We start from the raw sequence: 111799 nt of genomic DNA, 5'->3' as shown, positions 1-111799 counted from the left end.
AAAAAAAAAACAAGAGAACAAGACAATGGAATAGTGTTTAAGAAACACTGATATCTACCATTACGCACTTACAAGTCTATTCATTTGTTTACAAATGTTAAACAATACCATAAAAAATTAACACTATTTGTGTAAACAGTAACAGCTTTATTCCTAAATTTAAAAGTTGCTATATATTCTCTTGTAACAAGCAAATTAAACTAGCCAAAATTCTTATACTCCTTACACTGCATTCTTTGTTTCCTTCACTATACATTTCAAATGGAGCAGATAAAGTAGTTTGGTTTGTGATAGCTACAGTAATTTTTTATTTGAATTATTTAACTATAGTAACTTCCAGAAATTTAAAAAACTTAGCTATTTTGTCTTTTAAAAGCATACAAAATGGAAAACCATTTAAATCCTATTCCTAAGGCCTCCGTATTTATTCCTTGCTACAGAACTTTGCTTGTTTTCACATACTAATAAAATCAACAGACTATTCAAGAATTCCAAAGGCAAATCCAAAACCAATCTTGACTGAAAAGAATTACTTTTCCTACTATTTGCAGTCTAACACTGGTGCTACTGTGCTAAATAGATTACAGGATCTAAGATTCATGGCACATATGAAATCACTTCAAAAGACTACAGAAAATCCCACTAGAAAATATTAACAGTTCTACTGATACAACAAAGTTATAAGCTACAAAACTTACTATAAAACTGTGATGTCTAAACTAAATGCAACCTAAATTATAAGACACTGAAACTTTTTTTAGTTTTATAGAACCTTAGAAAATTTTCAGGACAAAAGTTATATACAGATTCATATTAGTACCCAATTCTTCAGTGGTTATAAGTGAAAATACTGAATTGTGCACTATACCAAATGATTTTAAAAGAAACAGATGAGGACATTCAAAGGTGGCTGTAAAAAGCATTAGAATAATGCTCAGGGACAGAAACACCTTTGCTAGACAAACTTATCACACTCACTTGCTATAGAGAACTAAATTGAATATTTGGTGCAAAGTATAACCAAAGAAGAGCACACTTTCCTGGGTCCCTAAGTTGTTTGGAACCACAGTTTCTGTGTCTTGGATGCCTTCAAAAAATTTTAGAGATAAACCTATATTTCACAGTCAACAGAAAGGTAGCAGAAGCATGGGTTTGATAGAAGGAGACAGAAATAGGATTCCCTACCATCAAAAATAACTAACAACTATCTGACCATGAGTAAGACACTTTGCTCTTCTATGCTTCATTTCCTCATCTAATACACAGGAGTACTTCTTAGGGTTACTCTGAAGTTCAGAAGAGATTATGTCTGTGAAGTACTTTAGCTTACTGGTTTTCAAACACTAGTGTGCCTAAGGAAATCCTGAACCCTGGGGCGCATGACTGGCTCAGTTGGTTAAGCATCTGCCTTCGGCTCAGGTCATGATCTTAGGGTCCTGGGATCGAGCCCTTCATCTGGCTCCCTGCTCAGTGGGAAGCCTACATCTCCCTCTCCCTCTGCATGCATCTCCTTCTCCCTCTGCCTGCCGCTCCCCCTGCTTGTGTTCTCTCTCTCTCTCCCCCCTCTGTCAAATAAATAAATAAAATTAAAAAAAAAAAAAAAAAAAGGATTCCTGAACCCAACCACCCCAGGAATTCAGATTCAGTAGTTCTGGATATGCATGCATAAATCTACATCTTTAATTAAGCACTTCAGGTCATTCCAAAGTAGGGGCTCCCCAAGGATATGGATCATACTTTGAAAAAAGTTACATCAGTTTCTTCTGAAGCTTTTGTGTTCATAAGCATTACCCTAGGTACCTGTTTAAAATGCAAATTTCTAGGGGTGCCTGGCTAGTTCAGTCAGTGGAGCAAGTGACTCTTGATCTTGGTTGTGGGTTCAAGCCCCACATTAGGGGTAGAGACTATGCAAAAATAAAATCTTTAGGGGCACTTGGGTGACTCAGTCAGTTAACCAGCAGACTCTTGATTTCAGCTCAGGTCATGATCTCAGAGTTGTGGGGTTGAGCCCTATGACAAGCTCTGCACTCAGCAGGGAGTCTGCTTGATATTTTCTCTCCCTCTCCTCTGCCCCTCTCCACCACGCTTGAGTGTGCTCTCTCTAAAACAAATAAATCTTTTTTAAAAAATAAAATAAAATCTTTAAGTAAACTACAAACTTCTAAACCTCATCCTTAGAAATTCAGATTCAATAAACTTGGGGTAAGACACAGAATCTTCATTTTATCAATAACCACAGGTGATTCAGATGCAAATAGCTCATGATCCATCCTTTTAGAAACCCGGCAGTAGATTTTCCCCTACATATTTCCCATATTGTATCCCACCTCTGTAGTATCAACATCCAAGACCAACCTTAGGCTTTCATCATTCACATAAACTAACTTACCTGCCTTTTAATTGGTCCTTCTACTTTAAGTCTCATTCCTTATAAATGCATGTTCTACAGAGTGATCTAAAATGCACACTTACGTCCCTCTCCTACCTAAAATGCTTCCAAGGGACTTCCACTCTTGGCCAAGACAAAGTAACAGGAATGAGATTTATGCTGCCACCAAAAACAACTAAAAACAACTAAAAATCTGGACAATATGAAAACATTTTTTTCTTTCAGACACTGGAAACCAGACAACGTAATACAGGACAGTGATCAATGAAAGAGGAGAAACAAATGAGGCAAAGCTTATAACTGCTCCAGCTTACTGATGGGAGAGTTTCCAGACTACAGAGTGTGGAGGGTAATTAATGAGTTAAAAAGATGAACTGAGTAGTCTGGGAAGGCCGAAGTAACTACGGTCCCCAGAACATGAGAAGATCTACAGAAATTCCCCTCAGCCTTGAGCTGAGTACTGATCAGTGTGCATGTCCAAGGCCTGGAAAAGGCCTGGAAAACCATCTATAAGGAATACAGAGAATGATAATCATAGCCAGGGGTATGCTGGAAAATTTTTAACAACCTGGAGCAGTTAGTGGTTTGTAGTTCCTGGTTTACAGGGTTACCAATGTCTGTGGTATGAATACTCCCACCTGCAGCCAGTTTCAAGCTATTAACTATCACTGAGTGCTAAATTAGAAAAAGATAAATGGTAGCACATCAAACATTATATAGTATTTCTACCATAGATATAGAACAGATATAAATTACCACCTGTGCACAAAAATAATATATAATAATAGAATAAAGAGGTAACGAGTTTTGAGGCATGATCCTTTGTTCTTAATGTAACGAATTTAATTTTAAGTGTATACAATTTAATTCTATTAAGAATTAAACCAGCTCAGGGGCTCCTGGCTGGCTCAGTCAGTGGAACATGCAACTCTTGATTTCGGGGTTCTGGGTTCGAGCCCCAAGGTGGGTGCAGAGTTTACTTAAAAATAAAATCTTAAAAAAAAGAAAAGAAAAAAGAATTAAACCAGCTCTGAAACTTCCTAACATTTTAACAAACAGCTCTCACAAGCTCCAGCATACCACATCCATGGCTCACACTGCCCACAGCCCACCCAGGGACAGCAATAGTGCGTATACCTTCCAGCCAGAGTGGAAAACCTTCTAATTCACAGGATATCAAGTACAGTGCTCAGAGGGGCAATGCCTCAGTAGTGGGGCAAGATGAGCTCTAAAGACTACTCTGGTCCCACCTAACAGAATAAAAGCAAGTCTAAAAAAAAAATAATAATAAAGCCATTTCCAAGGAACTTAACTCTGTCCCAAAACAAAGCTCAAGAATATTCATAGTAATACAAAAAATTTCAGCACCAAACAAGGTAAAATTGACAATGCCTGCATCCAATCAAAAATCAGCAAACATGCAAAGGAGGAAGATAGCAGTCATAATGAGAAAAATAATCAACAGAAATTGATCCATATATAATAGATCTACTAGACAAGAACATTAAATCAGTTATCATAAATGCAGTTCCTGGGGCGCCTGGGTGGCTCAGTCGGTTGAGCATCTGCCTTCGGCTCAGATCATGATCCCGGGATCCTGGGACCGAGCCCCACATCAGGCTCCTTGCTCAGCAGGAGGCCTGCTTCTCCCTCTCCCACTCCCCCTGCTTGTGTTCCCTTTCTGGCTGTCTCTCTGTCAAATACATAAATAAAATCTTAAAAAAAAAAAGATTAAATGTAGTTCCTAGGTTCAAAAAGGTAGACAGATGGAAAGATTAAGCATGTTAGGTAGAAGTATGAAAGACTTTTTAGAAATTTGATTGTTTTAGTAATAAAAAAAATGCTGGCTGGGATTAACAAGAGATTAGACACTCCGAAGAAAATATGTTAATGAACATGAAGACAAAGCAACAGACGCTATACAAAACAAAACAAAGGAAAACAAGACTGAAGGGGAAAAAAGCATAAATAAACTGTGGGACAACATCAAGCATCCCAGTACATGGGTAATCAGAGTATCCAAAAGAAGTAGGAAAGGGGCACCTGGGTGGTTCAGTCAGTTAAAGGGTCTGGCTATTGGTTTGGCTCAGGACATGATATCAGGGTCCTGGAATTGAGCCCCACGTGGGGCTCTGGACTCAGAGAGGAGTCTGCTTGAAAATTCTCTCTGTCCCTCTCTCTCTGCCACTCCCATGTGTGCACTCACCTGTGTGTGCACATGCGTGCTCTCTCACAAAACTAAATAAATCTAAAAAAAAAAACAAACCAAAAAAACCACAGAAGTAGGGGGAAAAGTGTTGGAAAAAATAATGGCCCAAAACTTTTCAAATTTCATGGAAATAATAAACCCAAAGATTAAAGAAGCTAAAGATAGTAAAATTTATCTTTAAGGTATTGAAAGAACCTATTAAGAATTCAGTTGCCAGAGAAAGTATCTTTCAAAAACTAAGATGAAATAAAGATGATTTTAAATTGTAAATGTTAAAAGATAGCATCACCAACAGACATGTACTATAAGAAATGTTAAAGGAAGTTTTTCGGACAGAGGATACTAGACGATAGTCTGGATCTACCCAAAGGAATGAAAAGCACAGGAAATGGTAAATGAGAATAATATAAAATATTTTCCCCCTTAGTTTTTAAATCTCTTTACAAGAGAATTGATTATTTTAACAAAAAAAGATACCAATATATTGTGAAATTTATAACAGAGATGGAAGTAAACTGTAATAGCAAAACAGTCAAGAGATTCTAATAGTACACATGAAGTGGTATAGTGTCACTTCATACATATGGTAAATTAAAGATGTATACTATGAAACCTAAAGCAACCATTAAAAAAAAAAGGAAAAACAAAATGAAACACATGGATAATTAATAAGCCAACAAAGGAAATAAATTCATTAAAAAAAAATCCAAATAAGGCAGAATAAAAGGGAAAAGGGATAAAGAACATATAGGAGAAATTTTTAAAAACTGGAAGGGAGGAGGTTTAAACTTACCTATATCAACAATTACTTTAGTGTAGCCTTTCAAATGTAAGTGGTCTAAAACAGTTTAAAAGTAGTTTAAATTATTTGAAAAAAGTTATCTGGGGGGCGCCTGGGTGGCTCAGTCGTTAAGCGTCTGCCTTTGGCTCAGGTCATGGTCCCAGGGTCCTGGGATCGAGCCCCACGTCTGGCTCCCTGCTCTGCGGGAAGCCTGCTTCTCCCTCTCCCACCCCCGCTGCTTGTGTTCCCTCTCTGGCTGGCTGTCTCCGTCAAATAAATAAATAAAATCTTTTAAAAATAAAATAACAATCTTAGAACAAAACATAGGTATATAAATCTTATGACCTTCGATTAGACAGTTTTTTACATTTGACAATAAAAGCATAAGGAAATACAAATAATATATGATCCCACCTATATGAGGTACCTACAGTAGTAAACTCATAGAGGTAGAAAACAGAATGGTGGTTACCAGGGACTAGAGGAAAGGGGAAATGGAGAGTTATTGCTTGATGGGTACAGAGTTACAGTTCTGCAAAACAAAAAAAGTTCTGGAGAGGAATGATGGTAATGGGCTGCCCAACAATGTGAATGTACTTAATGCCACTAAATTGTACACTTAAAAATGGTAGGGGTGCCTGGGTGGTTCAGTTGGTTAAGTGTCCAACTCTTGGTTTTGGCTCAGGTCATGATTTCAGGGTCTTGAGACTGAGCTGTGCATGCAGTGGGCTGCTTGCTGAGCGTGGAGCCTGCTTAAGATTCTCTCTCCTCTCTCTGCCCCCTCAACTCCCACTCGCCCATGCTCTCTCTCTCTTAAAAAAATTTTTTTTAAATGGTTGATTTTATGTCATGTATATTCTACAACAATCAAAAATCTAAAACCAGGGGCGCCTGGGTGGCTCAGTCATTAAGCGTCTGCCTTCAGCTCAGGTCATGATCCCAGGGTCCTGGGATCGAGCCCTGCATCGGGCTCCCTGCTCCACGGGAAGCCTGCTTCTCCCTCTCCCTCTTCCCCTCCCTCTCCCCCTGCTTGTGTTCCCTCTCTCTCTGCGTCTCTGTCAAATGAATAAATAAAATCTTTAAAAAAAAAAAAATCTAAAACCAGGGGCGCCTGGGTGGTTCAGTCAGTTAGGTGTCTGCCTTCGGCTCAGGTCATGATCCTGCAGTCCTGGGATCAAGCCCCATATTGGGCTCCCTGCTCAGTGAGGAGTCTCTTTTCCCTCTCCATCTGCCCCTCCCCCCCAACTCTTGCTCTCTTTTGCCTGTCAAATAAATAAATAAAGTCTTTAAAAAAAATTTAGGGGCGCCTGGGTGGCTCAGCCAGTTAAGCATCTGCCCGTGGCTCAGGTCATGATCCCAGGGTCCTGGGACTGAGCCCCACGTCGGGCTCTCTGCTCAGTGGGGAGTCTGCTTCTCCCTCTCATTCTCCCTCTATGCCCTCCTCTCTTTCCCAAATAAACAAAATCTTCAAAAGAAATTTGAAAATCAAAAAAGAACAAACAAAAAAAGAACAAGTAACCCAAGAAAAATGCAGATAAACTAGAATCATCAAAATCAAAACATTTTGTGCTAAGAACTCCATCAGGATCATGAAAAGACAACCCAAAAAAATGAGAGAAAGTATTTGGAAATCATTTGTCTATAAAGTTCTACCTTTACAACATCATGAAAAGACAATCTGATTTAAAAGTAGGCAAAGGCCTTGAACATATTTCTACAAAGAAGATATACAAATAGCCAATAAGCACATGCAAAGATGCTCAACATCAGTAGCCATCAGCGAAATACAAGTAAGAACCACAAAGAGATACCACTTCATACCCACTAGGATAAACATAGTAAAAAGATGGACAATAGTAAGTGTTGGCAAGGATGTGGTGAAATTGCTACCCTCATACATTGCTGGTAGGAACAAAAAATGGTGCAGCCGCTTTGGAAAAGTTTGGCAGATCCTCAGTAAGTCAAACAAATTTACCCTATGACCCAGGAATTCCACTTTTAGATACATATGCAAGAAAAAGGAAACAGGCTCACAAAAAAACTTGTTCACAAATGTTCATAGCAACATTATTCATAATAGGCAAAAAAGTGGAAGTAACCCAAATGTCCATAAACTGTTGAATGATAAAACAAAATGTAGAATATATACAATGGGATATTCTTTAGCCATAAAAAGGAGATGCTGAGACATGCTACAACATGGATGAACCTTAAAAACATTATGCTAAGTAAAAAAAAACAGTCACAAAAGGTCACATGTTATATGATCCCACTGATATAAAATGTCTAGAACAGACAAATTCATAGGAACAAAAAGGAAACTGGTGGTTGCAGAGACTGAAGTGGGGGGAGACAGCTGAAAGTGACAATGGGTATGAGGTTTCCTTTTAGAGTGATGAAAGTATTCTGCAGTTAAGTACTGGTGACGGTTGCACAACTTTGTGAATATATTAAAAATCACTAAATTATACACTTTAAAAGGGTGGATTTTATTATGTCTCAAGTTTTATGCCATATCTCAATTTTTTTTTTAAGATTTTATTTATTTATTTGACAGAGAGACACAGCGAGAGAGGGAACACAAGCAAGGGGAGTGGGAGAGGGAGAAGCAGGCTTCCTGCAGAGCAGGGAGCCAGACGTGGGGCTCGATCCCAGGACCCTGGGATTATGACCTGAGCCGAAGGCAGACGCTTAACGACTGAGCCACCCAGGCGCCCCAGCCATATCTCAATTTTTAAAAGAGATTATAAATCACTTGTCAATGAAGTAAATAAGTTAGATGAAATGGACAAACTCCTTGAAAGATCAGAAACTTCCAAAGCTCACCCAAGGAGAAATGGATAGATTAAACGTATCTAAAGAAATTGTAGTTAAAAACTTACTAACAAGTAAAAGTCCAGGCCTTGAGGGCTTCACTGGTGAATTCTGACTATACTGAATATTATGCATTTAAAGAAGAAATACCAATCTACTCAAACTCTTCAAGAAAACTGAAGAGGGGGGCGCCTGGGTGGCTCAGTCATTAGGTGTCTGCCTTCGGCTCAGGTCATGATCCCAGGGTCCTGGGATAGAGCCCCACATCAGGTTTCCTGCTCCATGGGAAGCCTGCTTCTCCCTTTCCCACTCCCCCTGCTTGTGTTCCCTCTCTCACTGTCTCTCTCTCTCTCTGTGAAATAAATAAAGAAAATCTTAAAAAACAAAACAAAACAAAACAAAACTGAAGAGGAATACTTTCTCAACTCATTGTATGAAGCCAGCATTATTCTGATACCAAAACTAGACACAGACATTACAAGAAAATACTACAAACCAATATTCCTCATGAACATAGATGCAAAATTCTAAACAAATTTTTAACCGATTCCAACAATATATAGACATACCTCATATTATTATTTGCTTCACAAATTGAAAGTCTGTAGCAACCCTGCCTCAAGCAAGTCTATTGGTGCCATTTTTCCAACAGCATTTGCTCACTTTCTGTTTCTGTGTCATATTTTGGTAATTCTCCCAGTATTTCAAACTTTTTTCATTATTATTCTATTTGTTATGGTGATCTGTTGTAAGTGATTACAACTTGGTGAAAGCTCAGGTGATGGGTAGCATTTTTTAGCAATAAAGCATTTTTAAATTAAGGTACATACATTGTTTTTGCAGACATAATGCTATTGCACACTTAATATACTACAGTATAATGTAAATACAACTTTTATATGCACTGGGAAACAAATTCATTTGACTTGCTTTATTGAGATATTTGCTTTATTGCAGTGTTCTGGAACCAAGCCAGCTGTATCTCCAAGGTATGCCTGTATAAAAGGATAATACGTCACGACCAAATGATGTTTATCCCCAAAATGTAAAAGTGGTTTACATGTATTTAAGGTTGGTTCAATATAATTCACTTTATAAGATCTCCTATGCAAATACTGAAAAGGCATTTGACAACAATCTATATCCCTATCTATAGTGACAGAAAGGAGATGGATCGATAGTTGCCAGGGTACAGTAAGGGGGGGGGGGGAAGAAACAATAGGAAGAGATTACAAAAGGGTATGAAGAAACTTTGAGGGGTGACGGCTATGTTCATTACCTTGACTGTAGTGATGACTGCACAGTGTATACATGTATGAAAACACATCAAATTACATGTTTTAAATTATTGTCCAATAAATTACTCTTCAATAAAGCTATTCCAAAATAAACCCCCAAAATAAAACACCTTTCCAGGAATACAGGTTAAAATCTTACTTTCTTAATGGAGATGCAAAATTGTATCTGGGTTGTTCCAGCCCTACCTAATTCCACTCTAAATCCTTCCGAGCAGCCAACCTGATCTAAGTTCCAATCTCTGATCACAAAGGTTTTCAACCATGGTTAAGGGTTAAGTATCAAAATCATCTGTGGCACTTAAAAAAGTAGGAATTTGATTCTGTAGGTCTAAAATTCAGTCCAGTTATAATTTTTTTGGTCATTTTTTAAATTTTATTTTTACTACTTTTAACTTTTCTATTGAAGTACTATACACAGAGGAAGTGCACAAATTATAAATGTACAGCCTGAAGAATTACTACAAAGCATAAGTATATATATATATATATTTCTTTTTTTTTTTAAGTTTATTTTTAAGTAATCTCTACATCCAACATGGGGCTAGAACTCAAGACCCCAAGACCAAGAGTCGCATGCTCTTCTGCCTGAGCCAGCTGGGCACCCCAAGAGGCATATATTTTTTTAAGAGTTCCAAGGATGATTTGGATGAACAGCCAAGGATTAAAACTACTACCTCTGCCTCAAGCATCTTTTATCTTCCTTTCTCTTTGCTCACCTAACATGTATCTGGCCCTTCAAGTCACAGATCAAATGTAACCACCACCTCCTCCCTCCACGAAGCTATATGTTCTCAGGGAACCCTGTGTATAGCTCATACCACTGAGCTTATAGGGTATTTTTCAAACTGTTTTTTAAGGCAAAAACTCTTAAGTTATATGCTAGAGAAAAAGAACAGAGTGAAATTATTCTAGTTAAAAGCAAGTATATTGACTGCAGGATAAAGAGCTTGCCCACCCTTCTTTAAACTATCCCACTAGTAGATTAAAAATTACAACTTACTATACTCTTCTATTTCTTGTTTGTTTCATTTATCACAACTACTTTATAGCAAGGCCTTTCTTATTCTTCATTTCTCTGATGCCCAGAAAACATTCATTTAACATTATTATCGGGACATTATCCAAACAGAATAAATATGGAGGATAAGTCAATAAGGGGAGAAAAATGTTTGAGGAAAGGGGAACAGTACCTATGGTGGCACTGAAATGGAAAAAGAATAGGCCATCAGAGGAACTGGAATGAGGCCAGGAAGGCTGAAGCCTAGTTAGCTAGTAAGCATCATGAAATAAGCTTTAAAGCAGACAGCTGTTAGACAATGAAGGGCTTCATAGGCTATGGTAAAAATCTGATCCTTTCTGTTATTTACTTTTTAAATTTTATTTTTAATTTGATTATTTTTCCTACTGAAGATTTTTAATGACACAATCTGATACACATTTTTAAAAGATCATCCTGGGGGCACCTGGGTGGCTCAGTTGGTTAAGCGACTGCCTTCGGCTCAGGTCATGATCCCGGAGTCCTGGAATCGAGTCCCACATCGGGCTCCCAGCTCAGCAGGGAGCCTGCTTCTCCCTCTGACCCTCTGCCCTCTCATGCTGTTTCTCTCTCTCTCTCTCAAATAAATAAATAAATAAAATTTTAATTAAAAAAAAAAAAGATCATCCTGGCTGCTGTGTGAATGTGAACTGAAGAGCATAATGGAAAGGGACCAAGAGTGTAACAATAAATGTGATTAAAAAGGAATAAAAGAGGGGTGGTGCCTGGGTGGCTCAGAAGGTTGAGCGGCTGCTTTTCGCTCAGGTCATGATCCCAGGGTCCTGGGCTCGAGCCTCGCGTTGGGCTCCTTGCTCAGAGGGGAGCCTGCTTCTCCCTCTCCCACTCCCCCTGCTTATGCTCGCTCTCTCACTCTCTGTGTCAAATAAATAAAATCTTAAAAAAAAAGGGGGAGGAATAAAAGAATAAATAAAAGTTTAAGTAGAAAAGTGATAACATCCAATGCTGTCACTCATTTTCATTCATTCAACAAACATTGAGAACAACCATAGTCCTGGCACTGTTCTGGGCACTGGGAATGTAAAGGAAAGTTCCTGCTTTCACAAAGCTTATATATATTTTTTTAAAGATTTTATTTATTTATTTATTTGACAGAGAATGAGAACACAGCAAGGGGGAGCGAGAGAGGGAGAAGCAGGCTCCCCGCTGAGCAGAGAGCCCGACTCAGGGCTGGATTCCGGGACCCTGGGTCAAAGGCAGATGCTTAACCGACTAAGCCACCCAGGCACCCCACAAAACTTACATTTTATATTAACAGGTCAATAGATAAATTGTGTAAGGTGATAAAGCTACAAAAAATAGAGCAAGGTAAGACAATGAAAAATGATGGAGTGGTTAGGGAGGAATTGTCTAATGACCTAACATTTTAATAGCGATCATGTAGGTAGTAGGGCCTGGTAGGCCACAGTTACAAACTTTGAATTTTATTCTGAGTGAGATGAAAGCCACTGGAGAATTTTGATCAAGGGAGGAACATGATCTGACTTTTATTTAAAAGGATCATTTGAAGAGCTGTGTGCAGAACAAACTGTAGACAGCAAGAGTAGAAACACAGAGGATGGTTTCTGGAGACTATTACTGCTATTAGAGAAATAATGGTACAGTATCAGTTGAAGTGTTAAATTACCTACTTCAACATAGCTTTTGAAGGCAGGTCCAACAGAATTCTCTCATTGGATGTGGAGCTTCAAGAAAAGTCAAAGAATGAATCTTAAACATTATTCTTCTGCTCAGGGAGTACTCCTAAAAATGCTGTCTAGTCCCTCTTTGTTACTGCCTTCTTTCATCCTTCCACAGGCACTGTACTAATGCTGAGAACTCTTTTTTTTTTTTTTAATATTTTTTTTAAATTTATTTATTTGAGAGAGAGAGAATGAGAGACAGAGAGCACGAGAGGGAAGAGGGTCAGAGGGAGAAGCAGACCCCCCGCTGAGCAGGGAGCCTGATGCGGGACTCAATCCCGGGACTCCAGGATCATGACCTGAGACGAAGGCAGTCGCTTAACCAACTGAGCCACCCAGGCGCCCCAATGCTGAGAACTCTTAAATCTGTATGTCAACTTCTACATTTCCCTTCAGAAGTTCAGTTCCATATATCCAACTGCCTGCTGACTCTACAAAAACCTCAAATTCTACTTGTTCAAACTGAATTCACCATCTTTCTTTCAGCCCCAATATCAATACCTGGTTCCTCCATTAGATTTACTTATTTAATGAATGACACTACCAAATCTCCTACTGACCAAACCAAAACCCCAGGAGTGACCCTTTTAGTTCCCTTTTCCTCTATCATCCAATCCACACCTTCCATATGCATACCCAATCATTTATCATATGGGGGGCCGCTGGTACAGGATGAGCATTTTAATGATGTCACAGTGCAAGGGTAAGGAATTTAATTTGCTTTCTCTGACTTGTGGTATAGACAGAACTGAATAACAGATTAGTAAATGCTCTAATATTTGTTCAAAAATAATCTAGGGGAGTAAAAATCTTCAGCCAAAGACTGTATTCTTTGTAGAAGTAGAAAACCTCAAGCTAATTCTCAGAATGTGAATAGTCCACAGAAGAATAATTTATGAATCACAGCTGAAGTTGTGAAAGCAATGTAAGTCAACAAAGACAAGTAAGAATAGGAGAATTTTTCAGACAGAAACTCAGAAGGCAACACTGTCCATGTGTCTGGGTATAAAAGAAGAGATAATTTAAGAAACTGACAAAGAACCATTAGAGAGGACAGAAACCTGAAAAGAGTAACATAAAAAATCAAACTCTGTGTTTGTGCTACTGGGTCCCAAAAACTGGTCTTTGATGAAATGAGTAAAGTACAAAACATACCTCATTTCCTTTTAAACCCAGATTTACTCAATTTAAAGAATTACTTTATTCTGGTTTTATGCCACTCCACTTTTTTGGTATGAAAGGACTTTTCTGTAAATTATCTAATGTCATTTTTTAACAAAATTAAAAGGGGCCACCCCACATTGATCCCAAAAATTTTTTTGAAAATTATACTGTACTGGTCTATAAATTTTTTAACTCCTGTTAATTAAATACAATAACTTAGAATCACTGAGGTTGTAATTACACTGAATATGATATCATACAAAAAAATAAGTATTAAAAACACAGAATTGGGGCACCTCGGTGGCTCAGTCGTTAAGCATCTGCCTTCGGCTCAGGTCATGCTTCTCCCTCTCCCACTCCCCCACTTGTGTTCCCTCTCTCACTATGTCTCTACCTGTCAAGTAAATAAATAAAATCTTAAATAAATAAATATAAAAAGAATTATTCAACTGTCACGTCTAAATATTATCCAACAATCCTATTTCATATTAGTAGATTAAAAGAGTACTAAACAAAGTAAAAACATAAAAACGAGAATCCGGGGCGCCTGGGTGGCTCAGTCGTTAAGCGACTGCCTTCAGCTCAGGTCATGATCCTGGGATCAAGCCCTGCATCGGGCTTCCTGCTCCACGGGAAGCCTGCTTCTCCCTCTCCCACTCCCCCGCTTGTGTTCCCTCTCTCGCTGTGTCTCTCTGTAAAATAAATAAATAAAATCTTTAAAAAAAAAAGAATCCAATGAGAAAAATGGGAATTCTAAAAACCCACTCAGAAAATAAATAAAATAATTAAAAACCCATTCAAAAGCAATTTTTCTATAAACTACAGACTCATTAACCATTAGGGACTATTTCCCATTTTCTTCCTACGAATCTCAGAGTTATATGCTGTTTTTTATGTGATAATTGTTTATTCCATACTTCTCAAAATATGTTATTTATTCCTATGCTAGTAATTTCAGGCTGTAAAAAAATGAACTTTTATTTTATTCAGGTACTGTTCCTTTTAAGGAGTATTAGGAAAAAGTGCATGACACCAATCATTTTATAAAACATTTTTTTTAATTGAGGTGACACAAAAAAGTTATGTCAAAGAAAAGTCTAGGGGCGCCTGGGTGGCTCAGTTGGTTAAGCGACCGCCTTCAGCTCAGGTAATGATCCCAGGGTCCTGGGACTGAGCCCCGCATCAGGCTCCCTGCTCAGAAGGGACCCTGCTTCTCCCTCTCCCTCTGCCTGCCCTCCCCCTGGTTCTCCTCTGTCAAATAAATAAATAAAATCTTTTTAAGAAAGTCTAAAGTAAAGAATTATAAGGATTATATCCAGATACAACAAAAAAATAGAAGAATTAAAGTTTGAAAGACAGTGTTATTATTGTACACTCCAAACACACAAGTTATTTTTCATAAACATCTAACTCCACATAGAAGATAAATTCCAAAGTGTTTATTAAATTCATAAATGCTATCTCATTTTCCCATTGATTTACAAATTCAACTTCAAAAGAAAATCTTTTGGCCCCAAATACAAAAACCTTTCCATGAAAACTGTCTTTTAAAAATGGATATTAAATAAACATAGCAACAACAGAAAGAGTTCATTTCAATGGTGCCCATTTTACAATGAACTGTAAAAAGAAATCATATAGAGGGGTACTTTGACTAAAAACATTTTAAAGGTCTCTATTTAAAGTTTTCCAAGTTCGAAAAATGGACCTCGTTTAAAGAAAAAAAAAAAGGAAGAAAAGAAAACCTCAGTATAGTTCTCCAAATTTCCTTTGAATATAAAGACTATTTTTATTTATTTGCCCAGACTTAGCATCAAAAAACTTCACCCAGAAATACTTAAGGCTAGGTACTTTTTCATTTCTGGGTCTTCTCATCTTTTTCCCTTGGCTATAAAGTTATTACAGTTTTGCACTTCACCTTGGAGTAAGCTTCTTACAAATAAAGAATAAATTCAGAGTATTTTTCCCTTCCGAGAGGTGAAATTTAAAGTCACTCTGTAATAGCTAACTGAGCCAGACTCAAGGAGTCTAGTGGTTTGTAAACAAACCATTAACTCTTCTTAATTATATATCAACAAGACATGTTTATTTCTGTAGTAGAAGTTCTGGCCTATTGAGCAAATTAAAGAAACCAAAGAAGACTAGGATAGAAGGTATTTGAAAACAGTGGCTATCCACAAAACTCAGTCTTCGGAAAATTCTGCAAACATGAATCAAAGGTGATTTATCTATATGGTGTTGATGCACCTACAGCATATATTTGAAAGACATCTGAGTAGACTGGGGAAAAAACAAGTTTTAGATTCCCATCCAATCTAAACAACTTACTAGTTACATGACCTTAAGTGATTAATCTGATACTCAGTCCTCATCTGTGAAATGAAAAGAAAGCATTCTGACACACAGAATGGTCCTGAGAATAAATAAAAGAATTTATATAAAGTACCCCCAATATATAGGGCATAATCGATAGATGCATATAATTATGGCTGTTAACATTATGTCCACTTTGCCAGGCACTACAATTTATTTGCATTATCTCATTTAAAACTTTCAAAATCCTGGGGTGCCGGGGTGGTTCAGTCGCTCAACTACTCTGATTTAGTTGTGCCTGAAGCCAGATAACCACCTGAACTTTTTAATTTCATGAGATAAAAAAAATTCCCTTAGTTGACTGATGACGTAGAAGAAATGAGACGAGAAAGTATCTATATATCAATCTGAGGTCCCAAGTGGCCTGGTTATTCTTAGAACAGAAGAGCTTGGAAATGATTCTTAGACCAGAAAGACTGATTCATTCCAAGATGCATTAACTGAGCACATGTTATGTACTATGCACTTACCATGATTAAGACACAATCTCAGCTCTGCACAACCATTCATCTTTAATGGACATTTGCAATCTAAGTATATATTAATAATTCAGCCAAGCCTATGTGAAATGTCTGATGTAAAGATCCCTCTATTATCTTTAAAGATTTTATTTGAGACAGAGAGAGAGAGAGAGGGAAAAAGAGAGAGGAGATTCCCCACTGGGCAGGGAGTTCAATGCAGGGCTCGGTCCCAGGACCCTGGGATCATGACCCAAGCCAAAGGCAGACACTTAACCAACTGAGCCACCCAGCTGCCACTATTATCTTCAACTTTTATAAATGTTTCCTTTTATCAACTTTCAGTTTTCCTCACTAAAGATACCTTTCATAGCTAATTAACTATGTACATTTTGAAAATGCTTATAAATAATTATGATTAAGTGCTTGCTTTAAAATATTAAAGACAAGTCTCACATTTATAATAATTTTAAATTCAAATTCTACAATGCTATATTTAAAATGGTTATAAATTTGTCAATTAGTTAAATTTAGGAAAAAAACTAAATTCCCATTCATTTTATTCAGTGATTTTTCTCTAAGGATGTTTAATTTAATGTTAGTTAAATTTAATGTCACTTTCTTTAAAACCCAGTCACAGGTAATAAATGATTACATAACCCTTTCTAAAAGCCATGCTCCATATGTCCTAAGAATTCTCAATGGTCTTGGTCAACAAAACAATCAAGAAAGACTAGACTAGGAAAAGTGTCAAGAAAAAATAAAATAAGATGAGACAAGCCAAGGTGAAGATTAATAATAAGTTAGAACATTTTACCATTCCTCTATCAGGACTGAGTCCTTCTAGAAAATCTTTTGGTATCAATGTTAAGGACTGAGTATCAAAATGCAAATAACTTGCAACTTAGATCTATAGCAATTCTTCCAAGTTCTTGCATTTTTACTGTCATTCTCTCTCAGAGAGGACAAAAAATTTTCACCAGCATATTTATCCACCTCTAAGTGGATGTTCCACCACCTTTAAGAATCTATAGAGAATGAGGTGCCTGGGTGGCTCAATGGGTTAAGCATCCAACTCTTGATTTCTGCTCAGGTCATAATCTCAGGCTCCTAAGATCTAGCTGCCTCCACTCAGTGGGGAGTCAGCTTGCAATTCTCGCTCTCCCTCTGCCCCCCTCCATTCATGCACACGCACTCTGAGTAAATAAATCTTTAAAACGCATGATATTGCAAAACATATTAATGCATTCTCACAAGCATACAACACAATTTACTGTTCCATCTGTGTAGGATACCTTTCTGTTTTTTAAAGTTTTATTTATTTAAATGATCTCTACACCCAGGGTCGAATCCATGACCCAGAGATGAAGAGTTGGATGCTCTACTGACTGGCTGCACCCCTAGAATACTTTTCTGGCAAGTTCCCTCACTTCTTTCAGTTTTCTCTCAAGTATCACCAATCGGAGGCTTCCCTAACTACCTATATATGATAATCCCTGCCTCCACACAACCACATCTCTATCCCTGTTACTCTACTTTCAGCTTTTTCCACAGCACTTATCACCAACTGACGTATATATTAAGTTGAACCTTAAGAAAGTGCCAATCTTCCAAATCAAAAATGGCCAAAAAATAGCAATTTAGTAAGGTTCACCAAATATTTGGTTGTTCTGTTTCCCACAACTTGAATATAAGTTCTACTAGAAGGACTTATCTATTTTATTCACTTTTATAATCCAGAACCTACTCTCAAACTTGATGCCCAACACATATTTATGGAATAATTATTATACAATTAGAAACAGCCTTAATATAAAGTACAAATACAGCTTACACATTCCACTTCACATTCTGGTGCATTCCCTTCCATTCTTATTTACATGTGGATTTTTAAATCAAAATTCACAAACACGTATCTACTTTTTATATCCTGCTTCCCTGCCCCTCCCCATTCCACTTAACATGCCACACGATTAAAGTCTTAAAACTGTTAATAGCTATACAGAAACCTTGTAAGTAGTCCCTAATTTAACTATATCCAGTCTCTTAGGACACTTAGGCTGCTTCTGATACTGTACTATTTATTATAAATAAACCTCTGATGAATGTCCTTGTACATTGTATGTCTGTGTCTCTAATTACTTCTTCAAGACAGATTTACTGGGTCACATGATATGAATTTTTTTAGGCCCCTATGGGAGACCGTCAGGTTGCTTTTAAGATAAAGCTGTATTTAAGGCACCTGGATGGCTCAGTCCATTAAGCATCCGACTCTTGATTTCAACTCAGGTCATGATCTCAGGGTTGTGAGATCAAACCTTGCAGTCATATTCCATACTGGGTGTGGAGCCTGCTTAAGATTCTCTCTCTCCCTCTTCCTTTGCCCCTCCCTCTCTCTATCTAGTAATTATTTTTAAAAACTTTTCATTATATTTTTAAAAAGCTATATTTAACAAAACTTCTAAATTTATTTTAAAGTGACTTTGCAAAAAAATACATTAAAATATGCTTAGAGGGACGCCTGGGTGGCTCATCCGGTTAAGCGTCTGCCTTCGGCTCAGGTCATGATCCCAGGGTCCTGGGATCGAGCCCCACACTGACCTCCTTGCTCAGCAGGGAGCCTGCTTCTCCCTCTGCCTGCTGCTTCCCCGGCTATGCCTTCTCTTTCTCTCTGACAAATAAATAAATTTAAAAAAAAATAAAAATAAATAAAATATGCTTAAGAAGCATACTTTACATAAAAAAGAAGCCTCATAATGCTTTACTAATTTGCTATCACTCAATGTGGCTTTAAATGTTTTAATGTTACTAATGAAAAGGAATTTTAGATTTAGGCTAACTAATGTATTATTTCATTTCATTTTATCTAACAAACTTAATGAACTATTTAATCTTTTTTAAGTCTAATCTGTATTTCTATTTTAAAAAAGAAAAAACTTCTTTCCAAAAAAGTATGACTGGAGGTGTGGGGATGGGGAGGGGTCTCAGATTTCTTTTTAAATTTCTGTACATCCTTAAAAAGAAAAAAGGAGGGGTTCAGTCGATTAAGCATCTGTCTCTTGTTTTCGGCTCAGGTCATGATCTCAGGGTTGTGAGATCAAGCCCCATGTGGGGTTCTGTGCTCAGCAAGGACCCTACTTGTCCCTTTCCCTCTGCTTTCTCCCTTTCCCTCTCTCTACAATCAATCCATCAATAAAATCTTTAAAAATAACCTAGACCTTTATGGGGGTGCCTGGGTGGCTCAGTCGGTTAAGCGACTGCCTTCAGCTCAGGTCATGATCCCAGAGTCCTGGGATCAAGTCCCACATCGGGCTCCTTGCTCCGCGGGGAGCCTGCTTCTCCCTCTCCCACTCCCCCTGCTGTGTTCCCTCTCTCTCTCGCTGTGTCTCTGTCAAATAAATAAATAAAATCTTAAAAAATAAATAAATAAATAAATAAATAAAAATAAAAATAACCTAGACCTTTAAAAAAAAATCAAACCTGAAGATGGCATGTCATAAATCATAATATAGCTGAAACCAATAAAGGTCAAAAGGGACATTTTCTAGAAACTCTAACAAGGCTATAGAAGGGTTATAAATGCTGATTCTGAGATATTTCAATTTACCTAAGGAAAAAAAATTTTCCCCCTAAGGAAAATTTTTGTATTTGAATTTGACATTTGAGGTAGCAACATTTATCAGAGAAACACACAGATGCCAAAAACCTGATTATCAGAACTTCAGATTAAACATATCCCTCAGGAACCACTGCAAAAAATGCAGCTTCATTCCACTGTTTTAAGTGCAAGGCCCAACCTCCCACAGTAAGAAAATTCACAGTGTAAAACATTATTTACCAAGGAACACAGGACTTAAAAAGATGCCAAGTGTCATCAAGCTTCCCTACTATAAGAGTTCTATGTTCTCCTGCCTTTCAAGAGCTATTTTCTGTTTTTAATATCAAACACTTACCACTGAAGTCCTGTATCTTCCTACAAGACCCCTTTTCCCAATCAGTATGTTCATTAGAAGATAAAAGCATCAAAATCTTATAGAAGATACCTAAGTTGGATATTCCAAATTAAATCCTGCTTTCTATCTAAGCCACTTGATGATTTTTTAATTTTTCACTAAAATGTTTTATCCTTATCCAGAATAAATTAATGTAATTTCATTCAATTTTTTTAAGTATATGTGCTACCAAAGCAAGCACTAAATTAATGTAATTCAAGCATCAATTTCTTCTTACAGAGCTATGGTAATTTCTACAAATTGATGAAAAAGTCAGTACAGTCTCACATATTAAACTAACCACACAAGATGATCTAAATTTTATGATAAAAATTTCACGGTTCTGTATTTCATAACAAAAGTAGTAAAAATATTTAGGTTTAAAATCTCTCAAAAATTAATAATACATGATGTCATTTACATAAAGTTTGAAATCAAAGAAAACTATGCTGTCAAAAGTCAGGACAGAGCGCCTGGGTGGCTCAGTTGTTAAGCGTCTGCTTTCGGCTCAGGTCATGATCCCAGGGTTGGGACCCACCTCGGGGTCCCTGCTCAGCAGGAAGCCTGTTTCTCCCTTGCTCACTCCCCCTGCTTGTGTTCCCTCTCTTGCTGTTTCTCTCTCTCTGTCAAATAAATAAATAAAAACTTAAAAAAAAAAGTCAGGATAAAGATTACCCTTGGGATGGGAAAGTAGAAAGTAACTGGAAGAAGGTACTGCTAACATGCTCTTTCTTGCTCTAGTTGCTGGTTACTTGGGGAGTGTTCAGTTTCTCAAAATTCACTGGGCTATACACTTGATAATGTTTTATATATCTACATATGCATGTGCTATACTTCAATAAAAAAGTTTTTAAAAGTTAATTACCAACAGAATAGGCAAGAAGCCAGAAAACTAAATTTATAGCAGAGATATACCAATAGAGACCAATGCAGCCTGGTACTTTATTTTTTTCTTTTCTAAGCAACAAACTATTAGATCCTGAGATTTTACAAAATCAAACTCCTCTGAAAGTCCCTATCAAGGGGCGCCTGGGTTGCTCAGTCGGTTAAGCGTCTGCCTTCGGCTCAGGTCATGATCCCAGGGTCCTGGGATCGAGCCCCGCATCGGGCTCCCTGCTAAGCAGGAAGCCTGCTTCTCCCTCTCCCACTCCCCCTGCTTGTGTTCCCTCTCTCAATGTCTCCCTCTCTGTCGAATAAATAAAATCTTTAAAAAAAAAAAAAAGTCCCTATCAAATCTAGCTGGTTCTTCCCCCAAATGCAAAGGTTTCTCTTCTTAGTCACTACACCATTAAAATCCCTTGGAAGCTCTTAACCAAGTCATCACTTCCTCCTTACTTTGAAACTTCCATCTCTGACCTTCATTTCCTTCTAGTTTTCCTACCTCTGAGATAAATTCCAAGTCTCTTCCCCTCCATTTTCTCAGGCATTGTGACTCCTCTCTGCATCCCCCAAAATGTACATGTTCATTTCTTATCCTCTCTCCACAGGTAAAATCATTGTAACTCAGATTATTTTAACCTATAAAGTTTTGTATCTGTAGCCCCAACCTCCATCCCAAACTTCAATCTACCATATTCTGTGCTCTCAATCTAGAGGTTCCAAAAGTATCTTTTATTCAACAAGTACAAATCTCCAGTCATTTTCTTCCTACCCCAAAAATATTATCTTCTTCCTGTTTCAACAATCTCAGTGAAAAATATCTAACAATCCAAGCTAAAAAGCTTTCAGGGCGCCTGGGTGGCTCAGCTGATTTAGTGTCTGCCTTCAACTCAGATCATGATCCCGGGGTCCTGGGATTGAGCCCCACACTGGCTCCCTGCTTAGAGGGGTGCCTGCTTCTCCCTCTCCCTTTGTCCCTCTCCCCACTCATTCTCTCTCTCAATAAATAAACTCTTTCAAAAAAAAAAAAAAAACAACTTTCACACAGCTTAACTCCTTTTCCCACCAATATACAAACTATTATTTTTTAAAGATTTTATTTACTTATTTGTCAGAGAGAGAGAGCCCACAAACAGGGGAGCGGCAGGCAGAGGGACAAGCAGGCTCCCTGCTGAGCAAGGAGCCCAACGTGGGACTCGATCCCAGGACCCTGGCATCATGACCTGGGCTGAAGGCAGACGCCCAACCAACGGAGACACCCAGGCATCCCCAAACTAATTATTCTTCTACAATGTCTTGAAAAGAACTGTCTACGTCTCTTTCTGCCCTATTGTTATTGCTCCAGTTGAGGCCATCATCACCCTATTTGAACAACTATAATAGTCTTAATTAGTCTGCAATTACAATCTATTCTTTACCTGCTCACAAAATGTTATAATAAATCCAGCCCTGATTCTGATTTTTTCAGTCCAATTAAAAAAAAAGACAATGATTTTCCCCCATCTTCAATGGAAAACTCTTCTTCCTTAAAGCCCAATTCGATGATTCATCAGAATTAACTGCCTTCTCTTTTGCTCCCACAAGGCTTAATTCTTCTAGTACAGAATTTAAAATGTGTAATTTGGCATATCTATATTCCCTACTTGATTACAGGCTCCTTAAAGGAGCAGTGCAATTCATTTTTTATTCTCTTAGTACAATGCCTTAAAGTTGGTGAATTTAACAGAGAATTCTGCTTATACAACTTTTTTATCTGAATTCCATACTTTTTTTTTTTTTTAATTCTTTACTTTTAAGCAACTCACACTATAAGTTCCTGCCTGTGGTTTCAAGCAAAATTTTCAAAGCTGCTTTGGTTATACCTATCCTTTACAATGAGTTGTTCTGAAATCTTATAAACACAAATATTTATCCAAAGCATAAAAATATCAAAAATAACAAAAAGTCTTTTTAGATATATCTCTAAGTTTGACACAGATCCCCTTTTAACACTTTTTTAAAGGTTTGGGGGTTTTCAGTTTTTTTTAAGTAATCTCCACACCCAACATGGGGCTTGAATTTACAACCCCAAGATCACAGAGCCAGCCAAGCACTCCGCTTTTCAACACTTTTTGAGAAGGCTATTTTATACCTCTTAATGTAATGTTCTTAATGCTGATAAGCTAGTCTTTATCTTTCTACCTCACCTCCAAGGATGGAAAGTGATTTCCAAAACTACTGTTTTCTTTTTCAAGGTTTATTTATTTATTTTGAGAGACAGAGAGTGACCACGCGTGCATAGCGGGGAGGGGTAGAGGAAGAGACTCTCAAGGAGACTCTGCTGAGCTGAGAGCCCAGCTAAGCACAGAGCCCAACTCAGGGCTCCATCTCACCTCCCTGAGATCAGGGCCTGAGCCAAAATCAGGAGTTGGACGTTCAACGGACTGTGCCACCCAGGCATTCCACCACTAATTTTCTTTTTTAAAAATAAGATTTTATATCTGTTTCTAGTCTTGTGGTATACTTAGAGTCACTACAAATTAACAAAAGCTATCAACACTTCTCAGTTCCTTTGTGTCACTTAAATGATCTAAAACCTATGCAGCATTAGCCAGATAGGTAGAAAAGGTTCTTGGAATCTAATCAAGTGCTGAGGCAACTTGGGTGGGGTTTACAGAACTTGTTCAAGCAATGGAGTTAAAAAGCAGTCACAAAAAATTTACAAAAGGGGGCACCTGGGTGGCTCAGTCGTTAAGCATCTGCCTTCAGCTCAGGTCATGATCCCAGGGTACTGGGATCGAGTCCCGCATCGGGCTCCCTACTCCACTGGAAGCCTGCTTCTCCCTCTCTCTGTCAAATAAAGTCTTTAAAAAAAAAAATTTACAAAAGGGCACTATCTTGAAGTTCCATTGTTATCACAGGGACAAGTGTTAAAGGTTCAATGTGCCCCTCTGTGGCTTAAGAAAAAACACCTGGACAAAGGCAGCTCCATAGGCCAGTGCAGGGCTGATAATCAGCCTGTCAAGAAATTATAACTAGGGGCGCCTGGGTGGCCCAGCTGGTTAAACCATTGCCTTCGGCTCAGGTCATGATCCTGGACTCCCTGGATCGAGTCCCGCATCGAGCTCCCTGCTCAGCGGGGAACCTGCTTCTCCCTCTGACCCTCCCCCCTCTCATGCTCTATCTCATTCTCTCTCTCTCAAATAAAATAAAATCTTAAAAAAAAAAATGGTAACTGATCTGTAGTCATAAACTGTGTCACAGTAATTTCAACTTACTCAAGGGAACAGAACTGTTTCCTTAAGTGACTATCGAACCTCCAAAATGAACTAGAACTAAATACTGAAATTAAGTATGTTAAACCCATGATATTAATACGTCTATGTTAGGTTTAAAAGCTATCCTATGCATATATATTTTTTACATTCTTATAATGTTTAAGAGAATTTTAACCCTATAGACTCTGACAGCCTTATGATTCTAAATCTGACTGACTAGGGCGCCTGGGTGGCTCAGTCAATTAAGCCTCTGACTTGATTTTTGGCTCAGGTCATGATCTTGGCGTTGTGAGACTGAGCCCATTCATCAGGCTCACACTCAACGTGGAGTTGGCTTGAGATTCTCTCTCCCTCTTACTCTGCCCCTCCCCCAACTTGCACACTCGTGCTCCCTCTCTCTAAAAAAAATAAATAAATCTTTAAAAATTTACATAAATAAAATTTAAAGGTGTGAGTGTATTTGGTTTGGTTAATAAGCAATACTTCAAATTTAAGGTGTGAGTGTATCTGGTTTGGTTAATAAGCAATACTGGAATGTTTAAGAGAACTTGTAATAACTTTAAAAAGAGTTTTAAGTATTTGAGAAAGTCCTGCTTGTTGAAATTTTATATTACTCCATAAGGCATATGAAGTGCTAAAACATAAAATCAAGTAAATTAAATGTGTAAATATAATTAAGCAGTAGTATTAACAGATAAAATTCAAAGAGCATTTTTTTCAAAGAGCATTTCCCTAGTGCCCAACATTGTTCCAAGTATTTTATACTATAAATTCATTCATTGAACAGTCACTGAGCATCCACCATGAACAAGGCATAATTCCAGACTCAGACATGAACAAGACATCATTCCAGACTCTGAGAACTAAATCAGGGAACATAATTTCAATCTTCATGGATCTTATATTTTAATGAGACAGTATCAGTTATGATAATTACTATGAAGAAAAATAAAACCAGTGTAAGTGTGGGAAGGGGGTGCTATTGTAGATGACATAATAAAGGTACATCAGTGAGCACCATCCACACAAATCTATGTAAATGATACCTCTTGGAAACTCCCTCTTTAGAAAAAAAGCTCTCTACACCAGGTGACATTTGAATCTGAGAAGAGAGCAAGCCATGCAAATATATGAGAAAAGTATTACAGGAAAAGAAAACAAGTACACAAGCCATTTTATCTGGGAAAGGTATCTTAAGGGAGAGTTAATCTATTCAGTTAGAATTACTGACTTAAGGGCACCTGGGTGGCTCAGTCGTTAAGCATCTGCCTTCGGCTCAGGTCATGATCCCAGGGTCCTGGGATCAAGCCCCGCACTGGGCTTCCTGCTCCGCAGGAAGCTTGCTTCTCCCTCTCCCTCTCCCTCTCCCCCTGCTTGTGTTCCCTCTCTCGCTGTCTGTCAAATAAATAAAAATTAAAAAAAAAAAAAATTACTGACTTAATACAGTATTTTGGGGGGGGTTCTTAAAAGTAAGTAAAAAAAGGTTTATGCATTAAGGTTTATAAGTAGGTTTTTACTACTATGCTGTAGTTTGGTACTATAATGAAGGGCTGCTAAAATATACCAGCTGATTTTTTTTTTAATCTATAACAGGCTGAAGGTGAGAATGACTTAAAATAGGCAAAAGAGATCTTTTGGATTGATAAAAATGTTCTAAAACTGGACTACGGAGTTCACTGCAAACCACTGTAAATTTACTAAAAATCACTGAATTATACACTTAAAAGAATATGACTCAGAAATTCTCCCTCCAAAAAAACCCTGTAATTGATAAAGTGACCAGAATGTTCCATTCTTATACTACCTTGAAATTAACACCAGCATTTAGATCTATACTGCAAATCTTCATGTCTTACTTGAAACTGAACCCAAAAGTTTAATTTTAACACAATAGGGCCTGTAGATACTTAACTACATTGTGGTTTGCTTTAATAAATACTTGGAGGACACTTATCACTGTGCAATTTCATCTGAAACACTAACCAGTAAGAGCTGCCTTATTGAAATTACATGTAAGAACAAAACATGTAAGAGAACATTTGGATAAATACCCCATTGATGAATAAACTTATGAGATTTGTATTTTAGAGTATTCAAATCACATCTACTTCCAGTTGTTTTTGTGTCTAAAACACAATATTTTAGCAAAAACAGTCCCTGAATACAAGACCTAGAAGAAAATTCAAATATCTATATGTGATACAAAAAATTCATTAGAACACAACATATACTGTGGTGCTGGAACAAGGAAGGAAAATACAAATCTACATAAATGGTCCTATAACACCTCACTCCAAAAGCAGAATTTGAATCCTTAGGTTCATATCCCTGCATTCAGCCCCCTCTGACAATAAGATATATAACCTCTTTGTTTCAAACTGCTCACTGTGGATTACAGGTAACAGTAACCATCCTTATCAGGTTGTTGAGAAGACTAAATAATAGTGAATACAGTATTTACATGTATCTAGCACACAGAAAATGTTCAGTAACTCTTAACTTAGTATTACTTTTTTTTTTTTAAGTAAGCCCTACGGCCAAAGTGGGCCTTTAACTTATGACCCTGAGATACACAACTGAGCCAGCCAGGTGCCCCCAATATGTATTTTTTTTTAAGTGGGCTCCACGTAGAGCCCAACGTGAGGCTTGAATTCACAACCCAGAACCCTGAGATCAAGACCTGAGCTGAGATCAAGAGTCGGACACTAAAGCAACTGAGCCACCCAAGCACCCCTATGTATTTCTTTTATAACATTTTTTTTTTAAGCTTAAGTAAACTCTAACCCAACGTGGGGCTCGAACCCATGACCCCAAGATCAAGAGTCACATGCTCCACCAACCAAGCCAGCCAGACACCCTTACTTTTATAGTAATCATCTAGGGCAACCCTACACAATCTTCAACATACCTTGTAAATGCCTGGGAATCTCATTAAAACGAGGCTCTGTTATTTGGAATATCTGGGTGGGGCCTGAAATTTGCATTTCTAACAAGTTCAAGTGCCCAGGAAGGACACAAGAAAGGTTCCTAAAACTTAATACATCAGAATCACCAAAAGGGCTAGTTTAAAACAGATTTCTGGGTTCTACCCCAGAGTTTGGGAGAAAATGCATTTGTAACAAGTTCCCAAGTGATACTATCCTGCTATTCCCATTTTGAGAACTGCTCAAAGGTTCTCAGCTAGGATGTACATTAGAAACACTTGTGGGGGGGGTGTGTGTTGCTTAGAGGTAGGTGTCCTGATATAACATAGTACTGATTTTTTTTTTTAATATTTTATTTATTTGACACAGAGAGAGAGCAAGAGAGGGAACACAAGCAGGGGAAGTGGGAGAGGGAGAAGCAGGCTTCCTACCGAGCAGGGAGACCGATGCGGGGCTCCATCCCAGGACCTGGGATCATGACCTGAGCCAAAGGCAGACACTTAATGACTGAGCCACCCAGGCGCCCCCATAGTACTGATTCTTAAAGTGTGGTCTCCTAACCTGCTAAATCTGAAACTCTAGGGGTAGGGCCCAGCCATCCATTATTTAAAAAAAACAACCAACCAACCTCACAGGTTTGCTTGCTGAAGTCTCAGAACCACTAAGAACCACTGTGTTATAGTTACAAACAAATCAGAATTCCTTGGTGACATTTTGCTAACTACTAAAGAAAAGGATCTACCTATATACGTGGCTTAGGTCAACTGGTAAATGTCCTGACTCATTCCCCAAGACGGCATTTATTCAAATTTAGTGGTAACTCCGTAACAGTTAAAAAAGTCAGTTACTCTCTCCTTCATTCTTCTTGAGATAATGTTCTCCTATATCATGATGTTGCCCTAAAGTCAGACATTTAAAATCTCAGAGCAAAAAGAAAACTTTAGAAATTAGGCAAAAACTTTGTGTAACATTTAATTTCTACAAAAGCTCAACAAACAGGGCGCCTGGATGGCTCAGTCAGTTAAGCATATGCCTTCAGCTCAAGTCATGATCACAGGGTCCTGGGATGGAGCCCTCCATATGGCTCCCTGCTCAGCGAGGAGTCAGCCTCTTCTTCCCCCTGACGCCCCTGCCCGCCCCCCGCTTGTGTTCTATCAAATAAATAAATAAAATCTTTGGGGGAAAAAATGCTCAGCAAATAAAAGATCACTCCAAAATGGAGGTGCATGTTATTCTTAAATTATTCTTGAACAAAATATCTAATTTCAACAGTCACAGGCCATTTGTAATATTCTGGCCCTAGCTATTACTGATGGTAAACAAAGTTAGTTTATAAAGAAAATTACATGTATCTTCCAGGCTAACCGTGGGACTTATATGAAAGAAAAATTATGTGAAGGAACGCAGTAATCTTTCATTATGCCTTTCTTTAAAATTAAAAAAGTGAGGGGCGCCTGGGTGGTTCAGTGGGTTAAGTGTCTGCCTTCGGCTCAGGTCATGATCCCAGGGGCCTGGAATCAAGCCCCACATAGGGCTCCCTGCTCAGCAGGGAGCCTGCTTCTCCCTCCCCCTCTGTCTGCTACTCCCCCTGCTTGTGCACACGGGCTCTGTCAAATAAATAAAATCTTTTTTAAAAAAATTTTTTAAGTGAAATGGGAGGGATAGAAAAGAAAATAGGGAGAATTTCTGTGAGAAAGTTGCACTTATATTTGAAGCCAGCCTGAAAGGGGATATAAACTAAGTAAAGCTTTTAGCTGATTCTCAAATTTTCATAGCCTATAACTTGATTTTATAATGTGTACACCACAATGTTACACTGTTCATAAATATAAAATAAATACCTTAAAAGTAAAATGGCTTAAACAAACTGCGACTTTTTTCTTGGGGGGATGGACACTCACCATATTCTTTAAAATAACAGAGGATACCACAGGGTGTCTGTCATAAAAATTAGAATAGGAATCACTGCTTGAAAGGAATTCAAAGAATGAAAAGAAAGCTGCCAAGTCATAGGATAAAAGTCCAAAAAGCCATTAGCTGGTCAGGAATGCTGTACCAAAGTGTACAAAACAAAATTATTAAGGGGGGGGGGAAGGCTGAAGTACTATTGTAGGCCAATCAATGACAGAAATTAAAAGAAATTAAAAGAATCCTGTTTGCCCAAAGAACACTAAAACACAGAAAGGGTCTACCACACATATGATGTCCCCTTCTAAGAGTTCTTGAAATCATGAATGTAACGGGAAAAATGTCTAAGTCAAAGTGTTGAGATCTCCAGGTATAAACTACATTGAGTTCTAGGACTTCTAAAGCAGGATAAAAATGCAATAATGTTGATAAACAAAATTCAAGTTCAAAAATAGACAAAATTATTCTATGGTACTAGACATTAAAATAGTGGTTTCCCATGGGATAGGGGGTAGTGTTAATGAGCACAACAAGACACAGACAGTTTGAGATTTTGATAATGTTCTGCTTCTTAGTAATGATTACACAGGTATGTTTACATTGTGAAAATTCACTGAACTGTAAACTTATGAGAACTTTCTGTATTACACTGTAATCATATTTACATTTTCTTTAAAGCAGGAAGCAAATAAAGGACACTTCTCCCTCAGAAAATGAAATGTTACTGCAAAAACAAACATTAAAAATATCTATTTAGTGGAGACAGTTCAGATTAAGAATTACAGGTTTGGTGTGAGTACAGTTAAGATACAGAAGTATTATAAAGTTCCTCAAGCGCTAACAGTAGATAAATCTCACAAACACACACACCTTTCTCAGGAGAAAAAATTCTTGGCACCTCCCTCTATAATACTGTCAAGCTAAATAAAGCATTATTTCACCTTATTTATGAAACACAATAAATCGGTTTTCTAATGGGGAAGTGTATAAGAACTACAGGATGTATTCCTTAAGCTTCTGACCAATTTAAAAAAAAAGGAGAAAATCTAGTAAGAAAGGTATAAATAACTGCCAGAATGCAATTAGCGATTGTTATTTCCTGGACCACTTCAGTGCCATTTTGCAAAATCAACTTATCCCTTACAAAGTAAGCAGAATTCCGGTAGTAATAAAAGGTGTAAATTATGTTCCAATCCCTTTAAATCTCATCCCAATCCAAGGAAGAAAGAAATTCCACCCCATCAAGTTCTTCACCTGCAATGCTCTTTATGTGATCCCCAAGCACAGGACACACATTTTTTCAAATATTTATTTTCAAATATTTATTATGATTTCACAGTCACAAAGTTAATCTCGTTTTTCTTCCTAGCATTAATGCAATCATAACGATCTGTAAACAACACAAAATGTTAGTCATTATTTAATAAAGTAATAGCTTTGGAGACTTCACAGCTTTAAAATATAAGTAAAAATAGCTCCCTTTTTTCAAAAATTATTTTAAGATCTTGAGTAATTATTTCGTAAAGAAAAAAAAAAACCTTCATAAGCAATAAAAACTTTAGATATTGAAAATGCTCTCCTTGGCATGGATGGTCTCACTAATGCTCACCTAGAATTTCTTATTGATTATTAAATGTCAGTACATGTGCCACACTGCTGTTCTTAACAGTTGAAGAAGAAAGGTATTGAGATTCTGTAACTAGAGTCCTAGAACTGCCAATTAGCACTTTTTCATTAAATAGAGGCATATGATGTCAAACTACACATTACTATTTAATAAAGGACACCTTAATCACACATCCTAAACTGTTGATCTTAGCAGTTTATTTCTAATTCCACAAAAATCTACCAAAATAGCTTTTCTCTTTATAGCCTCTAATACTGTACTCTTAAGTAGTTTCATATTTCGTCCATTCAAGAAAGGAGAGGGGCACCTGGCTGGCTCAGTCTATACAGCATGCGACTCTTGATTTCGGGGTTGTGAGTTCGAGCCCCACATTGGGTGTGGAGATTGCTTAAAAATAAAAATCTTAAAAAAAAAAAAAAGAAAGGAGAAATTACTTCACTTAACCTTACCTAATTCTGTGGTATGGGAAAAGAACTTAGAATTTTGGCTGACAAGAAAAGGAATTATAAAACACTGTTTTGTACAGAATGAGCTTTATTATCCTCAATTTGTAAAGTGCTCTTAAAAATCAATATGAAAACAAATATCACAATAAAAAGATACCAGGTCAAAAGACAGTAGATGTGCCTTAAGAATCTTCTAAAAAACAGTACTAATATTTTTTTAAAGTTTGGGATAAAAATAAAAAAGACTTAAAATGTAAAAATGAAACACAAAACAATGAGAAAATAAAGGATTATTTAACAGAGTTCAGACAATTACCAATTTGGAGGAAAACATTTATATTCTCACTTCACACCAATACCAGATGAGATAAACAGTTAAATTTATTTAAATCTAATTTATAAAAACTAAAAGAGACAGTATTAAATCAGTATTGTTTATTTATTACACTTCCAGAGGAGGAATTTCAGAAGTTCAAAAGTAGAACAAAATTAGGTCGAAATATTTGATTAACATTAATTTCCAAATTCTGTTTATCTAAATTCACAAAAGAAATACATCTATTAATAATGTTTCACCTCAGTAGTAGGCTAAGAAAAAAGTGGTATGACTTACACCCCGTGAAGTTTTTATAAATAATACTTAATATAGAAATATAGAGCAATAGCCACTTCAACATGAATATAAATTGATCCTTTTGGTAAATAGTGTGACAGATATGCTTTAAAAGCCTTTAAAAATACACCTAAAAATCACTTCTGGTGTTGGCAATATACGAAAGATAATACTATATACAGGAAATTATCTTATATATATATATGTTCTTCACACTGTTATTTATATATGCAAAAAATTAGAATACGGCAATGTTACATCTACATACAGGACATCATACAACCACTTATAATTATGGTTATGAAGACTCATTGTGAGAATGGAAAAATGTTACCTAACATTAGATTAGAAAGCAGAACATGGTATTAAATGTTTTATTTGCAAGTATATAAAAATGTATTTTTTAAATAATGTAAGAAGTATATCAAAATGTTAATATGGTTATATTAATTCCTCAGATTTAAAATTCCCAAGTCAGCCATTAAAGTCATTAAAACACACACACAACACAGTTTATACTTAAATACTATCTATCATTACTCTAACAATGAAGAGAGAAAAACAGTTTAAATTAACATATTAAAAGAGACTGGAAAGGCAAGCAAAGCAACAAAGAAAATTCACTACAAAATGAAACATTTCTCACCTCAGGACACTCACCAGTGCTAAGGATGGAGACTCAGTATCAGTGTTCAAAACTATAGAACTGAATTATATGAACTGGTCATTGACAAATTCTAATTATTTGCTTCAAAAATTCCTTTATTAATAAAGGTGCTAGTCTTTATAGACAACTGTTTATCACTGATATCAAATATTAAATGTAGCGGAGCCTTATCTGGGAGGTAATCCCTTGAAATAATAAGGAAATTAAGAAATAGATAAAAGCAATAAAATAAAACAAAGGAAATGCCATACACAACAGCATCATTTTTATTTGGTATCATCAGATGAGTTCTGTAAGCCAATTTTCCAGAAAACTGAAAGCATTAATTAACAAAGCTTTGAAAACATTTACTCATAACAATCTTTTAAAAAGACACCAATTCCTTACTTCCTTAAACACAATACATAGAATAAAAGTTTATGATTAAGGTCATCGTGTGACACACCATGTACTACTACACTTCTCTGCAATATTGTGATTCCCTCAGAAGTTAATGGTAACAGGACTGTATGTCTCTATGCAATGGCCTTAAAACACTTCTTCTATAGTTCCATCTATTTTTTAATAGCTTTTCTTCCTTTTACCTTGAAATAAAATAACATTTCAGCTGTCAGTGTGCCTAACTCCAACGACCAATCCTGTGGCTTATCATCTGCGGGCTATAAAATCAGATAACTAACCCTGTTGGTGCTGCAAAACTTTACTCAACTCAGGAGTTTCTGAAGAAAGACCACAGGCTTTTGGTACTTGATTACAGTTATTCTGAAGCCTCCGGATTCCTGCTGTTTCAAATGGCTGAGATCACTAACACTCAAAAAATGTTGGCTGAATTACTGAATATAACTTACAGTGGAGTTCCTAATAATAATAATAATAACTGAATAGTTTGATAGTCTCCTCAGGAAAAGTTACTGAACTCACTTGTCTCTGACAAGACAAAAATTACCTACCTAAATGAGAAAGAACAGCTGAAAAGAAAAAAACAGAAAGAGGTGAGAAGGACAAGTTCAAATAAAATAGCAAAGTCTATACTTCCATGGTGTTAGAAGTCAACACTTAAGACTTTGGGAAATATTCACTGATCAGTACTTTTAAAGTATAATTACAGTGGTTATCAGAGCATTTAACCACAGAAATTTGTACCACAATGTATACCACATCTATATTAAATACTACTTGAAAAATCAAAAAGTCTTCCAGCAAATATTCCTTGCAGTTAAATCCAGACTGAATTTTCATATGAAATTAGACAAGTTTTTTTAAAAAGCACCTGCAACATATTCTCACTGACATTTCTGGTCAAGTAATTTCCTATCTCTCTTGGACACTGGTTCAAGAGGTGGGAAATAAAATTTATACTCTTGATGTAACTAATATGTAACATAAGTATCAACACCATATAGTTTACAAAATTACAGGTCTATGGAAATTAGCATTGTTTCAAACCCCAAGAAAAAAAATCTGTGAGGACAGATCAGTACTGTATTATCACTGTTATTAATTTCCTCTGATCACTGAAGTTTATCAGCTCTCACAGATCACTTTTATGACAATTTGAGAAAAGGGAAAATAAATTTCTTGGTTATTTAAGTTTTACTCAAGCAAATTCAGATCATGTGAGATACAGGCCTCTTCCTCCTCAGATTTTCTCAGTATATTTCCACCCAGTACCTCAGATAAGTACTAGTCTCTAAAAGACTGGTAACTCTCTCTTGGGCACCTGGGTGGCTCAGGTGGTTAAGCATCTGCCTTCGGCTCAGGTCATGATCCCAGAGTCCTGCGATTGAGTCCCACATCGGGCTCTCTGCTCAGCAGAGTCTGCTTCTCCCTCTCACTCTCCCTCTCTCTCAAATAAATAAATAAAATCTTTAAAAAAAAAAAAAAAAAAAAGGACTGGTAACTCTCAAAATCCACTACCAAAAAGAATTTATAAAGCAAAGTTGTAAGAAACATGTATTATCTCAAGAATGAGATGCACACAGGAACTACCTAAGGCCCAATTACCAAGCAAAACTTTGTAGATACCTTTGCAAAGGCCATTACAGAATTGTGACCTTAGAGTCCACTGTCATTTTCACAATTTTCTACTTCTAAAAATAAAATATACTCAGCAAATGTTATTTAACAAGAGCTTTACCTAACTAAAGAATTCACAAAATTTCAATTAAGTATCAAATTCAGTTGCTGACTTTTTATGACAAGTGACATCAAGCAATATTTGAGATAACTGAAAACCATTTAAAAAAAGTTTTAAGAGGAAAAAATTGCCTGGAATTACAGATTCCAAATTCTGGTCAACTCAAATTGCCCTCCAACCGTAATGAACCTGCTACCTCCTCTTAGATCATGGCTCTGTCAACCTTCTACCATCCTCTCCTTTCTGTGCAACTTCTTCAATTTCATCTCAGTATCCAACTACACAGTCCCCTGTCTCCTTTTCCTCTTTCCCACATCAAACCTCTCAACACTCTTTCATTCCCCAACATTCCTACTTGAACTATTACAACAGAAAACCACACTGCCCAAGAAGAGTGAAGTCACTTTCATGTGACTGATAGTAATACTGCTAGTAGGTTTGGGGGGAAAATAAAAAAATAAAAAAAAAATCACAAAATGCTGCTTAGCAACTTCTGAGTTGTACATTTGTTTGTATTAACTAGTGATATACCTACCACTCTCCTGCTAAGCTCACTAAATTGCATAGTCAGAACTATTTAACTAAGCTGATAACTTTTAAAACTTCTGGAAAACTACCATACACATACTTGGGTTATAATTTAGAAAATATAAGTATCACAAAATATAAGCATGAATATAAGGATAAATATATAACACAGTATAAATACTAAACATAAAAATATAAAGCTCAACTCCTTATTTCTTTAAATCCTATTTTACATGGATTTTATTTTGGTGCAAAGCTAACTAGCATACTAAATCTCTAGGACAAAAATAATGCTATCCCTCAAGATAATTTCACAAAACCATTATCACCAAAAAATCTGTACAAAGAATTTTCTTTTTAAAAAGCAAATATACATATATCTGTCAAGACAATAGGCATATATCACTAAATAAAAATTTAGGTGAGTAGAAAAATTTTTACTTATTGCTAATGTTGTGATAGTGTATCTTAAAACACCACTCCACTTCCTCCTCTTCGTTAAAAAAAAAAAAAAAAAAATACATAGAATAGTACACAACTACCCTAAGAACGGTTACAGAGATTTAAGACTGAGTAAGGCAACTTGGCAGAGTGTAACAGGGAGCGTTTTACTCTATATACTTCTCTGTATTAAATGTAAAGGCAAATAACACTTTCATAGCTTAACAAAAAATTATGAGTGGATTACCTAGTTATCTGATTAGCTTTGTAATTAACTTCCCACTACGAATACTAAATAAATTCAAAGACTGTTCAAGAATATGAAAAAAAAATACTGTAAATTCATTTCTGGTAAGACATCGAAAGTTGGAGAAAAATTAATTTTGTCAAACTCATTTAAAGAAAAACCAAACCTTGATACCAAAGTTTATGAAGACAAGTTCGGTTTTAACTAAAATTTTGACTTAAAACATTCCACTATTACTTTAAACATATGACCCAAAACCATCCTTGAACATCAAAGATGGCAACCTCATAATATAGTAATCAAAATCATATCGATAATTATGAGTTAACAGGCACGCACAAAAAGATTAAAAACGATTTTATTCTGACATCAGGTACTGTCAGAGATATAAGCGCTCCTTCCAAATACTTACAAAAACTACTGTAAATACAAAGTCAGTCAGAGTCATGAGGAAGTTATCAATGACCAAGTAAGTGGGAGTAAATGATGCCCAGAGAGAAAAAATAGAAGGCGCTTAGTTTTAAGCGTCTGAGAATGGCCAGAGGAGAAAGGTACTGCAGCAGAAACAAGCGACAGAACTGGTTAACAGGTCTGGAATTCTTTAGAAAATGGCAACAAGGGGAAAAACTGACAGGAACGTTTCAAAGAGCGAGCAACGGTATCCGATGGAATCGTCACGACTGCGCGAGAATGGCTCTGAACTTCCAAGGGAGTGGGACGGGGGTGGAACTATCACTGCGCGGGGGAAAAGGAGCCGGGGCTGAGGGGTGCAGACGCTTCTGCAGGTGGCGGAGCGCCCGCAGGGGGGTGGGGAGGAGGACCGTGTCGCCTCAGTGGGGTCAATGTAGTCCCTTCAGGACTAAACGAAGCTAACCTAGCACGTCTCCCGGCACCAAGAGGCACTCGCTCCCGGCCCCTCCCTAACAACTTGCCTTGTAGAAAGAGTTGCGGGTCCCAGGCCCCCGGAACCCAAGGCTTCGCCATCCAGGATAACTGCTCTGCCAACAAGGTCCCGCGAGAATCGAGAGATCTCGCGATACGAACCCACTAGCATCTCGCGAGTTTCCTCTAGAACCAACATGGCGGTACAGGGAAATCGGCATTTCGGAACTTGGACAGTGCTTCATTAACGGACTGGAGAATGTGTAGAACAGGGAAATAGCAGAAAGTCTTTTCCGCCTTTTATTTCTCATCTATCCCCCCTAGTAGAGAAGAAAAGCGGTAGAAAACCCTAAAGCCTCCAATGACTACTGTTATACCACACAGACAACATGCTCTGCCTCAACCAGCCTCCCAGCCTGTCACGTGGAGGCAGATTCTCGGCGTGCCCGTCACGTGGGCCGCTCGCTACTAAGCGAGCGCGCGCTTGTCCTCCCAAGAGCCCTCCCCGCCCCCTATCGCCCGCGCACACGTGCGCGCGCACCCCCACCCCACGTGGGGGCTTCGCCGTCGCTGCCGCCGCCGCCGCCTCCAACCCACCCCCTCCCGGCACTCAGCTCTAAATCCGGGTCCCGAAGTCGATGGTGCCCCGGGTTCCCTCCTCCTCCATTCTCCCTACCCCACGTCTGGCCCCCACCACATGCCCCGAGCGGCTGCTCACCTTTCGCGCGGGGCAGGGCGCCGGGGGCCACTCGGGGAGGCGCCGCCGCCGTGGCCGCTCTCTGCCCCCGCCACGGCACTTGCTCGGGTGGCCGCCGCAGGAAGCTCGACAGCGGCGCCGCGGCGCTTCCAGGTGGGTCCCCGCCTCCCGCTCCTGCCACTTCCCGCAGCACCAGCGGCTCCTTCCGGTCCCCTCCTCTCTCCTCGCTGGGACGGTCGGGCGGGCGGCGGCGGCTGCAGGCGCGCTCACTACACCGCCTGCTGGTAACCGCGGCCGGTGCAGCGCCGGAGGCCTGGGAGCTGCCGAGGTCCGCCCCCGCGGTCAGCCCTCCTCCCTGCACGAGGGTTGGTCTTCTGAGGGCAGGACCCAGTTCATCCCCTGCAGTAGTCTTAACTCGGCCCTTTGCTTTTGTTGGAGAAAGGCGTCGCTGTAGCCCCGCTGTTGGAAGTCCGCTTCATCCTGCCCTTTGTGGCCTCTTGAAAAATTTGGACACGCTAGCTCCCTTAGCGGTGTGGTCTCAACTATATATGGATATTATATATATGCTCCTGCCTACTTCATCTCCAACCACACGACCCCCAGCTCACCCCTTTGGCTTTGTGGCTGTTCTACAATGCACAGGCTCTGTCCAGTTCAAGACTTTAAGCTTGCCTCTAACTAGAACTCTTAAGATCTCTTAACTCTTTGATGTTCAATGCATACTTCAGTAACCTTCTCGAAGGTCAACATCTGAGGCTTCCAGACCACTTTATCCAAAGGAGCACGGTCGCACCACCGCTCTTTCTTCACCTGCGTATATTTCTTCCTAACTGTTATCACTTAGAGAATGTCGGTCTCCGGCCACCAAGAAGGTGAGATGCATAAAGGCAGGGATTTTGTAACTTTTGCTCATTGCTGTGTCCCCAGACCTGTGTCAGGCACAAAGAAGTCTTTAATAAATACTGTATTAAAACATGACAACAGGGGCTTGTGGCTGGCTCAGTCGGAAGAGCAGGCGACTCCTGATCTTGGGGTTGTGAGTTTGAGCCCCACCTTAGGTATAGAGATTACTTATATAAATAAATAAACTTTAAAAAAATAAATAACAAAACATGTTAACAAACTATATTGGGCATGCAGGAAAATTAAAGCCCAATAAACATTGATGGAGGTAAGTACTTCCTTTGGGTTCATAGTTCCATTGACACTCTCACCATTTATGACATGTGGAAAAGCTGAGCTAGATCTCCTTCCCTGTCTAAAGTTAAAAAATATTCCAAAAATATAAAGTCCAGAAGCCATTTTAACTGGAGTGCTCCTGCATTTGTCAAGTACTACTACTCCATTGCTTTTGTTTTCCTTGTTTTTGGAACTTTTTTTTTCACGCAAGTGGATAACGTGCCTCCTTTTTTTTTTTTCTTGTAAGTTATTAAATGGTTGAATTGACTTTTTGTATTTGTTTTAGTTGAGAGTTCAACTCAAAATAGCATCTGCTTCCAGACAAAAGGTGACAGGTATATTTTTATATTAACACATCAACAAGCCTTTACTGAACCTAATTGGTTCCAGGCCCTATTCTAGGACTAGAGTCACAAAAATAAACAAGATTTCCCTACCGTGCTCTATATACTTACAGAACCAAGTTCTATGTATAGTAACTGTAACAACCATCTCTTCTAGAATCCTATGCGACAGGCAATATGCTATGTACTTTTTATCGCTTATCTATCCTATTTTAATCTTCCAACAATCCTGAGATAGATACTATTAATGTCGGGCACCAAAAGTTACTTCTCAGATACCCTTCAGAAATGAAGGACTTATTACCAGCAGTCAGGAGTGTTCCATAGACAGTCATGAGCTGTCAGCCCCTTCTGGTGTTGTTCAGTGTCACACCTTTTCCCAAGGAGGCCACATCCAAAATGACTGATCAGTGTAGAGCCACTAGTAGTATCTATCAGGATTGTTGGAAGGGGGGCGTCTGGGTGGCTTAGTTGGTTGGGCGTCTGCCTTTGGCTCAGGTCATGATCCCAGAATCCTGGGATGGAGCCCCACATCTGGCTCTCTGCTCAGTGGGGAGCCTGTTTCTCCCTCTCCCTCCCACTTCTCCTGCTATGTGTGTGTGTGTGTCCATCAAATAAATAAATAAAATCTTTAATAAAATCTTCCTTGTTGGAAGGACTAGCCCTCTCACCTCAACATGGGACAGTTCTAATGGATCATCCTATCTGTAGAACAACTTGCATCAGCTGATGCATCCCATTAAGATTACATCAACGGCTTGACTTCTTCCTCTGCCCAGTTCTTCCCTAACCTTACAAATGATGATCCTAAGAGCATTTCCTAATTAATCTGCACACCAGTCATGTAAGTATCTGGATCCTGGAGAACCCGACCTGTGACTCTTCACATTTTTCTGATGAGAAAGTGGGCTTAGAGCAGTTATGTAATTTGCCCAAATTTGAACTGCAGAGGTTCTATGTAGAGATATAAATATTGTGGGAACAGAGGACGTTTGGGAAAGGCTTTTTACAAGGGTTGGCATTCGAGTTATAGCATGAGTTTGCAAAGCAGAGAAAAAAGACTCGTCAACTGAGGGAACTGCATGAATGAGTGTACAGGAATGTGAGAGGGGAACTACAAGTAGCCCCAAGTGGCTGGGTTCTAGGGTCTTTGGAACAAGCACTAAAGAGGTAAGGGGGAAAAGACCAGTTCATTGATGGTAAAAAAGATAGCAAAGGAGAGAAAACTGTAGGTTTGGGTGTTGATCCTGGCCAAGTAAAAAGGGCTAAGAGTCCCTCAAATCTTCAATTATCTAAGAGAGGGAAAAGGAGCTTCCTTGCTCTCAGGAGGAACCACAGCCAAGCTCACTGGTGAAGGTCACTCCCTAATTATGATATATCCCATTTGCCCTTTGTTATTTTCATCTAGGATCACAGAATACTGAAGATGGAAGAGACTTCAAGATCATGTAATTCAGGGGTTTGTACAATATTTACTGAAGCACTGGCGTTCCTTTTATAAACACAATCTTATCCCAGAATCCAACACATAATCCAAATAAAATGACCTGGGAATTGGCAACCACTGTCACCTCCCTTGTCCCTTACTGTGGCCTTTAAGGCGCTGCCTCAGAACGTGTTTGGAAAACCATTGATATAGTTCATTCATTTGTTCTTTTACTTTTTCTTTTTTTTTTTTAAAGATTTTATTTATTTATTTGAGACAGAGAGAATGAGAGACAGCATGAGAGGGAGGAGGGTCAGAGGGAGAAGCAGACTCCCTGCCGAGCAGGGAGCCCGATGCGGGACTCGATCCCAGGACTCCAGGATCATGACCTGAGCCGAAGGCAGTCGCTTAACCAACTGAGCCACCCAGGCGCCCTGCTTTTTCTTTTAATAGACATGCTGGGAGCTGTACAAGGTGCTGGAGATACAGTACTAAACAAAGCAAGCATAGACCCTACTCTTACAGATCCTATAGTCTAGGGAGGGAGGTTGACATTCAAGAAATAATTACACAAATACTGTACATAAGTTCAAACTGATAAGCACCATGAATAAAAAGTACAGGTCACTATGAGAGTATGTCCATAATACCTCAAGGTACATGGTCTAAGGTCTTTAGAAAGAAGAAAAAGGGAGGACTTCCTGAGGAGGAAACATTTAGGCTGAATGAAACCTAACGTATGAATGTGCATTTAGGACTTAGTCAAAGGGTGTGGAAAACATTATAGAGAGAGAGAAGAGTTGATGCAAAGGCCCCTATGAGGATGGAACTTAAAACTACTTATTTGCTTACTACCAATACTACTACTATGACCAGAGATAAGCTACTTTTTCTACGTATATAAAATATGGTATGAAATAATGTATCCTAATTGCTATTGTTAGGTCATGTTTTCCATGTCATATTATTCAGAAACCCCAAGTGGTTATGTAATTTATTTAGCCATTTTTCTTTTGGGGGGTATTCAGGCTACTCTACTTTCATGCTATTATAAATGACTGGTTTGATGAATGCCCTTATATTCAAATATGTATCTAGATGTTTGAGGGGCTAAATCTTCAAGATTTGGGTAGCTGATTGAATGTGTTGGTATGTTAAAAGAGAGTCTAGGATTCCTGGGTTGTGTGACTGGGGAGATGGAGGTGTCATTGAGGACCACAGGAAATACTAAAGTAGGAGCAGACTTAGGGGTGGAAATGATGTGTGCCATTAGAGTATGCTGAATTTGAAGTAGCTCATACATCCAAATGAAGCTGCCCAGGAGTCAGGAGAATATATGTGTCTGGGATGCAAGCCATAGGTCAGAAGTGGAAGTACAGATTTGGGAGTCTTCAACATATAAGCACTAACAGAAGCCTGGGTTTGGATCAGGTTATCTAGGGAGAGCACAAAGAGTGAGAATTGAAAATACAGAACAAAACCTAGAGAAACTCAAACATTTGGAGGCAAGGAAGAAAAGAGACGACTATAGAGGGGAAACAAGGGGCCAGAACAGTAAAAGAAAAACTGGATAGAATGGTACCCCCCAAACCAGGGAGGAGGTAATTTGAAAGAGAGTCATCAACATTAAGTTATTAGAGAAATTTGCCAGCCATCTATTTTGTGCCACACACTGTGGTAAGCACTAGGAGTGAACAAGACAAATCCTTTTGGTGCTTATTGTCTAGTAGGGAAGATGTTGTACACCACCTAAAAAACCAAGATATTTGGCAGATCTTTAAAAAAATTATACCTTGCTTATTTCTAAAAACACATGGCTTACAAAAAATTAATAGGCAAAATCAAATTTAAAATAATTAAAATGGGAAAATTCAGACAACAAAACAGAAGAATAATGCACAGAAATACATATTCTAGGGTCCTGAACACTTTTTTTTTTTTTGAAGATTTTATTTATTTATTTGACAGAGAGAGCACAAGTAGGCAGAGGGAGAGGGAGAAGCAGGCTTTCCACTGAGCAGGGAATCCAACGTGGGGCTCCATTCCAGGACTCTGGGATCATGACCTGAGCCGAAGGCAGATGCTTAAGGACTAAGCCACCCAGGAACCCCCTGAACATTTACTTTAATTCTGGCAGATGTTGTAATAAGGAAAAACAAGATCAGTTATGATAGTCTCAGTATCCATAAGATAATAACAAACCAGTTGCTCAGAGGAGTACTAAGACCAGAGATGAATTTGTCCTACAATTTCTCAAAACAAGACTATATTATATAGTGAACTGTATCTTCAACAGCATCTTTATAGTAAATCCTACAACTAATTTTGTGGGGCTCTTTATTAAAACATCTCTTCACCTAGGCTGAAGGCAATTTTTTTAAGCTTGGAAGAGGTAAATAGCATAGCCCAGGTAAGAAACTCTTACAGTCTAATTTAGCACAAGGAAAGATTTGAAAGTTTCAACATTTATTACATCACAGACCCTGAAACACTATCCTTTCATTTTCTACAATTCATTTACAGGGTGAAGATTTTGAAAAAGTCCCTCAAAAGGAATCTAGAATGAGAAAATCATCATTTTGCAACCTGTAATGAAAGCACTGATTCAGGCAGTACTCATAAGTAGATAAAACTATTAGTGGAAAAGTTGATCAGTAACTTTACAATGGAAGAAGTGGGTTCTCACCATCTGAACCCAGATCAATCCTTGTATCATTAAAAGTGGAACAACCAAGGGCACCTGGGTGGCTCAGTTGGTTAAGCGACTGCCTTCGGCTCAGGTCATGATCCTGGAGTCCCTGGATCGAGTCCCGCATCGGGCTCCCTGCTCAGCAAGGAACCTGCTTCTCCCTCTGACCCTCCCCCCTCTCATGTGCTCTCTCGTTCTCTGTCTCAAATAAAAAAAAAAAAAAAGTGGAACAACCAAGTATTGTGTGACTCCCTCCTACTTCCTTCCCCATGCTTTACCAGGCTGATAAATTTGTTAGATGGTTATATTGGTGTCTCCCAATGAACTGCCTTTTGGTATTCAGGCCCTCACATGGTTCCCTCCCAACAGAAAATAGCAGAAATGACACTATGTCAGTTCCAGTCCTAAACTTTTATTTATTTTTTAAGATTTTATTTATTTGACAGAGAGAGACACAGTGAGAGAGGGAACACAAGCAGGGGAAGGGACAGAGGGAGAAGGATCCCCACTTAACAGGGAGCCCGATGCGGGGCTCGATCCCAGGACCCTGGGATCATGACCTGAGCCGAAGGCAGATGCTTAACAACTGAGCCACCCAGGCGCCCCCAGTCCTAAACTTTTAGAAGCCTGCAGCATTTTCTTTCACCCTTTTGGAATCCACTGCCATCCAGTAAGATAGATCAGGCTGTCCTAGAGAGAAGCCACATGCAGAGGTCCTGGATGCTAAGATCCTAGAGAAATAGAGGCCTTGATGGAGATGAATGTTGTGACTCAGCCAACAGCACCAAGGCCCCAGTTACGTTAGGAGCCTTTTTGAACCTTCCAACATAGTGTGTCTGCCAACTCAGTGCAGCCTCATGAGTGACTCCAGACAACCCACAGAATCATGAAAAACAATGAATCCTTGTTTTAAAAAAGTTTTGAGGACTCTGTTACGCTACAAAAACGTAGCCTTCAACCTGAGTAGCATCAGGACTGGTTAGCGAACTACACCTGCTGCTATATTCATGAACAGTCTCAACCTTCAGTGTCCACAGGTCCTTGGGCAGTTCCCATGGCTGAGAAAGAAAATTGGCCTTAAACCCAAAGGGCTTATCTGATAAATCTATACCTGAATAGTGGCTATCATAATTATGCCTTCATAATTTTGCCAGGCATGAGTTACTTAAGTCATTATCTACTTAGCAATTAAAGCCATGTTGGGGCATGGACTGGGATCCTGGCCTTTTCTGCCATTGGTGACATGTAAAAAGCACTGTAGGACTGTGTTATCTGTCCGGGCATATTACCTGCCCCCCAAATTGAGGAGAGAGATACATTTACTATGTACTTTATATCTTTTAAAGCATTTCCTTTCACAACAACCCAAGAAGGCAGAGATTCATTTTGCACATGAGGAAACCAAGGTCAGGGAACTTGTCAAGGTTATACATACAGCTAGTAAGTGGCAGAGTCCATGTTCAAATATGAGCAACTTAACTACAGTACATCGATTGCATTAATAGCTTTAATTGTTCGTATCTCTCTGTATCTACACTTTTGCCATGTGACTTTTCAGTTCCTCTCATTAAAAGTAGATTTTATTCTCACCTCCCTTATTTCTGGGTTTCACCACGTAACTTGGTTTGGCCAATGAGATATTAGTAGATAGGACACATACAGAGGCTTGAAAACAACTTGCGCCTCTGCCGTGACCAAGAGAACTAGCCTGGTGAAGAACACAAGAAACAGAGCCCAACACAAATGAGTGAGCTCAGCCAAGGTCATAAGACCTGCCTCGCCAATTCCCACTGACTGTAAATACATGAGTGAGCCCAGCTGAGATCAGCTAAGGCCTGATTAGCTGAACTCCACAGACTTGTAAAATAACTAAATGTTTTTGTATACCACTGAGTTTTTGTGGCTGTTACATAGCATTATTGCAGCAAAAGTAACCAATACAGGGGCGCCTGGATGGCTCAGTCCGTTAAGCGTCCGCTTTCAGCTCAGGTCATGATCCCAGGGTCCTGGGATCGAGCCCCACCATCGGGCTCCTTGCTCTCTGGGGAGCCCGCTTCTCCCTCTCCTCCCCGCTTGTACTCCCTGTCTCTCCTCTCTCTCTCAAATAAATAAAATCTTAAAAAAAAAAAAGAAATTTACTTGTGACTTCTGAGAGAAGAATAGGTTTTGGAATCAGACACATCTGGGTTTGAATTCTGATGCTTAGTTGTGTGTGCCTGGGCATATTAATCTGTAAACATGTTTAGCCTAGTGCCTAACATTTGCTAAGAATTCAGCATTAGTAGTGATTAGTAGTAGTTGTGTTATTATTAAAACAGTCTCCAATAGCCTGGTTTTTTTTCTCCCTGAAGAAATAGTTCTTACCTAATCCCCTGACCTGCAGTCCTTCAAAATGGTAACAAGTATATTCAAACTCTCACCTTGGAGAGTTAGGGGAGTAGCTTCAAAATACAGGGAAATTGCCTGTTTCTGATACAATTAACCACACATAATATTCCAAAGTTTGTTACGAAAATAGTAATGCTACTAACGAATGTAACTAATCCTATAATCTGTTTCAAAAGAATGCCCGGAGATATTATATAATGGTGAATAACAGCACTGTTATGAAGTTACATTGACTCTAGTTGGAGTCCCCTATCTGCCTTCTCTTTGCAGTGTGATTTGGGACAAGCCACTTGACCTAAGTGATAAGGTTGTAATGAGGATTAAATATAAGTAAAGCACTTTAGTAGGTTGACTAAAACATCATAAATATCCAATAAATGGCAAGCAGTATTAAAAACAAACTTTTTGATTATCTCCTAATGCCAAAATTACAATAAACGCTGGTAATTCAGAGACAGATCAATAACGTTGAATCCATGAAGAGGGTCATACTTTAACTATGAGGCAGGAGAAAACACTAGATACATCTTTTAAAAATTGAAATACATCTTAATGATTGATTAAGCTCATCATTTCATTAAACATCAAAACTTTAAATACTATACCAAAATGACTTATTTTGCATACCTCTGATTAAGAAATAACAGGAAGATATTATATATTAACAAACTTTATACTTTTCACTCACTCTTAATATTCATTAAATAAATTCAACATCCAAGTTATAAATTTTAAAATCATTTTTATTGAACTAATTATAACAATACTGTTTGAGCTGGTGGCAGTTGCCCCACACCAAAACAAACCCATTGTGAATGCTATTCAACATCCTCAAAGTAATCCAGTTTGTTTTTATACTTGGAATATAGCTAAACTTTTGACATCACATAATCAAGCAAATAGCGGTGCATACTGCATACTATATTATCCAAAAAGACTTTATGCATTTCATTAAAAAAAAAATCATTTTGCAAGTGGCTTTAGCTTTATCAACAATCTCATCAACACATTCCATACTTCATGCTCTCAAAATTAAAAGTACCCTAAAACTAAGTTTTTTACTGATTTTAATGAATACTATCCAGGGTTATAGGAATTAAAGTTTAACATTTTACAGTATAAGAGGCAATAAGTTACGGATATATGCTGACACAAATTCCACTCAAACTAAATACATCCTTGATACATTCAAAAAGACATACTGTAAATATTAATATGCTAGTTTATATGCTGCAGTGCAAAAGAAGTGACACCCTAACGTTTCCTGAGCTTTAGGAAATTAACATTTTTCTGACTACAATTCTCAATTTAAAATAGGCTCTTTATTATATGAAGCCATGTCAAAACTATACAATTAAATTAGGGTTTTGGAGAACTGAAAAGATTGGTCAGTGTTATGGTGTGTTAAGGTAATGAAAAAGTTTCCAAAGCAAAAGTATTTACAAAACTATAAAGGATAGTATGGATTTGCATGTAGTATAAAGATCAAAGATAACCTACTGATTACCAAATGATCACAATTATCCCTTCTCTTTCAAAAATATTACACTGAAAGACTTTATGGTAAGTTATCTAGCATTAAATATACCAACCTGTAGTATATCACACATTTTAACACATTCTTCCATAATGCCCAGTAAGAAGGAATAAAATATTAAAAATCAAGAAAATAAACATGCTTTTAGGAATGTTTTTGCATGTGTATGTGAGAGGAAATGAAAATGATTTCTCATTAGAACTCTATACCCTCAAAATTACAAAGACCGAGTTTCTACTTCAATTTTTTCTTCTGCTTGTAGTATATCAGGGTCAACGTGAACAACTGGAGGTCGTAGAATAACTTCAGGCCCTCCGCCATATATAGACTGTAGAAAATTCCACGTTTCTTCAGAAATCTGACCAGAATCTGCTCCTAGAATTAAGTGCAAATAGAAAGAATAATATTTACAAACCTACATATTCATATTGCAAAACCTTCATAATGTACCCCCCAGCACAAATCCTCCAGGGATAAATGAGAACTAAGGGAACACAAATTTCCAGACTACCAGCCCATTATGGTCTTAGTATTTTTTCCTAGCTCCTATCAACAGCCTTAAACCTTTCCTCAGATAACAAACACTGGCAGCTTTTCTACTATTTGTTCTCCTTCATATATGAATTATATCATTAGGCTGGGTAAAAAAGTGGCACAGATGGCTAGTAATGTTATATTCTTAACAGTGACAAATGGCTTAAGTATTAGTCAACTTACCTTGCCTGAGCATCACATTGCCACATTTAGTGACGGCAATTTTAGTGTTATCAATAGGACCTGGAGGATCTAAGTCAAAAGGAAAAACAAAGGATCAAAATGCATACTTTTCAAAGAAATGTACCAAAGAATTATGTATTTCTGTATCTGAAATAATTGAGGGATGTAACTATGTAATCAAATTGATTATTTTGGGGTGCCTGGGTGGCTTAGTCATTGGGCGTCTGCCTTCGGCTCAGGTCATGACCCCAGGGTCCTGGAATCGAGCCCCACATCAGGCTCCCTGCTCCACGGGAGGCCTGCTTCTCCCTCTCCCACTCCCCCTGCTTGTGTTCCCTCTCTCACTGTGTCTCTCTCTGTCAAGTAAATAAATAAAATCTTAAAAAAAAAAATTTGATTATTTTGTAGTCATATTATTACAGTTAATTTTTAAGCATCTTCTGAGCCTCTTCCTTTTTGGGTCTTAGTTCCCTCCCCCACCCCAAATAGAACCAAGAAAGAAAGGGAGAGAGGCTCTCTCACTACCTTCTAAAATCTCACTTTAACTATCCATTTGATGACTACAGGTTAAAATGCACTTTTAATGTTATAAAAGAACAATTCTTTTGTAATTTAAAAAGAAATTATGTGATTCTTGAGTTATTTCAGACTGTCATTACTTAAACTAAAAACAATAAAAGCATTATAAACTGAAATGTTAAAATATATTCTTTTTTAATTTAAGGGGGAAAAAAACCTGTTTTCCCCCTGAATACAAAAGTACAGTGCATGTTTATTATCAAAAGCTGTAAAACAAGGGGTGCCTGGGTGGCTCAGTCGTTGCGCGTCTGCCTTCGGCTCAGGTCATGATCCCAGGGTCCTGGGATCGAGCCCCGCATCGGGCTCCCTGCTCCGCGGGAAGCCTGCTTCTCCCTCTCCCACTCCCCCTGCTTGTGTTCCCTCTCTTGCTGTGTGTCTCTCTGTCAAATAAATAAATAAAATCTTTAAAAAAAAAAAAGCTGTAAAACAAAACAAAAAGGCACAAGGAAGAAAAAATATTGTAATTCCATTACAGAAAGATAAGCAGGTTAAGTATCTTTGTGGTCTTTTTGCCTTTGCATATGTTTGCCATTTTTTTTAAATATAAAAGGTTCAAACTATGAATACAGTATTGTAACCTTTTTCATTTATCAAGAAATCTTTTTAATTATCACATATTGCCACAAAAATTATTTTTAAAGTCCACATAGTATGTCATTGTAATGGTTAAAACATCATGTAACCAATCTTATTGTTGGGTGGATTATTTTTAACTTTTCAATATTAAGATTGCAGACTAATTTTGTTCAGTTCCTTTATTCCTGCTATGAATATGCTGTAAGTCATGAAACAGTTAATAAAACAACTAACCAGAATACAAGCTAGAATGTTAGATCCTTGAGGGCAGGGATCTTTTTCTCTCTTATTCACTGGTGTAATCCCAAGTGCATATAGATATCCAAAAAATATTCGTCAAACAAAAAATCAGCAAAGAATTTCATTTTTCAGTTAACTACTTACCTCCATCTTTACCCTTCACAAAACTTTCCCATTCTCTAAACCACTGCATACTGATGCAATAAAAAGTAGCTGGAGAATCCTCCTCTTGGAATGCTCTGTTGAGCTACAGGGAGAAAAAAATCAGTCACCTAATATCTAGAACTTGTTTATAGCAGAACAATACAACCATTCTACTTTAGCATTTGATAAGGCCAATACCTCATAAAGAATGTGATGCACATTGATGCTAAGTTATCTTAGTACCACTGTAATGCCTTTTAGTAAGCAAGTCAGTCTAGGTTATGTCTCAAAATTTACAAGTACACACAAAAGAAGAATAAGACACTGGGCAAGTCAAAATGGTCAAGGCAAGTCTTCAAAACAATAAATAGTCCACACATTTATTAAAGATCAAATGTGTAAATCTTATTTAAATATACTATATCCACTGTCTACCCTTTACTTCTGTTCACTGAAGATACTGGTGGACATGTTGTTATTACAAACACAATGCTGCAATGAATAATCTTGTACATGTCGTTTCACAAACAATATACATACATGTTTAGGACAATTCTCAAATGTGGTGGAACTAAGGTCCCTAAAGATGTTCCACTTCCTCTTCTAAGGCCGAAGTAAATGGGTATGTGACTCAACTAGGCAAAACTCTACTAGAAATGGAAATCTTCAGGAGTGATCTAATGGTGAGAATGAAGTCACTCCTATATCAGTTTTGTTAGCCACATACCGTTCCTGAAATTTTGGAGAATTCAAATTTTCCTTTTGATAAATTTCTTTTTTGCTTAAGTTACCCAATGTGTCTTCTACTGCCTTCAATTAAAGAAGCCCAATTGAAAGAATAATTGATATAGAAAGAAAGAGGAAAAAGAGCCTAAGGAAAATGAAGGGTATCTGAAATTTATCCAACTGTACTAGTATGAAAAGACAGTGAGACTTCTAAAAATATTTCAGTATGGGTAACTAAATGCCTATGGTACTATCCGAGGACAAAGACAGCCAAGTCCAGATAATACCGCTCCTATAATCAAATCTATTAAAACCTTGTCATTGTCCCCAAAAATCCTTATAATAGCACAGAAGTATCTCCATGATCTGGCTCCATGATTAGACTTCATCTTCTAGTAACTTTCTTCCTCATTTATTCACTCATGGTCACAAAGACCTCTTTGTTATTCTCAGAACCAAGCAGTTACTTTCCTGCCTCTTAAAGCTTTTGCATGACTACCCCCTTCTTTTCACACATATTTAAATACCTCCCTCACCTCTTTCGAGTCTACTTAAATGTCACCTTCTAAGGCCTATCTTGATCACCCTATTTAAAAATGCACCTGACACCTCCCTTCATCATTGTACTCTTCATCCCTCTTGTTCTGTTTTTGTTTTCCTTTTCCAAAGAATTCATTACCTTTTAATATATCATGCATTTTTTTTTATTAAATGTAAGTTATTGGAAGGCGAGGATCTTTCTGAGATACAAGGTAGTTGCTTCCACAGAACAATGAAAGGCAATGAAAAATGTGGCTGTCTTGATGGTTAACACATAAATCAAAGCATGTCTGTCTCAAGGTATAGATTTAAAGTTAGGACTTTCCATGATGCACAACTTATCCCTAGAGAACTGAGATTCCTGAAATATAATATCAGACTGATTCTACCAGATGAATCCATTTAATTCATAGCATTACTGGGTTTGGATATTTTTAGGACTTCATCCTTCACATTAGAATATTTCTTATGTGTCCAGGTGGGGCTTTCTAAATATTAGGTAACTATAATTACCTCACTAATTTAAAGATACATGTTTTTTCTCTAGTTCTGGGAAATTTCTCTGTTGCCCTAAGTTGTTTCCCCCCTTCTATTCTCTTCTAAAATACCTATTAAAAAACACTGGATTCTATGTCTATCCAATATTCAAAACTTTTGATTTCCATCTGTTTATCTTTGTGCTTCATTTTAGGAGAAATGCTTTGCAAGATCTTTCAGAACACTAATTTGCTCTTCAACAGTATTTATGTGGCTATTTAGTCAATTCATCTACTGAGTTCTGTTTTTATGATATAATATCCTTACGTATCTCCCTGAGGATCAACTGTATTTATTTTAAAGCATGATTTAAGAATTCTATGTATTAGAAGCTATCTAAGATAATTCCTTCTTCAACTGAGTTTCTGTATTTACTGCTCTATCCAAGCAGAAACCTTTATGCTTGCTGCCTTGTACAATGTAAAGGGCAGAATGCTGAGGTTATTATTGGTATGTCACTTTCAAGCTTGAAGCCTATGCAGTCATTTCCTATGGCCTTTGGTTTGCTTCTTCAGTCTGATCCTACCTACTTTTTTAATTTTTCAGAAACTCTACTTTTCCAGTCTACCAAGGGCACCTGTATCTGTACTTCAGTGTTAAGTTTTATACTAACACATAGTTTTGTTTAAAAGAGGGGGCAGGTTCAGTAAATTTATAGTTTTGCAACCACCACCACAAACCAGTTTAGGACACTTCTAACACCCCAAAGAGTTCCCCTGCACCATTCTACAGTTTCTACAGTCCATCTCTTGTTCTCAGCCCCAGGAAACCACTGATTTACATTGTCTTTATTATTTCCCATTTTTCAGATGTTTCATATAAATGGAATTTGACATCACATAGCCTTTTCATGTCTATCTTCTTTCACTTGGCATAATGTTTCTGAGGTTCAACGAGGTTGTTGCATGCATCAACAGTCCAATCTTTATTGCCAGTAGTATTCTATTGTAGAGCTACCATATTTTGTTTATCTATTTGCCAGCTAACATTTCAACTGTTTCCAGTTTGAGTCAATTATAAGCAATACTGCTATGAACATCTGGTATAAGTTTTTTTTTCCTTTACTTGTTTTTTTTTTTTTTTTAAGTAAGCTTTATGCCTAACATGGACCTTGAACTCATGACTCCATGATCAAGAGTCGCATGTTCTGGTGCACCTGGGTGGCTTAGTCGTTAAGCGTCTGCCTTCGGCTCAGGTCATGATCCCAGGGTCCTAGGATTGAGCCCCACATCGGGCTCCCTGCTCGGCAGGAGGCCTGCTTCTCGGTCTCCCACTCCCCCTGCTTGTGTTCCTTCTCTCGCTGTGTCTCTATCAGATAAATAAATAAAATCTTAAAAAAAAAAAAAAAGAGTCTCACGTTCTACCAACTGAGCCAGACAGGCGCCCCCTGTGTACAGGTTTTTGTGAACTAAGTTTTCATTTCTCTGGAGTAAACAGTCAGGGGTGACATTGCTGAGTCATGTGCTCAGTGTTTATTTAACCTACAAGAAACTGCCAAACTGTCATTTGGCATGTAACATTTTGCATTCCCATCAGCATATGACAATTCCAGTTGCTCCACATTCTTGCTAGCCCTTGATATTATCCACTTATTTTAGCCATTCTAAAAATCGTGTGATGGTATTTCATGATTTTTAAGTTGCATTTTCCTAATGGCTGCTCATAGTGTACCTTTTCATGTGTTTACTAGTCATACCTTCTTAGAAATAATGTTTATTAAAATATTTTCTTTTCTTTTTTTTTTTTTTTTAAAGAGAGAGAACGCAAGAGGGAGAGGGAGAGAGAATTTGAAACAGGCTCCACTTCATACTCAGCACAGAGCCCGACAAGGGGCTCAATCTCACAACCCTGAGATCACGACCTAAGTCAAAATCAAGAGCCAGATGCTTAACCAAATGAGCCACCCAGGCACCCCTACTTTCCTTGTTTTTAAACTGAAACATTTGTCTTGAGTTGTATGAATCCTTTATATAGTTTGGATATAGTCTTTTGATGATGTGTGATTTACAAATACCTAGAACTTACACTGGATTTGGTTCTAGCTTCCTAACCTACAATGTTTTTCCCAGTACCACCATTCTCGGTCTTTTTTCCTTTCACTATTCTTGGCCCTACTGAATGTCTAATTCACTGAGATAATATTCCACATTACTTCTGACTATGGAACTTATTTTACACACAATAAATGAAGAAATAGGCTCACATCCCATGGGAGTCACTGACCTTATCATGTGGCATCACCTAAAAACTGCTGGCCTATTGAAGACTCAGTTTTTGTACACGAGTGACAAAACTTTACGGGGTTGGTACTATCCTCTACGCTGTGGTATATGCTCTAAACCAGAAACCAATATATAGTGTTGTTTCTCCCATAACCAGAATACATGAGGCTAGGTACTAGATAAATAAAGTAGGAGGATGTATCCATTAGCACCTAATGACATATTCACAAAAGCTTCGCTTCTCATCTCCACAACTTTGGCCTCAACTAGTTTGGAGGTATTAAATTCCAAAGGGAAACAACAATAGTTTTACTGGACTGAAAGTCGAAATACTTCTCTGGTTATGTATGGTTCCTCATGTCACTGAACCAAAAGGCAGAGTGGGTTACAGTACTGGCTATATAAAAGGTGAAATAAAATGACCACTACACAACAGGAACAAGGAGGATTATAGCTGAAAACCAGATTAAACCCACTGTATTCGTTTCAGAGGGCTGCTGTAACAAATTACCACAAACCTGGTGCCTGAAAACAGCTATTTCATCTCCCAAAGTTCTGGAGAACAGAAGCCCAAAATCAAGGTACTGGCAGGAACATACTTTAGGGGAGATAATTAGGGGAAATTCTGTTCCTTGCCTCTTCAAGCTTCTACTTTGTGGCTGGCTGTATATTCTAATCTCTGCCTCCTGTCTTCATATGGCTTTTACCTTTTCTGTGTATCTCTTCTGTATGTCTCTTTATAAGGACATTTATCACTGAATTTAGGGTCCATGCAGATAATCCAGGATGACCTCATCTCAAGATCGTTAATTATTTACATATGCAAAGACCCTTTTTCAAGTAAGGTCACATTCACAGTTTAGGTCAATTCACAGAGATTAGGACATGGAAATACCTTTTTTGGGGACCACCATTCAACCCACTGCAAGCACCATTCAGTATTTCCATACCCAGAGGTTAAAAGCTAATAGACAACTAGAGAAATCTAAACCAGGCAAGATTACAAAGACCTCAGATTCCTCTGAAATGATGGTCTGGGTTACTTTACCAGGTAAACACAACCACAACCAACTGAAGTGCTGATTAAGAAAACAGGGAATATGGAATGGGTAAGTGATCAGCTGTAGACATACATTTCTTCCTTACCGCATATGTGTATCTGTAAACATTTACCAAATCTGTAAAAAATTATCAATTTACTTTTCCTTTCTTTCATTCCTCTACTATTTATTAAGTTTTTTTAAAGATTTTTTTTGAGAGAGAAAGCGTGCGCGCGCATGAGTAAGCATGGGGGGGGAGGGCAAGGAAGAAGCAGGCTCCCCACTGAGCAGGGAGCCCGAGGAGGCGGGGCTGGATCCCAGGACCCTGAGAGATCATGACCTGAGCCAAAGGCAGATGCTTAACTGACTGAGCCACCCAGGCTCCCCAATATTCTTTAGATTACAGTATAAAAGAGAGATTGTGACTGAACTGACTGAACTAAAGATGAATGACTAACATCTGAAAGTGGATACAGTGACTCATAGAAGTTCGAGTCTCCCAAGTTTAGGAAAAGGTAAGTGCAGCATGTATTAGTACATGAGCTAGTTGCAAGGTGTTAAATAGAAACATGATACTGTTGCTACTGCCGTTGCTTACATGTATGAATGTGTATGAATGCTGAGCTGACAAGAGGCAGACTTTACTGTACGGCCCACAATGCATCATTTCCATTCATTCTTACACTCTCTTCTGTGAAGAGGAGAAGCCTACATTTTCCAGGATCCCATGCCAGTAGTATTCCAGGTTAGGCACTCTCAATGGTATATGCAATATATGGAAGTCAGAAAGAAGAAATTTTTTCTCCTCTCTGGTGGGAGCTGTGACAGGCATCCACAGATGGCATAAATAGGATTTTGCCACCACTTCCAAGCATCTTCCCAAGAATCCTTCACTTGGTATAATAGGCTAACATCTTTAACAGCAGCATCTTGCATCTTTTTTTTTTTTAAATATTTTATTTATTCATTCAGGACACAGAGATACAGAGAGAGAGAGAGAGAGAGAGAGAGCACGAGCAGGGGGAGAGGCAGAGGGAGAAGCAGGCTCCCTGCTAAGCCAGGAGCCGGACGTGGGGCTCGATCCCAGGATCCTGGGATCATGACCAGAGCCAAAGGCAGATGCTTAACCATCTGAGCCACCCACGTGCCCCAGCATCTTGCATCTTATGAGCACCCTCAGAATAACCCACCAGGATCCTGAGATTAGCAGCTTATTAGGCTTATTAGATTTCTGAGCATTCTCCTGAGATTTACCAGTGGCAAGCAATAGAGATAATTCCCACAGGTTTTGTGCAATTTTTAATTTTTTAACTTTGAAACAATCTCAAACTTAGAGGAAAACTCCAATGTAACACAAAGAAATTTTCTTCCCTCAGACCACTGACAGTAAGTTGCTAAACATGTTCCTTTCCTCCAAACATGGTGCATATTTCATACGTACAAGGACGTTTTCCTACACAACTAACACAAATGACAAAAATCTGGAAATAAACATTGATATGAACCAGCCATTTCTCCAAGGAAGGCTGGTACCTTTTAGTGGAGAAAGATGTCAAGAAGCCAAAGCCTGATGAGAGCTAGGTATGTTTAATCTTACTGAAATTATCATTGCTCCCAGGCCCTTTTAATAACAAAGTTAGGGAATTAACATATGTACATCATTTGTTTCTATATATGTATACGCACACACATTTGTACCTATGTATGTATGCATGACCATGAGTTCACAAAGGTACCTACAAGTCCAATCTAATACTAATAGCACAATCCAGTTTAGTTTTCTCCCTTTCCACATTTGTAACTCTCTTATTTGACAATGAGAAATCTGGCTCTCATTGTACTCATTATTTGATGAATTCTATATATGGAACCAATCCCTAAGTCTATCACCCACCATCCCGCAAGGGTATCCGTTCTCATGTTGCCTGGGCTTCAACACCCTTGACTTGGCGCACACCACATAAGAAGCTTTCCTTAACCTGTACAGGCTCTGAAGCCCTTCAATACCCCCATTCCTACCTCCAGCATGGCAACCTACCCTACTCCCAGATTTCCTGACTCAGCAGTGGTCTTCTTGACTTTCAATGACCAGTCCTTTCAGTAGTTGTTTAAGTCTTTCTTCGCCTATATTCTTATTATACTCAAAATACTTAGAATGGCTTCTGTTCCCCAAGCCCTAATGGATGTAGTTATTAGCCATTTATTTAAGCATTCATGGAATGAACTATTTTAAATATTCAACAAAAATGTGCCTCCTTAGGTTTAGGAAACAAATGAGGCCCAAGCACAATAAACAAATCGATACCTATACTATCTTCCTGTGTGTGTGAAAATTTCTTTACTTTAGGCAACAGCACACACACACAAAAATCCTAAATCCATGAAAAAGAAGCAGGTGTATGTGTGTATGTGTGAACATGTGCTGGGCAGCCGTAACACGAAACATACTGTTCATCTGTCTATTTAACAACTTCTTCCCCTCTTTTACTGAATCTCAATTTTCTCTTGCAAAATTACCATCCCTCCACCAATACAGTTTTAGTAGGATTTTTTTTTTTTTTAAAGATTTTATTTATACATTCGCCAGAGAGAGACACAGTAAGAAATTCCCGGAACACAGCAAAGGGAGTGGAAGAGGGAGAAGTAGGCTTCCCACTGAGCAGGGAGCCCGATTGCAGGGCTCAATCCCAGGACTCTGGGATCATGACTTGAGCGGAAGGCAGACGCTTAACAGCTGAGCCACCCAGGCGCCCCCAGTCTTAGTAGGATTATCAATGCATATGCCTCTAAGGTGACCCAAATTCTAGATTCCCTACTGGGAATTTGGGTCATAAATATACAGTTGGAGCTATGCTACTGACAATAGCACTCTGAAAAGACTTACTTCTTGCTACCTACATAACTGGAACTGTACTAGTCCTTGTCCATAAAACCTGGTTGTTTAGCAGTGTACATAAAATAATAACCTAGGGATACCTGGGTGGCTCAGTTGGTTAAGCGTCTGCCTTCGGCTCAGGTCATGACCCCAGGGTATCCCTCTGCCTGCTGCTTCCCCTGCTTGTGCTCTCTCTCTCTCTGACAAATAAATAAAATCTTTGAAAAATAATACTGATAATAATGATAACCTAGACTGGTAATATGCTATAATTAACCAGTAATACTATGACTGTTTCTCCTCTTTAATTACTTATTTTATTACCTATGAATGACTTCATTTTGCCTCTCTGAATTAGTGCATGTTAAATGTTTCTTTTTTCTCAACCACTGTGATGTTTTAAAACTTCAGAGCCTAAGACCCTCAAATAGTTCTGAGCCCACAGAAAAAAACCTGAATTTGCATATGGATGGGTCATTCAGTCAACATATACACATTTAAATGATTTTGAGTAGAGTTGGCACACAATGTTACATTTTAGCTTCAGGTGGAGGACAGTGATTCCGTAAATTTATACATTATACTGTGTTCACCACAAGTCTAGCTGCCATCTGTCTTAATCTATCCCTACTACAACAGTATCATTGACTATATGCCTTATACTGCGCCTCTTATTCCTGTGACTTATTCATTCCATAACCAGAGCCTGTATCTCCTAGTCCCCCACATTTAGATGGTTTTTAATTTACTTGCATGTTGATCCTTTTCAAAAAGTAGATAATCTGATGTATCTTAAAACTGCCAACGACTAATTCCACTGTACTGGTAACTGTGAAAACTGCACAGATATAGCTTACACTTCCTTAAAAAGATCAAATAGATTATTTCTAAAAAACAAAAAGAAAATACCCAAAAACAAGCAAACAAATAAGAAAAACCTAGTTGTTTAGCTCTTCCTATTGATTATGTGACCACTTTCAGATTGTTGCTTGCAATCAAGGAATGCTTCATAATATACTCATTTTGAGGGGTATATTTGTAAGTATAGACAGTCTCACAAAATGATACTGTATTTCACAAAAAGATGGAAGTAGAGAATGCAGTCTGGGTATATGCTTTCAGAAGAACACTAACTAAAGGAAACCTGTAATTTGCCATTTCAATAGATTACTTGCAAATGCCGATCTGTAAAACAAAATTTATTACCAACCATGAAAATAAAACCCCACAAAAGAACTTAACTCACTAGAATTTTAGTGACCTGTTTCTCACTGTTATACACCCAGAACACTTAAAATCTATTACAACTCTTTCATCTAATCATTTCATTAATATAATATAGTTAACATAATAATAGTTCTACTAATTGTCTGTTCTTTATCCTAGATCACATTTACAATTCAAAAAGCATCACTTTACCCGAATAAAAATTTCCAATTCAGTTTTTCTTCTTTTTTCAATTTTCTCCGCCTCAATTTGGCAAGTGTGACAAATGTACAGATGGTTGACAGCTGGTCCTCCTCCATACCTAAAGCATGAAGAATTTAATCATTATGATAATGTTGAAGAAAGTGGATGTTCTAGGAATTTTGTCTCCAACTTTGAGTCAATGGCTAAATCTCTAATAAAGAATAAATCCCCACAGAAAAATTCTCAGTCATAATTAAACTAATGTAAAAATCATATGATTATAACAACTTGATTTTATGTTTATCAGGGTCAATGACTCAAATTTATTGACTAACCTGCTTTATACTTCAACTTTCCCTTACAGCTATTTCTGCTACCAGATATGTTAATGACAACAACACAAAGTAAAAGAAGTGGCTTTCAAAAATTACAATACAACATAAATCATAGTTCAGTGCAGCCATAGCCTTAATCAAGTTTTAATCAGAAGGAAGCTTTTGCTGGCCTCTCAAGAATTTTTTCAGTATTTAACTAAGAAAACATAGTAAGGAAATTATATATAAAATGTTTTAAAATAAAATTTAAAACTTTAAAATTTCATAGTTAAATATCACCATATGCTTTTACAGATACAGATAATTAGAACATAAAAATTAGGATATTATCTAGATTATGGCCACATTAGCTACAAAGTCTTCCTATTCCAACTTCAGAATGAATAATGATGGAAAACAGGATTTTCTACATAAACAGCATAAAGCACAAGGAGCATATGTGAAATAATACAATTCCCTTTTAACAAGTTTCACCAACTGATTTTCACAATACCATACTGTCTGATTTTAAAAAACAAACCTGCTATATAGGTTATCCCAAATGTTCTGAGGCAGCATCAACACCAGGTCTTCAATGTAACCAGCTTTTCGTGGAGGAACACCTAAAAAAGTTCAGATGGGTGGTCTCATTCTTAAATTCCTTTATACAACTTTCAAAGGTTAAACTCATTTTTAAAATGATTAATCACTGGCATTTTTAAATCATTCTTCTTAAAAATTAAGTATAAGCATTTCTGGTGATTAATGTTCCTAAAAATAAACATATTTCTTGAAGTACAGAAAAATCAGCTAACCAAGATCTTCAAGTAACTTATGTAAATCTTTACTAAACCTTGACTATGTACTGGGAGAAATCAAAGAAAAATAAGAGACAATCTTTCCTTCACAGAGCTTGAGCTAGCAAAAGAAATGAGGCACTTACATACCTAACTATAATAAAAGGCAGTCACAAATAAATACCATTAAAAGTTTATGGGGAGATTCAGAATTGGAAGAGTATTATGTTAGTAGTTCAAGTGGGGAAATAATAAGAGATAAATTCGCATACAGAAACCTTTCAAGGTTTAGGTTTCTATATCCACTACAGGATATTCCTACTATCTCTTGTGGTTTCACTACAAAAATTTCAATTAACAAGAATATGGAGTCTTGGGCACCTGGGTGGCTCAGTCATTAAGCGTCTGCCTTTGGCTCATGTCATGATCCCAGGGTCCTGGGATCTAGTCCCACATCAGGCTCCCTCCTCGGGGGAAGCCTGCTTCTCCCTCTCCCACTCCCGCTGCTTGTTTTCCTGCTCTCGCTATCTCTGTCTCTGTCAAATAAATAAATAAAATCTTTAAAAAAAAAAAAAAGAATATTGAGTCTTCAACCATGAAATTTAATCAAGGTGTCACACTAAGGTGTTATTTTTCATGGGTACAAACACGAACATAGCCGATCACAAAGGCTTAAGTTATATGTAGCAAATAAGTATACAAAGCTTTTTTGTTAAATTTCAAATACATTTTCATACTTAGGAATAGAGCCACCTATTAATTTAGACAAAAGGGATAAGAATCATGGATACAGCTGGCAGCTGAATGCCTCTCGGCCGAGAAAAACAATGTGTAATAGAAGTGCTCACTGTACCATAACTGGCTGTGTATATCTCTGCCTCTACTATGAAATTCGAGTTTAGAGAACAGAAATAGTATCTTTGGTATTCTCAGGGTCTAGCACAGGTACTCAATAAGTATCTCTTCAGTGAAGAGGCTACAGATGGCCTATAAATCGAAGAAGAAGCCAATTTCTGAAACTAGAAAATTAAATACATTTAAGTTAGACTGAAGATGAAGAAATGAGAAATAAATGGAAGAGGAAAACTCTTGGCTCTTCCCAATTTGTAAATTATTTAACAGCAAACCCCTACCACTACTTTTCATTACAAAATTTCTTACCTTGGGGTGCCTGGGTGGCTCAGTTGGTTAAGCAACTGCCTTCGGCTCAGGTCATGATCCTGGAGTCCCGGAATCGAGTCCCGCATCGGGCTCCCTGCTCAGCAAGGAGCCTGCTTCTCCTTCTGACCCTCCCCCTTCTCATGTACTCTCTCTCATTCTCGCTCTCTCAAATAAATAAATAAATCTTTAAAAAATAAATAAATAAATAAAAATAAATTTCTTACCTCCATGAATACAGAGAAAATCATTATTTGAAATAGGGCCAGGCTCAGCAAAGGTCTTAAATTTATTTAGCCACTGTCGAGAAATATAAAATTGAAGGAGACTTGGCTCCATTATGTTCAATAAATTTGAAATCCTTCGTCTCTCTTTTTGTGCCTCTTCACTGCTTTTCCTGTTAACAACAACGATTCATTAAACTTAATATGCATTTTACTCCATCAGACTCGTAAATGCATTTTTCCCTCTTCCTTATTAGACTTAGCACACACAGTAATACTATGACTCTGACTAGGCTTGGGACTTATTCAAGAGCAATATACTCTGTATCACACCCCCCCCAACTACATTATAATACCCCTAAAGGGCAATACTATATCATAACTACTGATAATCCACCTAACTACTGGCACACAGTAGGCATTCAAATGTTTGTTAATAAGATCAATCTAAATAATGTTTTCTTTCGGTAGCTAGTATTTAACCTTTTACAAGATACTGAAAAATACCAAAGATCCATTTTTATAGTAATACCTCCTTTATTAGCTATTTTAGGAGAAAATCTGGTACTTAATTCCTACCATCAGTGCCTAATTTATCAAAACCAATCTTTCTAAAACAAAATCTATTCCTCTGCCCTTCAACTAAATGATTTAATATTTTCCTAAGAAAAGATCATTCTGCACGTAACTTTTCATTTTACTCACAAAATGAAATAAAAATAAGACAACTTTTAATCTTTACTCAGTAATACATTTTGAAAGCCTTAGAAGTTATAACCCCAAAGTGAGATGTTCTTCCATAATGTCAAAATAGCCTATCCATGAGAATTACTTCCTTACCTGTAGAAAAGAACATAAGCTTCTGCATTTTGTACAGTAGATTCTGAAACTTCAGTGACACTCTGATCATCAAATTCGTACCAGAGATTATTTAAATTGTTTCGGCAGTAGGCAATATAATGTCCACCTGAATTTGAATAGAAAAAATTTAAATAATTTCAGTAATACAAAATTAACATAAGGATCAAAGTACTTTTTAAAAAAAGATTTTATTTATCTGAGAGAAACAGAGAGAAAGAGAGAGAGCACAAGCAGGGTGAGGGGAAAAGGGAGAAAGACAAGCAGACTCCCCGCTGAGTGGGGAGCCCAACTGAGGGGCTCAATTCCAGGACTCTGAGATCATGACCTCAGCTGAAGTCAGAAGCCTAACCAACTGAGCCACCCAGGCGTACCAAAAATTAAAGTACTTTTTGAATCCTTAGTTCCTAGCAGAGACTGAGATATAGCAAGAACTATGCTCATATTTTTTTCCAGTATATATCCTCACCACCACCACTTGAAATGAAAATAAGGAAAAAAAAAATCTTTAAAAAAAACAGTATAAAAATGATGTTAAAGTCCTTATTAAATTTTATACAAAATACAATTTCCAGTATTTCAAATTCATAGCAAAATTATTCAATTTCCTAAAATTTTCTGTCATGTTTTTGACAACCAAAATAAAATTAAAATATATCTATTTTTACATTTTTCTTTTATTTAATCAAGTCTTAAGAGATCAATTTAGATGGTTACTTTTTTTTATCTAGACAGATGTCAAACCTATATACTTACTACTTGCAGTTCCATGATGACAAATGACTGACAGAAGATCATAGGTAACAATCTGAACTGGACTATCTTTAGCAAGAAATGGCTGAAGATCCAGACCTTCCAGCGGAAATGAAACATGGGTACTGATTTTGGTGGAAAACATCAGTTCATGTCTGAATCTTTTAAGATGGATGCATAAAATCTAAAAGATAAAGATTATTCAAAATTCTATTGTTTTGTATGCTAGATAAAGGAATCTATTATATATAGATATTGAACTGTCCAGGTTAAACATTACCCTGCAATTATGATAATCTGATTCCAGAGACATTAAAATACAGAAATGGTGAAACCTGGTACTTCCTAATAAGTTCACAGCTATTAGTTTTTCTAATTTTATATTTTATAACCTTCAAGATCCTACAAGGTCTGATTAAACTATGGTCAACACAGTTTTACAGATAAGGGCACTTATTTGCTATGTAACTCAGTATCTTAAAAATGGATAATCCTAATAGGGTCTATAAACACAGCAACTGGTCAATAGAACCACTCCATTCTTCAACTATGTTACATGGTATTATGTTACGGTTTTATGTTCCTACAACATAAACTTAATTATAATAAAGCCCATACCTCAGGAAATTTTTGTACTTTACAAAACTTTACTCCATTCCTTAACCTGGGGAAGAAGAAAAGAAAACAAATTTAAGTAAACCTGTTTCCCATATGAATCTACAAAAGCTTTAGTTTTTTTTTTTTTAAGTACACTGCACGCCCAGTGTGGAGCCCAACTCAGGACTTTGAACTCACGACCCTGAGATCAAGACCTGAGCTGAGATCAAGAGCCAGACATTCAACTGACTGAGCCATCCAGGCACCCCTAGTATTTTTAAATATATAGCAAAACCTTTTAGAAAACACAAGGACAAAAAATGCTCACTACTGAATTATATGCTACCAATTTAAAAATACATACTAATGAAACACTGGAGTCCCTTATTTAAAAAAAAAATATTTACGATATCAGTAATAAAAATTTAGGGAGTTGTTAATTCTCTGATGAAAATTATCTTTTTAAACAAATGTGCTAGTGTTATAGCCTGGCTATGCCTTTATAACATTCAGATACCAAGTAAAACTGGGTAAAATAAAAAACCAATTTTATAGAATTGGTTTGTCAGGTCAATATATTTTAACTTTTTTTTTTTAGTTTTTTGTTGTTATTGTTGTATTTTTTTATTTTTAAAGATTTTATTTATTTATTTGACAGAAAGAGAGAGCACAAGCAGGGGGAGCGGCAGGCAGAGGGAGAGGGAGAAGCAGGCTCCCCACCATGCAGGGAGCCCAATGTGGGCCTTGATCCCAGGACCCTGAGGATCATGACCTGAGTCGAAGGCAGATGATTACTGATTAAGCCACCCAGGTGCACCTTTGTTGCTGTTTTTAAGTAATCTCTACACCCAATATGGGGCTCGAACTCACAACCCCGAGATCAAGAGTCACAAGCTCTACCAACCGAGCCAGCTGGGCACCCCTATAACTTCTACTTTTTAAAAAAAAATATATATATATATAACCTTTATCATTTTAATTTTATTATTTTTTAAACTGAGGCATAATTGACATGTAACACTGTATTAGTTTCAAGTGTACAATATAATGATTCAATATTTGTATACATTGCAAAATGATCACAATAATTTTAGGTAACAACCGTCATATATAGTCACAAAACTTTTTTTTCTTCTCTTGTAATGAACAAAAACTTTTAAAATCTACCCTCTTAAAACTTTCAAATATGAAATACAATATTATTAACTACAGTCGCTATGGTGCACATTACATCTCCATGATTTAAATTATAACTGGAAATTTGTACCTTTTGATCCTCTTCACCCATTTTGCCCATTCCTCACTCCCACTTTGGCAATATAATCTTTATTCTTAAATGTGGAAACACGTAACTTGAGTTTAAGGGTGGTTATTATTAATGATCAGTATTAATGTACACTTGAGAGATACCTACTTTGGATTTGGGGCAGATGCAAGGTTCTTTTCCATCTTCACTATTATCTTTTTCCTAGTTAATGTTTTCAAGGAAAGTTCCCCCTCCAGGCCACTCCCTCTTCAGCTATTAGCTACAGCTTCCAAGACAAACTAATAAATACTTGCCAATTCATTAGATTTTTCTTGTAGAAAGTACAAAGCAGCTTTTCATCCTTATTGACCAAACAATACGCCATTCCTTTTTGTCATAAGAACCAACAGTTACAGATCAACATTTCCCTACATTTATTGCTAAACAGCCAGATGTTTGTTATTATGAAGGTTCTAGTTCTTATTAGGACACCATTATTCTTCTATTATAGAGATTCAGAAAAACTCTCCAGTTCACACAAATAGATCTGTCTTCAATTCTCCAGTTACTTTTCTTTTCTAACTTACCACCAAGAAGCCTTAAAAGTTTACATTTATTACAAGACATTTAAAAGGCACCTAGCAGATGTAAAGAAATACCGTACTTTTCTTAACTTTCTATTCTGCCATCATACAACAGGTAACATCAAAGTTGGTATAACATTTCTGAATTTTCTACAGATTTGAAACTAAGTACCTTTATAGTCACTCTGACTTCCTAAATCTAGTCTGTTAACATGGTAAGTCAGAAGAGAACAGTGCCTTATTTATGATGGCAAAATTTATATAATGAAACTGTACGTTACACATCCTAATATATCTTTTATACCAAATTTAGAAAATGCTTTATGGAAAATTACATACTTATTTTATCTCAAAATATATATAAACTTTCACATCTTAGATAAACCTATTAAATTTATCAAACTTTTACCTCAAATTTGTTTTACAGAACAACCTGTCTCTTTATTTTTCTAGGACAAAGTTTACTAGCCTTTATTTTTCTAAGTAAGGTGCAAAATTAGCTTCACGTACCCAATTCAAATGAACAAGAAAAATACCATTTATAATACAAAACATGCGATTCAAAGCACTGTCAATGACACTTACTTTTTGCATTTTTCACAACTGTACATATTGTCACCTGGAAACAGAACATATCTGGTCATTCCTCTCAAAATAAAAGTAATTTATTTTCTTTTGGTTCTGCAATTCTTGGGAGTTTGCCACATGCTGATTTTGCGGCACAGTAACACAAGGCTCACATTTTTTAGTCTCTGCTCAAGAGTCAGCTCATGATAGCTACCTTGCCTAAAATACCCTCACCTCCCTCTCTTTTCAACCTTGAAGGCCTATCTCAAAGAACATCCTCTCCATTTATTCACTCAACGAACTTTACTGACTGCCTGTTATATATGCCAGCAAGGTGGTGAACACACAAAAACAGTGGAATATCTTAAATATTATGGAGGATCTCAGAGTACTCCATATATACAACTCTTTTACATGGGTTGAATCTCCCCTTCGTTGAATCCCAGCTCCTTTTTATTTATTTATTTATTTTTAATTTTAAAAGATTTTATTTATTTGACAGAGAGAGCGACAGCGAGAGAGGGAACACAAGCAGGGGGAGTGGGAGAGGGAGAAGCAGGCTTCCCACGGAGCAGGGAGCCTGATGCGGGGCTCAACCCCAGGACCCTGGGATCATGACCTGAGCCGAAGGCAGACGGTTAACGACTGAGCCACCCAGGCGCCCCATCCTTTCTATTTTTTAAGACACCTCACCTACCACATTGTCTTATACTACAGAAATCTGTATAAATTATTTCAGGATATGATTTATGTTACTTATGTTACCATGGCAGATACTGGCAACTATGCTGATATGGGCAGGTACTATTTAAGCCGCCTTAAAACTTAGCTTTTACACATACATTTTATATTTAGTCCCACTAGTATTTTAGATCACTCACGAATTAGCCACAGTTGAAAAACTGTTTCATATTTACCTTTTAGTTCATCTCTGGCGAAGAAGGCAGCAAGACAATCTTGCAAGGTTACTATTGGACCCCAAAACCAGCTAGGAACACATGAGACAACAAACCTGAAACATTATTGACAGAAAAAAAAAAAGCAAGTGTTCTGCCAGTACAGCAGAAACAGCAGTTTTAACACTCAATTAATACAAAGAAAATACACACATACCTCTTCACATATTCCATGAAAAAAGCTATCCACCCTTGTGGAGCATATGCTTCGCCACATGATCCTGCTTTGACTATAGAAGTTGGGTGACTGGATGAATGCAGCTTAGCAAGGTCTTCCTTGCCGGGAATTGGCAAGGACAGATCTTGAAAGGTCTCGAGGGTTACAGACACCTAAAATTGTTTCGTGTTTAAAATGGAATGAAAATAATCCAACACAAACATAATTATAAGAACAAATCTCAGACTGCACAAAGCAATTTATAAACAAAAAAAGAAAAAAAATCTGTAACAGTAACGGCAATAGCAAAAATACTTGCTCTGAACCAGGTGCTGTTCTAAATTTAATCTTCACATAAACCTTATGTGGTAACTACCAACATGCCCATCAGTCAAGGACACTGTGGCATAAAGAAGTACATCCAGACACTCTAGACTCAGTACCAAACTCTTAAGCACTACTATGGTATTTATTTTTGGAAATGACCTCTCATGATAGTTTTTAATGTTTTTTAAAAAAGAAGTAAAACCTGCCATGTAATTTTTAAATAGCTGAGAACATTTCAGGATGATTCCATTTAAATATCTAGTACCCAAATAGCCTACATTAAAATGATCCTCTTGAAAGCCCTTAGATTTGACTTATGAAACTAATACAATAATTAAAAACTTATTTTTGAGGTTTTTTTGAGAGAAGTCATTTTATATTCCTTAATTCTGAGATTTAGAGATATGATTAAAAAACTCATGATTTTAATTTATGCTCGTGTGTATCAATCTGACACTATCTTTATTATCTGAGCCCTAATCTTAACATAAGAAAATATTTATAAGCCACACCACCAAATGTAGAAGATACATTCACAGCCTTGTGCCTGTGAATAGCAACAGTTTCCCAGCATATTAATTTTGCCAGCCTTGGGAGAATATGCATGTGTTATATTTACTGTTGCTGAGCAACACATCACCTTTATATGTGACCAGAAATGAAAAACTGAGTTAATTCTTACTGCTGATGCATTCCTGTCCAATGACAAGTCAAGACCCATCCTTTCAAAATGTTGCTATTACTTCCAAAAAACAAATTCTACTCCTAGAATCAATTTATACTGATGTAAACACAAGAAATGCATGTAAAACCCTCAGCAGCAAGGAGAAAAAATTAAACATTTCATTCCATTTGTCAGGTTTTTGTTTTGTTTTAAAGAGCATTTGACAGAAATTCCCTGTGTATTATAATTCCCTCATACTCACCCTGTCACAAGTCAGACACTGCACTGAACTAATAATTGTTCCATCAAATATGTCTGAAATAACACTTCGGTATTTCTTATGCTGTTTTTTTCTCTTTGGAGATGGTGCAGATTGAGCTAGGATTGAAAAACAAGCGTAGAACATTTTTTTAAAAAATCAAGGAAGTTCCTTTAGCAATTTTCTCTGGAATCCTTAACAATAAAAATTTACTATGCCAATGAAATTTTGTCCAAATACCGTTCAAGAGAATTACTTTAAAAAAAAAAATCCCTAAGAGAAACCAAGATGAAATAGGAGGTGTTTGGTCTCCTCAGCTCAACTTCAATCAGAATAATTTTGCTTCTACTTATTTGTTTTTGCATCCAAGTAAGGCCTTATTTGAAAAAAGGATTCTATAGTTAAGTTTTGAGAGTTTTTAAATATATTTTGGGCACAAGCCCTTTGTCAGCTATGTGATTTACAAGTATTTCCACCCAATCTTATTTTTTCAATCTCTTAATAGGGTCTTTTGCCAAGAAAATTTTTAATTTTTTCTTTTATGGATATTGCTTTTGACATCTTTAAAAAGCTTTTTGTCTAACATGAGCTCATGAAGACTTCCTCCTTCTTATGTTTTTTCCTAGAGTTCTCGAAGTTTTACATTTTATAATACTGGAATTCTCATACATAGCCAAGTAGGAATGCAAAATTATACAGCTATTCTGGAAAACAATTTCATATAACAGTAAGCATAAAATTAATGTAAAACCCAATAACCCCATTTCTGCGTATTTACTCTAGACAAACTTACATTCACACAGAAACCTGTACACAGATGTTTATAGCAGCATTATTCATAACGGCCAAAAACTGGAAACAATTCAAATGTTCTTCAGAGTGAATGAATAAACAGTAGTATAGTCATACAATGAAATACTACTCCGTAATAAAAAGGAACTATTCAGACATGCAACATGACTGTATCTCAGATGCATTACACTAAGTGAAATAAGCCTGTTTCAAAAGACTACGTACTATATGATTCCATTTATATGACATTCTGGAAAAGGCAAAACAATAATAATAGAGAACAGATCAAAAGGGCTACAGTTTGGGGACGGGTAGGAGGATGATCTGATTACAAAAAGGTAATATAGGGAATTCTTTGGGGGTGTTAAAACTCTTCCATATTCTGTTTGTGGTGGTGGTAACAAGAATCTATGCAATGTGTTAAAATTCAGAACTCTACACCAAAAGAGCGACTTCTTCTCTATGTAAATTTGTGCCACACACACACAAAAATTTCAAATCGTGGTTGTATAAAATTATGCTGTCAATTTTAAAGGACTGAATGGTATTTCATAATTAACACTTTAAATTATCAAAGCAAAGGAATCTGAGTTAACTGAAACTTCTACCTTTTTTGTGTGTGGGTGCCAATCCTGGCCACAAATTGCCTGATTTAGGAGGGCTTGCTGATAAACGTGGATTAACACCTTCATTTGATGGGAGGATCTGTGATGTAGACAGGTCATTCAAATGGACATCAGTAATATATTCTGTAATATTTAAAATTTGTATTATTATCTCAAATAGTAAAATTATCCCACTTATCAAATAATATTAACTAATTTAAAGGTTTCTTCATTTGAAATTTTGAACACAATTCACATTAATAAATGACAAGTGAAATATTTGATAGACAAGGTCCTCGCTAAGCAAAGTAACAGTGATTTTCCACCTAGGAATCCAAATAAAGCCAAAGAAGATTGTATTTGTTCTCATTTAGTATTTTTTAATATTTGTGATAGTTTTTTTTTTTTTAGATTTTATTTATTTGACACAGAGAGAGTGACAGCGAGAGAGGGAACACAAGCAGGGGGAGTGGGAGAGGGAGAAGCAAGCTTCCTGTGGAGCAGGGAGCCCGATGCTGGGCTCGATCCCAGGACCCTGGGATCATGACCTGAGCTGAAGGCAGACGCTTAACGACTGAGCCACCCAGGTGCCCCAAATATTTGTGATAGTTTTTAAAAAACTTTAAAACCATGTAGGAGAAAAAAAGGTCATTCTCTCAAATTAACATTATAATCAAAATCTAAGAAGAAATTTAGGCATAAAGAACAAATTATTTTATTCCCACTGTGATAAAAGGAAATACATTCCTTTATCAGGAAAGGGCCTTTTTTAGAAGGAAATTATGAATCAGGAAAATAAAAGTTTCTTGACAGCTATCTTGAGAGTTTGCTGTTTGAATCCTAGTATATAACACAGATTCCCCGGCAAGGGACTGTGCTCAATCAGTATTTGAGTGAGGAAAAGAGAACTGCTGATAAAAGATCCTAAAACAGAATGACTTCAGGGATTTTTCCAGATAACGCAAAATAAGTGACTTTTATTACTTCCACATAGGGCATTTCTCATGATTTCAACCATGACTGAAAAAAAAAAAAAAAGACTACTTAATACTAGAGGAAGAGGGGAGCCTGGGTGGCTCAGCCGTTTAAGCATCTGCCTTCAGCTCAGGTCATGATCCCAGGGTCCTGGGATCGAGCCCCACATCGGGCTCCCTGCTCAGTGGGAAGCCTGCTTCTCCCTCTCCCGTTCCCCCCGCTTGCATTCCCTCTCTCGCTGTGTCTCTGTCAAATAAATAAATAAAATCTTAAAAAAAAAAAACACTGGAGGAAGAAAGGGTAGGAGACTTACTCTAGGACTTCCTGAAGAGAATAAAGTTAGTATTATCAAGGACAGGGATTGGCAAATGTTTCCTGTAAAGGACCTGATAATAAATATTTTAGGTTTTGCATGCCAAATATGGTCTTTGTCACATTTTTAAATCAGGTCTTTGTAAAATGTAAAAGCTCAGATCCTTAATCTAGGTCATCAATTAGTCACTACGTATAAGAACAAGTCTGCTACGGAACAATAAAGAACCACTATGTCCCTTAATCAGGCTTTTGACAAGGAAGGCCTGAACAGCAGTCTACAGCAGCCTAGGCTAAGTCTTTCAATACTGACATTTCATGTATTTATTGACTAAACAGCTTTTAAACATATCTAAACTTCTAAACATAAGGCCACTATAATTAAGGAGCCTAACATGTTTTCCTGACTAGAATGCATTTATGCGCTGTACAGAGGGGAACCACTAGTATTCCCGTACTCATGGAAATAACCTTTTCCTCAAGAAGGAATTTTGGGTTCATTCAATACCAATAAATTGTTTAGTAGTTTCATTCATTAGAAATTACAGAAGATAAACCTTTTTATATTACTTGTCTCTCACTTATTTTTAAGATCAGAGAACTTAAACTTCTGATGGTTTTTTTATGTGCTTTAAAAAACTAAAGACCAGGGGCGCCTGGGTGGCTCAGATGGTTAAGCGTCTCTTCGGCTCAGGTCATGATCTCCAGGTCTTGGGATGGAGCCCTGAGTCAGGTTCCCAGCTCAGCAGGGAGTCTGCTTCTCCCTCTCCTCTGCCTCTCCCCCTGCTTGTGCTCTTTCTCTCTCTAAGTGAATAAAATAAAACCAAAAAACTAAAGACCACATTAAGCCAGATAAATTAATTCTTGAAGAAATGAAAGTAAAATGCAAAGCAACCCAACTCAATTATCTTTCATCTGGCCATTTGCTCTCTTCAAAAGAACACTGACTAGTATTATGATATAATCTATCATAACAGGGTTCATTATAAACTCCTACATCAAAACATATGCCAAATATTTTGTAGCTGATATGACTCCCAATGACAGCAATCTAAATCGAAAAGTGTGTAAGATTACAAAATTGCAATTTAGGTTATTTTGCTTTTTCCCCAGGATATTAACAGAATATGCATAAAATGACATTAATTTAACACTCACATGCAAATATTGCTAACTCTACTAGCTGAAAGCCCAAAAGTAACCACTATTTAGTTCTTTTCTTCAAACTGAATTATATAATGTGATATACTGCACACAAAGTATTAAGCTAAAGCTACTAAACAGCCTATTCTGCTTTTATGTTAAATAGACTGTGAACATTAACACGTAAATCAGAAATGTTCTGATTTTACTCAGATGCCATGCTGATTTTCCCCCCAAACATCAGAAAATGGTGAGTTATAATCTTAAATACAAATATGCTAACTTGCACGCATTGTCTACAAATGAAACACTACCATTTTCAAAGTATTAAATTGTTACCTGAAGCTCTGCTGTGTATTTGCACTTTGACAGTTTCCTGGTTGTTCAAGTCAGCTGTTTCAGATACAGAGTCTCTATCTTTATCTAGTTCTCCTTCAGAATTTACTTTATTAATCTTATTGCACATCTTCTCTTTTTGCCAATCTTTTGACATTTCAGAATTGTTCTCATCGTCCTGAATCAACATTGTTGTTTCGTTATTATCTTCAGAAAAGCCTCTAGAGCCATTTTCATTTTCTGCTTTATCACTGTTGCTACAAGATTCACAGGATTGAAAATCTACATCTGATTGGCTCTTGTCTTCTTCCATGGTCTCCTCAGTCGTTATAGTTTGAGGATCTTCCTCAACTTCCATGACCTGTTCTTTTAATTCTTCATGAAGCAGATCCATTAAACATCGAAGGAATTCTTGAGCATCCTAATATATAAGCAACAGAGATATTACCATTTCATTAAAAATATGTGCACAGGGTGCCTGGGTGGCTCAGTTGGTTAAGCGACTGCCTTCGGCTCAGGTCATGATCCCAGAGTCCCGGGATCGAGTCCCACGTCGGGCTCCCTGCTCAGCGGGGAGCCTGCTTCTCCCTCTGACCCTACCCCCTCTTGGGCTCTCTCTCTCACTCTATCTCTCAAATAAATAAATAAAATCTTTAAAAAATAAAAATAAAAATATGTGCACATAGAAAATTAAGAAAAAAATACATAAACTGTGCTTATCAACTGATTTCTAAATGTGCAGGCATTATACTGAGGAAACATCAGGCACTGAAGGGATGGGAAGCACTATGTTCTAAAAATTTATGTAAATAAAACAGAAGTAATTTAAAAACAAGATGATCTAGAGGTAGGCTTTTAGTACTGCTGCTATTTTTTAAAAATGGAGAAGGCATAAAGAAAACATGGACTTGCCTCATATGACAATTAGAATTCAGAGTTGTCCTAAATTCAAATATTTTATAAGTTTGGCTTAAAATTAAAGTTTCATTCAATCTTGTACTATACCCCAAAGAAAAATCCCTGATCAACTTGGAATGCTTTTTGAAAATACAAATCTGTGGGTAGAGGGGTATGCAAAATGGGTGAGGGGAAGTGGAAGGTAGAGGCTTCCGGTTATGTAATGAATTAGTCACAGGGATAAAGGGTACAGCATAGGGAATATCGTCAATGGTATCATAATAGTGTTGTATGGTGATAAATGGCAGCTACACTTGTGATGAGCAGAGCATGACGTGTTATATTGTCGAATCACTATGCTGTACACCTGAAACAAATGCAACACTGTGTGTCAACTATACTTCAATTAAAAAAAAAAAGAAAAAAGAAAATACAAATGTGTAGACCCAACTCACATCTACTAAATTCAGTGTCTGGTGATCCAGGAATGTGCACCAGAAAAAATTAAAAGGGAACAGGTATTGTTTTGAAAAAGAAAAATATGTGAGGGCCAGGTGTTAACATTAAAGGAAAATATATAAAGCTACAATAATTGAAACTGCCATCACTACTACTTCAAAAAAAATACAAGTCAATGAAATGAATTAGAAAGTCCAGAAACAGACCCTATAAAATATTAACATAAGCATAAAAATTAATAAAGAAGAAATTTTAAAAATCAGGTAAGAAAATTCTTAAATTTGTAGTTTGGTACAATCAGTAGTAATGTGAAAAATAAAATTTGGATTGTAACACAAAATAAATGACAGATGCAGAGAATTAAATATTTTGAAAATAAAGCAGGGGCGCCTAGGTGGCTCAGTCGTTAAGTGTCTGCCTTCGGCTCAGGTCCTGATCCCAGGGTCCGGGGGTCGAGCCCCACATCAGGCTCCCTGCTCAGAGGGAAGCCTGCTTTTCCCTCTCCCACTCCCCCTGCTTGTGTTCCTGCTCTTGCTGTCTCTCTCTGTCAAATAAATAAATAAAATCTTTAGAAAAAAGAAAGAGGGACGCCTGGGTGGCTCAGATGGTTAAGCGTCTGCCTTCGGCTCATGATCCCAGGGTCCTGGGATTGAGCCCCGCATCGGGCTCCCTGCTCGGCGGGGAGCCTGCTTCTCCCTCTCCCACTCCCCCTGCTTGTGTTCCCTCTCTTGCTGTCACTCTCTCTGTGTCAAATAAATAAAATCTTTAAAAAAAAAAAAAAGAAAGAAAGAAAAGAAAGCATAAAATATAGGTGGAAATTTATCTCTAGATGTGTTACTTTTTGAAGCTAAGAGCACTAGAAAAGAGACATATTTATCAACTCAAAATTTAACAATTTCTAGAAAAATATAAAATTACAAGAAAGGTGGAAAAATATAAACTAAAAATATGACAACAGGTTATTATTCTTGGTAAATAAACACACAAGAAGTGATGACCTAAAACATTGGACAAATAAATTATAAAGGAAGAAATACAAATGACTACATAAAAGCATAAGGCATAATGGCATTGTGCAAACTTTAATTAAAGATTAATGTTATGAATGAAAAAGAATGAAGACTTACCTGCTGAGAATAGCCCCGAAATGTTGGATTTACTGTTTTAATTCCTTGAAACAGAGTAGTAGGCACAACAGAGCCTGGCCTGAGTAAGAAAAAATTTTAATGAGAAATTTGTGACTTTCACTTTTCATTTTAGAAATTTAGCAATCAAGAATCCAAGCTGTTAGTGTTTCAAAAAAAACCACCAAAAATTGCCCAGTATTACGTTTCATAGGCTCACCAGAACAGCTTACTAATGACACTCAAGATATGTTTTATTGCTCTTCTCCCTAATGAAATGATCATGCTCTACTATGATTTTTTTTTTTTTAAAGATTTTATTTATTTATTTGAGACAGAGAGAATGAGAGAGAGCACATGAGAGGGGAGAGGGTCAGAGGGAGAAGCAGGCTCCCTGCCGAGCAGAGAGCCCGATGCGGGACTCGATCCAGGGACTCCAGGATCATGACCCGAGCCGAAGGCAGTCGCTTAACCGACTGAGCCACCCAGGCGCCCCAAAGATTTTATTTATTTATTTGAGAGAGAGAGAATGAGAGAGAGCAAATGAGAAGGGGGAGGGTCAGAGGGAGAAGCAGACTCCCTGCCGAGCAGGGAGTCTACTATGATTTTTTAAAAATACTTATAATTACTTAAAAACAAAATTTTAATTACTTAAAATTCCTGGGATAATAATTAAGATAAATGTACCCAGTACATTATCTAAACAAGACTATTCTGAATTCCATGTTTTTATTTGAGTACAGCTGACAAAAGATTTTAAAACCAGCATCGAGTAACCATGAGAACAAAAATGAGAAGTCAACCAAATGTGAGATTTAACCACTTTTAGAATTCCGTACTGACACTTCTGCAGTTTGGTAGGCTTTCAGGAATATTAAGTTTAAAGTACAGAATCAGGACAAAAAAGCTCAAAACAAGCAGTTAAGGGGTAGTTCTAGCTACACAGAAAGGAATTTAGAAACATTAGAGCCTGTAGGAGCACCGGATAACACAGTGGGAATAAATGACAATGGAGGATTCTGGCTCTTTAATATTAATATTAGAGATATAAATGACATCTACTTCATACCCAAAAGAACTCATTAAAATCATCCTCAATTTTTTTACAAAAAAATAAATTCAAAATGGATTAAAGGCCTAAATATAAGACCCGAATCCATGAAACACCTAAAAGAAAACATAGGCAATCTCTTAGACATTGCCCTTAGCAACATACTTAGGGATATGTCTCCTTCGGCAAGGAAAACCAAGGCAAAAATAAACTATTGGGACTACACTAAAATAAAAAGTTTGCACCCAGCAAGGGAAACCATCAACAAAACAAAAAAGCAACCTAGCAAGTGGGAGAAGATACTTGCAAATGATATATCAAATAAGGTGTTAATATCCAAAATATATAAAGAAGTTATACAATTCAACACCAAAAATAAAACCAAACAATCTGACTAAAAGATGGGTAGAGGACCTGAACAGACATTTTTCCAAAGACATACAGAGGGCCAACAGACACATGAAAAGATGCTCAACATCACTAATCATCAGGGAAATGCAAATCAAACTCACAAGGAGATATCACCTCACACTGATCAGAATAGCTAGTATCAAGAAAGAAAGAAAGAAAGAAAGAAAGAAAGAAAGAAAGAAAGAAAGGAAGGAAGGAAGGAAGGAAGGAAGGAAGGAAGGAAGGAAGGAAGAAGGAAGGAAGGAAGGAAGGAAAGAAGGAAGGAAGGAAGGAAGGAAGGAAAGAAGAAAAAGAAAAGAAAAGAAAGAAAGAAAGAAATTACAAGTGTTGGCAAAGATGTAAAAAAAAGGGAACCCTCATGCACTGCAGGTGGGAGTGTAAATTGGTGCAGCCACTCTGAAAAACAGTACAAAGATTCCTCAAAAAATTAAAAATAGAAATACTATATGGTCCAGTAATTCCACTACTGGTATTTACCGAAAGAAAATAAAAACACAAATCCAAAAAGATATATGCACCCCTATGTTTACTACAGCATTATTTATAATAGCCAAGATATGGAAGCAACCTAAGTGTCCATCCATAGATGAATGGATAAAGATGTGGTATATATACAATGGAATATTTATACAGTCACAAAAAGAATAAGATCTTTTCATCTGCGACAATATGAAAGGTCCTAGAGCGTATTATGCTAAGTGAAATAAGTCAGAGAAAGACAAAACCAAATGATTTCACTTATGTGCAAAATCTAAGAAACAAAACAAATAAAACAAGCAAAAAAAAAAAGGCTCTTAAAAACACAGAACAAGGGGCGCCTGGGTGGCTCAGTCGTTAAGCGTCTGCCTTCAGCTCAGGTCATGATCCCAGGGTCCTGGGATCAAGCCCCGCATCGGGCTCCCTGCTCCACGGGAAGCCTGCTTCTCCCTCTCCCACTCCCCCTGCTTGTGTTCCCTCTCTCGCTGTGTCTCTCTCTGTCAAATAAATAAATAAAATCTTTAAAAAAAATAAAATAAAATAAAAATAAAATAAAAATAAAAACACAGAACAAACTGGTGGTTGCCAGAGGGAAGCTGGGTGAGGGGGATAGGTGAAATAGATAAAGGGGATTAAGAGGTACAAACTTCAAGTTATAAAATATGTAAGTCACAGATCAAAAAGTAAAGCATAGAGAATATGTCAGTAATATTGTAATAACATTTTACGGTGACAGACGGTGACCACACTTACCATGATGAGCATTAATATATAGAATTCTCTAGTCAATATGGTATATACTTGAAACTAAATTGTATGTTAATTATACTTCAATTAAAAAAAAGAAAGAAAAGCCGTTCTCTTTTCCTGGGACACTAAAATCAAAGTAGTAACAAATTTTTGTCTCATTTAAGAAATGTTCTTAGTAGGGGGTCATATATGTCGAAGAAAACTGAAGCACTCAGGAATGTAAGAATGTTAAAACTTTACTAATGAAATTTTTACATTAGAAATCATTAACGATTTCAAAGTCTTACAAGGTTTTCTATCATTTATTTTTCTTAAAGATTTTTATTTATTTATTTGACAGAGAGGGAGAGAGAGAGAGAGCATAAGCACGGGGAGCGGCAGGCAGAGGGAGAGGGAGAAGCAGACTTCCCACTGACCCCAGAATCATGACCTGAGCTGAAGGCAGACACTTAACCAACTGAGCCACCCAGGCACCCCTTACAAGATGTTTTTTTTTTAAAAGATAGCTTTGGTGACTGTTTTCTTACAGGAAAGGTTGAGCAGTTCTCAGGAACCTTTAAGAAGGACTAATGGTAAGGGGCGCCTGGGTGGCTCAGTTGATTAAGCCTCTGATTTTGGCTCAGATAATGATATTAGGGTCCTGGGACCAAGCCCTACTTCAGACTCCTTACTCAGCAGGGAGTCTGCTTGTCCCTCTGCCCTGACGTCCACTCTCTCACTTTCTCACTCTCAAATAAATAAAATCTTAAAAAAAAATGGGGTGCCTGGGTGGCTCAGTTGTTAAGTGTCTGCCTTCGGCTCGGGTCATGATCCCAGGGTCCTGGGATCAAGCCCCGTGTAGGGCTCCCTGCTCTGCAGGAGGCCTGCTTCTCCCTCTCCCACTCCCCCCTGCTTGTGTTCCCTCTCTTGCTGTCTCTCTCTCTGTCAAATAAATAAATAAAATCTTTAAAAAAAAAAAAAGGACTAGGGCGCCTGGGTGGCTCAGTTGCTTGTGTCTGCCTTCGGCTCAGGTCATGATCCCAGGGTCCTGGGATCCAGCCCCGCATCTCCCTCTCCCTCTGCCTGCTAATTCCCCTGCTTGTGTTCTCTCTCTCTCTCAAATAAATAAATTTTTTTTTAAAGATTTTATTTATTTATTTGAGATAGAATGAGAGAGAGAGAGAGAGCACATGAGAAGGGGGAGGGTCAGAGGGAGAAGCAGACTCCCCGCTGAGCAGGGAGCCCGATGCGGGACTCGATCCCAGGACTCCAGGATCATGACCTGAGCCGAAGGCAGTCGCTTAACCAACTGAGCGAGCCACCCAGGCGCCCAATAAATAAATATTTTTAAAAAATAAATAAAAATTTTAAAAAGGACTAATGGTAAAAGCAATTTTCCAAATAGTTCTAAAACAAAATTAGTAAAATATTACACCAATTATTCTTCTAATGCTACACTTTAGAGCAAATAAGCGTAAAGAGAAAAATGAACATTCATGTTAAGTATCTATGGTCTGATTTTAGCATTGTCAGAATGCCTACTCCTGCATTATAACTCAAGCGTCAGTAATCGCAGCTTTTGCAATTCAACACTAGATGTCCAGTCCAGATACTTCAAAGGGATGTTCAGTTTGAAATATAACATGCCCTAAAATGAACTTGTCTCAAATCTACTTTTTTCAGCTCTATATATGTGCACCTGCATCCTTTTAATATTTGATACTCATTTAAAAACATAATAAAGAGAATAAATATATTAAGTACATACCTGCTCTTATGCCACAGTTCTGTCATCAGTTTGAGATAACTTTTACAAATGGCTGGTTTCTTATCTGTTCGAGCTAGTCCTCCACAATCAAGAAAAAACTGTGTCAAAGGTGGGCTAATTAAAAAAAAAGAAAAATGCTGAAGTGGAATCAAAGCTTAATACTGACTGACTTCCAGGCAAAGAAAATCTGAACACTTTGACTTTTCCACCTATAGAAAAGTATAAAATATTTTCATAGCATCTCTAAAAATGATGACAAATTAGTTCAAGCTCATGTCTAAACGTAAAAACAAATAACTTGCTCAAAGACACACAACTACCTAGGGTCTAAGCCAGAAAGAGCAGTCTCAGGAAACCACAGGCATGAACAGAGTAACCCCACTGGGACAACAATGGATTATGTCCCAACCCGGATTCTTGCCTACTCTACCTGGAGGATTACTTAACAAGAAAGAAAAAATAACTTTTTCAGGACATGTACATAGTTTTAGTTGATCCACATAATTTTCTAAAAAGGACCATTTCAGAAAGTGAGAGGGAAGGAGAGGAATGCATTGAGGATGGTGAGGTAAGTACAGCCAAGGATTTATAGGATCCTGTTGGCTAGTGAAACTGAATAGAATTAATTCTTTCTTGTATTACTATTAATGTGTATTTCTTTCTTTTCTCCTCTGACTAGTCATCTTTTTTTTTTTTTAAGCATACTACAGCAGCATGGTTTCCTTCCATCCAAGTACTAACTAGGCCCAACCTGCTTAGCTTCCAAGATTAGATGAGATCAGGCACGTTCAGGGTGGTATGCCCATATACTAGCAGCATGGTCATCTGCTCAAAGAGTGAATTCATTTTTTTTTCCTCAAAGAGTAACTTTAAAAAGTTGTACAAACAAAGCTTATTTCACTACTTACCAGTTAGAAAGAGCCTGCAAAGCTGCATTCATGTAACAAGTATTTCCAATATTTTTCAAACCTGTAAGACCTATTAAGAAAAATCATAAATTATGTCATCATTAAATAATGCAATGACTTAATTTTATAAATGTTTACTGAATATGTAAATATATATGGTACTTATTATGGTTCCCAAACTATGTTAAGAAAATACAAAATAGGAGTGCCTGGCCGGCTCAATGGGTAGAGTGTGCGACTCTTGATCTTGGGGTTGTGACTTTGAACCCCACGATGGAAGTAGAGATTACTCAAAAAATTGAAAATTAAAACAAAAACACACATTATGGGGCGCCTGGGTGGCTCAAGTTGTTAAGTGTCTGCCTTTGGCTCAGGTCATGGTCCCAGGGTCCTGGGATTGAGCCCTACATCAGGCTCCCTGCTCAGCAGGAAGCCTGCTTCTCCCTCTGCCATGCCCCCTGCTTGTGTTCCCTCTCTTGCTGTGTCTCTGTCAAATAAATAAATGAAATCTTAAAAAAAAAAAAAATAATGAAAAAAATATATATTATGGAAATACAAAATAACAACTTGAACAACTCAGACCTCAGGCTTAAACTAGTGTTAATTTTTAGATAATTATTTAAATACACATTTAAAAAATTAAAATTCCCTTGTATCAATTACAAAACACAAAATCTGTGCTATATTATATACAGATAGTTTATACTAAGAATTCTGGGCTTTGGTAAAGTGATGTCAGAGAAACCAAGCATCACTCAAAGCTGCCAGTCTGCTTTCCTTGCAAATGAAATTTTACAAGACCAAATTTTTTTTTTTTTGGTCATTCACATCTTTAGAGTCCTTTTCACTTCTGGAGTTTGAAATTTTCCCATTACATAGTTTCCTAAAGAAATGGGCAGTGCCATACAAAGGAGTGACAGGAGAATTATTTTACCTCTTGCTTTAAGTTCATCTTCTTCTTCCACTTCTATGTCCAAATCATCAAATACAGCAACCAGAGGAGTTTTTAATGTTGTATTACTGGGTATTTTAAAATCCTTGATAACAGAAAAGACAGCTAACTTGAAAAAATCCTTTATGTTAAAATTTTTTAAAATTTTATCTCATATACACATCTACAGTCTAAAAGTTAAGAGATGTTATTTTAAAACTATTAACAAACTCTGGTATTACCAATCAGAATAAAATTTACATTTATATCCTGAAATCAATAAGGATCTACACTAGGTAAGAGCATGTCACTACATCTATATTAAAATATGTACTTGAATAACAAAGCCACTTGTGACTTTTCTGAATTTAAACACAATTAATTCAGTGAATTCCAATCCAATTCAGTGAGATCACATTACGGCTAAAAAAAATCTAAGTGCAATACCCTACACTGTCTTTTCAGATTTTTCTAACTTTTTACAGGAAAAAAAATACTTAAGTTTTTCTATCATAACACACCAACTTACTGTAGACTTCTACAATCTCTCCTGATACTTGCTACCATACTTATTTTGCATCCTTTTGCGCATATGAAATAGTTCCCTTGTTTTAAACAGTAATAAAATATTCCAGAATTAATTTCCAAGTACTGGCTTAACTCAAAGGTTACAACTGGTGATCTGTTGGTCAAATGCTAGCTCACACTTAAAAAACAAAAAAAAAGGGACAAAGCCTAACAAAAGAAAAACTTTGATCTAATATTTTAAAAATTGGGAGAGCTCACATAAAACTCAGATCATGCAAGATCTCTTGTAATAGAAGATCGAACTACAGTGAACCCATTTAGCAACACTCAGTTAAAGGAGGAAACTGAAGAGCAGCATGCACTTAGCATGTGCTCTGCTTCTCCAACTTATTACAGCTTATTCCACCTCTACAATGCATGCACATGTACTTTTATACCCACCCACTTTATACATTACTTTCCTGGTATCTGTAGATATTGAACATTTGAGTTGGCCCCATAGTCTCACTTATATTTAAGTATAGAGACTTAAAAAAAATCACTTAAAATTTTACCTCCCAGAAAAAATTTCTATTTAAAAATCTTAATGACCTTTGAATGGTTTCGAATACTACTATTTTTAATTAATGTTCCAATGAATTGGGTTCAAACAGCATATAAATTTTATAGTAGGGGCGCCTGGGTGGCTCAGTCGGTTAAGCGTCTGCCTTCGGCTTGGGTCATGATCCCAAGGTTCTGGGATCGAGCCCCGCATCGGGCTCCCTGCTCAGCGGGAAGCCTGCTTCTCCCTCTGCCTCTGTCTGCCGCTCCCCCTGCTTGTGCTCTCTTGCTCTCTGTCAAATAAATAAATAAAATCTTTAAAAAAAAACTTTATACTAAAAAAATCTGTACAAATAACATTTTTTATTGTAATTTCTTCAACAATGGGATCAGGAAGTTGCATGAAATTAAATTCATGCCTTTTATGTGTTATAAATATAACTCACTAGAGAATTATTTACAAGCCATCAGAAAAGTATCAGTATATTTATTCAACCAGATTCAACATTCATTAAGAGTATGAAATATCAGGGTGCCTGGGTGGCACAGGAGGTTGAGCTACAGACTTTTGGTTTCGGCTCAGGTCATGAGATCGAGCCACACGTCAGGCTCCACTCAGCACGAATCTGCTTGGGTTTCTCTCTCCCTCCGCCTCTGGCTCTCCCACTTGTGTTCTCTCTCTCTCTCTCTTTGAGATAAATAAATAAATCTTTAAAAAAAAAAAAGAGCATGCAGAAATGGCAACAGACAGCTGTTTTAACTTACTTTTCTTTAGTCAGGGATGATTATTTTGTCAATGTGTTTTTATTTATATTTCTCTTTTGTGAACCATCTGCACTTATTTTTTCAACCACCTTTGAGTATTACCCTTATAAATTGTTATTAGTTCCTTATGTGATTAAACTTTTTGTTACCACATTTTGGTTAATAATGCAAGAGTGTTCACGAAAATTTACTTTCAAACTATAAAGGCATTCAAAAAAGACAAAAAACACATTTCTGAATGATAAATAAGTATCAGCGGGACAAACAGTAATGGTAATGTGGTGATTTACCCACTAGAGCCATTCAACCGTGGAACTAGAAATGCAACAAGTTGTACCTTGTCTAAAACCTATTCATTTAGGGGCGCCTGGGTGGCTCAGTTGGTTAAGCGACTGCCTTCAGCTCAGGTCATGATCCTGGAGACCCGGGATCGAGTCCCGCATCGGGCTCCCTGCTCGGCAGGGAGTCTGCTTCTCCCTCTGACCTTCCCCCCTCTCATGTGCTCTCTCTCTCTCTTTCTGTCATTCTCTCTCTCAAATAAATAAATAAAATCTTTAAAAAATAAAATAAAATAAAATAAAACCTATTCATTTAGTCATAGAATGTGTATGGCAAGCAAATTTATTAGCATAAATGTCTACTATCAAAACGTGATACAAAGATATAAAAGAAAAATAGAAGAGTTGGTACCAAGGAGGAAAGTACAGAAATACAATGTGATTTTTATGACACACGAGGAAAAAGCTCACTAATGTGTTAATTAAACCATACAGAGTAAATGAGCAGAATAAGTTAGAAGCCACTATTCTAATTTTTTCATTTCCTTTTTCCTATTTTTATATGCCTGGAAAATTCTCAAAATTAAGTGATCAATCTTTGCAAGCCCACACATATTTTGGAACCAAAGGTCAATGCTAAGCTTTGAGATATCCTATCTGGTTTTTGATAAATTAGTAAAATGTTCTTAGTAATATAAATGGGGTAGAGAGGGGAGAGAAATTAAGAACAGGGAGCTGAATTAGTATTTGTAATTCAAATACTAATTTGAAGAATGTGTTCTCCTAGAACCAGATTGCTAGAAAAGGATACACTTTTTAAACTAGTTTTTTTTTAATTTTAAAAACACAACAGGTGCTTTTCCATCTTCAGACAGGTGGGCTTCAATCTTACCATAACCTATCATTCTACAAAAGAATAAAGGCCAGCCTCAGTGTTTCAATCGAGAAAAAAAGGCACATTACATAAATTTTTAAAGTACATATTAGGTGGAGTGGTTTTAAATCACAACTACATGACAAATTCTGAAATCACTACGTGAAAATGTATGATATTTTAATTAAATAAAGTTAGATTATTACCTGGACACTGTTTTCTTGTGTTTGCTGAAGTGGTCTTACATGCGGCAAAGAAGGCTGAGTTCCTAATTTCCTATCCAAAAATACTTCTTTGCTGCAAGCATAACACCATACTCGAAGAGTGGTAAGGTTCACAGTTAGATAATGCTTTGTCTCCTATATAATTTCACAGGAGGGGAGAAGAGGAACCAAAATTAGATATAGGTGAAAACATTTCCAAAGATCATATAAAGGGGCACCTAACTGGCTCAGTTGGAAGAGCACTGGACTCTTGCTCATGACTTCAACCCCCACGCTAGGTGTAGAGATTACTAAAAAAAATAAACAAACTTAAAAAATTCATATAAGTGGGGTGCCTGGGTGGCTCCGTCGGTTAAGCATCCAACTCTTGATTTTGGCTCAGGTCATGATCTCAGGGCCGTGAGATTGAGCCCCGCATCCAGCTCTGCCTTCAATGGAGTCTGCTTCTCTCCCTCTCCCTCTGCCCCTCCCCTCATTTGCTCCTCATCTCTCTCTCTCAAATCTTTTTAAAAAATCATGTAAGAGGGGCGCCTGGGTGGCTCAGTTGTTAAGTGTCTGCCTTCGGCTCAGGTCATGATCCCAGGGTCCTGGGATCAAGCCCCCACATCAGGCTCCTTGCTCGGCGGGGAGCCTGCTTCTCCCTCTCCCTCTGCCTGCTGCTTCCCCTGCTTGTGCTCTCTCTCTGTCAAATAAATAAATAAAATCTTTAAAGAAAAAAAAAAATCATATAAGATAAACTCCTGGCCTTTGATGAGTAACAATATACTCAAAAGAGAAGAGTTAAAACTGGAACACCAAAAACACATTCTTCAGGTAAACTGCTAAAGTAGTGAATAGTACAATATCTAACCCTACTTTAGAAATTATTCTATTGTCATTTTTTACCACTGTTCAGCATGAAGACAAACAAGAGTAAAATTCTGTTTTGCAGTTAGCAAATAAGTGTAATACAAGAAAATAATTGACAAAAACACAGTAACAATTCTAGAAGATCAGAGTGGCAAAACAATGAGCCCAATGACATGAGTCAAAGCAAAAAACCGCTCAAGCAATAGTGAATGTATGATCTTGGATATATAAAGCTTTGGCCTTTCTCAACTGGAGTTCTGCAAGAAAATTTGTGCCCTACAGAAAATTATTTCAGTAACTATTTTTTCAATTCTCCTAAAAATGGTACATAGCACTACCATTCTAGATGCATAAAAGACAAGTAACGTATGTATAATGATGCCTGAGGACCTTGGGATATTCAGGCTTAATTAATTCTCTTGAGGAACCTTGACTGAGGACAATTCATGCTATAGAAATATCAATGTGAAAAAGACAGTTCATTCTCAAAAAACTTACAGTTTAGAAGGGGAGACTATAAAAGAGGCATGCCAGAATTACACACAAGCACCAAACCACCAGGGTGAAGTAAAAAGGGAACTCCAGTTAAGAGAATGTGCAGAAGGTAATAAGAGTTGAGACCTGAAGTTAGCCAGGTCCTATCACAAGTGGAGGCATCCACTCTTAACTTCAATCTTCACATCTCCTAAAATTCCAACTATCATCTTCATAAATCAGGAGGCAAAGTTCTAAAATCATTACTCTCTTAATTACAACCTCAATCTAATATTGATCTTAGCAAATCCCCTCCCCACCTTTTAAAAAGTATAAGCTAAGATTTAATTCCTCTTATATGAAAAAGGGCAAAATTTTGAACTGAAACTTGAAATAATGTTGTATTTGCTTTCCATTTCCTTCAGGCTCTCTTTAAAAAATATCTTGCATGAAAATTTTCTGTACACTGGGTAATATATGGAATTGCTGAATCACTGTATTGTACACCTGAAACTAATATAACACTGTATGTTAACTAACTGGAATTAAAAATAAAAGCTTAAAAAGCAAGGAAGCAAATAAATAGATAGAAAAAAAATTTCTATATCATACCTGAGAGTGTATGGTGCTGTGATCTACTTGTGATTCACCACAACCAACATATGAACATCTATTCTATAAATAATTATACAAAAGAAAAGAAAAATAAGGCATTTTATAACATGTGTAAATGAACAATAACACTGCAATTTCAATTAAATTTTGATCACACGTTTTAAATCAATGACTAAGTGACTTTACATAGTAAGTTATTTTAACCAAAAGGTATTAGGAACAGAAGAATAAAGTGAGAATATTTCTAAGCTAAAAGCTAATGCCACCTCTAATAAAAGGCAAGCATAAAATATTTTAATGATTTACTAAAACTCTGCAAAAGCAATGCAAGTTAAAACCCAGAGTTTACAGTTTAATTTTTGTTATCAGTAATGATCTTTTTAAAGTATATTCATTTATAAAATCCTCTGAATGTCAAAAAATCTTAGAGTTACCCTTATTCAGATATAAATTTTTATAATACTAAACTTTTGAAAAGGAACATACACATACCTCCAGGCATGCCCAAAGATTTGGTCCTCTGACTTTACAATCCTGACAAGTACCCTATGAAACAAAAATCACATAGACAACATTATCATTATATTGACACAGCCAAACACATACAATTGACTAGTAATATCATATAAAAAATTAGAACTCATGAACACACAGTATTATAGTAATTTATTTAAAAAATACATATTTGGGAGAAAAATGAGTAATTTTTTAAGGAAGGAAAAACTCTATATCTTACATGAGATTTTTGTATTAAGTCTTCTTTCGTTATTTCACCAACTGAATCCAAATGTGGACAATGATTTCGAAAAGCTGCCATTTTGTTAGAAATTTTTTCCTGTCTCCCAAGTATTTCCAAATGAGGTAATACCTACAGGACAAATAACCAAAAAATGTTAATTAAAAAATGCTAATATAGTAAAAATAATTAAAATAAAGGACAGGGTGCCTGAGTGGCTCAGTAGGTTAAGGTCTGCCTTCAGCTCAGGTCATGATCTTGGGGTCCTGGGATCAAGCCCAGCATCAGGCTCCCTCAATGGGGAGTCTGCCTTTCCCTCTCCCTCTGCCCCTCCCCACCACCCCCCCATCCCACCCCACCCCACCCCACCCCCGCTCATGTGCATGCATAGGCGCATGCGCTCTCTAATAAAATTGTCAAAAAAATAAAATAAAGGCTAAAATAATAAGCATATGTGTTTACAAGTCTACCCTAGAATATATTTTTCAAAATATACCTAGATTACCTTCATACTTTAAAATGCACATTGACAATTTATCTACAAAGTTAACATTTTATAAAGACTGACAATTATGAGGGCCCCTGGGGGGCTCAGCGGTTAAGCGTCTGCCTTCCCCTCAGGTCATGGTCCCAGGGTTCTGGGATTGAGCCCCAGACTGGGCTCCCCGCTAAGCTTCTCCCTCTCCCACTCCCATTGTTTGTGCTCTCTCTCTCTTTCTCTATCTCGCTGTCTCTCTCTCTGTCTCTCTTGCTGTGTCTAATATATAAATAAAATCTTAAAAAATAAAAAAGATTGACACCTATGTATCAATATAAATTTGTTTCTACAATATTTTTGCTACTTTTTCCCCTTTCTCTTTCCCATTTCACATTTTAGAATATAAATAAGAGAAAAAATTTCATTTATTCCATTTAAGTACTCTTTTTTTTTTTTTTTTAAGATTAACCCTTAGGCTGTAATAGGAATTAAAGGTAAAGAATAGTCAAATGGAAACATTTCTTTTCATACTAGCAGCAGCCCGTAGTGATGATATAAATGAAACTGTCTGGTATGTTAGCAGTACACCAAGATGGTCACAAATCAGAATTTCTCAACATTGGCACCACTAACACTTTGGGCCAGATCTTTCTTGTGGGAGTTTGTACTATGCATTTTAAGGTAATTAGCAACATTTTGCTTCTACCTATTAGATGCCAGAACACCCTCTCTATTCTGAGCTTTAACAACTATAGTATAAAATTATGTCCTCAAAGGGACAAAATCGTCCCAAGGTAAAAACCAAATTATCACAAGATCCTTTCAACAAACCTGAGGTGGAGTACCACTATTACCTTCATTTCACATAAGGTTAAGAGAAGCAAATCTGACTGACTTGCCATTGTTAGCATTTGGCAGAACGAGGATTTCAATCCACCTATGTATCTTATGGGTAAGAGCAAGACTGTGAAGTCAAATAGAATTGAGGATACCAATAAGAGCAGGATGGCATAACTAACTTATGGAGCTATTTTAAGGATTAAATGAGGTAGTACACATATCAAGTGTGTAAATACACACACATAGTACTACTCATACACAAGCACATAAAATTTTATTAGGCACTCTGCAGCATCCCATTATATACTTTTTTAATATGACCAGTAGGTGTCATACCTCCCTTCCCCATATGACCACAAGTTTAAGACTTAGTGTCCCACATCGATTACAATTTTCCTAATATTCTTCAGGAGTTTCCTCAATTCCATTAAAATAAACAGAAGGCAAAATGTTTTGCAATCCCAATACACTTAACTTCCTCCAAGATATCACAATATTACAAATATAACTTATGAGAAAAAGAATGATAGGAATATTATATCACTAAATTTTATCTATCTCCACTGCAAATCTTATAAATCATAGAGCTAACTGCTATACAGCATTCAATGCGTAGAAATCTTATGACTGGTTCAAGTAAACTGAGTGATTTCCAAGAAAAAGTCTCAAGTTTAAAATTCAGTACTTCTAGATCTTCTTTCGAAGTACATTCTTAATAACAAGGCTTTTCATGCCCTTAGTTTATCTTTGCGGTTTGAGAACACTATTTGGGAACAAAATAAGAAACTTACTAGGAAAGAATAAACACTTATAAATGCTAAAATATTAACACATTAAACAAAAAGTTTCAATGAAATCCAATGAGTCCAATATTATCTTGCAACCTACAAAATGCAACGGGAAATCACCCTGGGGGTTAATAGTGAATAAATAGTTATTTCTAAATATTACATTATTACATAACATTAGGCATGCCTGGGTGGCTCAGTCGGTTAAGCATCTGACTCTTGATTTCAGCTCAGGTCATGATCTCAGGATCATGAGATTGAGCCCTGCATCAGGCTCCACACAAGTCTGCTTGAGATTCTTTCCCTCTGCCCCTCCCCATGCTCCAGACTTTCAGATGCATGAAGTTAAACTTAAAATAACTGCTAATATTTTCCATTTCTTATTTACATTTTAGGAAGAGTCTGGCAATCTTTCCCACATCTCACTTCCTTTTGTGCTTAGATATTTCTTCCCTCTCATCCAACTACCTCTACTGCCAGCCATTATGGAGTAACAGGAAACAGATTCACGCTCTCAACGTAATTAACTAAAAAGCCAGACAAAATATATAAAACAATGGTTATCAGACATTGAACAATAGGCAACAAGGCAACTGCCCCACCTGACTGCCTAGAAAGAACTTCTAGGCCATAGTACACATAGGAGAAAATCCAAACAGTCTAGCAATCTCCTTGAGTTGAAGGGGCAGTACTGAAAATGCAGAGAGGCCAAGGTGGCTAGAATTCACAAGGCAGAGTAACAGAGAGGAAGGAACTAAACACAGAGCAAATAAACTCATGAGATTTGTAGAGGGCTACCATCAGGTTTTTAGCTGAGAACTGATAAGCATGCATGTGCATGTGATTAAACTACCCTAAACAAGGGAAAGAACTACTGTAAAGGAGTAGGTAGAACAATCCTCACAGCCAATACAGATCTGTTTGTGCCCCCATCAGTAAGTTTAAAGTCTTCATAATACAGAAGGAACAAAGTACTCAGAGGGTATTGCCCCAGTAATAGGAAATAAAGTATCCCTAGACTAAAAACTACTTTTGTTCTGCCTTTAAAAAGCTCAAAACAATATTACAGGACCAAACTATTCCCAAGGCACTTAACTGTGTCCCAGAACAAAGCTAAGGATATTTAAAGCAATAATGATGAAGAAAAAAAAAACAGCACCAGACAAGATTTTAAAAATGGCAATGCCTGCATCCAATCAAAAATTACAAGACAGGAATGCAAGCTGGTACAGCCACTCTGGAAAACAGTATGGAGGTTCTTCAAAAAGTTGAAAATAGAGCTACCCTACGACCTAGCAATTGCACTACTATTCACCCCAAAGATACAAATATAGTGATCCAAAGGGACACCTGCACCCCAATGTTTATAGCAGCGATGTCCACAATAGCCAAACTTTATCCAGATGAATGGATAAAGATGTGGTATATATACATACACACAATGGACTACGCCTCAGTCATCAAAAAAATGAAATCTTGCCATTTGCAATGATGTGGATGGAACTAGAGGGTATTATGCTAAGCGAAATAAGTCAATCAGAGAAAGACAATTATATGATCTCACTGATATGGGAATTTAAGAAACAAGGCAGAGGATCATAGGGGAAGAGAGGAAAAAATAAAACAAGACGAAATCAGAGAGGGAGACAAACCATAAGAGACTCTTAATTGTAGGAAACAAACTGAGGGTAGCTGGAGGGGAGGGGGGTGGGGGGTTGGAGTAACTGGATAATGGACATTAAGGAGGGCATGTGATGTAATGAGCACTGGGTATTATATAAGACTGGTCAATCACTGAACTCTACCTCTGAAACCAGTAATACATTACATATTAATTGAATTTAACTTTAAAAAAAATAAAAAGTATTGAGAAATAATCTTATCCAGCACAAATGTACCTCTCCTGTCCCCCTGCCCTAGTTTTCAGGGCACCCATCTGCTGTCTTAAGCCCACTCTCTTGAAATACCCCTGTGCTATGAAGATGTCCATGGGGCAGTAACCATATTTATGTTGTTCTATACTGTATCATATTTTGTCATCATTCAGTTATAAAATCTTTTATAATTCAAAAAAATTACAAGATATACAAAGAAGAAAAATCAGATCCACAGCAAGGAAAAAAAGAGATCCAGAGATAATACAGATGACAGGATAAAGGATACACATTTTATTTTTTATTTTTAAAGTAGGCTCCAGGCCCAGCTGGAGCCCAACACAGGCCTTGAACTCACAACCCTAAGATCAATACCTGAGCTGAAATCAAGAGTTGGACACTCTACTGACTGAGCCACCCAGGTGCCCCAAGGATACACATTTTAAAGAAAAACTACACTGCAAACTGAAATACAAAAAAAAGACTGAGAAAATTAAATAAGAGTATCACTCAGCTGGGTGCAAAAGTTCAAATTTGATGAAAAATAAAATCCTACAAATTAAAGCAACACAACGAACTCAAAGCACAGACACAGGAACAAATTACACCACGGCACATTAAAACAAGTTGCTTAAGGGGGGCAGTGCAGGCCACTGGCTTCCCCACAGCACCCTCCATGGGGCTGCCTTGCAGGCTAGGCGTGGCTAAAAACAAACCAACCAACCAACAAGTTGGTTAAAACCAGTAATAAAAAGAACATCTTCAAAGTACCCAAGAAAGGCCAATAATGTATGCTAGAAACAGTGCAAGCCAGAAGACAGTGGAGCAACATCTGTACAGTATTGAAAGATCACTGTCAGGGCGCCTGAGTGGCTCAGTCGGTTAAGCATCTGCCTTCGGCTCAGGTCATGATCCCAGGGTCCTGGGATCGAGCCCCACATCGGGCTCCCTGATCTGTGGGAAGCCTGCTTCTCCCTCTCCCGCTTCCCCGCATGTGTTCCCTCTCTCTCTGTGTCTCTCTGTCGAATGAATAAATAAAATCTTTAAAAAAAAAAAAAAAGAAAGATCACTGTCAACCTAGAATTCCATACCTAGGAAGACAGCTTTCAAAAAAAGGCAAAATAAAGACCTCTTACAAAAATGCTGAAAGAGGGGCGCCTGGATGGCTTAGTCAGTTAAGCATCTGCCTTGGGCTCAGGTCATGATCCCAGGGTCGTGGGATGGTGCCTGCTTTAGGCTCCCTGCTCAGTAGGGAGTCTGCTTCTCCCTCTCCCTCCACCCCTCTACCCTGACTCATGTCCTGTCCTGCATGCTCTCTCGCTCTAATAAATAAAAAATCTTTAAAATAAAATAAAAATGCTGAAACAACTTATTACCAGCATACCTGCACTGTAAAACCTACATATATGCTTCAATATTTTTTTTCATGCTCATATAATCAAATACAGAGAGACCTATATGGCCTTTTTTGGCCAATAATACAGACATCCCTCTCTCTCAACTTTTTCTTGGATACACATATGTCATGATGCATGCCCTGCATAAATTATTCAATTAATTCTTCTATAGATGAATACTCTCTGTTTCCATATTCTGCCATTAAAAATACCCATATGATCTTGGGATGCTTGGCTGGTTTAGTCGGCGGAATGTGTGACTCTTGATCTCGGGATTCTGAGTTTGAGCCCCAAGTTAAGTGTAAAGATTACTTAAAAAAACAAAATCTTAAAAAAAATCTATATAATCTTAATACAGGCCAGTTTGTAAAATCAGATTTTGCAAGATTACATTTCAAAAATTATACAACTTACATTTCCACTAATAAAGCCATTTTCTGCACAGCAACACCATTTTCTCTACTAGCAATAAACATCACTGTATTTTTACTTTTGCCATTTAATAGGCACATTGTTAGATTTCACCAGTACTTTAATTTGCATTACTTGACAACCAGTGAGTTTGAGTGTCTTTTCATAAGTTCTATGGCCTCATAGATTTGCTTTCATTAACTACTACTTTGAAGTTGTTTTTTTTTTTTTTTTTTGTCTGCTGGATTCAAATAGAATTTCTACACTGCAGGGGTGCCTGGGTGGCGCAGTTGTTAAGCGTCTGCCTTCGGCTCAGGTCATGATCCCAGGTGCTGGGATCGAGCCCTGCATTGGGCTCCCTGCTCCGCGGGAAGCCTGCTTCTCCCTCTCCCACTCCCCCTGCTTGTGTTCCCTCTCTTCCTATGTCTCTCTCTGTCAGGTAAATAAATAAAATCTTAAAAAAAAAAAAAGAATTTCTACACTGCAAATATTTTTTCAAACTTACTATTTGTTTATTAAGTTTTTAATTTTGATGAAATACACAAATTTATCATCTTAGCCATTTCTAAGTGTACAGTTCAGCAACATTATACAACATTCACACTGTTGTTCAACCAACATTCACATTGTTGTACAACCAATCTCCAGAACTCTTTTCATCTTGCAAAACTGAAACTCCACAGCCATTAAATAGGAGCTCTCCATTCAACCTCCCACCAGCCCCTGGCAACCACCATTCTACTTTATCTCTATGAATTTGACTAGTCTGGGGATCCAAAGAGGTTTTTCAGAGGAATTATACAGTATGTCTTTGTGATGACATTATTTTACTTAGCCTAATGTCCTAAAGATTCATCCATTTCATAAGCATGTCAGAATTTCCTTCCTTTTCCAGGCTGAATAACATTCAGTTGTGTTTGTATATACACCACATTTTGTTAATTCATTCATTGATCACTGGACACTTGGGTTGCTTTCACCTTTTGGCTATTGTGAATAATGCTGCCATGAACACAACCGTACAACTATCTCTTCAAATCCTTGCTTTTACTTCTTTTGGGTAGATACCCAGAAGTGAAATTGCTGGATCAGGGGTGCCTGGCTGATTCAGTTGGTAGAGCACACAAGTCTTGATCTTGGGTTCTGAGTTTGAGTTTCATGTTGGATGTGGAGACTATTTAATAAATAAATAAACTTTGAAAAAAATAAATTGTTGGATCATATGGTAATTCTATTTTTCAATTTTTGAGGAATCACCATACTATACATATACATATATACCAGCAGCCATAGTGGCTGCACCATTTTACATTCCCAGTCCAATGCACAAGGGTTCCAACTTCTCCACATCCTCACCAACCCTTACTTTTCTAGGTTGTTTTTTTTTCCCCTTGTTGATAGTAGCTATCCTAATAGGTGTGAGGTGATTTTGCTGTGGTTTTGATTTGCATTTCCCTAATGATTAGTAATGTTGAGTATCTTTTCATGTATTCATTAGCCATTTATTTATATACCTTCTTTAGAGAAATGTCTATTCAACTCTTGTTTTTTAATTGGGTTGTTCGTTTCTTTTTGTTGTTGAGTTGTAGGAGTCCTTTACATATTCTGGGTATTTAACTCCTTATCAGATATATGATTTGCAACATATTTTTACCCATTCCATAGGTTGCCTTTTTACTCTCGACTGTGCCCTCTGATGCACCGCTTTTAATGTGATATAGTCAAATTTATCTATTTACCTTTGTTGCCTGTGCTTTTGGTGTCATATCCAAGGAATCACTGCCAAATCCAATGTCACAAATGTTTTCTTCTAAGAGTTTTAGTTCTGTGCTTGCTTCGGCAGCACATATACTAAGAGTTTTAGTTCTTATGCTTAGGCCTTTGATCCATTCGAGTCAATTTTTCTATGCGGTGTAAGGTAAGCATCCAACTTCATATGTTTGCATGTGGGTATATAATTTGCCCAATTCCCTTTGTTGAAAAGACCTTTCCCCTCTTTGTTTTTTTTTTTTTGTTTTTTTTTTAAAGATTTATTTATTTGACAGAGAGAGAGAGAGAGGGAACACAAGCTGGGGGAACAGCAGAGGGAGAGGGAGAAGCAGGCTTCCCGCAGAGCAAGGAGCCCGATGTGGGGCTCGATCCCAGGACCCCGGGATCACGACCTGAGCCGAAGGCAGACGCTTAACTGACTGAGCCACCCAAGCGCCCCGACCTTTCCCCTCTTTGAACAGTCTTGGCACTCTTGTCAAAAAACATCTTATCATATATATGAAGGTTATTTATGGACTCTATGCTATTCCACTAGCTTATGTCTGTCTTAATACCAATACTGCTAACTTTCTTACAGTATCCTTTATCATTAAAGGCTTTAATTTTTATAAAATCAAACATGTCTCTTATAATAGCTTGAGTTTCTAATCTTAAAATTTCCTAGTCCATATAGCTAAAGCTGTAGAATAACCTTAACTAGTTGTTAAAGAAGGCTTTAATCCATCTGGAGTTTATCTTAAGACAGGAACCCCAATTTTATTTTCTTCCAGATGGGCAGACAGTTGTACCAGCACCACTTACTACACAATCTACCCATTACCTACTGAACTGTAATACTATCTTTACGTTTATTACTCTTGCACATATTTCTGGATCCTTCATTTTGTTCCAATAATCTAATTATGCCAATACCATATTTAATCTGAATACATGGAATGTAGAGTATTTCAAAAACTGTAAGACATTCCTCATTCACTATTCCTTTTCAGTTTCCTTGGCTATTCTCTGAATATACTAGAAAACACGATAGTTTTACCTCTTGTTTTCCAGTATTAATTATTTAACTTTATTGTTTTAATGCATTTACTAGAATCTCTAAGGCAATGTTAAATATAAAAATGTTAAAAAAAAAAAAAGTGATTTTGGGCATCCATTTCTGGGTCTTTGTTTTAATGGTCTAGCCACTTAGGATATTTGCTGTAATTTCCTCCTATTCTTAATTTACTTTGATTTTTTTTTTTTAAGATTTTATTTATTTATCTGAGAGAGAGAGACTGAGAGAGAGAGAGCATGAGAAGGGGGAGGGTCGGGAGGGTCAGAGGGAGAAGCAGACTCCCTGCCGAGCAGGGAGCCAGATGCGGGACTCATCCAGGGACTCCAGGATCATGACCTGAGCCGAAGGCAGTCGCTTAACCAACTGAGCCACCCAGGCGCCCAATTTACTTTGATTTTTTAAATTAGAATTCTTTTTTTAAAGTAAGTTCTAAGCCCAATATGGGGCTTGAACTCACGACCCCAAGATCAAGAGTCATACGTTCTACTGACCGAGCCAGCAAGACGCCCCTAATTAGAAATGGCCAAGATTTTTATTTATTTATTTGAGAGAGTGAGGAGAGACAAGGAGCAGGGAGAGGGGCAGAGGGAGAAGCAGACTCCCCACTGAGCAGGGAGCCTGATGTGGGGCTCGATCCTGGGACTCCGGGATCATGACTTGAGCCGAAGGCAGATGCTCAACAGACCCAGGCACCCCAGAATTGGCCTTAATGAACTTTATTAAATGTCTTCTCAGCAGCTACTGATGATTTACTATATTCCTTATTTCATCCACTGATATAATCTATTAACAGATTTGATACGAATGATCCTTGCATTGGTATGCCTATGGGTCAAAATGTACTATTAGTCTGTTGCTTCATATCTAGATTCTATTGGTTAATATCGTATTTAGAAATTTTGCAAGTGAAATTGACCTTTTTGGGTAACATTTTTATCAGGGATAAAAGTACATGTGCTTCACAGAATACATTCAGTAGCTTTGCATCTTCTATACCATAGAAAAGGTTTTATTATTTATTATTATTATTGTATGTTCTTTATAAATTAAATGAAACTCAGCTGTGAAATTATCTGCTATGGTGCCTCTTTGCAGGACATATCTTCAATCATCTTCTGACCCTTTAGTGGGAATGGGTCAATTCAAGTTTTTCACTTCTTGGATCAAATTTACTAATTTATATTTTGCTATTAAATCATGCATGCCCTCTCAATTTTCAACTTTACATCATAGCATGCATGTAATATTCTCAAGAAAATTGCATAACATTCCATTAATCTCCCCTATATCCATGTGTCTTTGAGGTTTCCTTTCTCGTTCCTAATCTTGTGCATTTTTACTTGATTTTATTTTCTTCTACAAAGGTTTATCTAGTTCATTGGTCTCTGCAAAGAACCAGCTTTGTGATTTATCCTTTCCACTATTTTTGTTCTGTTGTTTCCAATTCCATTAATTACAGCTTTATCTTTAATTTCCATGTCGTACTTGGTTTTGGTTTTATTTTCTTAATCCCTAAATATGAGTACTAAATTCTCTTTTTTTTCCTCACTTAATAAAAGTATTTAATTAGTATGCATTTTCCTTTAAATATCAATGTTGGCCAATTAAACGGAAATTTTCTCATTGCTTTCTAGATAATCTTATCTTGCTTTTGATTTTAGAATGTTTTAAGTCCATCATTAGAACAGATACATAAAAGGTATATTCACAAATGAATACCACACAACAGTTTGACCACTTTAAATGGATGGATAATTTATCAACAGGGATAGATCTAAAGTACATAATGTTGGATTGGAAAAAAAGGAAGATACAGAATGATATGTACTGTATGAAACCACTGAAGTAAAAATTTAAAACCTGCATTACAGCACACTGTATCTGGATGTAGACATCCTATAAAAATATAGTCATTGAAGGTTATGTACTCTGTTGCCTCAAAACAAAGAAATGGGGACTGGGGAAAGATTAAGTACTCTCTGTTCTGGTGTCTTGTATTAATCTTTTGGTATCTAAACAATTTAATGAGAACTAGTGCATGTAAACAAAAGCTAATAATTTGTACCAAGGCAATTTAGTATTCCTTACAATTAAACATAACACTATCAAAATAGAAGGCCCTTAATATTCTAGTTACCTAGTTTTACTCAATTAATTCACTATGGTAACAAAATCATTCTTTTATTCCTTCTTTTGATAAAGATTTACTGAGAGTAGGATATTTAGACACAAGAGGACAAGGCAACAGAGATTCTAAGCTACTTCAATTTCTTCTCCAGTGTATACCAAAAGAAAGAAGGCATGCATGCTTTCACTCTGGTCTGACAGTTTGCCCAGGGAAGACAGGTACTAGGCATTAGAAAAGACAGACAACACAAAGGCAGTGAAAATAAATGTAAATGAAAATGCCTTTTTTTAAGTATATAGATGTAGATCCCACAAAACTCTGAGATTCCTTTAGAAGCTTGTGGTTCACAGGATGGGAATCACCAGGGAGCACAAGAAAATTCAAGCTCTGCATGGAAATTAAGGCTTTTCATAATTGACCCCAATTTGTCCTTACCTTTACAATCTTTTATCTGGCAACCTTTTCAGCAAACTTTTCCTCTAACTACCCTAACTAGACTTATTTGAAATTTTCTCAGCCTTATAATGATGGCAATAACCCCAACTAAAAAATGTTCCTGGACGAATTCATGTTCTATGATGTACAGCTCAATTGCCCATCTGCAGATTCAAAACTGCTTCTGAAGTTATTACTTTTAAGCAGGGGGAAGGAGGGAATACCTTGGCAGTACAATCAAGTTTCATGCCCAAAATTCTACCCTTGCCATCCAAAAAAACAGAAGAGCACATATTCAAGTTTTAGGAAAAGCAAAGGGACCTGTGTCATTAATATTTGTTACACATCAGGACATAGTTGGTGACCTAATAAAAAACCTTTTAATATGGAGAAACCATCTGCATTCCATTGTCTAGTCTATTCTAAAAGGTAAAGCTATTTATAGAGTCAGATTCAAGCAACCATGAGAAAAAATTTATGTCAGGAAAACTGGTAAATAATTTATAGTCATAGAGAAGATTGATATGAATCCAGAAAGTCTTTACTAGCAGGTGGCAGAACTGTTCGTATTTTTAACAAAACTCTGGATAAAGGCACAGAAGGCAGGCTTGCAAAATCTAGTTATAAAATTTTAAAAATTAAGCTTTTTAGAGGTGCCTGGCTGGCTCAGAAGAGTATGCGACTTTTTTTTTTTTTTTTTAAGATTTTATTTATACATTTGAGACAGAGATACAGAGAGAGAGAACAAGAAGGGGGAAAGGCAGAGGGAGAGTGAGAAGCAGGCTCCCCACTAAGCCAGGAGCCCAATGTGGGTCTCAATCCCAGGACCCTGGGATCATGACCCAAGCCGAAGGCAGACACTTAACCATCTAAGCCACCCAGGCGCCTCAAGTATGCAACTCTTGATCTCAGGGTCGTAAGTTTGAGCCCCACGTTGGCAGTTTACTTAAAAAAAAAAACACAAAAACTAAAACCTAAAAAATAAACAAATAAATTTTTTTATGTAACTTGTAAATGTTTTTTTATAGGTAATGGAGAGTAAAGAGTACACTTGTGATGTACAGAATTTTGAATCACTACATTGTACGCCTGAAGCTAATATTCCATTATATGTTAACTATATATACTGAAATTAAAATTAAAAACAAAAAATAAATTAAATTGAAAATAACAGTTCTTTTTTTTTTAAGATTTCACTTATTCATTTGATAGAGAGCACAAGTAGTGGGGAGAGGTAGAGGGAGAGGCAAAGGGAGAGGCAGAGAGAGAGGGAAAAGCAGGCTCCAGGCTGAGCAAAGAGCCTGAAGTGGGGCTGCATCCCGGGACATGGAGATCATGACCTGAGCCGAAGGCAGACGCTTAACCATCTGAGCCACCCAGGTGCCCCTGACAGTAATAGGTTGTTTTTCTTTTTTTTAAGATTTTATTTTTTATTTGACAGAGAGCAAGAGTAGGAACACAAGTAGGGGGAGTGGGAGAGGGAGAAGCAGGCTTCCCACCGAGCAGGGAGCCCCGATGCGGGGCTCAATCCCAGGACCCTGGGATCATGACCTGAGCCAAAGGCAGATGCTTAACGACTGAGCCACCCAGGCGCTTGGAAAAATAAGCTAAAATTAACAAAGATGGTCATACCATATCCTATATTAGGGTTCAAAGAATCTACTGTCTAAAGTGACACTAAAAAGAAAAGGGTTTCAAGTATTTAGAATCCAGACTCTAGGAGATGCATGGAACAACAGTGCAATTCTTACTCAATTTATCAATAGGTTTCAGGATAAAAAGAGTAATCGGTCTTGGGCGCCTGGGTGGCTCAGTCGGTTAAGCGACTGCCTTCGGCTCAGGTCATGATCCTGGAGTCCCGGGATCAAGTCCCGCATCGGGCTCCCTGCTCGGCAGGGAGTCTGCTTCTCCCTCTGACCCTCCTCCCTCTCGTGCTCTCTCTCTCTCATTCTCTCTGTCTCAAATAAATAAATAAAATCTTTAAAAAAAAAAAAAGAGTAATCAGTCTTATCGTATTCATAAACTAGATTATATCTGGAATATTTTATTTATGAAGAATACTAAAAGCTACAGGGGCGCCTGGGTGGCTCAGATGGTTAGGCAGATGATGGATAGGCTTGGGTCATGATCCCTGGGTCCTGGGATCGAGCCCCATGTCCGGTTCCTGGCTCAGCAGGGAGCCTGCTTCTCCCTCTTACTCTCCCCCTGCTTGTACTCTCTCTCTCCATCTCTGTGTCTCAAATGAATAAATAAAATCCTTAAAAAAAAAAAAAAGAATACTAAAAGCTACAGAGTAAGAATACCTTCCATAGAAATCCTTTAAAATAAATAGTTTGGAAACTATCTTGTAAGACAACACTGTGGCTAAGAGTAGTTTCTGGAGCAAGGCTACTTAGGTTCAAACCCAATTTCCCTATGTCCTAGGTTTGTGACCAGGGTTATTTCTCTGTGCCTCAATTCCCTCATCTATAAAATTGAGATAACCATAAATATCTACCTCATGGAGTTCTGGAGTATGTATAAAGCACATACAAAGTGCTGCGGCACCTGGCTGGCACAGTCTGTTAAGCATCTGACTCTTGGTTTCGGCTCAGGTCATCATCTCATGGGTCATGAGATCTAGCCGCCTCTGGCTCTGAACTCAGCAGGGAGTCTGCTTGAAGATTCTCTCCGTCTTCCCCTCCCGACTTGAGCATGGTTGTGCACACACTCTCTCAAATAAATAAATCTTTTAAAAATAAATAAATAAATAAAATTAAAAAATACATATAAAGTGCTTTAAACAGAGACAGTAAACAATAAAATATTTACTACTATGTGAAATAATTCAAGTATGGACTTTTAGACAGAAGACAAAGGTTGGCAGACTTGATATATGTGTTCCAATTATTTGGACATAATGATTCTTTAAGTATGAGGAATACTTTTTTTATGTAACTGGAGAAAGTTAGCACTAGTAAACCCAATCAATGGTGAAGATTTTCAATGATTAGAGCTATTAAAAGATCCGGAAGTGGGTGGAAAAACTCCCTCAACTCCCCTTTGTTTTGATAGGATAATTCTGAGGCAGTTCCACAAAAATCTCCACAGGATTAACCACCCCACACACACACCAGATCCCATTCATTGGCCTTTTTTCCCTTCCTTAAATCTTTACCCACTCCCTCACTGCTGCTTCCAGCATCTCACCTGCACCCATGTCTTTTCGTTTTTTGGTTTTTTTTTAAATTTAAGTAAGCTCTACTTAACATGGGGCTTGAACTCATGACCCCAAGATCAAGATTCACATGTTCTACCAACTGAGCCAGCCAGGTGCCCCTGCACCTGTTTTTATCTAAAGGCCTGCTTTCAAGATAGCACTTCAGAGAAACTACAAGGACCACAAAAAGTAATGCTACGGACATCTAGCTCAACCTAAAGCTGCCCAAAGGAATCTCCGGGTCTCAATCTTCTCCCAATTACAGTTCATTCTGCATTCATGTGGAATACATACCTCTTCTGATCAAACACCTTTAATGAATGAAGTCTTTCATAATTTGTCTTTTTCATCTCCTATTACTAACTTACATAACCCATAACTTACTATCAGCCAATTGTTCTACCAATCCTGTGCTCGCTTCGGCAGTACATATACAAATTGTTCTACCAATCCTTTCTTAAATATAACTCGTATCTTTTCAGAAACCCAATTATCTTTCTATTTTAGAAATGTCCTACAATATTCCCCTGTTGAAAACCTTTCAAAGCTCACTCATCTCAAATAACATCTCTACCAAGACTCAATAACAAGTAACGTCTCCCTCACCTAAATTCCTGGTTATAATACTCATAAGACACTTACAGTAGTAGTGGGGAAAAAAAAAAACAACTACCCTACCTGACCAGAAGTTTGACTATACTTCTTTGAAGGCAGAAACGTTTCATTATTTTTATTTTCCAAAGGGCTTTCCCTGGTAAACTCACAGATATTTACTTACTTAGCCTTCTAAGATAACTTTATTTTGATACACGCACAATTTTTAAAATATTAGTTCTCAGAGCACCTGGCTGGTTCAATCAGTAGAGCATGGGACTCTATCTCAGGGTCATGAGTTCAAGCCCCACGATGGGCATAGTGCTCACTTTAAAAACATAATAATAAAAATAAAAATTCTCTTAATATATACACTATACATATATATACTATACAAAATTCATGCTCCTTTTTATAGATGATTATACCACTGTACTTATCTTGGAATCTTTGGAGCTATCCTATTTATCAAAACGCTCTTGCCATCACATGCAGACTTGAAAAAAAAAAGTTTAAAAACTATACTAAAGAAGGAACTGTTACTGGGGCACTGTCTGGCTCAGTCGGAGAAGCATATCACTCTTGATCTGGGGGTTGTTAATTCAAGCCCCATGTTTGGTGTAGAGATTACTTAAATAATTAAAACTTTAAAAAAAAAGCTAGGGGCGCCCGGGTGGCTCAGTGGTTAAGCGTCTGCCTTCGGCTCAGGTCATGATCTCAGGGTCCTGGGATCGGGTCCCGCATCGGGCTCCCTGCTCAGTGGGGAGCCTGCTTCTCCCTCCCCCACTCCCCCTGCTTGTGTTCCCTCTCTCACTGTGTCTCTCTCTGTCAAATAAATAAATAAAATCTTAAAAAAAAAAAAAAATTAAAAAAATTAAAAAATTAAATTAAAAAATAAAAAAAAGCTGTTACTTATTACTTTTAAAAAGATACCCATATTTCAAATTTCTCACCATAAATCTTTCATCATTTTTGTACTTCATGCTCTTTTAGAGTCCACAGTCTTATTTTATAATTCACAGTGTTTTAATATCTATCTGAATTCCAATTTTTATAAAAGGTTACTTCAGCAAGATTATTTCAGGCTTTAATGAAATTCTGACCCTTACACAATTTTGAAATGCTTCTGTCATGGGAAAAGACTTTACTTCTTGGCATTCCTAATTTAGAGACTTGGCATGAGGTTCAACTAAGATTGCACATGTGAAAGGTCATTGAAAATTCTAACAGCAATACATAAAAATTAAAAATTATCTCAACTCAGAATTTCAAATATTTAAAATAAACTACTACAATCTAATGCCATTAAACTGCACTGTTATTTGGTTATTGGTAGTTTATGAAAGACAAAAAGTGAAAGTTGGCAATAAACGAGATCAAAAATAAGATGTAATCTTAAGTAGACTATCCCTCTTGCATACAGCAGGTCAAATATTTTATTCCTGGAATATTTTTCATATAATCCTTTTCTTCCAATCCTACCAAAGTCAATGAAATAACACAAACCGGGCGCCTGGGTGGCTCAGTTGGTTAAGCAACTGCGTTCGGCTCAGGTCATGATCCTGGAGTCCCAGGATCAAGTCCCGCCATCGGGCTCCCTGCTCAGCAGGGAGTCTGCTTCTCCCTCTGACCCTCCCCCCTCTCATGCTCTATCTCATTCTCTCTCAAATGAATAAATAAAATCTTTAAAAAAAAAAAAAGAAAGAAAGAACACAAACCTACCAACATAATATAACTATTACTACTCCCTTTTATAAAACTAGCATCATCTATCAATAAGATTCCTACTTTTTCCCTTATTTATATTAATATTAATTCATTAACAATATTTGTATTAGGTTCAAGTCAAATAGCTTATTATCTGATTCGATCAGACCTTCCCAAATGATAAAATCCCCTCAACTAGAAATGATTTGAAGACAGCCTCGTTATATTTTAAACAGATTTTTCTTAAAGAAAAAACAATCTACTTAAACTTAAAAATTATATAATTCTAGGGGTGCCTGGGTGGCTCAGATAGTTAAGCGTCTGCCTTCAGCTCAGGTCATGACCCCAGGGTCCTGGGATCAAGCCCCACATCAGGCTCCTGGCTCAGCGGGGAACCTGCTTCTCCCTCTCTGTCTGCCTCTCCCCCTGCTCATGCTCTCTCTTTCTGTCTGTATCTCTGTGTCTCAAATGAATAAATAAAATCTTAAAAAAAAAAATTTTTTTTTAATTAAAAATTATGTAATTCTAAATATCTATTAAACAAGACGTCTAGAGATCCCTGTGGTAAAATTCATCCTCAGTTTAGAGCCTATGCATGCTCCTGCTAGGATTTTACCCTCTGGCCCAATTTTCCAGGCCTAACACTAATTATAAGAGAATGTAAACCCTAAAAATGTTTAAGTTGAGTGCAAAACACCTAGAAGATTCTCAAACAATAGTTCAACTTGCACCCGGTAAACATACAAATGAAGAACATTTTGTACTTGGTAAATATATATGACTAAAAGTCTGGAAAACTACACACTATGAAAATTCGACACAAACAAAAGCTGCTGCTGGACAGACTGTACGGGACAACCTCTGAAACAACATGGATCAAATACTGGTCGGAGAAAAATTCCAGGGACGATGACACCTAGGATTTTCCCGTTAATAACAATGAATAACGGGGCTTTGGGGCTGCATGAATAGGTCCGATCACCTCAAATTGCGCTACAAAGCGAAACCAAGACCTAGGATCCAGCGCGCTGCGGGGCTTTCAATCGTCTGCGCCCACCATGGGGGGCTGGCAAATCGGATGGGACACCGTGGAAAGGAGCGGGGCCCCTCTCAGGGATTCGCTTCACCCCTCCAGCCTCCCGCTTCCCAGGGGAGCGCCCCCTGGGGGACCCTTCCTCAAATCTGCAACTGACTTGCGTCCTTCGTCGATCCCCGCCGTGGCGGCCACCAGATCATTACTGTAACGCGGAGCACAGAGACCTAGGCCTTCATCTCCCCCGCGCGCCCACCACCACCAAAGACTAAGAAAAAGAAGCCACTGCAGCGGCTGCAGCCCCAGAGCTTGGGAGCGAGAACCGAGAGCGGCTCCTGGCGGCAGGCGAAGCGCCCTTCGGCCCCGCGCCCCTCCCAGGAGCGCCGCGCTCACCTCCACGGCCTTCCCCGCGGACCCCGGCCGCACCTCCGCAAAATCCTCTTTCACTCCCCGGGATTCGGAGAGGGGAGGCGTCGCGTCAGGAGGGCCGCGAAATGGCTCCGCAGCGCTGCCCGCGGGGTACCCGCCTCCCGCACCGGCCACTTCCCGCAGCAGCCGCAGCTCCTTCCGGTGTCTCCGCGGACGCCGCAGGCGTCTGGGGCGTCTGGGGCGTCGCGGGAGGGCGGGAAGGGGCGGAGCTGCCGAGACAACCAGCCCCACCCCTGGGGCGTGGCCGCGGTGGCTGGACCCAGGTGCAGAGACCGTGGTGTGTCCTAACCCCTGGGACTTGCAGAGTGGCTCTGCTGCTGGGACGGAGTACTTGCAGAGCAGTTTTAGGCTTCGGGCTCTTGTCATTTTTATACATATTCTCCCCCTCTTCTACATTCACACTATACGACCTTTGGCAGGTCTTGTTTCAATGCATTAGAGAATTTGCATTAGGGCTGGCCACTGAAGGGCCTTAGGTTTCCAACCTTATGCAAAGAAATATTAGACAACATAACTCAACGCTGTTTTTTCTCCTCTTTCTTCTCCCAACTTCTTAGGGCTTAGATTCTCTGAAAGTAATTTATTTTCCTTTTCCACATCTGCAAAGGAGAAATTCATCTCTCCTGTTTTCCCCTAGGCCAAAATCAAGATAAAATGAAATATTTATTGAAATCTTAGCATCTGCTTAGTGCCGAGAGCGCTGAAAGAGACATACCTTTTAATAGGTCCGAGGTGATCGGACCTATTCATGCAGCCCCAAGACCTTCTAAGGTCTTCTAACTTAAAATTTGTTCAATTGATTACTACGCAAACAGTAAAAACAGTTAATGAAAATTATTGTTAAAATTGCCAGTTTCAATCTGATTATCTCTAACTTTATAGTTTCCAGAATGGGAGCATGTAGCCAAGTACTATGCAAAATGATCAATCTCCATCAGAATCAAGTAGAAAATATGGGAGCTTCTACTTCTATTTTTATGATAAAAGTGGAAAAAAATGAACCTTTGCTAGCTATATAGGAATTGACACCAATACCTCGGTTTGCACCACAAAGGGTCACCTACCTGGGTTCACTGAGAGAGGATGGAGGTTTCACAATTTGGAGGATGCCTATGACACTACCACTCCTTTTTTTTTTCAGCATATTTCGAAATATTATGTTTACATACTACAGGATGTAGGCAATGTGGTTAATTTTTATTTTAAAAATCGAATATCTAAATGTTTTAAATATTACTCCTTTGTTAAGAGGTAAGAGTGATCATGAAAAACATTTGTTCTCTTGATGTCTTGTTATCTGGTATCAGACTTAAAGGAGAATTGTGTGGATTTATTTGAAAAAAGACAGTGTTGGGGCACCTGGTGTCTCAGTCGGTGAGGCATCTGCCTTCGCTCAGGTCATGATCCCAGGGCCCTGGGCTCCTTGCTCAGCGGGGAGCCTGCTTCACCCTCTTCCTCTGCTGCTCCCCCTGCTTGTGCTCTCTCACTCTCTCTCTGTCAAATAAATAAATTTTTTAAAAATCTTTTTTAAAAAAAGAAAAAGACCGTGTTCTAGATTTTCTAACATTTGCTGTGATAGCAAGAGGCTGCTCTCATCAATATGCTAGTTGCAAAATTTTTTTAATGTGTACATTTAATATTTAATCAAAGTAAAAATGTGGGGGAGAAGAAATGAAGGAAAGGAAGAAGAAAAGAAATATGGGTAGGAAGAGGGAGAAAGGAAGACAATTAAGTGGTTATATCAAGACAAATACCTTCTCCAGGGGCACCTGGGTGGCTCAGTCATTAAGCATCTGTCTTGGGCTCAGGTCATGATCCCAGGGTCCTGGGATCAAGCCCCACATCAGGTTCCCTGCTCAGTGGGAAGCCTGCTTCTCCCTCCCCCACTCCCCCTGCTTGTGTTCCCTCTCTCACCGTGTCTCTCTCTGCCAAATAAATAAATAAAATCTTTTTTAAAAATAAAATAAATTAAATTTTAAAAAGGACAAATACCTTCTCATTTTTGCAATTGAGTAATGGCAAGTGAAAATGGCACAAAACATATATTTGATGTTCATATGCCTGAGACAGAATAAGCCTTGGCAAAAGCTCTTCCCCTAGTCAGACATACTATTACCAGATACTCCAAACTTCGATCCCTCATTCACCTGGCTAACTACAGCCCTGATATTCCTTTTTTAAAGATTTTGTTAATTTTGTTTTTCATTTTCAGAGAGAGCGATAGAGAGCATGAGCGGGGGGAAGGGCAGAGGGAGAGGGAAAGAGAGACTCTCAAGCAAACTCCTCCCTTAGCACAGAACCCAACATGGGGCCGGATCTCACAGCCCCAAGGGATCTCACAACCCCAAGATCACAATCTAAGCTGAAATCAAGACTTAGTCGCTTAACCAACTGAGCCACCAAGGCACCCCTGGATGGATATTCCTTGTTTAAAGCAACACTATTCACCCCGTTATTCCTCATTTCAGCATCCTGTTTGTTTCCTTCAGACAATTTATTGTAAATTTTAATTATGTTAAGGTTTTTGTGTGTATTTAATTTTTTGCCTATACCCTCAGAACTGTAAAGCTCAGTGAGAGCAGTGAGTATTTCTGTCTTGCTCACAGTATTCTCAAAGTCCAGCATTGAAAGACTCAAATATTTGTTGATTCTCAACTGGGGGTGGTGGGTGTTCCCCCCATGGTGGATATGTGGTAAAATTCCTGAGGAGGACTGAAGGAAGAGAAACCAGCTACATTCCTTTGCATTAACATGACGGGAGAGGCCAAAACATCATTAGTGCCACTATTGAGAAACCCTGATTTAAACTGAGGCTTTATAATATGTTTTTGGATATTAGTGACAGAAACTCAAACTGTTGTTCCTAACGTGCTAAACAAGATGGATTTGGTAGGGGGCAGGCAGAAACCAATTTTATTGTTTCTCATTATTGTCTCTGAAAACTCTGAAGATCCCTCTCCGTTCCTAGGATAAAACCTTAGGCAAAGACTTTAGCTTTTCCCAAGTAATTAAAAAGTCCTAGAGTCATGTTCTAATAATAAACAAATGGTCTTTTCTCCCTGGTATTAAAAATCCTGTCCAGTGGCAACGTCAAAAATCCCAGAACCCTACAGGTGAAAAATTATCTGCCATTCCCTCCCTACCCTTCCCCCTGACTGGCTTTTCATTTTGGGCCCCTCCTGGGTTGAAGAAGACAGGGACAGTAAGGATCTTTCCTGACTAGAACAGTTTTGGCCTGATGTCATTGCCCTCTGGGTATAGTTGAGGTCTGAGGCTGATCTTTCTCTCCTGGAATCATCACTCACCTACAATCTACAATCTACAATCACCTACAAGCAGTATATCTTCTGGTGTACCTTATGACATATGCCTCAGTCCTCTGGTTTCCAAGGATCCATCCAAAGGTTAGGATCATCTCACCCATGAAGAAGTCCTATTGGACAGCCTCTCTCAAGATGACCCAATCCAGCTCTCTTACATGGGGTCCTCACTTGGTCCACAAAAAGCACATGTGTATCTTTCACAGAAGTATGTGCTGTTCCCAATCAGCCTGTGTGCATCTTTTGCTTGGAAGCAGTCTTAGCCAATTGACTTAAGACTTTTCAAATGAGAATCAGTTACCAAGTCTTGTCTGTCTAATATGCCAAAGGACACATGTCATCTTTTCAAAATGGTCCTCTTAAAGCCCTTCAGACTTGTCTTGAGATGAGGGGGAAGCATCTACCTCTCTACCCTCATTATAGTACCTTGATTTGGATGGGAAGGTGTTTGACATTGGCTTTTGAGACCTCTGCCAAGAAAATCCATTTTTATTTTTTTTATTTTTTATTTTTTTAGATTTTTATTTATTTATTCATGAGAGACAGAGAGAGAGAGAGAGAGAGAGAGAGAAGCAGGCTCCCAAGGAGCAGGGAGCCCGATGCGGGAATCGATCCCAGGACCCTGGGATCATGACCTGAGCCAAAGGCAGACGCTTAACCATCTGAGCCACCCAGGCGCCCAAGAAAATCCATTTTTATCTATTCACAAATAGGGTAAGGGTTCAGTTTACTCTAGCTTGGGGATTCTCAAAGATAACACTACTGACACCTTCGATTGACTAATTCTTTGTTGTGGGGTATGGTTCTGGTGCATTGTAGGAGGTCTAGCAGCATATGTATTATTCACTAGATGTCAATAGCACCTCCTCCCACTGGTGACAAAATCACCCCCACTTGAGAATTACTGCTTTAGTTTGGGTTGGTGCTTCTCAAACTTTTTTCTGATTATCAGATTAGATCATTCAGAAAATTAGGTCAATAGACAAGAATGCTTACAATTAGAGGTTTCCAGCAGGGATCACCATCTGGGCATACCGTAAGCTACTTGAAGCATATCAGTGGGCTGGGGTACATCACTTGAGATGCTCTTAGGCAAAAAAAAGGCTCTAAGGCCAAATTTACTCCTCTTATCTCATCTTGGTTATTGACTCTTTAAATCCAAGGAAGGCTAACTAGAACTGGGCACTCAAACATTACTAGGATTCCCCATGATCTCTTCATCAGTCATTTCTTGAATTTGCCATCTTGCAGTTTTCTCCAAGAACAGAATTCCTAGTTTAAAAAAATCCCAAATAATGGGTTTATTGTCTTCACCTTGGTTAAGTGCTGCTCGGAAGCATTCAGCCAGAGGATTATGGTCATGGAAGAACAAAGCAGCCCCAATGACAATTATGTGGATGGATGGAATGAAAGTTTCCAAGAGAGAAAATAAGGGGCCAGGTCAACCCAATATTATTAAACAAAAACAAAAACAAAAACAAAAAAACCCCAAAAAACCCTGATACTGGCTTAAAGGCTAAGTAAAAAGATTTCTGACGGGCCAGAGGAGGAAGGATTTTTTTAGACAGAGGGAAGAACATAGGCAAAGGGATATCAGCAAGAGATAGTATGCTAGATATGGGAACCTACAAGGGATCAGTTTTACTAGAGCAGAGTTTGAGGGCAAGGAGTCAGGGAATAGGCTAGACAGAGAAGGCAGATCATGAGTGATTTTGTCTGCTAAGTAAACTTTTTCCTCTAGAGATCCATGAAGAACTTTAAGAAAGGAAGCAACATGATGAGATTTATATATTGGATTACTTGGAGAGCTGAGAACGGCATAGATGGAGGCAGACTATTGTAGTATACAGACAAGGGAGTCTAAGGACCTAGCAGTGGAGATGGCCATGAGAGCTACTTAGGAGATAAAATCAATAGATGTACAACTGACTCCATGGAGAATGGAACTTAGGAAGATTTTTCTGTACAGATCCTTTTCATTCTTGCATAGATTTTTTTTTTAAAGATTTTATTTATTTATTTGAGAGAGAGAATGAGAGAGAGTGAGTACATGAGAGGGGGGAGGGTCAGAGGGAGAAGCAGACTCCCTGCCGAGCAGGGAGCCTGATGCGGGACTCGATCCCGGGACTCCAGGATCACGACCTGAGCCGAAGGCAGTCGCTTAACCAACTGAGCCACCCAGGTGCCCTGGCTTTTTTCTTATAGGGCCCTTTTGTGGGTTCCTCAATGAGTGCCCCTCCTGCTGGGACCTCTCACTGTATTATTTCCTACCACTGGGGACAAAAATCTGTGGTTAACCATTTGGATAGTCCACTTAGCTCCTGGTTCAAAGATATAACCTCTTAAGGTCATTCAAATCTGGCTATCTTCTGTGGCATTCACATGGCCCCCAGGATAATTTTTCTTGCAAAACTGTAATACAGGCCACTTCCACTGCAGCCCTCTCTCTGCTCTGCCATCAAAGACCTCTTTGAATAGTCTATTATCTTTATATTTTTCAGGTGACATAAACTTACAGAGCACAGAGTCAAATGGTCTGAGTTTGTGGCCCATGGGTGGCTCAGTCAGTTAAACGTCTCCCTTTGGCTCAGGTCATGATCCCAGGGTCCTGGGATCGAGCCCCGCATTGGGCTCTCTGCTCAGCAAGGGCCTGCTTCTCCCTCTCCCTCTGCCTGCAGCTTTGCCTACTTGAGCTCTCTCTGTCAAATAAATAAATAAAACCTTTAAAAAAAATTGTCTGAGTTTCTGTAAGTTCTTTCACTTGGCTTGAGGTGGGGGTAAGATGGGATATGCACTCTCCTCTCCTCACTCTTGGGGAAGGGGGAGGAAAACACACAGCACTCAGAAAACTGTCTCTTAGGCATTTTCATTTTTCAGTCTTCTTTGATCAATTCTGCTGTATCATTCCCTGGAGGTATGTGAGGACTGAGGATTGCTAAAGCTTCATGTTATTCCTAGCATACCCTGTGTGGTTGGTCTAGCATCCTTTCTAAGAATACTTAGGACACTTGGCATCTATTTCTCTCTCTCTCTCTTTTTTTTTTAAGATTTTATTTTATTTATTTATTTATTTATTTATTTATTTATTTATTTATTTAAGAGAGAGAGAAGGTGAGAGCGAGAGAGAGCATGAGTGGGGGGGAGAGGCACAGGGAGAGGGAGAAGCAGATTCCCCACTGAGCAGGGAGCCAGATGCAGGCCGGATCACAGGACCCTGAGATCATGACCTGAGCCAAGGGCAGATGCTTAACCGACTGAGCCACCGAAGAGCCCTGCGTCTATTTCTTTCTTTCTTTCTTTCTTTCTTTCTTTCTTTCTTTCTTTCTTTCTTTCTTTCTTTCTTTCTTTCTTTCTTTCTTTCTTTCTTTCCTTCTTTCTTTCTTTCTTTCTTTCTTTTTTTCTTTCTTTCTTTCTTTCTTTCTTTCTTTCTTTCTTTCTTTCTTT

The 111799-nt window shown here is 37.7% G+C and overlaps 2 protein-coding genes across 11 annotated transcripts in view; both read right to left on the bottom strand.

The window, feature by feature from the left end:
• ZZZ3 (zinc finger ZZ-type containing 3) overlaps positions 1 to 37571 on the bottom strand; it is a 107511-nt gene extending 69940 nt beyond the window's left edge. For 3 of the 6 annotated variants that reach the window (XM_035018237.1, XM_035018235.1, XM_035018239.1), the window contains exon 1: positions 30437 to 31177. The gene's annotated coding sequence lies outside the window, so the exon portion shown is untranslated. Of the gene's footprint in view, positions 1 to 30436; positions 31179 to 37488 lie in introns of those variants that run through there. The other 3 variants (XM_035018240.1, XM_035018238.1, XM_035018236.1) reach the window with 2 other exon arrangements.
• An 8644-nt stretch (positions 37572 to 46215) lies between these two features.
• USP33 (ubiquitin specific peptidase 33) lies at positions 46216 to 105196 on the bottom strand. 5 transcript variants are annotated; one of them, XM_035018230.1, is made up of 24 exons: positions 105000 to 105196; positions 86899 to 87030; positions 86655 to 86708; positions 86160 to 86222; positions 84207 to 84359; positions 81019 to 81121; positions 80085 to 80154; positions 79177 to 79290; positions 74744 to 74822; positions 72264 to 72681; positions 69498 to 69638; positions 68101 to 68216; positions 66848 to 67020; positions 66652 to 66746; positions 65753 to 65786; positions 63359 to 63404; positions 62744 to 62924; positions 61970 to 62096; positions 61133 to 61302; positions 59492 to 59573; positions 58646 to 58754; positions 49287 to 49389; positions 47748 to 47816; positions 46216 to 47405 (listed from the first exon to the last, which is right to left on the bottom strand). In XM_035018230.1, the coding sequence occupies exons 2-24, from the start codon at positions 86977 to 86979 to the stop codon at positions 47248 to 47250; spliced, it is 2739 nt and encodes a 912-aa protein (XP_034874121.1). In that variant the 5' UTR covers positions 86980 to 87030; positions 105000 to 105196; the 3' UTR covers positions 46216 to 47247. The 5 variants fall into 5 exon arrangements, with proteins under 5 accessions (XP_034874121.1, XP_034874122.1, XP_034874123.1 ...); XM_035018231.1 differs by having other exon boundaries at positions 66652 to 66722; positions 105000 to 105195; XM_035018232.1 differs by having other exon boundaries at positions 105033 to 105183.
• Between the last annotated feature and the right edge of the window lie 6603 nt (positions 105197 to 111799).

This window comes from Mirounga leonina, unplaced genomic scaffold, assembly GCF_011800145.1.
Source record: "Mirounga leonina isolate KUSES-001 unplaced genomic scaffold, KU_Mleo_1.0 Mir_173, whole genome shotgun sequence".
NCBI classification, from domain to species: Eukaryota; Metazoa; Chordata; class Mammalia; order Carnivora; family Phocidae; genus Mirounga; species Mirounga leonina.
This window is presented reverse-complemented; position numbering and strand designations above follow the sequence as displayed.

What these genes read in the sequence shown, in the direction of transcription:
- USP33 (XM_035018233.1), bottom strand. Translation starts at nt 100,645, where the DNA reads ATGCTTAACAGACTGTGCCAGCCAGGTGCCGCAGCACTTTGTATGTGC. An exon ending in ACAGCACCATACACTCTCAG is followed by an intron (nt 84,360 to 86,159) that starts GTATGATATAGA and finishes GAAATTATATAG; the next exon opens with GAGACAAAGCATTATCTAAC. An exon ending in TTCATGGAATATGTGAAGAG is followed by an intron (nt 66,747 to 66,847) that starts GTATGTGTGTAT and finishes ATAATGTTTCAG; the next exon opens with GTTTGTTGTCTCATGTGTTC.